Here is a 144,179-nt window from a genome sequence, read left to right on the forward strand (position 1 = left end):
TTAATACCAAACCCATGTCTCAGTTTGATCTAAGAAAGAGCCAAATGCCCAGGAGGTGCCAAGGTAGAGAAAAACAGCCAGCTGGAGAGTGGCCTCCATGCCAGGGGAGTGTGTCTCAGCTTAGTTTTATTTTTCTTATTTGTCTGTAGTTGTGTGATTGGTAGAAGAGAGTAGATATGAAGTCTACTGACACAAGATTGGTCTTCAGGCATGTCTTACCAAGCATTTGGGGGAGCAGAGGGGTTCCACAAATAAGAGATGAATGATCAGACTTTCTTCTAAAAGTAGCAGCCACAAGCTACTTTAAATCTCCAACTTGCCCATTAATCATCACCCAGAGTTAGGATGATTTCACCATTAGCTGTGTCTCATAAAAGATCCTTAATCTTGACCAACCACAGAGGTCCATCTCCTTGAGGAGGAAGTTTAAGGGGTATGGACAGAAACTGTGAGCTTTCTGTCCTCCAAAGGCCCCCAGCTGTGTCTTCTACTTCTTATACAAGATAGTCTCCAAATGATGTTTTCTGGCTGACAATGCCACAGAACTGATCCTTATCTCACTATGGAAATGAAAGATTTCAAGGAATTTGTTGCTTGAAATATGGTGCCCTAATCACATATTAATAAAACTGCTATCCAGAAAGAAGGTAGATTTCAAAAGAAAGGCTGTTATCATTCTCAGGGACCTAAAAAGTACATATTGTAGATCAATGGTAAATAGATCTTGGAATCAGGTAGACTTTAATTCACACCCCAGCTATGCCACTTATTAACTTATGTGACATTGGGAAAGCCTCTCAAATTTAGATTTGTGAAATCGGAATACTATAAGTAGCCAACAAATAGGGTTTAATGGAGGTAATAATGAAGGTGATTAAGATAATAAAATTAAATAGTGAATATAAAGTGCTAAGCATTTAATAAATTTATTGTATGATTTCAAAGCACATGCTTTTACCTACAGTGCTATAAAGCTGTTTGCAATAGTCAAAGCTAATAGAAGCTCTCATCAGACCTAATAGAAGCCTTGGGTATGTAACTATTTAAGAAGTCTGTAAATATACACAATAGGGCAGGAAGGAGAAAATCTTTAGAGGAAATATTCAAGTATGTTTGATTTCTAGCAAATCAAGATAGACAGTTTTGGCAACAACCAAGTCATAATTTTAAGTCTTGTTATAGGAGCTAGAATTTTATTCAAGGGACAACTGATTTGATTAGATAAGATGTTGTGCACTGCAAGTTTGCATCAACAAATGCACATGTTGAAACTCTAACAATAGAATGGCATTAGAAGGAGGATCTTTGGGAAGTAATTTGGTTTCGATGAGGATGGAGTTCCCACAATGGGGTTAGCATCCTGATAAGAAGAGTAGGAGACTAGAGCCCTCTTCCCCTCAGCCATGTAAAGATATAACAAGAACACCTGCAAACCAGTAAGAGGGCCTTCACCAGACACTGGCTGTGTTTGCCCAGATTTTAATCTTTGAATTCCCACAACTGTGAGAAACAAGTATGTGCTGTTTAAGCCACTCAGTCTACAGTTGTTTGTAGCAGCAACCTGAGCAGACAAAGACATAGGGTTCCTTTTATTTTCCGAATTCTGTTTAGCTGTAATCACCTACCATCCTGAGATGCTCTTTCCTCCCTCCTCCCTTGAAATATAAATCTGGGACTGTAGCTTCATGGACAAATTCTGAAGAATTTGTCTCTGCTCTTGTGGGATGCTAACCTAACCAATCAAGGAATGTTTGCTCAATGGAATGAAACATCTTAATGCAGCTCGCCAGTCAATATCAGCAGAGCACAGCTCATGGGTTCTGGCTGGCTTGGATTTCTGAGGCTACTTCATCCTACCCATCAGACTGTGGACTCGGATTCAGCCAGGAGGCCCAGATTCTAGCGTCAGTTTTCCCCTTGGGATACAAATGCACGTCCTGCTTCACTGAACATGAAACCCTGAATATTTGGCCATTACTCTGGCAATTTTCCTCTCTCCCTGTGCCAATTGCCAATCAACCCAACTCCCAGGCAGCCTTGGCAATTATGTCTGCTTGGCCTGCTGTAGCAGCCAATGACTTAGTAAAAGTCAGAACATAGATCTGCTAGCTCCCAGTCCAGGATTTCCCCATAACTCACCCATGTATATATTAAACAACTAGGCTTGCTTTTAAAATTCTTTTTCATTTAGTCTCTTCTTAGAACTTATCATTTTAAGAATCCTGACCTGTCAATATTCCATAATCTTTCTGAAAGTGACACAGCAAATATGATGCATGCACACTGCTAACTGCAGCTGATTTCATTTTCCATCATCTATAAAGCACATAAGGTAATTCTAAACCAGCAGTAAAATCTATTTATAAAGAATGCTGATTTGTTTTCTGCACTTTGCAACACAGAGCTTCAATTTATTTCCTTACCATAAAAAACCATTACTTTTTAAAACAATCATAGTTAGTATATTTTCTAAATGTTTTAATTTTTGTAAAGTCCAACTTGCAAATTGGAGTGTAAATAGTTTTCTTAAAATGGAAGGAAGAATGTTAGACCCAGTATGCTGATGGATGATTTCACTGTGCTTCAAAGCAGACCATTTCACTGTCATTGGGTATATAATGTAATGAGTTTTTATAAAGCAATTGATATCACTAAAAATATAATTATAACAAATAAAATTATAGGGAAAAGGAAATCTTCATTTTGACAATGCAAAATTTTTTAACTAACTCATTGTTAAAAGATTATGTTTCTACACTAAAAATGTTACACATTCTTTCTATGAGATACACATGATACCACCTTGAAAACTTAATAGTTATGGAAAAGGAACTACTGTGATTTTTTTTTAGAGAATGTCGTGTTCTTGATGTTCCTGAGTGAGCTATCTCATGTTAGTAGAAGGGAAACAGCAGCACCTTGTGGATAAACAAAGAAAGTGAATGAATTTTTAGGGCCTGGTGCAGTGGTTCAGGCCTGTAATCCCAGCACTTTGGGAGACCTGGGTTTAGGGTAACTTGAGCCGAAGAGTTCAAGACCAGTCTGGGCAACACAGCGACACACCGATCTTTACCAAAAATTGAAAAATTTGCTGGGCTTGGTGGCTAATAACTCAGGTCCCAGCTACTTGGAAGGCTGAGGTGGGAGGATCGCTTAAGCCCAGGAGGTCAAGGCTGCAGTGAGTGTGATCATACCACTGCATTCCAGCCTGGGTGACACAGGAAGACCTTATCTCAAAAAAATTATGTTTATGTAGCACTTTCTACAAGGAATATAGTATCATGTTTGTATTTAAATGACATCAGCACCAGCATGGTGGCTTACACCTGTAATCTCAGCTCCTCAGACAGCGGAAGGCAGGAGGATTGCTTGAGGCCAGGAGTTGGAAGACAAACCTGGGAAGCATAATGAAACCCCCATTTCTACAAAAATAATAATAGTAATCAAATGCTAGGCGTGCTGAAACACACCTGCAGACCTAGCTACTGTGGAGGCTGAGTGGAAGGATCACTTTGAGCTCAGGAGTTTGATTGTATTGTGTATTGTGAGCTATGATCAAGCCACTCTACTCCAGACAACACAGCAAGACCCAGTCTCTAAACAAAATAAAGGGACATCACAGCATTATTTATAGAGATTTATAAATGATCCCAAAATGTCTACAGGGAGATAAATCATCTAAATATAGCTATATTGGCCCTTCCTACATTCCAAATTTGGGTGGGAAAAATAAATGAGATAGAAGACTTCTTGGAATGTATCAAGACTCAGGAAGACAAAACAAAAACTTTCATTAGGCAGTATCAATAATGTTCATTAATGCCATTTCTAATTTATGTTACGATCATCTAAAGAGGAAATCCCAGCAACAAGAGGCCAAAGGAAAGGGAAAAGAAATGAAAACAATGACCATACTTTCTGCACTTCCACTCTCTTCTCTACCACCTCTCAGCAAGGTCTCCCACAGCCAATCACTGCTTCTCTTGCGGACTTACCCTCTACTCTGTGAACACATGAGCCAGAGAACCCTGAGAAGTCCCTGAGTCCCTTCCAGGGGCTCTGCAAGGTCAAAAGTCTTTTCATAAAAATACATAGGTTTTGTTTGCCTTTTCCACTTTCATTCTCTCACAAGTATAATTGGAGTTTCCCAGAGGCTACCTGACATGGGATGTCACAAGAAATTAAACATAGAAGCAGAAAGGAGAACCAAGTTTTATTCTATTAAACCAGACATTAAAGACATACCTAAAAATATAAAATAATGTCACTGTTCTCACCAACTTTACTGTTTAAAAATGATAATTTTAAATAAAAATGTGATTTATGTAAACATATAAGTATATTATTTTATTTTTTTATTTCTCAGTTTTAATGTTTACTATGATAAATCTAGATAGATATAATCCAAATAAATAAAACTCTTTGGGTCCTCAATAATTTTAAAAATGTAAAGTGTTCCTGAAACCAAAAAATTTGAGGACTGATGCGCTAAAGCTCATACCCTTTGATGTAGCTTCCAACGAGGTCATTTCTTAAATACTTGATCAATCATTTCCCACGTCCCTCACCCTATCCTTGTTGAAAAATTCCATTTTCCTACTCCAGCTCTCCCTCTCGTGAGACAGTTCCCAGGTTGTAGACACGATTTACTAAATCTTTCTTAACAGCTTTAGCATGATAACATGACATATACAAATTGTATAAATTTAAGGTAACAATGTTTTGATATTTGTATACTTTTTGAAATGATCACCACAGTCAAGCAAATTAGCATATTATCTCTACAAATTTACCATTGTGTGTTTGTTGATAGTAATTAATTTATGATCTAGTCCTTTAGCAGAACACAAGAATATGATACAGTGTTGTTCCATCTTGTACATTATATCTCCAGAAATTATTATAACTTGAACATTGCACAATTTAATTAATATCACCCCATTTCCCCTCCCTGAGCCCCTGGCAACAACTGTCCTATTCTCTGTTTTTGTGAATTTGACTGTTGTAGATTCCACATGTAAGTGAGATCATGAAGTATTTGTCTCTGTGTCTTGCATTTTGGCTTGGCGCAATATCTTCCAGCTCCATCCATGTTTTCACAAATAGAAGGATTTCCTTCTTTTTAAGGTTTTATAATATTTCATTTTATGTATACATGCCACATTTTCTTTACCTATTCATCTGTTCCTCTGCCAAGGGACATTTAGGTTATTTTCATATTTTGTTCATTGTGTGTCATGCTGCAATGAACAGGGGATGACAGACACCTCTCTAAGACTCTTATGTCAATTTCACTGGACATATATCCAGAAGTGAAATTGTTGGATTATGTGGTAATTCTTTTTTTTTTTTTTATTTTTGAAACCAGGTCTCACTCTGTCATCCAGGGTAAAGTCCAGTGTCAAGATCATAGCTCACTGCAGCCTTGAACTCCTGGCCTCAAGCGATCCTCCTACCTCAGCCTCCTGAGTAGCTGGGACCACAGGTGTACAACACCATGTCTGGCTAATTTTAATTTTTTTTCAGAGATGGGATCTTGCTATGTTACCCAGGCTGGTTTGGAGTTCCTGGCCTCCTGCCTTGGCTTCCCCAAATCCTGGGATTACAGGTGTGAGCCACCACACCAGGCCAGTGCTATTTTCAATTTTCTTTGGAGGAACCTCAATACTGTTTTCTGTGTTTTACTAATTTGCATTCCCATCAATAGTGTATAATGGTTTCCTTTTCTCCACATTCATACCAACACTTATCTTTTCTCTTTTGGATAATAGCCATTTTAACAGATGTGACATGATATCTCATTGTGGTTTTGGTTTGCATTTCTCTGAAGTTTAGAGATGTTGAGCACATTTTCATATACCTGTTAGCCATTTGAATTTCTTCTTTTGAGATGTATTTATTTAGGTTCTTTGCCTTAAAATAAAATTAGGTTTTTTATAATTTTGGAATTGATGTGTATGTGTCCTTCTTATTTTTTGAACTCCTTATAAGAGATATGGTTTACAAACACTTTCCCCGTTTCATAGGTTGCCTTATCATTTCATTAGTTGTTTTCTTTGCTGTGCAGAAGCTTTTTAGTTCGACGTAATTCCTCTATCTATTTTGCCTTTGTTGCCTGTGCTTTTGGCATCATATCTAAACAAATTATTGCCAAGACCAATGTCAAGAATGTTTTCTCCTGTCTTCTTCCAGGAGTTTTATGGTTTCAGTTATTACATTTAAATGTTTAATCCATTTTGAGTTAATTTTTATATAACGCGTGAGCTATGGGTCCGATTTCATTCTTTTACATGTAGACATCCAGCTTTCCTAACACCATTTGGTCAAGAGCATATCCTCTCCCTATAGTGTCTCCTTGTCACCTTCCAGGGTGATCAATTGCTGCAAATATGTGGGTTATGCCTAGGTTCTCTATTTTGTTTCAATTGTTTATGTGTCTGTTTTTATGCCAGTACCACATTTTTCTTTTTACAGCTTTGTAATTTAATTTGAATTCAGGAAGTGTGATACCTATAGCTTTGTTCTTGCTCAAAATTGCTTTGGTCACTCAGGGATTTTTGTGATTCTATATGAATTTTAGGATTATTTTTCTCTATTTCTCTGAGAGATACCATTGGGATTTTGATATGGATTACGTTAAATGTATAGATTGCTTTGAGTAATATGGACACATTAATAATACGGTACTAACTTTTTCAATCCATGGGTTGTCTTTCAATTTACTTTGGTTTAAATTTCTTTCATCAATCTTTTGTAATTGGTAGTGTTTAAGTCTTTCACTTCTTTGGTTAGTTAGTTCCAAAGTAGCTTATTTGATACTGTTTTTTAAATTTCCCTTTCAGACAATTCATTGTTAGTGTTTAGAAATAGCAATGATTTTTGTATGTCAATTGTGCATCCTACAACTTTAGTAAATTTATTATACACTCAGTCCTTCATATCCATGGGTTCTGCAACCATGAATTCAATCAACCATGAACCTTACTTGTGCATATTTTCCATCTGTGGTGGTTTGAATCCACAGATGTGGACCCATGGATACATAGGGCCAACTGTACATGATTTTATGTGAGGGAGTTGATCATCACAGATTTTATTATCTGAGGGGGTCCTGAAACAAATCCCCAGCAGATATGAAAGACTGACTGTATTATTTCTAATCATTTTCTGTGGAGTCTTTAGAGTTTTCAATGTATAATAATCATGTCTTCTGTTAACTGAGGTAGCTACATCTTTCCTTCCAATTTTGATGCCTTTTATTTCTCTTGCCTGATTGCTCTGGCTAGGACTCCCAGTACTATGTTGAATAGGAGTGATGAGAGTAGACATCCTTGTCTTGTTCCAGATATTAAAGAAAAAGCTTTCAGTTTTTCCCCATTTATTATAATATTAGACATATGTTTTCCATATACAGCCTTTATAGTGTTGAGGTAACTTTCTTGCATACTTATTTTGTTGAGAGTTTTATCATGAATGTATATTGAATTGTGTCAAATGTGTTTTCTGCATCTATTGGCATGTTATTTTTGCCTTTCATTCTGTTAATGTGGTATATCACATTATTAATTTTTACACATTGAACCATCCTTGTATCCCATAGATAAATTCTAATTGGTCATGGTGTATGACCTTTTCAATGTGCTTTTCAATTCAGGTTGCTAGTTAGTATTTTATTGAGAATTTTTGCATGTATATTCATTAAGGATACTGGTCTGTAATTATTTTTTCTTGTGTTGTCTTCATCTAGCTTTTAAGTCATGGTAATATCAGCCTCATGAAATGAGTTTGGGAGTATTCTCCTTCTATTTTTTCTACAGAGTTTAAGAAGTTTTGGTGCTAGTTCTTTGAATGTTTGGTAGAAATTGCCCATGAAAGCATCTGCACCTGGGATTTTCTTTGTTGGGAAATTTTTGATTACTGATTAAATCTCTTTGCTTGCTTTTGGTCTGTTCTATTTCTTTTTTGTTCCATCTTGGGAGATTACATCTCTCTAAGAATGTATCCATTTCTTCTAGGTTATCCAATTTATTGGCATGTAATTGCTTAATTGTCCTTTATAATCATTTGTATTCCTGTACATTTGTTATGTCTCCATTTTCATTTCTGATTATATTTACTTGAGTTTCTCTTTTTTCCTTAGTGTAGCTAAGGTTTTGTTATTTTTGTTTGTATTTCCAAAAATTGAACTCTAGCTTTGTTGATTTTTCTATTGTTTTTTTATTTTATAGTTATTTTATTTATATTCCAATCTTTATTATTTTCTTCATTATGCTTACTTTGGGTTTAGTTAGTTTTTCTTTTTCTAATTGTTTATTAGTAAAGTTAGGTTGTTCAAGTGAGGTCTTTCTCACTTTTAAATGTAGGTATTTATTACTGTAACATTTCCCTCTTAGCACTTCTTTTGCTGCATCCTGTAAGTTTTGTTGAGTTGTATGTTCATTTTTATTTGTCTCAAGATATTTTTAAAATTCCCTTTTGATTTCTTCTTTTACCCAATGGTTGTTCAAGATTGTGTTGTTTAGTTTCTGCATTTTTGTTAATGTTTCTGTTTTCTTTGTTATTGACTTCTAATTTTATTCCACTGTGGTCTGAGAAGATACTTGGCATTATATCAAACTTCTTAAAATTGTAGGATGCCTTGTGACCTAAGATTTGATCCATCTCAGAGAATACTCTGTGTGCATTTGAGAAGAATGTATATTCTGCTGCTGTTGGATGGAAAGTTCTGTATATGTCAGTGTTTAATCTACTGTGTTGTTCAAGTCAGCTGTTTCCTCTTTTTTTATTCCTGCCTAGATGTTCTATCCATTATTGAATTTGGGGTACTGAAGTTGGCTACTATTATTTTAGTGTTACTGATTTTTCCTCTTAGCTTTTTTGATATTAACTTTATATATTTAGGTATTCTAATGTTGGGTGGATATATATTTACAATCTTCCCATTGAAGTGAACTTTTATCATTATATAATTACCTTCTTAGTCTCTAGGGACAGTTTTTGATTTCAAGTCTATTTTTTCTGCTCTAAGTATAGATACCCTTGCTCTTTTTTGGTTACCATTTGCATAGAGTATCTTTTCCCATCCCTTCACTTTGAGCCTCTATGAATCTTTATATCTAAAGTGACTCCCTTATAAATATGTACTGATGAGCATCTTTTATGCATTGTGCCACTCTATGTCTTTTAATTAGATAGTTTAATCCTTTCACATTTAAAGTCATTGTTGGTTGGTAAGGAGTAACTTGCGTTTTGTTAATTGTTTTTCATATGTTTTGCAGTTCTTTTTTTTTTCCTCTCTTGATGTCTTCTTAGTTTGGTGATTTCTTGTAGTGGTTTGGTTTCATTTATTTTTCTTCACATTTTGTGTATCTCCTATAAGTTTTTAATTTGTGGTTGCAAATTTACATCTTCTATAAAAAGCTGTCTTAATGTTATCAGCTTTTTTGGAATCATTTTCTTTCTCTTCCCTCTTCAGACATATTTGCAAATACTCTGTTTTCAAGACACGAGTAAATACGGGTCTGGTTAGAAATTTATCAATATGAAAAAAAAGATCCTCTGAGTCTGTTGGTAAGTTAGAAAATAATGATAGACTGCAGTAGAATGTCATGTTTTCAAGTTGTGTCATCTATGTTACTCTGCAATATATTTTCTGTGTGTATTAGTTATATATTTACAAGGTAAATCCATAAAGCATACATTCTAGAATGCCCTAACTTAGGTCCTTAAGAGATATGCTCTTTAGAGCCTTCTTGGCACTCCTGAAGTGTTAAATATTTCCATTGAAGAAGGTTGCACATGGCTTCTGAGATGAAGGTTTATTTTTTGCTCCTTTTGCCCACACAGCAACCACTGTCCCCTCCCTTTGTTATTAGCCATTATCTGATACCCTAGATGAAGCCACCTTCTGTCCTTCAGTTTTGTCATGGGGGCTGATTTCACCCCCAGTTTCAGGAATAAGCACAGGACAGCTAATAACAAGTATGTTGTTCACTCAAGGAAGAAACCCAGCTGAGGGAGAAAGGGGTGCTGAAATGCAGGCTGCATGCTCTTCTCCAAGCCACATGCCCGGATACAGGGCTGCATCTAACTGGAGAAAGGGGAACCATTTTCTAATACTTGCAAAGGCACTGTGTGGACAGTGGAAACCATGTATGAGCTCGTGACACAGGCCTGGCCAATGAATATACTTCTAATCCTGGCACAGATGAAACTAGAGATGGACATGAAATCCAAGCCTCACATCCAAAGTCAATCTCTAGTCTCTTACTGAAACTATTAGAATTGTTTCTGTTTTTGCTTTATTTTGGGGTTGTGGAGCAACTGTAAACTGGAAGAGTGATGATGGCCACATTGCAGCACAAAGAGAAAACTTGTCTGAGAATAAAATCAATGGGGAAGAAAAAAACAAGGAAGGTGATAGAGGAACCAAGTCCTGAGTCCCTATGTTCATCCATTCTGAAGCTACACACTGGATCTTTCCATTATACGAGTCCACAAATTAATGTTTTTTTTGGCTTAGACCAGTTTGAGTTTGAATTCTATTATTTATAACCAAAGGAGCCCTACCTTATTATCTTAGCTGGATTTTCATAAACACGGTATATGTTGATCAACAAACTTCCTAAATGTTTCAAGATAACTCCAAAGAGTGAGGGGAAAAAAGAAAGAAGAGGAAGAAAATGGTTACTTATCATCCACAGTAGCCAAGGAAGCTGCAGAAGCATCAAGCAAAGGCAGCAGAAGTTAGCTTTGTATTCCCACAAACCCTGCTCTGAAGTACTCTGTCTAGTGGCCCACAGCAGAAGCTACATTTCTAAAATCTTTAAAAAGACACAAAAGGAATCACCACTTACCCTGGTAACCCTAACAGGAGAGCAGGCCACATGGGAATATGTCCCATTGGTTTGAGGTCGATAAGTCCATTTTCAAAGCTTTAGTAATTCCAGAAACAAGAACATATTTATTTTACTTTGATCACACAATTCTTAGTTATATTAAAAATAAGGAGACATTCAATAAATACCTTTTATGGAAATAAAAACAGACAATTTAGGAGAAAATTAACTATCGATGCATTATTTTCCAAGGTAAAGAAAAAAGAAATTATTCTGAACACACAAAACTATTTTATCAAATATCATGGTAAAGTATCATTATATACTAGGTCACTTAATAAATTCCCAGAGATGATTGGAAAGAGTTTCCACAATAGATTTTGTTTCAGCCCATGAAGAAGTTTCACAAAAAGTTAGTTACTTATCTCCTTTGTTACTAAAACCAAACTAATCCTATCATTCTGAGTTAAATTACAAATAAAGTCCACACTTTTCTCCAGTGAGATCACAGGAGATGCCTAAGTGGAGTGTGTTTTAATGTGAGGGAATAACTGGTTTATATTTTTCACTGAAAATAACAAATTCTAGACAACTTAAGCAAAATAGGAATTCAATGAAAGGATATTGAATAGTTCATGAAATCATTGAAGATGCTGGAGAAGCAAGGTAAGAACTGAGGTAAACTCAGCACAGGCAAGTTCATTCGACAGAAGCAGATCTTGAGATGCCACCACTAGGATATTGCCATTTGACACTTGTCACCATGTAGCTGGGCTCTGCTGATCCTAGGCACTTGCTGCCACATTCTGGACCTGCATCTCTGCTCAATTTCTCAGAATCATATCTGATTCTTTCAGGTCTTTTGCATCATTTTATCGGGTTCCAAGTTCCAATAAAGAGACATCAGTTGGCTGGGCCTAGATATGTGCCCACACGTGAGTGGCCAAGATACTGGGAGAAGGATCATGCACTACCTTTCAGCTTTTGTAATGGAAGGTGGGACCTGTCCTCATATTTCTCTTGGGGTTCAAAACCTAAGAAGGGTGTTTTGTTGAAATGAAACCCAAAACTATAGCCATCCATTTATAGCACCTTATTTGTACAGGAAGAAACTATGGGACAAAATGTATAAAAGTGCATGGGAAGTCTAAACATATGAGGGGGTTTCTGAAGAGAGAAAGATCATACTTGATTGGTGCTGGGGTTTCACTGTGCCTCCTCTGAGATTCGGAGTTGACAATGTGATAGTGTTGAGGTGGAGCCTACAGGAAGTGATGAGGCCAACAGGACTCCTACCTCGGGAATGGATTTAGGAGCCCTCATGAAAGGGCTCCACGGAAGGAGTTCATCCCTCTTGCCCTCCTGCCTTCCACCATGTGAGGACACAGTGTTCCTTGTCTCTGGAAGATGCAGCATCAAAACACCATCTGGAACGGAGAGAACAGCCCTTACCAGACATCAGACCTGCCAACGTCTTGATCTTGGACTTCCTAGTCTCCAGAACTGTGACAGATAAATGTCTGGTTTTAATAAACTGCCCAGTCTGGGTTATTTTGTTGTAAGAGCATAAATTGACTAAGACAATTGTGGAGTAGAAAGAGTTTTTTGAAGTGGCATTTGAGAAGGACTTGATAGATAATATCTCTACAAATAGAAATAGAGAGATGGCTTCAAATCACCCAGGTGAAAGGAATAACATAGCCATATTCAGTCTGAATGCAAAATGGAGATGGTAAAAAGTACATAGGATTCCACCACCAGTGGGAGGACAGAATTGCAATGTGGCAGCAATATGTAAATATAATATTTATCACTCATTCACATTTATTTAGAGTCTAATGTGTTCCAGGCTCTGAAATTAAGCAAAGAAAATCTAGATATGCATAAGTACAAGACTTTGCTTTTGTGACAGTCAAAACAATGACCCCATAGAGATGTTCTCGTCCCTGGAATCTGTGACCATATTACTTTGCATGGGGCAAAAGGGACTTTGGAGATGTGATTAACCCTTGAGTTAGGGGGATTATCCTTGATTATCTTGGGGGACAATCTAATTGCATGTGTCTATAAAATCAGAGAATCTTTCCTAGCTACAGTCAGAAGGTGATATGACTACAGAACAATGGTCACAGACATCCCACATTACTGGCTTTGAAGATGGAGGGATGGTCCCATGATCGAAGAAATAGAGACAGCATCTAAAAGTTGGAAAAGCAAATGGATTCTCTATAGAGCCTCCAGAAAGCAATACAGCCCTGACAACACCTTGACTTAAGCCCAGTAAGACCATGGTCAGAGGTTTGCCCTACAGAACTACAGGATCATAAGTCTTTGATTTAAGCCACAAAGTTGTGGTAAGTTGTTATGGCAGCAATAGAAAATTAATGTTAAGGACTTTATTATTTGGAAGATAGGCAGATCAGAAAATCCAAATTATAATATAATTCGATTAAAACCTATGGAGATTTGGGCTAGGTGTTTTAGAAAAGAATTGAGTATTCACAAGACTAACAGAGGAAATGTTCTAAAATTTACACACTAAGTACATCACATTTTTCTAATGATCACGTTGATAGAGCAACTTAGAATCCATGGTTTTAACAAACCAACAGGCTTATATACATATATATAAATATTCTATTTTTATAATATGATATTTTATTATATGTTTATAATATATAAAAATATGTATGTATATATGTATAAAATATATATCTATATAAAAATATACACATTTTTATATATATATTTAAAAATACACATGGAATATATGGAATAGCCCCATGGACACAGGCAGCCCTGGGTCAAAGGGCAGCACTGTACTAGCAGCCCACACCCCACCTCGCCCGCCTACCCTGAGCTCACTTGTCTGCTAAATGCTAAATAAACCTGTCAACCTGTCTGGTTTAACTTAGAAGGGCCTGGATGCAATAAGCCTGAGGGCTGTGACTGGGGAAAGAGAGAGCACAGACGGAGCTCCTCCTCCTTCTGCCACTGCCCACCATCTGAAAACCACCAACTGAAGTTGGCTTAGATTCTCAGCCTACACCTTGTTCCCAACAAAACTCATGCAATACTTTGGACCCCAGTACAATCTCTGGAATAAAATATTCTACAGATATGCTTTTTGAGCTGCAACTTATCTTACTAAATTCCAAGAAACTTATGTAAGAGAAAACCACCAAATAATACAACATTTTCAATGTGATCACCATTGCTACATTTAACTAAAAATTATCCAGTAAATGTATTGTGAACTGCTTTGTGACTATGGTGATTTATTTAGTCTTTCTGATCCTTGGTTTGATTGTCTCAAATATACGAGTATCACCAATTTTATAAAGTTGCTCTAAAAATTAAATGAAAGGAAAATAATCCTCCTTCTCCATATATTGAACACTTACAAAATTATAGACATTATGTCAAGGTTTTTACATACTTACCTGATAGAAGTCTACTAACAACCCTCTCTTATAAATTACAAGCACTTTGCCATGATTTTTGCACATGTACATTATGGAAGCCCCTTAACAATCACATCTTTTATAGATCATCAAACTGAGGCTCAGATGAGTTAAAAACACATTCACCATCAAATCATAATAAGGGATGGAACTAGGATTCAAATCTGGTTCTCTCTGATGCCAAAAATGATGCAATTTAATGAGGACAAAGTTACACCCAGAACATGGAGGGATCAAAACATGTGGATTCCCTTTTCTGCCCCCTCATGTGGGAATTTCAATAGCTTTCACTGCCTCAGAGCAATCCTAAACTCCCTCCCAGGTTGCCTTGCAATGCCCCCCTTATTCGTGGGGATGATTAGGAATCCGCATTTCTGGACCACAAGCATCTAAAAAGAGTTGTGTTGATCAAGAAATAAAATTTTCTAGGCCATAGGTTACTGTGAATTGTCTAGCTTCTCTGCAAAATATTCAGGGGCGATTCCATGTAAAAAAAATCACAGGATCCACTGAATCTGTGCAGAAAGACTTAGAACTATACTGCAGGAGCATCTTACTAACAGCTGCACCTGAAGACCAGCTGAAACATACAAAGCAAGAGCACCTCCAATGACAAGGTGTGGTGTCTCTTGCCTGTCATCACAGCAGTGTGGGAGGCCAAGGTGGGTGAATCACTTGAGGTCAGGGATTTGAGACCAGCCTGGGCAACACAGTGAGACCTTGTCTCTACAAAAAATCACTTTTTATTATCAGAATCAAGGAGAGTAACTAACCCCTTGCTGTTGCTTTAGGGTAGAGAGCTCTGGTCTAGAACTCAAGATATGAAATTGTGAGTCCCAGTGTAGCTACTTAAGTTTAAATACAAGAGCTGTCAGAAATTTCCTCTACAGAAACGAAATCTGTAGCATCCATTTTGTACTTTGAAAACTTAGTTTTTGGCCAGGCTCTAGGAAGAAGAAGAGGGCCCAGAACAGGGCATATGGGTAGGGAGGGGAAAAGAAACCGGCTGGATGCAACAGGGAAAGACGAAGGGATGGAGACGCCAGGCAGAGCCAGTCCTTATGATTGGGGCCTGGGCCTAGGAAAGAAGTATGTGAAGAAGGGAGGAGCCCCAGGCTGTGGATGTCTCTGGGGGAACCTTGGTTCAGCAACGGCCAGATGAGCTCCTGAGACCAAGCGGTATCTGTCGCCTCCCTACCTTTGGGCGTCTTCTGGTTGCCAATATGCTGCAGGTCACGGCTCCGGAATCAGATTGGACTCAAATTGCGCGAACTCCAACACAGTGCAGCCTGGCGCTACTCCCACCTCCACCTCGTGGATCTCAGAGCTGCAGGATGGCTCTGCCCACCGCACCCTAAGCTGGCCCCGCTTGGGCCTGGCATTGGGGGACAGCATGTTCTGGTCGTCTCTGCTCTTCTCTGATGGTGCCTATGCCTTTGCTGGTCACCCACTCATAGATGTCAGAGCCACAAGACGGCCTCGGGGAACCACTGCGCTGGCCCTGCTGGGGGCTGGCTTTGGTGCACATGCGACCGGTCATCGTGGTCCCCATGGGGCACTTCTGCTCTTCTCGAGGCAGCTTGGGCCTTCGCTTGCCCCCATGTCTGCAGAGCTGAGCACCTGCTGCTTCTCCCCAGGAAAGGCAACCAAGTGCCACCAACTTAAGGCACCCACTGAAGGCTACCAACTGAAGGCCGGTTGCCCTGCCAACCAGATCGTGTCCTGCTTAGGAAGAACAAATCAGACCTTGAGTTCCCTCCACGTGCTGGCCTTCCATTTGTGACGTGGGAGTCCAGGCACTGGCTCACAAACCCGCGCCCCCCAGCGACCCCGCCCCACCTTTTATTTATTGGTAGCTGGTAGCAACTTTCAGGTTTCCTCACTGTGAATTATGTATATGAATTATGATGAAATTGCTGTATTCTAATGTACCTCATGCACTATCTGACAGCCAAAGTCCCCTCTTCCCCCATGGCCTCTGAGTTTTTTGGAAACTAGAAAGAAGATACATTTCTGCAGGTGCTTTCAGAAGAAAACATTGCCACGACGTAAGGTTACTCTGTGATGTCGTCATATTTAATATGTCATACATATTCATATTTATATTCATAATTCAAAATGCACATATTCAATCAAATTAACAGGACTAAAAAGGAAATTTTCTAAAATTTATACACTAACTACATTATATTTTTCTAATGATCACTTTGATAGAGCAAACTTAGAATCTATGGTTTCAGCAAATGAAGAGGCTTATGCAAGAGAAAACCACCACCTAACTCAAGATTTTCAACGTGATCATCATTGCTACTTTTCACTAGCAATTATACAGTCAATAGATTGTGAACTGCTTGTGACTAATGCTAAAATGGAATATAATGGAAATCCACACAGAATTTCTAAACAAGCCCACTGAGAAACAGTCAAAAACCAACCCAGACTGAGACGACTGAAATAAATATTTAATTCATCAATGTGTAGACAGAGAGGTACATCTACAAAAAATAAGAATAGCCTAGGAAAAACTGCCTCACCAAATGGAGAAAACAAGGTGTCAGCAATTGAACCTAAAGACATGCAAATGAACGATGTGGCAGACAAAAAAATTCAAATAGCTGATTTAAAAAAAAAAATCTGTGCACTTCAACAAAGTACAGAGAAACAATATGGAAATTTATGAGAAATTCACCAAGAATTTAAAATAATGGGAAAAAATCAAAGGGAAATCCTGGAGGTGGAAACTTCAGTAAACAAACTGAAAAATGTACTGGAGGGAATCAAGAGCAGAACTCATCAAGTAGAAGGAAAAAAAAAAGTGAGCTCAAAGACAAGCTCTTTGAAAATACACTGTCAGAGTACAAAAGACAATAAAATAAGAAGAAACAAAGAAAACTTATGAGATCCATGGGACACCATCCAAAAAAAAAAAAAAAACAAATCTATAGTGGTAAAGTAGAACTAAGAATGAAAAAGAGTTAGAAGCTTATTCAGAGAAATAACAGACAACTTTTTAAACTTAGAAAAGGGTTAAGATGTTTAGGATGGCCAAAGTTCACCCAATCTGATTTAATCTGAATAAGATAGTCACAAGATATATTATAATTAAACTTTCAATCCTCAAAAACAAAGAGTAGGTCCTGAAAGCACTAAGAAAAAGGAAGCATATAACACATAGGAGAATTCCAATGTGCCTGGCAGCAGACTTCTCAGCAGAAACAATATGGGCCAGGAGAGAGTAGGATAATAGAATCAAGTGCTGAAGAACAAAATTGTCAACCATGAAAACAGTATCCAGCACAGCTCTCATTTAGAAATGAAGGAGAGGTTAAAACATTCTAAGATAAACAAAAGATGAAGGAATTCATTGTAACCATACCTGCCTTAAAAGAAATGTTAAAAAACAGTCTTCAAACTGAAAGAAAAGGGCACTAATATGTAATACAAAAAATTGGAAGGTATAAATCCGCACGTAAAAATAAATATTCAGACAAATTTAAGATGCTCTAATATAGTAATAATTGAATGTAAACCACTTACATGTTTTCAGTAAGAAGGTTAAAATACAAAACAAAAATAATAACAACTACAATAATTTGTTAAGGGGTAAGTGATATAAAACATGAAAATTAAGACATCAAAAATGCAAAATGTGGGGGAGTGATTGAGATAAAGAGCAAAGTGATTGCTTTTCCCCATTTCTTATTATCAAAATTAAGTTGTTATCCATTCAAAATTACCTATTGAAACTATAAAATATTCTTCACATGCCTCATAGTAACCAAAAGTATTTTAGTGTATTATTAGATACACTAAAAATAAAAGGACAAGAAACAAAAACACACAGAGAAAATCACTTAATTACAAAGGAAGTCAATAAAGGGACAAAAAGGTACAAAAATTCTAAAAGACAACAAGAAAACAGTATATGGCAGTACAAGTCCTTATCTATCAATAATTATCTTGAACGTAAATAGATTAAATTATCCAGTAAGAAGACTGAGAATGGGTAAATGGATTAAAAACAAGGCCTGACTATGTTCTTTCTACAAGAGACTCCTGTCACCTGTAAATACACACATAAATTGAAAGTGATCAGATGGAAAAATATATTTTATGACAATGGAAATCAAAAGAATGCAGAAGTAGGTATATTTATATCAAATAAAATAGACTTCAAGTAAAAAAAACTGTAAACACAGACAAACAAGGCCATTATGTAATAATAAAGGGGTCAGTACAACAAGAGAATACAATAATTGTAAATATATAATGCATTCAACATTGGAGAACCTAAATATATAAAGCAAACATTAATAGATCTAAAAGGAGAGACAAAAAAACTGTACAATAATAGTAAGAAACCTCGACATCCCATTTTCAGCAATGAACAGATCATTGAGAGAGAATCTCAACAAAGAAACATTTAAGCTGCACTCTAGATCAAAAGAATTTAACAGTTATTTACATAACATTTCATCGAACAATTGCATAATTCATTGTGTTTTCACCTGCATATGGAATATTGTCCATGATAGATATGTTAGACCACAAAACAAGTCTTAGCTAATCAAAAAATCAAATCATATCACGTGCTTTTTTTGACCATATGGAATAAAGCTAGAAATAAACAACAGGAGGAACTTCAGAAACTGTGCAAATACATACAAATTAAACAACATATCCCTAAACAACCAATGGGTCAATGAAAAAAAAATTAATTTTAAAAATGTCCTAAGACAAATAAAAATGAAATCAGAACATATGAAAACTTATGAAATACAGCAAAACAGTTCTTAGAGGGACGCTTATAGCAATACATTTCTACATCAATAAAGAAGAAAGATAATGAATAAATCATCTAACAATGTATTTCAAGGAACTATAAAATCAAGAACAAACTAAGGCCCAAATTAGCAAAAGAATATAAAGATCAGAGCACAAATATACAAAATGAAGACAAAAAATACAAACGACTAATTAAATGAAGGACTCTTTTTTGAAAAGGTAAAATTGACAAAAGTTTTGTCAGACTAAGAAAAAAAGAGAAAATTCACATAAAATCAGAAATGAAAAAGGATATACTATGATAGACTCTAGAGAAATATAAGGAATCATGAGTAAGTACTACAAACAATTATACGCCAATAAATTGAAAAACTTAGAAGAAATACGTATGCTCTGGACACATATAACCCATCAAAATTGAAGAAAGAAGAAATAGAAAGTGTGAACATACCAATGACAAATAATGAAATTGAAGGAACGATTTAGGCTCTCAGTCAAGGAACATCCAAAAGACTTCACCCAGTAGCTCACACCTGTAATCTCACAGTTTAAGAGCCCAAGGCAGGAGAATCGCTAGAGGCCAGGAGTTCAAGATTAGCCTGGGAAACACAACGAGCCTCCATCTCTAAAAATGAAAATAAAAATTCCCTAGGTATAGTGGTGTGTACATGTACTCAGGAGGCTGAGGCAGGAGGATCACTTAAAACCAGGAGTTTGAGGCTGCAGTCAGCTATGACTGCACCACTGTATGCCAGCCACAGTGACAGAGTGAGACCCTGTCTCTAAAATAATAGAGGAAGAAAGAAAAGTTCACAACTTGATGGTTTTCGCTGACAAAATCTACAAAACATTTAAAAAGTTTATACAAATTATTTACAAACTATTTCAATAAAATGAAAAGGAGGGAACCCTTCCAAACTCATTCTATGAAGACAGCATTTCCTGATTCCAAAATAAGAAAAGAACAGCAAATAAAAGAAAACTCCATAGACCGCTAGCAAGATTAATAAAGAAAAAAAGAGAGAAGAATCAAATAGATGCAATAAAAAATGATAAAGGGGATATCACCACCGATCCCACAGAAATACAAACTACCATCAGAGAATATTACAAACACCTCTATGCAAATAAACTAGAAAATCTAGAAGAAATGGATAAATTCCTCAACACATACACCCTCCCAAGACTAAACCAAGAAGAAGTTCAATCTCTGAATAGACCAATAACAGGAGCTGAAATTATGGCAATAATCAATAGCTTACCAACCAAAAAAAGTCCAGGACCAGATGGGTTCACAGCCGAATTCTACCAGAGGTACAAGGAGGAGCTGGTACCATTCCTTCTGAAACTATTCCAATCAATAGAAAAAGAGGGAATCCTCCCTAACTCATTTTATGAGGCCAGCATCATCCTGATACCAAAGCATGGCAGAGACACAACAAAAAAAGAGAATTTTAGACCAATATCCTTGATGAACATTGATGCAAAAATCCTCAATAAAATACTGGCAAACAGAATCCAGCAGCACATCAAAAAGCTTATCCACCATGATCAAGTGGGCTTCATCCCTGGGATGCAAGGCTGGTTCAATATACGCAAATCAATAAATGTAATCCAGCATATAAACAGAACCAAAGACAAAAACCACATGATTATCTCAATAGATGCAGAAAAGGCCTTTGACAAAATTCAACAACCCTTCATGCTAAAAACTCTCAATAAATTAGGAATTGATGGGACGTATCTCAAAATAATAAGAGCTATTTATGACAAACCCACAGCCAATATCATACTGAATGGGCAAAAACTGGAAGCATTCCCTTTGAAAACTGGCACAAGACAGGGATGCCCTCTCTCGCCACTTCTATTCAACATAGTGTTGGAAGTTCTGGCCAGGGCAATTAGGCAGGAGAAGGAAATCAAGGGTATTCAATTAGGAAAAGAGGAAGTCAAATTGTCCCTGTTTGCAGATGACATGATAGTATATCTAGAAAACCCCATTGTCTCAGCCCAAAATCTCCTTGAGCTGATAAGCAACTTCAGCAAAGTCTCAGGATACAAAATCAATGTGCAAAAATCACAAGCATTCTTATACATCAATAACAGACAAACAGAGAGCCAAATCATGAGTGAACTCCCATTCACAATTGCTTCAAAGAGAATAAAATACCTAGGAATCCAACTTACAAGGGATGTGAAAGACCTCTTCAAGGAGAACTACAAACCACTGCTCAAGGAAATAAAAGAGGATACAAACAAATGGAAGAACATTCCATGCTCATGGGTAGGAAGAATCAATATCATGAAAATGGCCATCCTTCCCAAGGTAATTTACAGATTCAATGCCATCCCCATCAAGCTACCAATGACTTTCTTCACAGAATTGGAAAAAACTACTTTAAAGTTCATATGGAACCAAAAAAGAGCCCGCATCGCCAAGTCAATCCTAAGCCAAAAGAACAAAGCTGGAGGCATCACGCTACCTGACTTCAAACTATACTACAAGGCTACAGTAACCAAAACAGCATGGTACTGGTACCAAAACAGAGATATAGATCAATGGAACAGAACAGAGCCGTCAGAAATAATGCCACATATCTACAACCATCTGATCTTTGACAAACCTGAGAAAAACAAGAAATGGGGAAAGGATTCCCTATTTAATAAATGGTGCTGGGAAAACTGGCTAGCCATATGTAGAAAGCTGAAACTGGATCCCTTCCTCACACCTTATACAAAAATCAATTCAAGATGGATTAAAGACTTAAATGTTAGACCTAAAACCATAAAAACCCTAGAAGAAAACCTAGGCAATACCATTCAGGACATAGGCATGGGCAAGGACTTCATGTCTAAAACACCAAAAGCAATGGCAACAAAAGCCAAAATTGACAAATGGGATCTAATTAAACTAAAGAGCTTCTGCACAGCAAAGGAAACTACCATCAGAGTGAACAGGCAACCTACAAAATGGGAGAAAATTTTCGCAACCTACTCATCTGACAAAGGGCTAATATCCAGAATCTACAATGAACTCCAACAAATTTACAAGAAAAAAACAAACAACCCCATCAAAAAGTGGGCAAAGGACATGAACAGACACTTCTCAAAAGAAGACATTTATGCAGCCAAAAGACACATGAAAAAATGCTCACCATCACTGGCCATCAGAGAAATGCAAATCAAAACCACAATGAGATACCATCTCACACCAGTTAGAATGGCAATCATTAAAAAGTCAGGAAACAACAGGTGCTGGAGAGGATGTGGAGAAATAGGAACACTTTTACACTGTTGGTGGGACTGTAAACTAGTTCAACCATTGTGGAAGTCAGTGTGGCGATTCCTCAGGGATCTAGAGCTAGAAATTCCATTCGACCCAGCCATCCCATTACTGGGTATATACCCAAAGGACTATAAATCATGCTGCTATAAAGACACATGCACACGTATGTTTATTGCGGCATTATTCACAATAGCAAAGACTTGGAACCAACCCAAATGTCCAACAATGATAGACTGGATTAAGAAAATGTGGCACATCTACACCATGGAATACTATGCAGCCATAAGAAATGATGAGTTCATGTCCTTTGTAGGGACATGGATGAAATTGGAAATCATCATTCTCAGTAAACTATCGCAAGAACAAACAACCAAACACCGCATATTCTCACTCATAGGTGGGAATTGAACAATGAGAACACATGGACACAGGAAGGGGAACATCACACTTCAGGGACTGTTGTGGGTTGGGGGGAGGGGGGAGGGATAACATTGGGAGATATACCTAATGCTAGATGATGAGTTGGTGGGTGCAGTGCACCAGCATGGCACATGTATACATATGTAACTAACTGCACATTGGGCACATGTACCATAAAACCTAAAGTATAATAATAATAATAATAATAATTACAATAAAAGAAAAAAAAAAAAATAAAAAAAATAAGAATATATTACATTATAAAAAAAAAAAAGAAAACTCCAGGCCGATATCATTGATAAACATAGATAGAAACATTCAAAATCAGCAGTTCTAGCAATGATAATTCAAAAGCACATTAAAAAGATTATTCATCATAATCAAGTGGTATTTACCCAGGGAGGTAAGGATAGTCTAATATATGTAAATCAATAAAATGTGATACATCACATTAAACAATGAAGGATAAAAAACATATAATCATTCCAATAGATGCAGAAAAAGCATTTGACAAAATTAGACATCCTTTTACGATCAAACCTTTTAACAAATTAGTTATAAAAGAACATAATAAAATAAAGACCATATGTGATAACCCACATGCAACATTATGCTGAATGGTGAAAACTTGAAAATTTTGCCTCTAGGATCTGGAACAAGACAAGGATGTTCACTTTAATCACTTTTTTCAACATAGTACTGGATGTCCTAGTCAGAACAATTAGGTAAGAGAAAGAAATAAAAGGCACACAAATTGCAAAAAAAAAAAAGTCAAATTGTCCCTCTTTGCAGATAACATGATCATATATGTAAAAAACCCTAAATATGCCAGTGAGAATCAGAAATGGTAAATGAATACAATAACGTTTCAGGATACAGAAGCAACATAAAAAATCAGTAACATCTCTATACACCAATAGCAGACTATCTGAAAAAGGAATCAAGAAAGAAATCCCATTTAAAATAGCTATTAAAAAAAGAATACCTACAAGTAAATTAAGCCATGGAAAGATGAAAATTATTAAACATTGATAAAAGCAATTAAAAATTAAAATAAATAGAAAGAGATCCCTTGTTCATGGACTAGAAGAATTAATATTGTTGAAATGAAAATACTACACAAATCAATCTATAAATCCAATATAATCTCTATCAAATTTCCAATTTTATTCTTCACAGATATTAAAAAAGATCTTAAAATCCGTGTGAAACTACAAAACACCCCAAATAGCCACATAAATCTTAAGCAAAAAGAGCAATGCTAGCAGTATTACACTATCTAATTTCAAAATATATTGCAAAGCTATCCTAACTAAAACAGCATGGTATTGGCATAAAAACAGGCATGTACACCAGTGGAACAAAAATAGAGAACCCAGGCATAAATCCACACATTTACATGCAACTTATTTTTGACAAAGATGCAAACATTCAAAGGGGAAAAGACAGTCTTTTCAACAAATGGTGCTGGGAAAAGTGCATATCCACATACAAAAGAATGAAAGTAGACCCCTATCTCTTATATACAAAAGTCAACTCAAAATAAATTAAATATTTAAATGTAAGACCCCAAACTATGAAACTAGTGGAAGAAAACATAGGTGAAATGTTATATATCATTAGTCTGGGCAAGGACTTTTTAGAAAAGACATCAAAAGACATGCACAATGAAAGCAAAAATAAAGAAATGAGATTACACCAAATAAAAACTTCTGCACTGCATAGGAAACAATCACAAGAGTGAAGAGACAACCTACAAAATGGAAGAAAATATCTGCAAACTATTCACTTGATAAAGGATTAATATCCCAAATTTATAGAAAAGTAAAACAACTCAATAGCAAAAATATAAATAATTGGATTAGAAAATAGTCAAGAGAGCTGAATAGACATTTCTCCAAATAAGACAAAAAAATCACCAACAGGTATATGAAAAAATGCTTACCATCACTAATAATCCGAGAAATGCAAGTCAAACCCACAGTGAGATAACATCTCACCCTGTTTAGAATGCTTTTTATGAAAAAGTCAAAAAATAACAAATGCTGGCAAGCATGTGAAGAAAGAGGAATGTTCAAACACGGTTGGTGGAAATGTAAATTGGAGCAATTGTTATGGAAAACAATATAACTTCCAAAAAACGTTAAAAATAGACTTACCACATAATCCAGCAATCCCACTACTGGGTATATATTCAAAGAATATTAAATCAGTATGTCAAAGACATTTCTGGACTCTCATGTTTATTACAGCACTATTAACAATAGCCTAGAATCAACCTAAGTGTCCATCAATGAATCAATGAAGAAAATGTGGCATATATGCTGTATTTGGCCATTCTTGCATTGCTATAAAGAAATACCTGAGATTGGATAATTTATAAGAAAAGAGACTTAATTGGCTCCATGGGCTGTACAGGGAGCATAGTGCCAACATCTTCTTGACTAGTCAGGAAGCTTGAGAACTCATTCACTATCATGAGGATAGCACCAAGCCATGAGGGATCCACCACCATGACCCAAACACCCCCTACCAGGCCCCATCTCTAACAGTGGAGATTAAAATATAACATGAGATATGGGTCAGGACAAATACCTAAACTATATTATAAGCACATTTGGCCATAAAAAAAGGGTAAAATCGTGTCACTTGTGACAACATGAATGAGCATAGAGGACATTGTGGTAAGTGAAATAAGCTAAGCATGGAAAGAGAAATATCACAGGATGTCATTCATATGTGAAATCTAAAAACACTGATCTAATAGAGAGTAAAAGAGTGGTTACCAGACTGGGAAAGATAGGGAGGAGAGGTTTTTAACTATGTGTCATGTATCAAAATACCACACTGTACCACATCAACATGTGAAATTATCATGTATCCACTTAATAAAAGAAAAAAGAAAATGGAAGAGTCGAAATACTGGGGCACTGGAAGAGACAGAAAAGAAGGTGAATTGGCAGTAAGGAAGAGAGAGTCTGAAAGAGCAGGTCACAGAGTGGAACATTAAAGTTTATAACATTAGAAATCAATTTTTAAATTATTGAAAAGTTAAGTTTATAGCCATGAAAGTGAGTAGCTCAATTGAAGTGAAAGTAAGAGTCAATGAAAGATTAAATTAGAAAATATATTGCTTGGCATTTAGTAGTTACTTCAGAAATATTAATAAATCTTAAGAAAATTAAGAACACCAAAGCATTCATAGTGGACAATTATCATAATACGAATTTATGTGGTAATATTTTATCCTTTCCAGTGAAGGGAGTAATTCAACAGTCTTGATTATAGGTTAGAAAATGATTTCTCCAGGTGTGACCGACTGACCACATTCATTGTATTTGAATTGCTTGAGCAATTTGTTTCAGGAGAAAATGGAAAGATTTTAAGATGGACCAACAAAATTACCACTGAGTGTCTTTAATGGAAATCTCAGCCTTGTCTAGAATAACTGGGTTATCTGTTTCTATGGGGTCTCTGTGATTTTGTTTTCCTTGTTATTTGCAATTCTGTTAGCTGTAGATTACTGATAGTAATGCAAATATTCTTGTCTATAGACAGGCAAATGATTGATGTTGGTGGAAGTATAATTAATTTTCCTTTTTCCAAATTCCATCAAGAAGTCAGTTTTGAACCTATCAAGCAGATTTTTTTCAGTGTTCCTTAGTGTCTAGATATGTGTGGCTCTTTTAATTTTCCATAAAACTCAGTATAACATCTTACTGGCTCCCTCATTAAATAAATGAGTTAAACAAAAATCTTAGACAAGTGTTCATTTTATATTTTAAGTCATAATTTACCCTATTTTAAGCAATTTTCCTTTATCATTCCTAAAAATACAGATTCCTATGCCCCATGCTAGACCTATTGAATCAAAATCTCAGGCCTAAGGCACAAGAATTTACATTGTTAGTAAGCTTTTCAAGGCATACTAAATTGCATTAACCATTACCATTCTAATTCTTTAAACTTGAATTATTGTATTTATAATTCCATCTTCATCAAAGTAAACTTTTGGTTAGCAAAAACGGTGGAAACCCCCTTATTCAATCAGACTGGGACAAGTAATAAACAGATTAATCACAAATGACAAATTTAAGTTAGATGGTGGAATCACAAGAAGTATTAGATATGTCCTTAAAACTTAACTTTAATTTAAAAGACATGTGTAAATAAATTCGCCAGAATTTTGATGACAAGGTCAAAGCCTTGCACGGATTCAGAGTGGAGTTTATTGTGGAAACTATGCCAATGATATGTTGTCATTGATTTATTGCTCACTTTCTGTGAAGACAACTGGGGTAAAGCAATCTGAAATCCTAGATTACACAATTTTTCCCATTTGCTTCTAGTTGTCTTGCCAACAGTTAAGCTGACAGCAACTGTTTGAGTTTCTCGTTTTTCCAACACATTTAGTGTATTTCTCAGAGAAACAACAATACTACTCTTGTTCTACTCATTTTCTCAGTTTACATAATATTTATTTATTTATTTATTTATTTATTTATTTATTTATTTTGAGACGGAGTCTCACTCTGTCATCCAGGCTGGAGTGCAGTGGTGCGATCTCTGCTCACTGCAAGCTCCTCCTCCCGGGTTCATGCCATTCTCCCGCCTCAGCCTCCCCAGTAGCTGGGAATACAGGCGCCCACCACCATGCACAGCTAATTTTTTTGTATTTTCAGTAGAGATGAGATTTCACCGTGTTAGCCAGGATGGTCTCGATCTCCTGACCTAGTGATCCGCCCATCTCAGCCTCTCAACATAACATTTAATTAAATTGCATAACTACAAGAACAAGAGCAAATGGCATAAACATATTTAGGAATGAACACAGCTTCCTCTTAGAAACTACAATTTCTGTGATGGAAGGAAAAATTTACAGGCATTAAAAATTGCTCAAAGACTTTCAGTTTGCAGTGGACATCAGTCAATAAGTTGTAAAGGGGTGCCAGAAAGTGCTGAAAGCAAATTAGTTACATGGAGGTCAGTTAAGGTAGCAACCACTGTATCTTAATTTGTAAAGTCAATGTTCTAAAACTGGGTTCACTTTTGCTATAAAGGAGCAGATGATAAATATTTCAGGCTTTGCAAACCATACGGTGTCTATAGCAACCATTCAACTTTACCATTGTAGCAGGAAAGCACCATAGATCCATGGATGTGCTCCAATAAAACTGTATTCAAATAGGCAGCTGGTCTGAGGGCCATGTATATATCTTGCTGTTTTCATACAATTTTCTAAGTTAGTAGTTCCCTGCCTTTTTAACAATCAAGGATTACTTTTAATCCTCTCCTCTGATTTTATCTTTCAAAAGCCTTAGGAAAAACCCATAAAATATGTTTATTTTGTAATTTTGGGGGGGTTCTTATTTTACTAATAAGTAATCAATGATATATAAAGGCTACCCATTAGGTCAGTATGAAATAATCAACAATATTAACCCTAATGACTCAGTTCTGGATAGAAGTAAAAAGTATCCAACCATATTAATATATAACTTAAAATCTGCATAGCTTTTTCTGGTGTAAATATGTAACTTTTCGAGATTTTTCAAGTATTAAGTACAACCTTTGGGAATCCTCACACCTGGCTCCCCATGACGAGATTCAAGAATTCCTTACGATTCTGGGAATCTTAGAATGAAAGTCACTGCTCTGTAGGAATGAATGAATGAATGAATAAGAAAGGGAAGGAAGAAGAAAGAGCATGTCTACTAAATGTAAATTAATCATCAAGGAATGTTTATTTTATTAATAAATTTGTCAACTTTACGTTGCCAAGTCTAACAAGATACCAATGTGGCATTCATGGTGATCACACCTCTAGTCAAATTTTATTTTAGTTCATTGACTATACTATTAATATCCTGAAATACTCAAAACTTCTGTCTTGATTCTGTGAATAATTCACTTATTAATCACCCTATACACTACTTAATGAATGCAATGGTGCTTGGAATAAAGATAATTACAGGGCTAAAAGGGTTTTCTCTAGAGGCAGGTTATAAGATTTTTTTGTCTGACTGGAATAAAACAAAATTAATCAATATTTTCTGCAACCAGTGGCTTTTGACTTAGTCGTCTATTAATATCTATCAGTCACTATAAGCTCAGTCCTATTTCCTCCATTCTTCTTTTTGCTATCATAAAAACTTGTCCATTTTTTTCTGTTAGATCTATATGTTCTTCCTGTTTTCTTTTCATCCAAACAACTAGACATCAACTTAGTACAGATAGTGCAATTGATCCGAACCCTACAGAACCCACTGTTTCCATTTACATAACTTACATAACTGTCAAGCTGAAATCACTCACAAATTTTTTAATTCAAAATTTTAATTTCATTTAATCATATTTATTTATTCATTAATTTATTTTGAAAATAATTTTAACTTGTATTTTACATTGAGGGGTACCTGTGCCAGTTTGTTACATGGGTATATCTCATAATGCTGAGTTTTGGGGTATGAATGATCCCATCATCCAGATGCTGATTTGGTATAGTTTGACTCTGTGTCCCCACCCAAATCGCATGTTGAATTGTAATTCCCAATGTAGGGGGAATGACCTGGTGGGAGGTTATTAGCTCATGAGGGCAGATTTCCCCCTTGCTGATCTTAGATGGTAAGTGAGTTCTCATGAGATCGGATGGTTTAAACATATGGCACATCCACCCTGGCTCGCTTGCTCTCCTGTCGCCATGGTAGAAAGTGCCTTGCTTCCCCCTTCACCTTCTGTCATGATTATAAGCTTCCTGAAGCCTCCTAGCCATGCTTCCTCTACAGCCTTTGGAACTGTGAGTCAGTTAAACCTCTCTTCTTTATAAATTACACAGTCTCGCGTAGTTCTATATAGCAGTGTGAGAACAGATTAATACATGAGCATAGTACCCAATAGTTAGTTTGTCAAACCTTGCCTTCCTCCTTCTCCCCTCTAGTAGTCCCGGTGTTTATTCTTTCCATCTTTATGTCCATAAGTACCCAGTGTTTAGCTTCCACTTATAAGTGAGATCATGTGGTAATTTCGTTTTGTATTCCTGCATTAATTCATTTAGGATAATGGCCTTCAGCTACATCCATGTTGCTTTAAAGGACATGATTTTATTATTTTTATGGTGGCATAGTATTCCATGGTGTGTGAAATGGTTTGGAAGGTGGCCCCTATAAATCTCATGGTGAAATGTGATCCTCAGTGTTGGAGGCGAGGCCTGGTAGGAAGTGTTTGGGTCATGGGGATGGATCTCTCATGGCCTGATGCCGTCGTTGTGATACTGAATTCTTTCAAGATCTGGTTGTGTAAGCGTGTGTGGTACTTACCCTTAATCCCATTCTCTCTTGCTCCTGCTCTGGCCATGTGATGTGCCTACTCCCTCTTCGCCTTCCATCATGAGTAAAAGCTCCCTGGAGACTGCACAGGCACCATGCAGATGCCATCACCATGCTTCCTGTACAGCCCACAGAGCTATGAGTCAATTAAATCTCTTTTCCTTATAAATTACCCAGCCTCAGGTATTTCTTCATAGCAATGCAAGAATGGCCTAATAATACAGTGTAGATGTACCACATTTCATTGATGCAATCCACTGTTGATGGGCACCTAGGCTGACTCCATGTCTTTTCTATTGTGAATAGTGCTCCAATGAACTTGCAAGTGCATATGTCTTTTTGGTAGAATAACCGATTTTATTTTGGTCATATACCAGTAATGCAATTGTTGGCTTGAATGGTAATTCTATTTTAAATTCTTTGAGAAATTTCCAAACTGCTTTCAACAGTGGCTGAACTAATTTACATTCGCACTAATTATGTGTAAATGTTCCCTTTTCTCCACAGCCTCCCAAGATCTGTTGTTTTTCAATTTTTTAATAGTAGCTATTCTGACTGTTGTAGGATGGTATCTCGTTTTGGTTTTGATTTGCATTTCTCTGATGATTAGTGATGTTAAGCCCAATCTTTGCCACCAGAAAACTGGGAAAATACATTGTTGCTTGTCAAAACAAATTGTTTTACTTTGCTTTAAAAATAATCAATCAATTGAGTAGTATATTTCTTACAGCAAAATTAAGAAGTAAACATTTAGAAATGTACAGTATCTTGCTGTTAAGTCTTTGCACAAGTATACCAATTGAACATAAAGGCCACCTTAAACTTTCATTTGAAATGAAAGACAATTTTTAAGAGGTTAAGGGCTAGTAATTTGTTAAAGTCCTCAAGTTAAATTAGCTCAAGTAAATGCAAAGACTTTCCTTTAATTAAAGTCTTTTAAATGAACACTTTAAAGCATAGTTGGTTTCTCCCTCAAATCTTGTCCAAAGCCACTGTTTTCAACTCAGTATATCAAAGAAGCTTTCAGACATGATTATGAAGCTCCCTCAACTTACAATGTGCTATTTGCAACCTTAGATGGCTATCATTCTGGCTTTTCTACCTTTTAGCAACAATAAGCACACCCTTCCCATTTCTTCCCCACCCTGACTTGCCCCTCTTTGCATTTAATATATAATTTTTCTCAAAGTGTTCTTACACATCTTCAACTGTAAATATGACAAAAGTACACAGTATAGTACATGTGCCACATGTATAAATGTTGTATCTAGTCATACAATTTTCCTTTTAAAAAGGAAATATTTAATTTTCAAAAAGCAAAGACTCTAGCTGCCAGTCATAAAAACATAAATTCCTGGTTAGATTCCCAAATTTGCCTGACCATAAGAACTACTTGTGATACTTGTCAAACACATATATTCTGAGTCCCATCCGTGATCTCCTGAAATCAGAATCAGCAGGTGAGAGGCCTGGGAATACACAGTTTAAACAAACGTCCACCGTGATTACGATTAGTCAAGCTTGAAAAAAATTTCACTAGTATTTTTTGACTGAATAACCTCACCAACATACGAAAGTTACTGGAGAAAAATAAGAGCAGAATTTCAGAATTCTGCCTTTGCTGAAAGTGTTTGTTCCCTCCTCCTCAACTCATCAAGACCTGACTGCTTATGTAACTCCCCCAAACCACCAACACCTGGGAGGAGATGAAAATGATTTTAATGAAGAAGAAAAGCTGATGTTTAATTTCAAAACTGACGGTGACAATAGAAGGGAGAGGCATGAATTTATCTTGATTCTAACACAAAGCATTGTATTTGAGTCTACAAACGAAATTGGTTTCATTTTTATTTTTTGTATGTTTTCGCCAAACTCTAGGCATATATAGAGGCTGGGCAAGAAAGAAAGAAATCCAGAAATATGGCATATGCCATCCCTTATTTATTTCCCCATGCGACCAGCCAACAGTTTCTTCATCTAGTCCCTGCTTCAAGCTGACTTTCTGTCTACTTCTCTATTGGAAATGGAGCTTCCCTAAAGACTGCCTCAATGTCAGTTGCCTAGAGGCCTTTTTTCCATCTTGTGCTCCTAAACTTCTATGATATTAAATGATATTACCCTTTCTGGAAATTCTCCTTAGCTTTGATTTTATAGTTCTACTCTAACTCTGTTTCATTCCTTCTTTTCTAGCCTTTCTTTTCTCTATCCCTTCACTGCAGACATGCTGTACGGCTTTGTTCTTGACCTTCTGATCTCTCCACATTCATTCCCTCAGAGCATGTATCCATTTTCTTGGTGTCGGCCTTCTTGACTATCTGATTATCACCAATACACAACGAAGTTGGTGATGGGCATAGCTAACATATCCTAGTCATTTTCCATGTAGGTTATAATAAGCACCCTATATAATTTGTACCATTTAATTCTTCAACCCTACATGATACTATTACTAACCACATTGTATGAGATGAGGAAACAGATTTTCATCAAAACCATGGAAAGCAAACGTGAGGAGCCCCTGTGTGTCTCCTTTCTTAATGCCTCTGGGCATCATGGCATGTGGATTGCCGTGGAATGGGGATCAGGAAGCGCAGCACTGTTGAAACACCAGAAAATACGTTATGATAGTGGGTAAGGCCTCTCATCTCTGCACATTGAGATGGTTTTGTTTCTGAATCAGGTTTGAGATGAGCCAATCCTGACTCCATGGTGCCACCAGGGATCACGAATTTAATAAGATCTTCGTGGATGCTTGGAACCCAACTGGTCTCTGTTTTCTACTTTAAGGAAAGAGCCACAGCTTGAGTGGGGTGGTTTGGTTGTCACATACGCGATCAATAATACCCACCGTTTTGGTGTCACATACACGATGAATAATACCTGCCGCTGCAGAGGAATCACCGTGGACTACTCCTCGTTTCATCCCATGCTCTTGTGATGGATCCCTCTCACCTGTTTACTGATTTCATTCAAATTTTTCAGCCACCACAGGACCCCGACTTGCCTTCTCTATCCTGGTTCCCATCACTCTGCTTTACAGGCCTGGCCTGCTCCAGGCTCCTCACACCAGCGCTGCACGACTCCCTTCACGCCTCCGCCCTGTTTCCTCCATCAGACAGGACTAGCTTCCTCCATCTCTATCGGGCAAAAGGCTGCCCAGCGTTCAAGACCCTCCTCAGATGCCGCCTCCACGATTAGGCTTCTTCCTGACCCCTGAGCCTGTAACACTCGCCACCATAACTCTCCACCTCAGCCCACATTCCGACAGCACTCGCGATGTCCGCGGCCCTCAACATGGCGCTTCATTCTATTTTAGGGTATTTCCTGCTTGTTTCCTGCACACACAGTCCAGCGAGGCACAGTCCGGAGTGACCCGCGCACCAGTGGCCGGCGCTTCCAGCCTCGCCGCCGCAGGCCAGCGAGGGCAGCCTGAGCCGCTTCCCGCCCCCGCGGGGACCGTCGCCAGCCCGCAGCTCTAGCGGGAGGCGGTTCCACAGCGCGCCCGGCAGCCCTGCCACCGCCAGCACCAGCGGGCTTTCCTCCCCTCCGGGAGGCGCGAATCCTCAGGGGCTCCTCGAGAGGGAGCCAGGGAGCAGCTGCGTACGGACACCTTTCGGCCCTCTGCGGCCGCCGTAGCTCCCCCGGCAGAAACGCCGAAGTGGAAATCTCAGCCATTCAGTGTTTGGGTGAGGATGAAGGCGAGTTCTGGACAGAAGTACGCTGTCAGGGAGTGTTTACTTCGCCTCCACTTCTGTTCCTTCCCGCTCTGGTGCTGCTCCGGGTCACATACTCGTCCTGAGCCGGCTTCAGCCTCTCCGCGCAGGAGTCTCCCGGAGCCACGGCCGAGTACTCTTATGTGAAGTCTACCAAGCTTGTGCTCAAGGGAACCGAGGCGAAGAGGTGGGTCCTGCAGCTCAGGCGGGAGCCTCCTCAGTTCTTTTCGGACGCACTCCACCCCCACGAATCCGGTGGAAGTCGTGGCGCGGAGAGCCGGCTTTGTGGCCGCGCAGGCTTCTCCCTGGCCCCTGTCCGGGCTAGACGGAGGCCGGACCGCGGTTCCTGGTGCCTGTGCAGAGAGGGGCAGCCTCCCGCGCGGACGACCCTGGAAACAGGATAGACGGGTGGGTGACCCGTGGCCCTGTACCTGCGAGCTTGGGTCCCCTGAGGCAACTCTCCAGGCCTCTGCCTGGTGGGTCTGCGTTAGTCTGATCTCGTAGTTCATGATAACTTCCTTTATTAGGGATTATTCTTTTCTTCATTGTCTCTTCCTGGAAAAGTTATTGATTAATTTTTTCTAAGCTGATAGAGTGAAACGAGGATGAATCACAGAGTGGTTGAGGTGTATATGGGCTTTGATAGGGATGTGGGCTCGAACCTGCACTCTGTCATTTACTAATTTTGTAATTTGTGGCAAATTGGTTAATATGTTTGAACTTCCATTTACTCATTAAGAGATCAAATACCTTTGAACCTCCGTTTACACATTTATACTTTCTGACCATTTTCTATACCTTTAGAAGACTGTGAAGATTAAATGAGGGAACATATATGCAGTAAATTGAGACAAATGTGAGGAGGAGGTCGTAGTGGTAATTTATTAGCCCTTTAGGAGAAAAATACCTGTGCACTCATATCCCCGCTTCTTTTTTAACTGGCAGATTTGTCTGAGGTTGACTGTACATACAAATATTGAGCATTTCCTCCTGGTCTCCGTGATGATAAACAGAGGTTTTGATATTTTTAGGCGAGATAGAAAGAAAGTACCAAGGAGTGAGCTGAAGCCACTGCCCTTGAGAACCCTCTCGAGGAGTCTGGGCTCATGAAGATGCCAGAATAAGTGGCAGGTATATCCTGAATGAATGTGAGATTTTTAATCTGTGAATTTCCTGTGAGGAGTGGTGAGTTATCTTCTGAAAACTTTATGATGAAAATGCAGACAAGAGTGTCTTAAGATTATCGTAATAATCATAATTAATGCTTATATAGCACTTTCAATGTGCTAAGAAATTGTTGTAGGCACTTTGCACAGTAACTTTTTTCAAATCGCTCTTGGGTTTTTATTTTTTTACTGCGATGTAATTCATAATTATAAAATTCACCCTTTTGTACAGTCAGTGGTTTTTATTATATATTCAAGAGTTTCACCACTGTCTAGTTGCTCAGCATTTTTGTCATCTCAGAAGGAAATCTCTTCCTACCCGTTAAAGCAGCCACATCCCATCCTCCCCCTCTCCTAGTCCTTGGCAACCACTAGTCTGCTATCTATGTGAAATTGCCTATTCTGAATATTTACTAAGAAATCATGCAACATGTGGCCTTTTGTATCTGGCTTCTTTCACTTATAACATTCTTGAGGTCCATCATTGTTGTAGCACTAGTTCCTTTTTATGGCTACGTAGTTCCATTGTATAGATGTAACATTTTGTTCATTCATTCATCAGTTGATGAACGTTTAGGTTGTTTCCGCTTTTTGACTATTGTGACTAAGCTAGTGTGAATAATCTTATGTAAGTATTTTTGTGGGTGTATGTTTTCATTTCCCTTGGGTATACATACTTAGGATTAAAATTGCTGGGTCATATGGTAACTCTTTAACTTTTTGAGGAACCCCAAACTGTCTCCTGTAGATGCTGTACCATTTTACATTTCCACCAGCAATGTGTGAAGATACATATTACCTCTTAATCCTCACAATAGCCTTAAGAGTTAAGTTATTATCCTAATTTTTTAAGTGGGGAAACTGACTCTCAGAGAAATTCAGTACCTTTTCCAAAAATCGCAGAGCTAAGAAGTGACAGAATCAGGATTTAAAATCTGGCAGTGTGGCTCTACAATCTGCTTTGAACTTTAACATAATATGTACAAAGCCTGAAGCAACTTCTCAGTACTGTATTTAAGAGGGCATAACAATGTAAGTCTTCCTAAATCAATAATTTATAAATGAAACAGCTTAAAAGACTTCCAAGTTTCAATCTTACGATATTTATTTATCACACAAATCAATATACCTAAACTCATCTATATAATTTATGTCCTGTAGTAAGAAGAAAAAGAGCAAAGAAGAGAAAAAGGAAGAAGATGAGGAAACCCAGCTTGATATTGTTGGTGAGTCAGTTTTCAGTGCTCTATTCTGAAAAAAGTTAACATTTCTTGAGATCTCATTGAAAATATTTTCCTGAAATATAGTTAGAAATTTATGTTGTGTTAATATTTGTCTTAAAGTGCTTAAATATTACCTACAGTTGTAAATTCCATTTATTCTTTAGCGCAGTAGATGCTACTGATGCCTTTACTTCATTGTCAGAACAGAGCACAGGAGAGAAGAATTATAACTCTCCAACTTAGTAGGCACCATTAGACTGCTTAAGCTGGAGATTCTGATACATAATTTTAAAGGCTTAATGTAAATGTTATTCAACTAAATATATTTTACAAGTTATTTTCTTTGAACATGTATACATTTTAGTTGCAGCAGTCAGCTGTCTCTTAAACGAAGTATCTTCACAGGAAAAATCATAATTTTGTGAACTCTGAAATGAATGAAAATTTTAAATACAATATCAGAGTAGCCTGTAAATGATACTAGAGATTAACTGACCCAAACACACTTAACCAGCCTATTTTCCGTTTAGTTGTTTCCATACTTTATTTTTTCTCTTTTAAAACTTGTCAAGTTGCATTTTGAATCTTCATAAATTATGGTAGCTTAAAAAATACATAAAATATGGAATGGTATAAAGCTAATGTTCTGGAAGAATCATTGCTTTTGAAATGGCAAATCAACAATTCTAAAATTGGGGTATGTATCTAGGGTAGATATGTAGAGGTGAAATTGCTGTGTCAAAGGATAGGTGAATGTTTAACTACGTAAGAAACTGCCAAAAATTTTCTAAAGTGATTGTGCCATTTTACCCTCCCACCAAGAATGAATTAGTGCTCCAGTTACATCCCTGCCAAGAGTTGGTGGTGTTATCAGTCTTTTCTCCCAGTCTGAGTTTTACCTTTTCAGTTTCTTAATGCTGGTTTTTGGATGGACAGCTTTTTTTTTTTTTTTTTGAGATGGAGTCTCGCTCTGTCGTCCAGGCTGGAGGGCAGTGGCGCGATCTTGGTTCACTGCAAGCTCCACCTCCCAGGTTCATGCCATTCTCCTGCCTCAGCCTCCCAAGTAGCTGGGAATACAGGCACCCGCCACCATGCCCACCGTGGTGTTTTTGTGGTTTTTTTGTGTGTTCTTACTTGGGACAGGGTTTCACCATGTTAGCCAGGCCGGTCAGTAGCTTTTAATTTTTATAAATCTTAGTTTATTTTTTTTCTTTTATGGTAACTGCCTTACCTCTTTGATCTAAGAGATTTTTGCTAACCCAAAGTCAGGAAAATATTTTACATTGTCTTTTAGAGGCATCATAGTTTTAGTTTTTACATTAAATCTGTCATTAATCTCAAATTAATTTTTGGCATGGTGTGAGTTTGGTTTCAAGATTTACTTTTTTTTTTTAACATCTTGATAGCCATTTGTGCCAGCACCACTGATGTTTCCTTTTTCCATTAATCTAGTTTTGTATCTTCATAAAAAATCAATTAACTTTCTATGTATTGGTCTATTTCTGGACTCTGTTCTATCGATTGTCTGTTTTTCTGTTGGTATATTTCTCTTGATTGCTATAATTTCATGAAGTCTTGAGATCAGGTAGTGTGAGACCTCCAACTTTGTACTTACTATTAGTTTATTAATTTCTACAGTGAAGTCTGTTGGATTTTCTCAGAGAATTGTATTGAGTCCAGATCATTTGGGGGAGAATCAACATCTTAATATTGGGCCTCAATATTTCATAATTTTCAAGGTAGCAGTCTTGCATGCCTGTTTAAAAATTTATTCTTAAGTATTTTATAATTTTACACTACTGTCAATAGAACTTTTGAATTTGATTTTCCAGTTTTCTGCTGTCAGTATGTAGATCTAGAATTGATTTTTGTGTAGTGACTTTGTAGTCTGATAAGTCTGTTTCAGTTATTACTTCTAGTGGTTTGTTCATATAGAAAACTAAGAAATTTGCAATTATGTTTCCTGTGACTATCGTTTTACTTCTTTCTTTCTAATCCTTATGTCTTTTCTTGCTTTTTATTGGTTTATTATACTGTCCAGGACTTCCATAGTGTTGAACAGAAGTCACAAGAATGGGCATAATTGCATTGTTTCCAAGCTTAGACAGAAAGCTTTCAGTAGTCCACCATATGGTATGATGTCTGTAGGATCTGCAGAGAAAACTTTTATCAAAATGAGGATATTCCTTTTAAACTTTGTTTCTTGGGAGTTTTTATCATAACGATGTTTAATGCTGTCAAATGCCTCTTTCTGTATCTGTTGAGATGATTATACAACTTTCTTCATTCTGCCTATGAATTACATTGGTTTCATTTTCAACTTTTAAACTAACTTTACATCCCTGAGATAAATCCCATTTGGTTGTGGTGCGCTGTCCTTTGAGATATTACTAGATTTGATTTCTAGGTTTTTTTTTTTTTTTTTAAGATTTCTATATTGGTGTTGATGGGAGATATTGGACTTTTGTATCCTTCTCTTGTAATGTCTTTATTTGATTTTGGTGTCAAGGTGATATTGGGTGTCATAAAATTAGATGGGAAGTGCTGTCTCCTTCCCTGTTTTTGGAAATAGCTGTATAAGATGGGTATGATTTCTTCTTTACATGTTTGATAGGATTTACCAGTGAAGTCATCTGAACCTAGAGGGTTTGGTTTGGTTTTAGTTTTTTGTGGGAGAATTAAGATTTTTTAAGAGATATTTTCAGATTTTTCTGTTGTCAGTTTTGGTAATTTGTGTCTTTTAGGAAAATTTCATTTCATCCAAGTTGTTGGATTTATTGGCATAAAATTGTTCAGAATATTCCTTTAATATCCTTTTAATGTCTGTAGAATCTAATCTGTATTGCAGTCTCTTCATATTGGTAATTTGTGTTTTTTCTATTTTTTCCTGGATGAGTCAGTCTAGCTGGAGGTTTATCTCTTCTTTATAAGATCATTTATTTTAGATCATTAATGATCTTTTAGTACAGGGGTATTCAATCTTTTAGCTTCCCTGTACCACAATCAAAGGAGAAGAATTGTCTTGGGCCACACATAGAATACACTAACGATAAGCTGATGAGCCAAAAAAAGAAAGAAAAAGCAAAAAAATCTTATAATGTTTTAAGAAAGTTTATGAATTTGTGTTGGGCTGCATTCAAAGCTGGCCTGGGCCACATGCAGCCCTAAGGTTGGACAAGCCTGTTTCAGTATTACTTATTTTCTCTTTTTTTCATTTTCTATTTCGTTTATTTTCAGTCTTTTTTTTTTTCCTCCCTTTAACTTATTTTCAGTTTACTTTGCTCTTGTTTTATTTCTTCTTAAGAAGGAAGTTAGATCTCTTCATTCCACTTTAGTTTTAGTTATAGTCAACACATTTTGCTTTCATTTTCATTCCATTCAAAATATCATCTAATTTTCCTGGTGATTTTTCTTTTCATGGACACTTGAGTTATTTAAAAGTGTATTGTTTTTAATTTCAACTACATAGAGATATTATAGGTATGTTATTGTTGCTGATTTCTAATTCATTTATAGTATAGTTGGAGAACATACTTTCTTAGTGAATTTACATGTACACTTGAAAAGAATGTGTATTCTGCAGATGTTGGTTCAGGGTTTTTTTGTTTGTTTGTTTGTTTTTTTGGAGATGAAGATACTCTCTGTTGTCCATCAGGCTGGAGTGCAGTGGCACGATCTCGGCTCACTGCAGCCTCCACCTCCCAGGTTCAAGTGATTCTCCTGCCTCAGCCTCCGGAGGAGCTGGAATTACAGACACCTGCCACCACGCCTGGCTAATTTTTTTAAATATTTTTAACAGAGGTGGGGTTTCAACAGGTTGGCCAAGCTGGTCTCAAACTCCTGACCTCAGGCGATCCACCCGCCTCAGCCTCCCAAAGTGTTGGGATTATGGGCATGAGCCGTGGCGTCTGGCATTTCAGTGTTCTTTAGATGTCAGTTAGATCAACTGGTGGAGCTTTTGACTATGCACATCTTCTTTGTCCTTACTGATTTTTTACTCATCCTACAATGTATTGACAGTTATGTTAAAATCTCCAGCTGTAATTCTAGATCTGTCTACTTGAGCAGTTTTTGCTTAAAGTATTTTGAAACTGTTATGTGTACACATTTAGGATTGTTAAATCTTCCTTATAATTTCAGTCTTTCATTTTCGTAACATTTTAACCTTTATTTGTGTTAAATGTCTTGATGCCTAGTTAAATTATTTGACCACCCTTTTGCTCCTGTCAAGCCTGGGCCTTTGTTAGTTTGTGCTTATTTATTAGGTTTTTGCCTATAGACTTAGACAGTGACTCTTACTCTAGGAAAGGTTCATCCTCATGGGCCTCAGCCACATGTTCTAGGTATACTTGGTGAGTTCTCTCCACTCTGCTATGTCCCAAATTTGTGTGATCTCTGGCATCTCCAGTCAGCCGTCAGCAGTGCCAGCCACTCTGCATAGGCCTTGTGGAGCCTGCCTGCTGTAGGCACTACCCCCAGCCCTTGGCCCCAGACCTGCAGAGAACTTTCGCGTACTCTTTTGAGGCCTCACCTGTATGTAGTTCCCTCTTCTCCAGTACGTTATTCTATAAACTCCAAAAATGTTAGCACTGCAAGACTCTCAGCTTAGTGACAGTAACATTGCCTCATTTTTGGAGGTCTCTACCTCTCTCTGTGTGGTCAAGAAACTGCCACTGGGCAGAAAACAGAGGTGTGTGTGGCATTTGCCTCCTGTGTTTTCCTGTTCTCAAATATCACAGTCCTTTTCTGCCTTTGTTCCAATCCCCGAGAAGAGTTTTCTCAAATATTCTATCCAGTTTCAGTTTTCTTGTTGGTCATGGTGGGAGGGCAAGTCCATCTTGGCTGGAAGAGGAAGTCCTTCTGCATCTTTTTCTCTTTGTCCTTCCACTTTCTTTTGCATTGTGGATTTTCTAAACTTGCCGTATAAGTAAGCATGTGCCTATTTGTGAAGGGAAAGAAAAAAACCTTTTAATTTTTTAAAGCTGTTCTGTTGGTTGCTCACAAGGATCTGAAGGGATTGGTAAATAGGATGAAAGAAACTCTGTCTTTCACATGGAGAATACCATGTGTGACATTAATAAAAATGAGCATGTCTGTAAGCAAAGAGTTTCACTGAGCTCTGCTAGATTCAGAAGCAATTGAACTTACAACATCGTAGTTTGCAAAACACATATTTGATTTACTCAGAAACTAAAGCTAAGTAAGCTATGGGTTAATAGAAGGTCTGTGAAGGGTACATAGACTACAGTAAGATTGGGGAAGAAAATTCCGTTTCCAAATCTAAGATATATCATTCCTTTGTGCCAAGCACATAATGAAGGCAGAGATTTAAGGGGGCCCTTAGCACAGAAGCACTGGGTTAGTCAGAAGGTGAGGTGAGCTGTCACACAGCCTTGATGCTAGAATGAGGGTGCCCTGGTAGTATCTTATCAGCCATGACACTGGTGCATCAGGCCATTTTTTTTTTTTTTTTTTTTTTTTTTTTTTTGAGACAGGCTCTTGCTTTTTTAGTCAGGCTGGAGTGCAGTGACATGATCATGGCTCAGTGCACGCTCAACCTCATAGGCTCAAGCAATCCTCTCACCTCGGACTCCCGAGTAGCTGGGACCACAGTCTTGTACCACCATACCCAGCTAATTTCTTAATTTTTTTGTAGAGATGGGTGTCTCCTTTTGTTACCTAGGCTGATTTTGAACTCCTGGGCTTAAGTGATTCTCCTGCTTCCACCTCTCAAAGTGCTGGATTACAGGCATGCCAGACATATGTAAACATTCTAAACTATGTGAAAATATGTGAAAAGCTTTGTTAAGCATTGTGAGACAACACAGCGGGAATATTTCACCATCTGCCTATGGTTTAAAAGGAAATAACTTTAAGCATGTGTCTAAATAGCAAGTAATGTTTTAGAGCAGATTCTCTTAAATTCAGCTTGGGCGTCTGCAGCATATACACAGCTTGAGCTGTAACCTGACGTAGAGACAGGCAACTTCAGTGCCCACTGTTCTTAGGATCCACTGCTTTTTCACAGCTAAAACCCGCGAGTGGCACTGTTAAGTATTATGTTATGTTACTTTAGTCGTTAAACATATAAGCATATCTCCAAAGGTTGAATGTAGTAGGCCACTTGCAGAAAGTAGGCAGAATGCTCACATTTAATTTTTGATGATACTGTGTTTAGCTTTCTTATTCTTTGAAATCTCATTGAGAAAAAATACTGGCATCTGCTTAAAGTAATTTCTTTTTCAGTTGACAATATTATAAGTAATGTTATTGTATCATTTCCCTACTTGGACATAGTGTGAAAATTTTGAGGAGCTTGTCTGCCAGAAATTTCTTCTTCATTTGCAAAACATTAATGAGATGTTATATTTAAATGATTTTATTTAATATTAAGTGTACTTGGTGAACGTGGCATAGAACATACAAAATAAAACTAATTTAAAATTATTAACTATTACATTTATAAGAAAGACTTGCTAATCATAACACTGTTCATGATGATTCTGAATAAAGCATTATTTCTTTTACTGAAAACAATTGTAGCTGTAACTCAATCATCTAAATTGTTGTTAGTTTTATTGCTTTCTAATCGTCTTTAGCTGAAATTTTAATGTTGATTAATTTTCTTTTTCTCCATTAGTTTTGTGTGTGTGTGGAGGTAAAATACACAGAATATAGAATTTGCCAGTTTTTCTATTTTTACGTGTACACTTCAGTGGCATTTAAGTACATACACCATTTTACCTTCCCACCAGCATTGCACAGGGTTTCAGTTTCTCCACATCCTGCCCAACATTTGTTTTTCTGGTTTTCTTGGTTTCTATTTTTTGTTTGTTTTGATAATAGTATTCTAATGGGTGTGAAGTGTTATTACATGATGGTTTTGATTTATATTTCCCTAGTGACTAGTGATGTTGAGCGTCTTTTCGAGTGCTTATTGGCCATTTGTATATCATATTTGGAGCAATGTCCATGTATATCCTTTGCCCAGTTTTGAATTGTGGTGTTTGTCTTTTTGGAGTTCTCTATATAGTCTGCATATTAATTCCTTATAATGTATGTAGTTTACAAATATTTTCTCCATTCTCTGGGTTGCCTTTTACTCTGTTGACAGTGGTTCTTGATGCACGAAAGTTTTTAATTCTGATGAAGTCCAGTTTGTCTATGTTTTCTTTTGTTGCCTATGCCTTTGATGTTCTATATAAGAAATCATTGCCAAATTCATTGTCGTGAAGCTTTTCCCATTTTCTTCTAAAAGTTTTCTAACTTTAGCTGTTACATTTAGGTCTTTGGTCTATTTTAAGTTACTTTTTGTATTTGGTGTTAGATAAGGGTCCAACTTCATTTTAGCTAAAATTTTATGTATTTTAAAATTGATTATGAAAAGCATGAAATGTCTAGTTGAATAGGAAAATTTTGTGCAGTGGAATTAACTGAATCTTTAAAACCTTTTTGTTATGGAAATATCCAAACAAATCCATACATAGAAGAATATAATGAGTCCCCCATGAGCCCAGACCCCAGAATTAATTATCAATATTTTGCCAATCTCATTTCATTTGCATACACAGCCCCACACACATTTTTTCCATGAAAATTTTAAGTAAAATCACAGATATTATGTCATTTTACCCATAAGTACATAAATGTACATTTCTTAACATGGTATGTCTTTCTCTCATCACCTGTTTCATTCTTTACTTTTATACATTATACTATGTCATTATCAGACCTTGTAAAATTAACAAGAATTCCTTAATATGTCATATCCAGTTAATGATTGACTCATTTCTACTCTAGTTAAAGTACAATTTAGGGGAGGTTTGAGGATATTTTTTAACATTAAGATATAAACTTTTATAACAACTGCTAAAATAATTGTTGCTAGAATCTAACATTTCTATTGGCAAATTGGAAATTAGTATACATAGACATAGGTTCTGCTCATTTTGCTTTCAATCTAAAATCATAGTTAAGATTACTGGCTGGGCGCGGTGGCTCACACCTGTAATCCCAGCACTTTGGGAGGCAGAGGCGGGTGGATCACGAGGTCAGGAGTTCACGACCAGCCTGGCCAATGTGGTGAAACGTGTCTCTACTAAAAATACAAAAAAATTATTCGGGCATGGTGGCAGGCTCTTGTAACCCCAGCTACTCAGGAAGCTGAGGCAGAGAATTGTTTGAACCCCAGAGGTGGAGGTTGCAGTGATCCAAGATCGCGTCACTGCACTCCAGCCTGGGCGACACAGCGAGACTCCATCTCAAAAAAAAAAAAAAAATTACTATGCTAGAAAGTCTTCCTGTAGAGGCATTTTTAAGAAGCATTATGATAGGCATTGCCTCTGGAAAGCAGGCATGAATAGATGGCTGGGATCTATCATGAGAGAGACCATTCTCCATATATCACTTTGTACCTTCACATGTTGCCTTTTGTTTTGTTTTGGTCTTTTTTTGAGACAGGAACTTGCTCTGTCACTCAGGCTAGAGTGCAGTGGCGTGATCATAGCTCACTATAACCTTGAACTTCTGGGCTCAAGTGATCCTCTTTCCCAGCTCCCCAAGTAGCTGGGATTACAGGCATGCACCCCCATGCCTGGCTGTATGTTGCTATTTTGTATTTTAAAAACCTAATCCTGACTGTGCTGGTAGTCGCGTGAATCTGTGCACATACATGCAAACAAGTACATGTAAAACTGGTGAAATCTGAATAAGCTTCATGGATTATATCAATGTCAGTTTCCTGATTCTAACAGTGTATGATACTTATGCAAGATGTCATCATTGACACAAAGTGAGTAAAGGATATGTGAGATCTTCAAAGTATTATGACTGCAAAATAAAAAGTTTTTAAAACTTAGTTATAATAACAAAGAACTCTGTGTCAAAACTAAAATATAAAGTTGAAATATCAATTTTATTTTTTAGGAATCTGGTGGACAGTAACAACCTTTGGTGAAATTTCAGGAACCATAGCCATTGAAATGGATGAGGGAACCTATATACAAGCACTCGAAAATGGTCTTTTTACCCTGGAGCTCCACACAAAGAAGGTTTGTGTCTGGAAGGGAAAATCCTGCCACAAGTGTAGATTTTAGAATATCCATTCACTTAAGCCAAACTCTTAACTAGTCTCAAACGTTTTCCAAAGGAATGGGACCATTGCATTCGACTCTTTCATTTTTTTTAATTCCTTAATATTTACCAGCCATTGGAAAGTCCCTCTTTCTAATATAAGCATTTGAAAACATTCCGTATAGTTCCAGAAGAGTATCTTTGGAAATCGAAACAATATGAATAATTAAAATAGTAAGTGGAAAGAAAAAAGAAAACCTATTTGTGTCAAACATGTTTGAATTTCTTTTTTATTCAGACCTATTACCAAAACTAACCTGGGTGCATTTAACAATTTGAAATTTCCTCATTTTCTTTAGCCCATTAGAGGAAGCACTAATGAGATACGAAGTAATTAGAAGATAAAAAGTGGTATCATTTGGTCAGCAAGGCCACCCATTGAATAAATGAAAGCATTTAGCTTTTTTAAATAAGTGCTTATTTATGACTGTATTTTAAAACATAAAGAGAAGCTGTCTCGAAAGTTATTAAATAAGCATTATATCACCCGGTCTTACTCAGTGTATAAAATTAGCACTGTAGTTAAAAGAAGGTAAAATAGATCTTGATTCCAAAGATACAGTATTACAGTGACATCAGTATATCTGAATATTCTTACATTTAATTGCAGAAGAAAATAGCCACAGTTTTTAAAGCAAAATAATGTCTTTATATTTATAGCAAATGTCAAATTTATTTTCAAATGTTTTTTCTCCAATAGTTGATGAGGGCCCTAGTCCTCCAGAGCAGTTTACGGCTGTCAAATTATCTGATTCCAGGTGAGCTTATGTTGTAATATAATTAGTAACCATTTATTTTAAAAATTTAATTGTATTCATTAAAAATTTTAGTATCTGTCTTAAGCCCATGGTAATTTTGATATAAAAAACGAAATAGCTTTTTTGAAAAGTAGATTTTGTGATCTACTTTTAATGGATTTCCTATCAATATATAATGCTAGGCTGGAAAAAAGATATGTAAGTTAAAAAGTGAAGATTAATAATTTCACACACCAAATAAGATAGATTAAAAAATAAATAGTACAAAACCTGGTTCACTGTTGCTATGATATTAAAACTCACTGTTTGGAAGTCTAAAGACAAATAGGAAGACTAAAAAAAAGAATATTGTTGAAACCAGCAGAGAATGTTACAGCATCATAACGACCAAAAGAATATTTTTACTTACTATTTTTACAGTCATTTTATAAAGTAGCCTTTTTTATTCTCACCTTGTGCAGAAGTATACAAGAATTCTTTGGGTAAAAGATACTGAAAGTGAATTTATATATTTTAGTAATTGGTTAAATCAACATGATAATGATTTCTGTTATATAATCATTAACATATAAAGGAGTAAAAGTCAATTCTGGCATCTGAGGAGATTCTTGGTAAGGTAAAAGAAATCATAATTTTAAAAAATCACATTAAGATGATTATTTCTATACTTTATTTGAAAGCCTGATAAGTAGGGTGAAAGACAAAGAATAAAAGCAGAGGAAGAAAAAATTCAGTAGTTTTAAACTGCTTTACAATTATAAACAAAAAAGGATTATAAAGAAAATTAACTGACAAATGAGGAAAATATTTGCAACAATCTTAATAGGCAGTGAGTTCTTACTCTTCATATGTATCTTGTATAGAATTCATAGCACTGAAGACCCCAGTAGAAAAATTGCGAACAATCAGATCTGAATAGAAAAATAGACAAGGGACGTTAGCAGATAATCTAAAAACTAAAAAGGAAAGGAAAAGAAAAACAATTATTATTCTAGTTAACTGATAAAATGCAAATTAGTAGGATACTGTTTTTTTCCATATCAGGTTTTCAAGTATTTTTTTAGAGTCATAATGTTTAAAAAAAATCCATGATACAAAACATACTCTGTTAATTTGAGGTAAGAATGTAAACGGAAGCAGCATTTTCTGGAAAACAGTTTGATGACATAAAGTTTTAGTAATTTATTATTTAAGTTTATAACTAAAGAGGTATAATTGAAGAATGATGAATTTTGAAAATATTTGTTATGTAATATATAAGGTACAATGTTTATATTAACAACGCAAAATATAAAACTAAATTTAAAACTGCACTGTCCAATATGGCAACAACTAGTCACATGTAGTTTTTTTTTTTTTTTTTTTTTTTGAAGTCACAGAGTCTCACTCTGTCACCCAGGCTGGAGGGCAGTGGTGTGATCATAGCTCACTATAACCTCAAATTTCTGGGCTCAAGCACTCCTCCTGCATCAGCCTCCCAAGTAGCTGGTATTACATGTGCACACCACCATGCCCAGCTAACTTCTTAAATTTTTTATAGAGATGGTGTCTCACCATGTTGTCAAGGCTGATCTCGAACTTCTTGCCTCAAGCAGTTCTCCCATTGCCTTCCCAAAGCACAGAGATTACAGGAGTGATTCACCACTCAGCCACATGCATCTTTTGAACACTTGGAATATGTCCAGTCTAAAATTTTAGATATGTACACACCCACACACATACACATGTCCTGTTTTGATGTCCTGTAATTAATTTTCTCTCAGTTTTTAACTTTTATCTACCTTATTAATGTGCAGAATCGCCGTGAAATCTGGCTATGGAAAATATCTTGGTATAAATTCAGATGAACGTGTTGAGCGTTCAGATGCAATTGGACCAAGAGAACAATGGGAACCAGTCTTTGAAAATGTAAGTGCTGTTTATTGTTTATAAAAGCTTCCTGTCAGTTTAACACAAAGTCTGTAACAGTCAATCATAATATATTTAAAAAGAAAAAGTAGGATGTAATAGTATAATACATTAAATTGGAATAAATCAGTAAGAACATAGAGCCTTAAAGAGATCTCAAAATATAGGGCAACAAAAATAGCATTAGTACTTTTGTCCACAATTATTTCTGTATACCCTTTGTGCCTAGATATGGATCTCATTTCCGTTGAAGAACCAGTCAATTTTAGGTCACAGAGTAGGAAAACAGAATCGTTCCTAAGTATCTTCTTTGTAGCAGAAATCATGGATGCTTTCAGAAACATTACGGACTGTAAGTGAACAGTGGAGCTAGCTAAGACCAAGTTGTGACAATTTGCGTATAAAATATAAATAATAATAGTTCATTAAAGTAAATTATCTCTAAAAGACTTTCAGTTCATAAGCTTGAAATAGTGTATGAAAAGATAGTTTTAATATAAGAAAAAAAGATAATATACTAATTCTTAATTTTAGTAAGTAGACAGTTGTAGTATATGGATGTTTTGTTAAATCTTTGTTGATACAGAGTACATAATTTCCTTTTTCTGTTTGTGTGAGAAGTAAAGATTGAACAAAAATATGTGAGTGCTAAACTGTCTTTAAAAAGTAGATAACTGTATCAAAAACAGTAAGGACCAGTGGGCACCATGCAGAACAAACAAATAGAAGATAAGCTCAGCCTTTGAGTAGCAGCTTTGGTAGTATACAATAATGAACTGAAAATAGGAACTCAGCAGTGTTTTCTAAGATGACAGATTAAAGAAACATCCCACCAGAAAGAGGTAATCACTTAGACTAATTTCCTCATCTCCTAGGATAAAATCTTAAGTCAGTGACTTGAAAACTATTTTGACCCAATCCATTGAGAAATGCATTTTTACATTGCAGCCCAGCACACACATATGTGTAACTGAAGCAAGAGTTGTACTTAACAATACTTGTCCATGTGTTATGAACCTTGATATTTCTTATTCTCTTTTACCCCTTCCTCTGTGTGTCTGTGTGTATTCCTTTTCCCCCCTACCCACCCAACACCATTCAGGAAACACTACATTGATTTCATTACCTGCTAATGTGTTGCAACCCCTTTTAGATGATCCTACTGGTTATGATGAGATGCTTCTAATAAAAGTTACACCAGTAGAAAATGCCAATATTTCATAAGGCCGGGATGATGACTTAGATAGTACTAATAATACAATACTTTAGGACAGTTCATTCCATTTTATTTTTAGGAAGGACACTAAGTTTCAAAAATTTAGATTTAAATGAAAGAGGGTCTTAAAACTATTGCAAAAAGGACTCAGCTGAATAATCTGTGGCACAGGTTTAAATCACCTTGGACCACACCGCCATGTTCCAGGACTCACCAGGAGCCATCCAGATGAGAGACCACCCAGCCCTTGTGACATGACTAAGAAATTAAATCCATGTTATCAGCATGTTTTTAACTGGATGTGATATAAGGTTAACATATTTTGTAATCATTGTATTTATAAATATTTTGTCTAAATGTTACGGTATTCCAAGTTTTCCAAAAGAATCAACCAAATACAAGTTATAAATAATGTTACATTTGTTACGGGAGTTAAGCTAACCAAATTTATGACCCAGATTTAGATACAAAAGAAAATCAGTTTTTAAAGTTTTGTTTAATAGAAAGCAGTGTAATATATCAAACATTAAACAACTAAAAATGTATATGAATATTTATTTTCACACACAAAAGTCCCTCAGACATTAACTCTTAAATTCAAAACACCAAAGGCATTGTATATACCTTTTCATGTTTTCTAATTGTGAAGAAAATAAATTTTACTTAAAATGCTAATATTTGAATGAAGTATGCAATCATAATTATGTTCTTGTCTTTAAAGTTAATTTTTCAAACAGAATTAAATCATTTTTATCTTCAGTAGATCTTTTAGGAAGGAAGCAATCCTACCTCATCTAATTAGAATTTAATCTTACTAGGAAGATACACTACAAATGTTTATTGTGGTCATCTTTGAATAGTAAAATGAAAGGTGATTTTGGTTTCCTTTTCTGTATGTTCTTGTATTATATTTTTCAGGTTTTTCTCTAAGTTCTTTTCTGTGATTTTTAAATCAGGGAGGAAAAATTAATTCAGTCTAAACACTTAATGTTTCTTCTACAGGAAGTATCCTCATGGCTATTTTGTTATTTTGTTTCAGTTAGGGGAAAATGGCTTTGTTGGCCTCAAATAGCTGCTTTATTAGATGCAATGAAGCAGGGGACATAGAAGCAAAAAGTAAAACAGCAGGAGAAGAAGAAATGATCAAGGTAATTATGACATTTTATACAGATGACTGCATTCACACATGCAGTGTGACTGTATCTCTTTAAAATGTTAAGTCTTCATTTACTGTCACTTTAAAGATTTAGTTAATAGCTTTTTATAATGTGGTGTTTCAAATAGACTCATTTTTAAATATAAATCCCATACCTGATGGCTTGTTTATACAATGTGGTAGAGAAATCAGTGCATCTAGGAGCTACCTTGCCATTATCTCCATGGATTAGTATCTTTTTCTGTTAGTTCCACATGCTCTTTTTAAGCTTTCATTTTCTTGTTTTCTTGCTCGTATTTTAAAATCTAATTTTTAAAATAGATAACATGTACACGTGGTCCAACATTTTTCAATAAAAGCATATGAAGATGAAGACGTATGCCTGCCATGCATCTTACTCACCTGTGTCCCAGCTCCTGTTCCTCTATCCCTTTGTTTTGTTTTTTTATAGCCTCCTAAAATTTATTTATAAACATACGAATATATTTATAATTTTCAACTGTTTTACACTAAAGGCAGCCTCCTCTATAATCTTCTTGACTTTGATTTTTTTTTTTCCTTAAAATTGTATCTTGGAGAGTTTTCTACTATTAGTTTGAATGTAGAAAGTTTTCTCTTTTTCTTGCTTTTCCTCTCTTTCTCTCTCTCTTTTTTAACAGCCACATAATATTACATTTTAGGGATATACCTTAATTTAGTCTTTTATAGATGGAAATTTAGGCTGTTTACAGTCTTTTGCTCTTATAAACAGTGCTGCAGTACATAACATTGAATATGTGTCAATTTGTAGATGTGCGGGTGGTCCTGAAGATAAATTTCCAGAAGCAGAATTACCAGGTCGGGGTATACGCGTTTGTATTTAGGTAATGCTTGAGCTTCTGTGATGATAATCACTCTATGAAACATAAAAAATCATAGCAGAACTTCTGGGGCCTTAGCCCTTTCATTTTAAAAATATTTTTATTTATAGTACCAGTCTTCTTTGCATTAGGAGAAACATGAATCACATAAAACATGATTTTTATTTTATTTTTAAAATTTGTGTGCATCACTAAGCTAGAAATTCCCTCATCCGTAGTCAGATGCGTTATCCATTGCACCAGTAGCCTGTGCCCTCCCTAATCCTACTCTTTGTTTCACATCATTGTAAAAGTTACACAGACATCTTCATATCAAGGTGAAATTCTAAATAATACTGTTAATATAACCTAGATAAGTCAGGTAGTTAACTGGAATTTGATGAAAACATTTAAGGCTTAATTTTTTACACTCAAAAAAGCCACTGATCTTTAATGATAAACATATACCAGGATGTGTCTAAAGAATAACTCCTTCCTTCTTGACACATGGTTTTTCTGTGTCTTGGCATTCCATCACAGTACTGAGCATCCTGAACCTTGCTTTGTTTGTCTCTGTTGGGAATCACAGGTTGCATCCAGTCTGACCCAGATTTGCTCTGTAAGGCATTGTGGGGGCCAGAGTGGAAGGTTCTAAGAGAGGGGGCAAATGCCTTTTCTAAAATGCCCTTCGTTCTTATAATTAGAGCATAAAAATTTATGTTACATTTTTCTCTACTACCAGTGTAATTTAAAAGCATCTATCAATTCTCTGTATGTGCTACATGTTAGATTTCCAGTCATATGTTTGATTTTCTTTTTAGAATAGTCTTTAGTCTTGATTTCAGATAATTTCAAATCTAAAGATCAAAACAATTCCAATCTAAAATGTAGGTATTTTCTTACAGTTAGAGAAGTGAAATGTTATATTTTTTTCATTGCATGCATCCGGCACATGCGTTGTAGTCTTGAGTTTCCATAATGCTCCTGTGAGGTGGATGTGAGCTCAGCCTTACAGACAGGAAGACAACTTCTGACCCTCCTTACATCCTCGTGGTTTTTGTCAGTCAGTTCATGGAAATCACAGTGATTTCAAGGGGTGGTAAGACAGGATGTGTACCCAGGCCCAGCTGACTCCAGAGGCCACTCTCAGTATTTCATAGCACACTGCTTCTCAGGAAACAGGTCATTGAGGAAATGCAGATGGGTTTGTGACTTACATTTAATTTTACTTATTTATATTTTATTGTATCATGTTTAAATTATTTTTCATCTGGATATCATCACAAAAGTGTTATTGAAGGCAACAATTGCAAATATATGTGCAGTGCTTTGCACTTATACAAAGATACAAAGATACTTACACAAAGACTGCATTTTTCACTAGTTAAAGAAATTTTCAGACGAAATACAAAGTTTTCTGGGTCTCTTTGGTTAGTCAAGTACTTGGAAGCTCTGAACAGTGATTATTTAGGACTCTTTTTGTACCATTTAATTGCAGGCTGTCCTAATCTCTGTCAGCCCTTCACCTTTATGACCTTGCCTTGTCTACCAGAATACAGATCCCTCTTACTAAAGGTAGCATTGTGCTACAGGCCCTAGCAGGGAATGTTTTCAGGTCTGGGACCCCTCTAATCAAAACTGTCACAAAAATGTCATTGGCACAAACACTTTGTTTGTCATCACTTTCTAAGCAGTCCTGGAACTGGACTCTGGCCACAGAGATCCCTCAGGAGACGTGAGTCCTTACCATTGCCAATTGCCTGTTCTGTGGGCAATCCTAATTGTTGAATGCAGATCAATTAACTTATGACATGTGATAGTAAACATCTCTCCAAACTTAGGAGGATATAAGAAGTTAGTAAAAGAGGTGCGTTCCAATTAATTAAAAACAAGTTGTGTAATGCTAAAAATTTTAATACTTTGGTAATAGTCTGTGCAATGTAAAATAGCTATTAAGCTTTCAATCTGATCAAATGAACACTTCTCTACTAGGGATAATTTGATCCCAGTGTATTCACTTGGCGACAAAATTAAATTAACGATTGCTTTATTGCCTAGCAGGATCTGATGCGTAAAATGTTTCTGAAATAATTTTGTCTGTAGTGTTTCTGACACAAGGGCTGTGGAGGAAGAATGTGATAGCACTTACTCATATAGATTATTTATATGAAGTAAAAACACATAGCCAGAACCTGTCTTTTTCTGAATATAGTTGCTCAGTTAATTTTTTCTTCTGCATAAGAAATCATCTCGAATGTTCTTATGTGATACGTAAAGTGGGGAAGGTGGAAGATAAACATATAACCCATTGGATTCTCTTTTCCAATATCTAGATTAGATCCTGTGCTGAAAGAGAAACCAAGAAAAAAGATGACATTCCAGAAGAAGACAAAGGAAATGTAAAACAATGTGAAATCAATTATGTGTACATATGCTTTTCCTTTTAGACCTACAGATTTGACAGTGAAGTGCTTCTCAAAGTGCTTTCAAAATAAATTACCTAATTAGCTGGGGATGTTGGTGCATGCGTGTAGGCCCAGCTACTCAGGAGGCTGAGACAGGAGGATTGTTTGAGCCCAGGAGTTCGAGGCTGCAGTGAGCTCTGATCACCACTGCATTCCAGCCTGAGTGACAGAGCAAGACCCTGTCTGAAAAAATGAAAACTGATGGACAAGAAGAGGTAACACAATGTAGCCTCTAGGACAGAGCACTGAGCTAAATGCTTTTCTTTTCTTGGGGGTTCAGTTTTCCTAATCACCCTACCAGCTCTCAAAGCTAGTGAGTCGGGTTAGTCAATCTCTCTATTCATTCATAGAATGGGCATGATGCCAGTCAAAGGCTGTGCTATGGCCAGGACACAGGGGACTCCAGCCAGCGTGCCCTAATAGAAGTGGGGCCTTGTGCTACCCAGTCAATGAGTGGCCCTCCTCTTGAGAGGTCACAAAAGTCATGTTTGTTGTTCAAAAGCTCCAGCTTATTAAAAAAAATACAATTAGACTTTTTTTTTTCTCCCCCAAGACGGAGTCTCGTTCTGTCCCCCAGACTGGCTCACCCTCCATGGGATGAACTCACTGTCCAACCAGTCCCAATGAGATGAATCAGGTACCTCAGTTGGAAATGCAGAAATCACGCATCTTCCATTGATCACACTGGGAGCTGCAGACCAGAGCTCTTCCTATTTGGCCGTATTGGAATGAGAGTTTAATGATCTAATCAATTTAATATATCATATTAACAGAGTAAAAGATATAAACCGCACAATCATCTCAAATAATGCAGAAAAGTCAATTGACAATATTAATCATCTTTTCAAGATAAAAAAACACTCAATAAACTAGAAATAAAAGGAAACTAACATAACAAAAGATATGTAAATAACTCATCACCAACTGGGTTCAACAGCTCATGCCTATAGTCCCAGCAGTTTGGGTGGCTGAGGTGGGTAGATGATTTTAGGTCAGGAGTTCCAGACCAGCCTGACCAACATGGTGAATCCCTGTCTCTACAAAAAATATTAACAGTAGCTGGACGTTGTGGTGTGTGCCTGTAGTCCAAGCTACCAGGGAGGCTGAGGCATGAGAATAGCTTGAACTCAGGAGGTGGAGGTTGCAGTGAGCCCAGATCATGCCACTGCACTCCAGCCTGGGTGATAGAGCAAGATCCTATCTCAAAAAAACAAAAACAACAACAAAAGCAAAAAAACGAAAACAATCCACTAGTATTATACTGAATTCTGAAGTGTGGAAAGTTTATCCTCTAAGATTAATAATAAGGCAAGATATTCACTGTTGCCACATCTATTCAAAAATAGCAGTGAAGGTCCTGGCAAAACAACTAGGCAACGAAAAAAAGAAAAGATCCACATTCTAAAGGAAGAAGTAAAATTACCTGTTACTTATGATATGATGTTATATACAAAAAATCCTATATGCTGAAAACAATATCTGTTAGAACTAATAGTTGCATTTAGCAAAATTGCAGAATACAAAATTAAGTGTGTTTCTCTTCATTACAATGTGTACAATCCAAGTTTTTAAAATTCCATTGAAAATAGCATTAAGAAGAATATACTTTGGAATAAACAAGCAAAGAGATGTAAGACTAGTATACTAGAAGTTGCAAGATGTTGCTGAAGAAAAGTCACAAACAATGGGGAAGATATTCAATATTTATAGATTAGACAATTGAAAAGATATCCCATATTCATAAGTTAGAAAACAATATTCTTAAGTCTATACTAGTGAAATCAACAACATTAAATGCAATAGCTATATAAATCAGAACAATATTTACTTGCAGAAATACAAAATTCTAAAACCTAGGAAATCTCAAGACTGAAAATAGCCAATTAAACTTGTAAAAGAATGTCAAGTGGGGAGCCCCCACAATTTTTAAATCAAAAACTAATTGCAGTGCTGTTGAACTCTTTTCAAATGTGGTATTTTGAGGCCAGGTTCTATGACTTTGTGAGGCTGAGGTAGGAGGAGTCCTTGAACCCAGGAGTTTAAACCACACTGAGCATCATAGTGAGAACACCCATCGCTAAAAAAAAATTAAAATTAAAATTAACCTGGCAATGTGACATGACCCTGTAGTCTCAGCTATTCCAGAGGCTGAGGTGAGAGGATTGTTTAAGCCTGGGAGAGCAAGGCTGCAGTGAACCATGGTCGCACCAGTGCACCCCAGCCTGGATGACAGAGAACCTATCTCAAAAAGTAAAAAGGAGAAAATCTAAAAATAAATGTATTAAATCAAGACATGTAGACATAGTAAATAATAGAGACCCCCCTCTCCACAAAAGCCTTGTATAAATGGTCAAAATGATCTTCAACAAGGGTGCAAAGGCCAACCTATGGAGAGGGAATAGTCCCCTTTTAACAAAAAACGGTATGAAGACTTGCTATCAACATGTAAAATATAGAAGTCAGAATTGTAGTTTATACTATATTTTTTAAAAAACTCAAAATGTGTAAGTCTGAAAGCCTTACACAAAAATATAAGGGAAAAATATCCAAAATTAAGCCATGGAATTTGGCAGTGGGTTCTTGACTGCCAGCAGCCCCACATCCCTGGAGCATCCATCCGCTCACCGCTGCCTGGTGCTGGGTCCTTCCACACCTGTCACACTGCTTTGTGAGGGGCTCTGAGGGGCACGAGCCAGGACAGCACGCCGAGCACAGGGCACAGGCCGGGCGTTCTCGGGCTATTGGAGGGCAGGCTGTCCCCATGACCGCCTCAGGCGCCGGAGGGAGGACAGCTTGATCCGAGTCTGCGGAAGGAGGAAGAAGCTCGTTTCCTGAGCCAGCAGGGACACAGAGGCGGATGCGGGACACAGGGACACAGGGGTGGATGCCATAAAAATATGTGGCATATATTTTGAAACATGGCCGCAATTTGAATAATTAGAATATCTAAAATCTCCGAAGATTGTTATGCTGAAACTGCAGCAAAATTTATCATTCCAGTGACTACAGGGAATTTTTAATAGTTGTTATTTTTATAATAAAATTAAACTTTAATGAAATCACTGACTTTCAAACTTCAGCAAGAGTACAAATATTCAGCCAGAGGTATCAGTTCCCGGTTTCTGCTCCGGGTCCTCTCTGGTCTCCCACAGACCCTCCTACATCACCCAGGTCTAAGGGGCCACCTGACCTGGCCTGCGTCCCCTCGTCCCTCCCCTTCCCCACCCAGCTCCTGCAGCGCCCTCCTGGGGCAGGGGCGGCGAACCGTCCAGAGCGGGAGGCTCCCTCACCCAGGGCAGCACCCCTCCGCCCCTCTCCGCACCTGCCCAGCCCCTGGCAAAGGAATCGCCTGGGCCTGGCCCACTGCCCGCCCCCCAGTGCCTGCCCTGTGCCTGCAACGGCGACGCTGCCAACAAGAGGTGCCAGAGGCCGCAGCGCAGCCTGCCCAGGGTGCAGGTTCCCACTCACCTGGGAGCGGGGGCACGTCCCTCCCGGTAGGCGATGGAGTTAAGATTGTTGCCTTATTTATTTTACTTAAAACTGGTGGTAGAATGTTACTATTATATGAAGTACCCATGACTCTGTCAGTAAATTTGAGTAAACGTTTATTAGTTTTTGTCAGTTTAACTAGTTCTTTTGTTTCTGTTATTAAGGTGAAATTTAACTTCTATCTGAAATCAGTAAGATACAGAGAGATTTTAATGATGAGTGAATATTTTTTTCTCAGGGGGAACTGAATTATGAATTGAATGAATGAATTATGAATTAAATGAATGAATTCATTACCAAGGTAGAGAGGACACTAACCAATTGGTAGTTTTAATCAATCTATATTCCCTCCCTCCTCCCTCTTTGTTTTTTGTTTGTTTCTTTGTTTTTGAGACAGAGTTTTGCTCCGTCTCCCAGGCTGGAGTGATGTGGCGCGATCTTGGCTCACTACAACCTCCGTCCCCCACGTTCAAGCGACTCTCCGCCTCAGACCCCCGAGTAGCTGGGATTACAGGCGCCAGCCACCATGCCCAGTTAATTTTTGTGTTTTCATTAAAGGCGAGGTTTCACCACATTGGCCAAGCTGGTCTCAAACTCATGACCTCGGGTGATCTGCTCACCTTGGCCTCCCAAAGTGTTGGGATTACAGGCGTGAGCCACCAGTCCCGGCCCCTCCCGCCCTTCTGTATTATGACCATCTGTACCTAGCATTTAGCTCCCACTTATGAGAGAGAACATGCAGTATTTTGTTTTTTGCTTTTGCGTTAGCTTCCTGGAAACAGTGCATCCATGTTGCTTCAAATGGCATAATTTTGAGTTTTTTATGGCTGTATAGTATTCCATGAGTCTTTATCCAGACCACCACTGCTGGACGCCTGGGTTAAGTGTATGTCTTTGTGATTGTGAATACTGCTGTGATAAAAATATGGCTACATGTGTCTTTTTGGTAGGATATTTGTTTTCTTTCGGGTATATACCCAGTAATGGGGTTACTGGGTTGAATGGTAGTTCAACTCTCAGTTCTTTAAGAAATTCCCAACCTGCTTTCCACAGTGGCTGAACTAATTTACATTCCTTCAGAAAGTGTATAAGTGTTCTCTATTCTCTAAATCTTCACCGATATGTGTTTTTCTTTTGACTTTTCAAAAAAAGCCATTCTGACTGGTGTGAAATGGTATTTCATTTCGGTTTTGATTTGCATTTCTCTAATAAATAATGATGATGAGCACTTTTACATATGTTTGTTGGGTGCTTTTGTGTATGTCTTCTTTTGAGAAGTGTCTGTTCGTGTCCTGTTACCCACTTTTTAATGGAGTTACTTGCTGCTTGCTTGTTGATTTGTTTAAGTTCCTTATAGGTTCTGAATAATAGACCTCTGTTAGATGCGTAGTTTGTGAATATTTTCTTTCATTCTGTGGGTTATCTCTTTACTACCTTGATAGTTTCTCTTGTTGTGCAAAAGTTTTTCAGTTTAATTAAATCCCACTTGTCAATTTTTGTTTTAGTTGCAATTGCTTTTGGGGACTTAGCCATAAATTATTTGCCAAGGCCATTATCAAGAAAAGTATTTCCTAGGTTTTTTCTAGGCGTTTTATAGCTTGAGATTTTACATTTAACTCTTTAATCCATCTTAAGCTAATTTTTGTATTTGGTGAAATATGGGGGTCTAGTTTTCTTCTTCTGCATATGACTAGCCAGTTATCCCCGGATTATTTATTAAATAAAAAGTTTTTTTCCCATTGCTTACTTTTGTCAACTTTGTTAAAGATGTGATGGTTGCAGGCACGTGGCCTTAGTTTCTAGTACTCTAGTCTGTTCCATTGGTCTATGTGTCTGTTTTTCTACCAGTACCATGTTGTTTTGATTACTATAGTCTTCTAGTATTGTTTGAAGTCATGTAATATGATGTCTCTAGCCTATGTCTCTAGCTTTAGTATTGCTTTGGCTGGTCTACTCAGACTCCTTTTAGGTTCCATATAAATTTTAGATGTTTTCTATTTTGTGAAAAATGACATTAGTAGTTTGATAGGAAAAGCATTGAATCTGTAAATCGCTTTGAGCAGTATACTCATCCGCACGCAGATGATACTCTAGTGTATGTTCTGTGGTTGATGAGTGAAGTGTATTGTAATTCCAAAAGGTCAAGCCGGACCCTACCCCTGCCCGGCTCCTCCTCTGCCAGAGCTCGAGACCTCTAGCCAGGGGCCCTCTGCAGCCACTGGAGATGGGACTGAGGGCCACTTCCCGCCCCAGTGCAGCTGCTACAGGGCAGACCGCCTGGCTTTGCCGCAGTCACAGGGACATCTGGCCCTGCTTCCGAGATATGGGGAGTGCGGGCGGGCTCGGGAGTTGCCTGGAGACTACTGCCTGCACACAGAAGGCGGCTGCAGCTTGGGTGCCCAGGCGGGCTGGAGGTGCATGGCCTGGTCGGCCTCGGGATCGCCAGCGTGCCCAGCCTGAGGGCCCCCAGGCCGTGCCTCCCACCCACTCCTCCACCTGAGGGAGATCAGGGCTGCTGCCATGGGCACTCGGCAGTCACCCCGTGTGGGGTTGAGCGGCGGGTTCTCAGGTCTCGCTCCTGTGCAGCCGCCGCCGTGCAGAATGCCTGGCTTGACCGCAGCCACTGGGACACCAGGCCCTGGCTCTTCTAGGCTGGGAGCGCAAGCGGGCTCGGGGGTTGCCAGGCAGCTGCTGCCTGCACACAGAGGGCGACTGCAGCTTGGGCGCCCAGGCAGCGGTGCATGGTCTGGTTGGCCTCTGGAATGCGTGTGCGCCAGGCCTGATGGCCCCCCTGGTGGTGCCACCTGCCCTGGTCTTCCTCTGCTGGAGCCTGGAGCAGCTGGAATGGCCACTCTGCAGTCACAGGGGATAGAGTTAAGTTTTCTTATCCCATGCATGCACACAAAAAGGTAACTATTCTGTGAGGTAATTGACATGTTAATTGACTTCACTTTGGTAATCATTTCACAATGTGCATATGAACGCATCACATGTATGATTTTTATTTCTCTATTACACCTTAGTAAAGCTGAAATAATTAACAGTCACAGTTGGACACTTCAATACCTCATTTTAATTAATGGAGAGAAAAACCAGACAAAAGCTTCCTGAGAAATACAAGACTTAAAAAACAGTATAAGCCACTGAGAGCTAATACACATATACAGGACAGTCCAACAACAGCAGAGTATACATTCTTTTCAAGTGTATATGGAACTTTCTCTAGGATAGGCCATATCTTCATCCACAAAATATGTCCTAATCATTTTTAAAAGTTTGAAATCATACAAAATATAATTTGCAACCACAATGGAAGAAACAACAGATACATAAGTGAAAACTGGAAAATTCACAAAAATGTGGAAATTAAACAATACGGTCTTCAGCTACCAGTGAGTGAAAAAATAAATCACAAGCAACATTATAAAATATTTTGAGACAAATTAAAATAAAAACAAAACATACCAAAAATTACTGAATGCAGTGAAAGTAGGGTTCAAAGGAAAATGTATGGATATAAACAACTACATTTAAGAAAAAATCTCAAAGCAATATCCTCACTCTATACCTAAAGGCAGTGGAAGAAAACAAAAAAAGACTAAATCCAAAGCTAGCAGAAGGAAAGAAATAATAAAGAGCATAATTAGAGCATAAATCAATAAAATAGAAGGTTGGAGAACAGTAGAATGAATCAGCATAGATTCTTTGAAAGATCAAGCCTTTTGCTATATTGACTGAGCAAAAGATGGAAGACTAATTATTAAAATAATAAATGAAAGCAGAGTCATTACTACCAACTTTACAGAAATACAAAAGGATTACAGGAGTATACTGTGTGGACAACTGTCTAACAACAAATTAGGTGCCCTGGATGAAATGGACAAATCATTAGAAAGACACAAACTACCAAAGTGGCTCAAGAAGAAAAAGAAAATCTGAATAGACCTATAACCTAGGAGCTTGAATTAGTAATCAAAAGCGATTAACAAAGAAACATTTATGACCAAATATCTTCATTAACTGGTGAGTCAAGCTAACATGTAAAGAATTAATACCATTTCTTCTCAAACTCTTCTGACAAAATATATGAAGAAGGAATACTTGCTAATTCATTTTTTGATAACAGCATTATCCTTATCCCAAAGCCAAAGAGAGCACAAAAAAGAGAACTACAGCACAATATCCCTTATGAATATATAAGCAAAAATCTCAGCAAAATACTAGCAATACTAATAAAATACTAGCAGCAATGCTGTATAATCAAAGGATTGTAAACTATCACCCTGTGAGATTTATCCCCAAAATGCAAGGGTGGCTCAACATATAAAAAATCAATCAGTGTAATATACTGTAACAGTAAAATGAATAAGCAAGTGATTATTTCAATTGATGCAGAGAAAACATTGATGAAATACAACGCCCTGCTATAATAAAAATAATAAACTAGGCATAGAAGGGATCTTCTGCAACATGACAATGGGATGTACAAAAAACCAACAGTTAATATCATGATTAATGATGAAACACTGAAAGCTGTTTTCCTAACATCTAGAACAAGACGAAGGATGGTGCATTTACCACTTGTATTCAACGTAGCACTGGCAATTTTAGCCAGAGCAATTAGGCAAGACAAATAAATAAAAGGCATCTAAATTAGAAATAAAAAATAGAAGTAAAATTATATTTACACATGATCTTATGTGTATAAAGCTCCAAACAAAACACAAAACCGATTATAACTAATAAAAGAGGCAGGATGCAAAACAAACATAGGCAAATGAGCTATATTTCTATATAGTTAGTTGTAAAGAACTATGAAAACATTTTAAAAATTCCATTTATAATAGCATCAAAGAATAAGTTACTCAGGCATAAATCTAACCATGGTATACACAAAACTGCTGAAAAAAACTAAAGAGAGTGGAAATAACTGGAAAGACATTCTGTGTTCATGGGTTGTAAGACAATATTGTTAAGATGACAATACCATCTAAAGTAATCTACAAATTCAATGCAATACCATCAAAATCCCAAAGGCATTTTTGCAGAAACAAAGAAACTCATTCTAAAATCATACAGACATTCAAAGGATCTGACAGACAAAACAGTCTTGAAAAAGAATATTGGAAAACTCACATTTTTCAGTTTCACAGCCTACTACAAATCTACAGTCATCAAGAGAGTGTGGTACTGGCATAAGACCAATAGACTTTTAGACCAATACAATAGAACAGATTTGAGATCCTACAAATTAGTCCTCACATATATGGTCAATGACTGTTCAACAAGGTGGCCAAGTCTAGTCAAGGGAGGAAAGAACAGTCTCTTCAACAGCTGGATGTCAGTGCACAAGAGAGAAGTTAGACCCCTACCTTGCAGTATATACAAAAATTAATTATAAATTAATAAAAGACTTAAATGTAAGGACTAAAAATATGTAACTCTTAGAAGAAAACACAAGGTAAACCTTTATGACCTTTTGAGTTTTAAGTGTATTTTGAAATATGACAGAAAAGCACAGATAACAAAAGAAAATACACGTAAATTAGATTTAATCAAAATAAAAACCCTTTATGCATCAAAGGATACTATCAAGGGAGTGAAAAGACAACCCATAGTATGTGAGAAAATATGTATCTGATAAAATCAAAGTGTGTATCTGATAAAAGCTTAATGTCCCACAACTCAACAACAGAATTTCTAAGATCCCAATTAAAAAATAGGCAAAGGACTTGAATAGACATTTCTCCAAAGAAGATACACAAATGTCTAAGAAGGACAAGAAAAGATGTTAAACACCGTTATTCATTAATAAAATGCAAGACAAAACAAATGAGATGCCACTTTGCATCCACTAGTAAGGCTTTCATAACGACACAGAAAATAAATGTTGCTAAGGAGGTGGAGAAACTGGAGCCATCATGAACTGGCAGCTAGGAATAGAAAATTATGCACTTGCTGTGGAAAACAATTTGGTCGTTCCTCGCAGAATCACGCAGAGAAACAGGCGCCACTGGCTTGCGGGTTCTCCTGGGCTGGCGTCAGACATCCCGGAATCGCAGGCGCGCATCGCTTCCCGCCTGAGGGCCCGCCTGGCCGTGAATCCCGCCCCTCTTCTCCTCAGAAGAGAGATGAGGGCCGCTGCAAGGGCCGTCCGCGGCCACAGGGGATAGGGCCGAGGGTCGGTTCGTGCCCCGGTGCAGCCGCCGCCGGGCAGACCGCCTGGCTTGGCCGCAGCCACGGCGACATCTAGGTCCGGGTCTGCGAGGCTGGGTGCGCCAGCCAGCTTGGGAGTTGCCCGGCGCCTGTAGCTGGGCGCCCAGTTGGGGAGCATGGCATGTGCGGCCTCTGGATAGCTAGTGCCCCTGACCTGAGAGGCCGCCAGACCCTGCCCCTGCCCAGCTCCTCCTCTGCCAGAGCTCGAGACCTCTAGCCAGGGGCCCTCTGCAGCCACGGGGCATAGTGCTGAGGGCCGGTTCCCGCCCCTGTGCTGCTGCTGCAGGGCAGACCGCCTGGCTTCGCCGCAGCCACAGGGACATCTGGCCCTGCTTCTGAGATGTGGGGAGTGCGGGCGGGCGTGGGAGTTGCCTGGAGACTGCTGCCTGCACACAGAAGGCGCCCGCAGCTTAGGTGCCACGGCGGGCTGGAGGTGCATGGCCTGGTCGGCCTCGGGATCGCCAGCGTGCCCAGCCTGAGGGCCCCCAGGCCGTGTCTCCCACCCACTCCTCCACCTGAGGGAGATCGGGGCCGTTGGTATGGGCACTCGGCAGTCACCCCGTGTGGGGTTGAGCGGCGAGTTCTTAGTTCTCGCTTCTGTGCAGCCGCTGCCGCCGGGCAGAATGCCTGGCTTGACCGCAGCCACTGGGACACCTGGTCCTGGTTCTGCGATGCTGGGAGCGCGAGCGAGCTCGGGGGTTGCCAGGCAGCTGCTGCCTGCACACAGAGGGCGACTGCACCTCGGGCGCCCAGGTGGCGGAGCGTGGTCTGGGTGGCCGCTGGCATGCGTGCGCGGGAGGCCTGACGGACCCGCTGGTGGTGCCACTTGCCCTGCTGTGCGCCTCCCTGCGCCTGAGCTGTGCACCCCCCCACCCCCTACCCCCTCACCGCGCCGGCGCTGTGCGCCACCATGCGAGGGCGGAGCTGCCTTCCCCTCAGCACAGACCCGGAGAGCATCGCGAGGGCGGAGCTGAGTTCTTCTCTGAACAGACTTCGGAGATACAGCGAAGGCGGAGCAGTGTTCTCCTCAGCACAGACCAGGGCGGGCCGGGGACACCGCGAGGGCAGAGCTGCGTTCTGCTCAGCACAGACCCGGGGGACATCGCGAAGGCAGAGCAGCGTTCTCCTCAGCACAGACATTGGGGGCACTGACTCTCTTTGGGACAACTCGGGGCCTCATCGATGGTGAATGAAATGCTTCCTGTCTGCAGCCCTGAATAATCAGGGTCAGAGCCCAGTAAGAAGGGTTCAGTGTGGAAAACGGGAAACCAAAAGCCCCTCTGAATCCTGCCCACAGAGGTTCTCCACAGCCAAGGCACGGCGGCTGCAAGTGCGAGATCCACACCGCAACCTTGGAAAACAAATGCAGCATTCCTAATGCAGACATGACACCCAGAATATGACACCCCTATTGCTCATGTAACAAGCACCTGTAATGCTAATGCACTGCCTCAATACAAAAATATTAATATAAGATCCTCAATCTCCTCGCTGCCCTGCAGTCCTAAGACAGAGATCATAATAATCAACATTGACATAGTCAATACAAACGTAGTAACGAACCTAGCGTTAAGGCTGGTGTTACGGTTAGGGGTTAGGGGTTATGTTTAGTGTTAGGGGTTGGAGTTGGGGGTTGAGGTCAGAGTTAGGAGTTAGGAGTCAACGTTTAGAGTTAGGGGTTAAAAGGGGTTAGGGATTAGGGGTTAGGGTTGTGTTAGGGTGAGGGTGAGGGTTGGGGTTAGGTTTTAGCGTTAGGGTTGGGGTTAAGGGTTAGGATTAGCGGTTAGGGGTTAGGGTCAGGGGTTAGGGGTCAGCGTCAGGTGTTAGGGGTCAGGGTCAGGGGTCCCACTCTGTGGGTTGTCTATTTACTCTGCTGACTGTTCCCTTTGCCATGCAAAAGCTCTTTAGTTTAAGTCCCAGCTACTTATCTTTGTTTTTATTGCATTTGCATTTGGGTTCTTGGTCATGAAATCCTTGCCTATGCCAATGTCTAGAAAGGTTTATCCAGTGTTATCTTCTAGAATTTTTATAGTTCAGGAATTAGGTGTAAGTTCTTAATCCATCTTGAGTAGATTTTTGTATAAGGTGAGAGATGAGAATCCAGTTTTATTCCCCTACATGTGGCTCGCCAATTATCCCGACATCATGTGTTGAAAAGGGTGTCCTTTCCCCACTTTATGTTTTTGTTTACTGTGTTGAAGATCAGTTGGCTGTAAGTAGTTGGGTTAATTTCTGGGTTCTCTCTTCTGTTCCATTGGTCTATGTGCCTATTTTTAAACCAGTACCATGCAGATTTGGTTAACTATGGCCTTATTGTACAGTTTGAAATCAAGTAGTGTGATGCCTCCAGGTTTGTTCTTTTTGCTTAGCCTTGGTTTGGCTACATGGCTCTCTTTTGATTCCATATTAATTTTAGAATTGTTTTTGTAATTCTGTGAAGAATTGTGTTGGTATTCAGATGGGGATTGCATTGAATTTGTAGATTGCCTTTAACAGAATGGTAATTTTCACAATATTGGTTCTACCCATCCATGAGCATGGGGATGTGTTTCCGTTTGTTTGTGTCATCTATGATTTATTTTCTTTCTTTTTTTTTTTTTTTTTTCCAGAGGGAGTTTCACTCTTGTCGGTGAGGTGGGAGTGCAATGGTGTGATCTTGGCTCACTACAACTTCTGCCTCCCAGGTTCAAGCGATTCTTCTGCATCAGATTCCCGAATAGCTGGGATTATAGGCATGTGCCACCGTGCTTGGCTCCATCTATTATTTCTTTCAGCAGTGTTTTGTAATTTCATTGTAGAGGTCTTTTGATTTCTTTGCTAGGTATATTCCTAAGTTTTGTTTTTTGTTGTTGTTGTTGTTGTTGTTGTTTTTCGCAGCTATTGTAAAAGGGGTTGAGTTCTTGATGTGATTCTCTGCTTGGTAGCTGTTGATTTATAGAAGAGCTACTGATTTGTGTCCATTAATCTTATATGTGGAAACTTTGCTGAATTCTTTTATCAGTTCTAGGAGCTTTCTAGAGGAGTCCGTAGGGTTTTCAAGGCAAAAGATCATATCGTCAGCAACCAGTGACAGTTTGACTTCCTCCTTACCGGCTTGGATTTCTTCTATTTCCTTCTTTTGTCTGATTGCTCTGGCTAGGACTTACAGTACTATGTTGAAGAGGAGTTGTGAGAGTAGGCTCCTCGTCTTGTTCCAGTTCTCAAAAGGAAGGCTTTCACATTTTCCCCATTCAGTATTATGTTGGCTGTGGGTTTGTCATAGATGGCTTTTATTACATTAAGGTATGTCCCTTGTATGCCTATTTTGCTGAGAGCTTTAATCATAAAGCATTGCTAGAGTTTGTCAAATGCTTTTTCTGCATCTGTTGATATAATCATGTGAGTTTTTTTTTTAATTCTGTTTATTTGGTGTATCACATTTATTGACTTGCATATGTTAAACTATTCCTGTATCACTGGTATGAAACCCACTTGATCATGGTGAATTATGTTTTTGATATGTTGTTGGATTCAGTTAGATACTATTTTGTTAAGGATTTTGGCATCTGTGTTCATCAAGGATATTGGTCTGTAGTTTTCTTTTTTGGTTATGTCCTTTCTTGGTTTTGGTATTAGGGTGATGCTGGCTTCATAGAATGAATCAGGGAGGGTTTCTTCTTTCTCAGTCTTGTGGAATAGTGTGAAAGGATTGGTATCATTTCTTCTTTGAATGAAAGAAGACATTCTTTGAATGTCTGGTAGAATTCTGCTGTGAATCTGTCTGGTCCTCGGGTTTTTTTGGTGGTAATTTTAAAATTACCATTTCAATCTTGCTGCTCGCTTTATTGGTCTGCTTGGGGTATCCAATTCTTCCTGATTTAAGCTGGGAGAGTTGTATTTTTCCAGGAATTTATCCAACTCTTCTAGGTTTTCTAGTTTATGTGCCAAAAGGTGTTCATAGTACCCTTGAATAATCTTTAAAATTTCAGTGGTGTCAGTTGTAATATCCTGTTTCATTTCTTAGTGAGGTTATTTGGATTTTCTGTCTTCTTTTCTTGGTTAATCTTGCTAATGGTCTATCAAATTTATTTATCTTTTCAAATAACCAACTTTTCATTTTATTTATGTTTTGTTTGTTGTTGTTGTTGTTGTGTCAATTTCATTTAGCTCTGCTCTGATCTTGGTTATTTCCTTTGTTTGCTGGGATTGGGTTTGCCTTGTTCCTGCTTCTCCAGTTCCCTGAGATGTGAACTTAGATTGTCTCTTCGTGCTCTTTCAGACTTTTTGATGTAGGTGTATAGGGCTAGAAACTTTCCTCTTAGCACTGCCTTTGCTGTATCCCAGAGGTCTTGATAGGTTGTGTCATCCAGTTCGAAGAAATTTTTTACATTTCCATCTTGATTTCGTTTTTCACCCAATGCTCATTCAGGAGCAGGTTATTTAATTTCCATGTATTTGCATGGTTTGGAAGATTCATTTTGGAGTTGATTTTCAGTTTTATTCCACTGTGATCTGAGAGAGTGCATGATACAATTTCGATTTTCTTAAATTTATTGAGACTCGTTTTATGGTCTATCATATGGTCTATCTTGGAGAAAATTCCATGTGCTGTCGAATAGAATGTGTATTCTGTGGTTGTTGGATGAAATGTTCTGTATATATCTGTTAAGTCCATTTGTTCCAAAGTATAGTTTAAATCCAGTGTTTCTTTGTTGACTTTCTGTCTTGATGACCTGTCTAGTGCTGTCAGTGGAGCATTGAAGTCCCCCACTGTTACTGTGTTGCTGTCTATCTGATTTCTTATGTCTACTAGTAATTGTTTCATAAATTTGGGAGCTCCAGTGTTAGGTTCATGTATGTTAGGATTGTCGTATTTTTCTGCTGAATGAGACCTTTACCATTTTATACTGTCTGTCTTTGTCTCTTTTAGCTATTGTTGCTTTAAAGTTTGTTTTGTCTCATATGAGAATAGCTACCGCTGCTTGCTTTTGATGTCCATTTGCTTGAAATGCCTTTTCCTACCACTTTCCTTAAGTTTATGTAGGTCGTTATGTGTTAGGTGAGTCTCCTGAAGGCAGCAGATAGTTAATTTGTGATTTCTTACCCATTCTGTGGTTCTGTATCTTGTAAGTGGAGCATTGAAGCCATTTACAACCAACATTAGTATTAAAAAGTGAGGTACCATTGCTTTCATCATGCTCTTTGTTGCCTCTGTACTTTGTTTTTGTTTTTTGTTTTTTAACTTGTATTTTTGTTTTATAGGTCTTGTGTGATTTATGCTTTAATGAAGTTCTGTTTTAATGTGTTTCCGGGATTTGTTTCATGATTTAGAGCTCCTTTTAGCAGTTCTTACAGTGCTGGTTTGGTAATGGCAAATTCTGTCAGCATTTGTTTGTCTGAAAATGACTGTATCTTTCCTTCATATATGATGTTTAGTTTTACTGGATACAGAATTCTTAGCTGATAATTGTTTTGTTTGAGGAGGCTGAAGAAAGGGCCCCAATCCCGTGTAAGGTTTCTGCTGCAAAATCTGCTGTTAGTTTGATAGTTTTTCCTTTATAGGTTACCTAGTGCTTCTGTCTCACTGCTCTTAAGATTCTTTCCTTTGTCTTAACTTTGGATAACCTAATGACAATGTGCCTAGGCTAAGATCTTTTTGTGATGAATTTCCCAGGTGTTATTTGTGCTTCTTGTATTTGGATGTCTGGGTCTCTCACAAGGCCACGGAAGTTTTCCTTGATTGTTCCCCCATATATGTTTTCCTGGCTTTTAGAATTCACTTCTTCCTCAGGTACACCAGTTAGTCAGCTTTCATCATCTTAGGCACCACCACTGTGGCCGCTACACAGGACATGGGATGTGGGCCATCGAGTAGAGGGCGTGGAGATGGGGCACTGCCAGGGGAGCCAAGGAGGAAAGAGAGCGCTCTCCAAATTGTCTTCCAGGGTTTCAATGTGCATTTTATTAACTCAGAATCTGTCGGGAATAATACTAGGGAGCTACCTTTCCCTGGAGATGGGTCTTCTCAGTGGAGTGAGATAGGCTGGGGGGAGGAAAAGGAATGAGAGGCTCAGTTTATAAATATTAAGATCAGCAAGGGTATGCTGCTGGCAGGAGCAGAGGGAGCCTGGAGATTTGGGTGGCTGCCATTGGTAAGTGGTTGCAATCCAGAGAGTGAGACTGAGTTCCTCCCTTGTCATGTTAGCATCCTGTTTCCTGGGTACGGGTCTAATGCCCTGAAGGTGGTCATTTCACTCATGGTGGCTTTGTCTCTCTTCTGCCATCCCCAGACTCAGCTTTGCACTCCAGGGCTGCGTAGCACCAGCCACTGTCATGTTAACCCCTTCCCAGACCAGTGTGTCCTTGGCCTGGAGCCCAATCTGCTGGACAGCCTGGGACCATCCATTTTCTGGGTGGTGGGCAACCTGGTGGCCATCGTAGTGCTGTGCAAGTCGCGCAAGGAGCAGAAGGAGACCACCTTATAAACACTTATGCAGCTGGCTGCCGCTGACCTGTTGTTCACTTTGCTGGTAAGCCAGGTGACCATCGCCACGTACATGAAGGGCGGGTAAACTGGGGGCCAGCTGCTGTGCGAGTACAGCATCTTCAGCCTGTTCTTCTTCAGTCAGTCCAGCCTCAGCATCATCTGTGCCGTGATATCTATACAGATAATTTGTTTTAGACATTCTTAGAAGAGTTTCAAAAGTTTTATGTTTTTATCTGGGTTATAAACAGAGTCCTCAAATGCATAAAAAAGAAATCATGCTATGGTTGAATTTCAGCAGGAATAAGTTTATTTTACCTATTCAAAATTAAAATACTTTTGTTTTGTTTGAAAATGTGTTTTAAAGATGTGTTTTTGAAAAAAGTTTAAGTAAATATTTAATAATGTCCCCTTTTCTATCCCAAGAAATAATTTCATATATAGTTTATTTAAATTTTTTAACAAAAATGTAGCATAATTTTTTAAAATGGTGTATTTTATTTAACCCAATATATATCCAAAATATTGGGTCAATATGTAATCAATATAAAAATTATTAGAGATAGTTTGCATTCTTTTTTCATATGAAATCTTTGAAATTCATTGTGTATTTACATTTTAGGACGTCTCAACTCAAATGTGAAATTTTCATGGAGAATATTTGAACTGTATTTAGTTTAATACAAATTGCAGTTAAAAAGTTTAATATAGATTTACCAGGGGGCATGCAGCCCGCTTGCCAACCAGATCGCTGCTGAGTGCTCCCGCAGCCAACCCCCAAAGAGCGGCCTGTTGGCTTCCCCAGAGCCCAGGAATTGGGGATGTCCTACAAACCTACCACCCCTGCCCCCAGCAGCACCCCCGGCTCCAGCACGCCTGGGCCGGGCACTCTGGTCCCTACAGGAAGTGTCCCATCGCCATCGGGCTGAGGACCAGGAGCCACTGCCCCTTTCAGACCGCTGTTTAACGACTTTGGACCCCCTACCATCGTCTGTGTGCAGGCCATAAAACCACCTGGCACCCAGGGCTCCCAGAGCACCTACACGGAACTGCTGTTGGTCACAGGAGAGATGGGCAAAGGGATCCAGCCCACCTATGCTGGCAGCAAGAGCGCCACGGAGCGCCTGAAGAGAGGTATCATCCATCCCTAGTCAGAGTGCCTGGCAGAGACAGAGCGGAACGCCTGCACTTAACAGGAAGCTCCTAGGACTCTGTGTCTGGACTCCAGAGCACCTGCTTCTCCCTGGCCTGCATGCCTAGTTGCATTAACCATCCTGGGCCTCCTGTCCTGTGTCCCTTGATGGGTGCCCTCCAGGAACCAAGGGGCGGTTCTCACTCCAGGTGGCAGCACTAAAGACTGCCCCCTCCCGACCCCACACCGCCAACACAACAAGAGTTAGCGAGGTCCCCGTGAGTCCCACCCATGACCTGCCGACAGTGTTGCCCACTGGAACTTTCTGCGGCCCCCACCACTCAGCCCTTCCCAGCACTTCTCCCACTTGTCCAGAGCCACCTTCTCCCTCAGCACGGCTCAGGCCTCAGGCCTGACACTTCCCTGCCTTGTGTCTTTTGCTAAATATGACCTTTCTATATTAATAAAAGATGCTTTGGAGTTGTGCTATCTCTAAAAAAGTTTAATATAAAAGAGAAATAAAAGGAAATTTAGCAAAGGAATATATAGATGAATATTTAAATACTCAGAGGTGACATTACTACCAGACATAATGAGATTATCAGATATTTCATTTACTTATGATTAATATGTTTGTATTTATTTTTTATTCATTTTATTTTATTTATGTATTTATTTATTTTTATTATACTTTAAGTTCTAGTGTACATGTGCACAACGTGCATGTTTGTTACATATGTATACATGTGCTGGGTTGGTTTGCTGCACCCATTAACTTGTCTTTTACATTAGGCATTTCTCCCAATGTTCTCCCTCCCCCAGTCCCCAACCCCATGACAGGCCCCAGTGTGTGATGTTCCCCTGCCTGTGTCCAAGTATTCTCATTGTTTAATTCCCACCTATGAGTGGGAATATGCAGTGTTTGGTTTTCTGACCTGGAGATAGTTTAAACAAACTAGGAAGTTCAAAAGTCACTTTATAAGAGAAATAAAGAAAAATAAAGTATTAATGACATTGATAACAGAATAAAAATTAGAGTTAGACAAAGTATTAACAAGCAAGCTTATTTATTTATAAGAGATGGGAAAATATTAGAAAGGAATAAATCATGTCTTGTCAACATGAAGAAAATCTGTATTATATATAATTCCTTTGTTAACTTATTATTGTGTTTCCTTGTATAATTTTCACTTGGTTTTGTTGGTTTTACTGCTTGCTTCATTATTTCAAAAACTACATCTTCATAGACCATTTCAGCTTTTGCTATGTGGGCAGAATTATAAAACTCAATTTCAAAATTTCACCTGAACTTTGTCACCACTTTTCTTTGGGCTTTTTATTAAAAAAAAAAAAAAAAAAAAAAAAACCTAAGTAATTGTGTGTGTGTGTGTTTTAGTATTACCATGAATGTAATAACAATAAAATCAAACAAAAACAAATGGATACACAATTTGTTGGACTAGCATCTCAAATATGAAAAAGGCGTTGCCAACAGTGATACGATTTTTTTTCAAAATGGTAAGCTTTTTAAAGTATAATCTTCTTTTAACCTAAAATCTTACTATCAGAAAATGCAGTGTACATTAAAACATTCTGAAATGCTTTATTCATATTTATTAAATGGTTGTACTCATTCAGATATCTACAAATTGGTTTTTCACTTATGTAATTATCTTGTAGAATCTTCAAAAGTCATGCAGAATGTGAGATAATTTTCTATTGAATATGATTGTTTTATCATTGCAAGACATCAAACATCCCTGTTTCCTGCCAAATGAACGTACAATAGCAATAAATGTAAAGATGTGTTTTTTGAAAAAGACACATTTTTGAGTTATAAAACAAGGATTTTAAAACTTGAATTGTTACAGTGAGTATGTCTTAATATAGGCTACAGTCACTTTAGATAAAAAATTACCTCACATCTATTTTCAGTATTACTTAAAGATGTTCATTTAGTGTCAAAGATTTTTTTTTGCCTAGAGGCAAATATTTTGCCACATGGCTATTTATGAAACTGTATTTAAATGCATGTACACATATAAAAGCTGCCACTGTGGCTGTAAACTATTACAAGTTATCAAGATTAAAAAATAAATAAAAATATTTCAGTTTTTCTATGAAATGTCTTTACTCGAGTCCAAATTTAGAGGTTTAAAATGCTTGAAATTAATAAAACCAAGTGTTTCACATATTTCAGTTGGAATGGCTTTTGTCCTAGTTTTATTAGTGAAGGAGCAGACTGCATATTTTCACTCTCATACACCTTCAAAAGGTGGACAGAAAAATTTGATATAACTTCTAGGGCATTATCTGATGAAACACATTAAACATTAAAGGAGATATACAACTTCATTGCTTGTAAAAGACATATAAGAAGGAAACCTACATACATATATCTATCAGTTTTGTATTTTCAAGGAATATTTACCTTAAAGTGAGCTTCATAACAGTATGTGTTCTCCCACAAAGCCAAGGAAAGTAAGTTTGTCACAAGGATCTGGAAGTCTACATGTGTGGCGTAATTACATTGAATACATTCCACAAATAAGGCAGAAATGTATAGTAGAGTGTCCGTTATAGAGGAACACTCAATAAATATTTAATAAAGTGCTTAAAAATTCTCATTATTGACCTGGACAAAGAGTATACTTGTTAGGTTTGCCGGTGACAGATGTTAAAAGTGGAGATTGAAGGAAAAATTATGTATAGAAGAGAGATTTTACCGTCAAAGTTATGTAAATAACTTGAAGAAATCAGGGGAAGTGACTTGCTTAAATATCCATACAGTAAATATTTATTGTGTGCTTACTGTGTGCACTGAGAATTAAGCAGTGAAAAAAATACAAAGGAAAACACCAACAACATCTCTTCTATCATGGAGCTTACATTCTACCAGTAAGAGAAAGACCATCAGCAATTACATATATAGAATGACATGACTATGAATGGTATGGAGAAAAATAAGAACAGTAAGGGGGATGTGGGGGCCTGGGGATTTATTTTATATAAGGATAGACAAGAAGGGCCTCATTACTAAGTAATTTTACTCAATCCTTTATTCAATTTATTTATTTGTTGATTCCATAAGACTTATTTATGTATTTATGTGTTTTTAATTTATTTTTTATTTTTAGAATCAGGGTCTCACTCTGTCACACAGGCTGGAGTGCAGGGGTGTGATCATAGTTCACTGTAACCTTACTCCTGGGCTCAATTGATCCTTCCATCTCAGCCTCCCAAGTAGCTTCGTCTACAGGCACCTGCCACCATGCTTGGCTAATTAAAAAAAAAAAAAATTTAGAGATGGGGTTGTGCTATGTTGCCCAGGCGGGTCTCAAACTGTTGGCCTCTAGCAATCCTCCTGCTTTGGCCTGTCAAAGCATTGGGATTATAGGCATCGGCCACCATGCCTGGCCCCGTAATATTTATTTAGAGTATACACTGTGATAGGCACAAGAAAGTCTCTGATAGTTCAGTAAAAAACTGCAATGATGTTTGCAACAGGTGATTAAGTTTGGCCGCAATTCTTTTGAGTGTCATAACACTGTCCTAAGAAAAAGTGTATATTTCCACTTTACTGGGTCTGTGAAACTCAAACTCAATGTTAAAAAGCTCTGATTTGTGGTTGAAATCATAATCCAACTAAAAGCCAGAAATGTGGACCCATTTTTTTTAATTTTAAGTGAATCATAAGCAGTCTTGTATTTAAGACAGGTAAAATTATTGTACAATATTATGTTTTCTGTACTTAAAATGAGAGAAAACCACAAGGGTTGTTAATGGTTGAAAAAAGAAGGCATCTATGAAGAAGCTTTATATTGGTAGAAAGTGTGAAAGGAAAATAAAATCTCAGGACCCCAAACTCACTATGACAAAGGAAAATTAAGCTTGGAACCTGAGTCATGCAAAAACTGCCATCCTTTTGTTCCCAAACAGATAGCTGTAATTTCACATGCTTACTTTAACTTATGTAAAATGTAGATTTACTGAGAGAGAGGATGAATGCACAACTGACTCCTTCCTCCTGTTTTTGCCACATGTAACATATAGATTCACTGAGCACTAATCAGAGCCTCACAAGAATGTAGCCATTAGCTGCCTTGCCTTCCCTCTCTCCTTCTTTTCCTCCACTGTTTTAATTTCCTGCCTGCTTCCTCTTTCTCCTTTAAATATTGAAGTTCCCAAAACCCTCTAGAAAAAGCACAGGACACCGCCTACTTGTGACTTGTGATTCTTTTTCCCAGGTGTATCCTCCACCTTGCAAAGCAAAATCTCTGAATCACTTGAGATCTGCCTCATTCACTTATTGGTTTACAAAAGGAAGTTGGAAAAAACCACTCTTCTTGCAATGCACAAATGACGGTTTTATAGTAACTTTATTGCCTATGCAATCAATCACATATTTGATATAATTATAGTATCAGATGATAAATGTAGATGTAAAAAATCTATCTGTAAAAATGACTTTTCTTATTTTCCCTCTCTCCTTTTCTCCCCTACTGTGCTTTGAATTCTTTATTTTCATATTCACTTTGCTGGCTTCAGATCATTTCCAAACCTACTCTAATGGTAGCATGATAGCATCCAGTGAGTTTGTTGTTGTTGCTGTTCTGATAGGACCATAGACTTTCACATCTAGTTGTGATATCACATGCTCACATTGTCTAACTACTTCATTTTACAGTTGAAGAAATTGAGACACAAGGTAAGGTGACCTGCCCAGTTCCAATCTAGTTATATAATAAAAGAATGGCTAATATTTAATAAATAATATGAGTTGGGCACTGGGAAAATAAGGCACTTTTTTTTTTTTTTTTGAGACGGAGTCTCCCTCTGTCGCACAGGGTGGAGTGCAGTGGCCTGATCTGAACTCACTGCAAGCTCCGCCTCCCGTGTTCATGCCGTTCTCCTGCCTCAGCCTCCCCAGTAGCTGGGACTGCAGGCACCCGCCACCACACCCGGCTAATTTTTTGCATTTTTAGTACAGATAGGGTTTCACCTTGTTAGCCAGGATGGTCTCGATCTTCTGACCTCGTGATCCTTCCTCCTGGGCCTCACAAAGTGCTGTGATTATAGGCGTGAGCCACAGCGCCCAGCTAATTTTTTGCATTTTTAATAGAGATGGGGTTTCGCCGTGTTAGCCAGGATGTTCTCGATCTCCTGACATGATCCGCCTACCTCGGCCTCCCAAACTACCGGGATTATAGGCGTGAGCCACCGTGCCCGGCGGCAAGTCACTATTTTTATCTCTATTTAAAAATGTAGAAACCGAGCCAAAGAGGGGATATGATATTTGCCTGGGATCATCGGATTAGTAAATGTCTGAGTTGGTATTTAAAGGCAGGCTCCCGGATTTCATAGCCCATCCACAATTGCATGCCACTCAAGTCTTCTGGTTCCAACTTCTCTGCAATTTATACAGCCCTACACTGCCTTCGTCCTAAACTCGCCAACCTCCTATTTTTTTCAGCTCTAAACTTTGATTCCCTAAGCAAAGCAGTCAGGGACAGGTGGAAGTTTGTTGTGAAAAGAACAGGCAGCAGCATTATTGTTTAGCCTCTTTTTATATCTATTTTATTCTACAGATTAGTGTACTTTTCTCAATTATGCATACTTTTCCATTCTGCCAAAAATTTATTTTAAGGCTGTTAAAGCTGTAGGCAGTTTTCTCGCTTTGATCTTCCAAAGGAAACTGCTGTGTCTTTTTCATTCTGTGCAAAAATAGGCATTTTAGGATCCACTCAATGCTAAAGTAATTGAGTAGCTACAGACTTTGTGTTTGTTTTCTCCATTGTTATATTTTCATAGTTTTAGAATCTGAGCAGCATTTAATTTGTCTATGCTTTATATTTTCCTTTAGAAAAAGAACACAGTGATACTTGCTTGTAGTGTTAGAGGAATAATCCCAAAAAGAGAAATTATTCTTCAAATATCCACCATGACTGAACACTAATTAATACTGAAACCTACTTATAAAACAAAACAGAAAACCTCCAAAAAACCAAATAAACAACAACAAAACTTAAAACCAAAAAAGTACTGAAAGTCTCAGAAGTATATAGCAGTTATTCTTGCTCCTTCAAATGAAAAGATGCTTTATCGTATCCTCTATGGAGAGAATTCTGACAGTATTTATCAAAGACCTTACATTTATTCACCTTTTGCCCTAATAATTTCATAACTTAAAAATACATACAAAAATGTATAATATAGCATTTTTTGTAAAGGGAAATAATCAGAAAGAGTCTAAGTGTTCAACAATAGGGCACTTGTTGAATTATGATACAATCACACAATAAGCTCTTTATAGAGCCCATTAAAATGATGTTATTGATATTTATTTATTAATATGAGAAATCATTTAGAATTTTTGGTTAAGACCTTTAACAAAACACAAAGTCTATGAAATAATGTGCACAACATTCCATATTTTCGTAAGGGGAATGACTTTTAAAACTACCCTGCAATCATCTCATTTTACCCAAATGTCTAATCTGGTTGCTATTCCTGCCCCATTTTATGTCTTTGAACCTATCTACTGACTTCTTTCTCCCAATATTTTCTGTGGTGCTGAAGGAGTAAAAATAGAATAAAAACAGATATAAGTCATCCCTGCTTTCCTGATGCTTGCCAAAGACCAAATGATGCTGGTGTTCAACAAACAAACAAAATGAAAATATGAAGACTGCTAGGAAGGAAAAACACAGGATGCTCTCTGTGTTTTCATATAATAGCAATCTTTGGAAGCCTAAAACTGTAAGACTAAGATTCCCACAGGACTTCAAAAAATAAGACCCTTGCCTACCTGGAATAAAAGAAGTCTAGTTTTGCAACTTGATATTATTAGGCTTTGTCTAATTTTTTTTTATTGGATTTGTAGATTCTTGGAAGTTAAGCTTCATCCATTTTTACTTTTTCTAAGCCTGGAGTGATTCTCCATTTTCTTCATCTGAACTCCTCTAGCACTATTTGTCAGCTAACTCATTTGGTTCCTAGCAAATACCACATTTGTGTGTGCATATTACCTTTCTTCTCAACATCATGGGAAATTCCCTCAAAGGAAAGACAGTCACTTCTGATTCCTCACAGTATTTAACATAAAGTCCGATAAACAATTGAGACTAAATAAAGAACTGTTGTACAAAAAGCCTCAGTTCAAGCCTAGTTACTACTGATATGTATTCTATATAAAAGCAAACTAAATATACATTATATCTTTAGGAAAACATATATAATCACTCTATGATCAAAGGCTTCCTAATTAACATATCTTTATTCACTTACTATTAAATAACTCTAAGAGGATAAAAGTCAACCTCCAGGAAGCATGCTATGGAGGATAGAATGTGATCTTTGGAATCAGACATGCCTGCATTGAATTCTACCTTTTGAATATCCAGTTGGGTGATGTAATTCATGGATAACAGTTAACATGGGGGAAAACCATAGGAAATCTAAAATGTTGTTTGGAGGATTTCATGAAAAAACATTGATGAGCAGCACAAGTCCTCTCTTTACATAACTTTTATAATTACTGAATCTCATAACTGGTATTCTAGTCCAGTTAGAAAAATTTTTCCTTTGGATAATGCAATAGCCTTTTAAATAATTGCTGTGTTTTACCCTTGCCTCCTATGTTCACTCAAAATTCATATACTTAGTTCCTAACTACCAGTACCTAAAATACAGTGACAGTATTTGGAGACATGGTCTTTAAAGAAGTAATTAACCTAAAATGGAAATTTGAACACAAACACGTACAGAGGGAAGATGAAGTGAAGGTACATAGAAAAGATAGCCCTCTACAAACCAAGGAGAGAGGCCGGAGAAGACGCCAACCTTGATAGCACCTTGATCTTGGACTCTTCTAGCCTCTAGTCTTGTGAGAAGGTATATTTCTTTTATTTAAACTATCTAGTCTATGGAAATATGTTATGGCAGCCCAAACAAATTAAAATAATGTCCTACTCAAATAGTAGTGATATCATTTATTTACTTTTTAGCTTTTTTAAAATTCAAATTGTATTTTAGATACAGGGGGTATGTAGGCAGGTTTGTTACCCGGGTACATTGTGCCATGCTGAGGTTTGGGTTATGATTTATCTCATAATGCAGATACGAAGCCCAGTACCCTGTAGTTTTTCAACCCTGGCTGCCCTCCCTACTGCCTCTACTAGTATCCATTGTCTATTATAGTCACCTTTTCTTTTTTTAAAAAAAAAAATCTGTTTTTCTGATTTTTTATTAGGTAAAAAATGGAAAAACAAAATATAATTTTCATTCAATACATATTTCATCCTTATGCATTATTTTTTCAGAAAGTGAAGTCCATTTAGAATGATAGCTGTTCATCAACCAAATAATTCATCTTCACACAGTTTCAATAACTTCAGAAATTTTCTTCATCTCTCTCTCTCTGTAGAAATCCTGAAACTCTGGAATGGTCATCTTTATTGTCGTAAATATTGTCATCTTTATGTCCAAGAGTATCCAACATTTAGCTACCAAACTACTACCCAAATCTGATGAATTGATCATGTTGATTATGTCACATTCTACTTGTCATATCAGATTTTTATTAAAGAAATCATTAGCTTATCTATTATTGTTACTGGGGCTGTAAGAAAATTTTATAATTCATTTGGATCAATCCTCTTCTTTATGGTCTTATTTGAGATTAAAACTTGTTTCTGTCTTAGCCTGTCATTTAATAAGCCAGTGACCTGGGGCAAATCTAACTGCTTCATCTGTAAACTATGAATAATAATAGAGGCCCTCTGCCTGTCACATGGGTATAGTAAGGTTCCATTTTAAAAATGGCTCTCATTATGTTACCTGAAAGGCATTCTATAATGATGAGTGGCAAGGTGGTCTTAGCCACAGTGCAGTGAAAATTGGGACCATTTTCTGAAGCTATCATTTCTATTTTTGTGATACCATCTTTAAATTAGCCTTAGGATGTAATTCAAAGGAGTGATGTAATTGGAATTTTTTTTTTTTTTTTTTTTTTTGAGACAGAGTTTCCCTCTGTTACCCAGGTTGGAGTGCAGTGGCGTAATCTGGGGACATTGCAAGCTCTGCCTCCTGGGTTCACGCCATTCTCCTGCCTTAGCATCGCGAGTAGCTGGGACTGACTACAGGCGCCCGCCACCGCGCCTGGCTAATTTTTTGTATGTTTAGTTGAGACGGGGTTTCACCGTGTTAGCCAGGATGGCCTCAATCTCCTGACCTCGTGATCCACCCGTCTCGGCCTCCCAAAGTGCTGGGATTACAGGCGTGAACCACCGTGCCCGGTCCATAATTGGAAATTTTTGTACTGTTAGATCTAACAGTATTTTATGTGGTATAATAAAAGATTAATTTAGTGAACCTCATTAGATAATTAGCATGGAATATATTATGCACTGCCCTGCAAAGGCCTAAGAGAATGGGCCACAGGTCTTGCGAAGTTGATATGAAGACAGGCAACAAGACAGTCTAGCTGAGTAAAAGTCTGTAGGCATCTCTAGGGAGGAGTGGTTAGAGAATGCCCTGACTCTGTGGATAGCTGGCATATTTTACCCCAGAAAGAAGAGCACAGAATGGCAGAGAGTACTTGAGGTTTAAATAAGAAAAGAGGATGAAAAAATTACTTTGACTAATTACAAATTTTCTCAAGAATGGACTTATTCTCTACTTTCTATTGCCTCTTCAGAAATCATTATTTTGCATTGAGTCAACATAATTATTAATTGTGTTAATTACTAATTGTGGAGGGTATTCAAAATGGAAAAACAGCGGTCCCTAGGATTATATTTTATTTGTGAATGATCACTCATTTGTAACTTTTCCTTCAGTTAGATATTTTTCAATACAAAAATACCTTTTTAGCACCAGTTCAATTTGTGAAGTGAAATGTGAGATTCAGACACACATGTAATTTTATGTGTAAAATATTACATTTTTTCTGTTAATGAAGTAAGTATGTTTAACATGAGACATATCCTCTTAATAAATTTTTAACTGCACAATACAATCTTGTTAACTATAAGTGCTCTGTTGACAGCAGATCTCTAGAACTTATTCATCTGTTATAACTGAATTTTATATCCATTGAATAACAACCTCCATTTCCCCTCCTTCCAGACCCTGGCAACAAGTATTCTACTCTCTTTCTAGGAGTTTAACAATTTTAGATACCTTACGTAAGTGGAATCAGGCAGTATTTAAACATACTTTCAATTAGTAATGACTATAATTCTGATAGTTTAAATAAGAGAAAGCAAACATCACCACTACTAGCTTTTGGGGGAAAATATTACAAATAGGGATATTGTGATAAAAGTGTACAATATTTTTTACATTTGTGCACTTAGATCCACATTCAAACTTTGCCACCTATACATGTATAGCACATTTCAATATGTGCTAAAGTATGCCATTTATAAAGACTGAAAATAACATTTTATAAAACATTATTATTTAGCATCCTCATGAGCTTTGGCTTCAAAAATACCTAATTTACATAGCATAGTTCTAGGGCTGGAGAACAGATCAGTGGCTGCCAAAGGTTAGGGTTGGTTGGAAGATGTGATTAGTGAGGGATAACGTGAAAACATGTACTTTCTTTGTGGTGATAGAGCAGTTCTGCATCCAGATTATGGTGATGGTTACATAAGTCCACACTTCATAGATCTGTACACACACATCACACATACACTCACACATACCTACACAAGAGTACATGTAAAATCCTTAGAAATATGAATAGGGTCTGAACTTGAGTTAATGGTATGGAAACAATATCAATTTCCTGATTTTGGCAATGTACTAGGTTAAGTTAGATATAATCATTGGGGAAAGTTGGCTGAAAATAACAGAGTCATTCTTTCTACTACTTTTTAACTTCTTGTGACTCAAATTATTTAAAAATAATAGGTATTAAACAAAGACAAAAAATCTAAAATTTCTAAAATCAAAGCCCTTATGAATTTGAACATCTTATTTGATTTATTTTGTAGACCTTAATTTCGTCACCAGTAAAAATGGAATAATAGTACAATTCCTATCTCATTATTGTCATGCTTAAACCATACCATTTATGTAAGTGCCCAGTACCATGTCTGGTGAACATTAATGCTTAAACACTGAGTTCCCCACTTATTTTGTGGCTATTGGTTTACAGGTGGTTTTTAAGTTCCTAAGTGGAAGTTTGTTTAAAAAGAGGGAGTGAAAATAAACAGCAATGTGTCAGAGCATCATCTGAACAAGAAAGGAAGGTGTTCTCTATCCCTTGAAATGGTCTCAGTCCTCTTTTATTGTTTAGCTCTCATGTGAGTCTTCACAAATAACCTCAAGAATTGCTACAACACCAACAGAGAATTAACTCTCATTGAGTTTTTAGCTCAGTAGATTCTGGGTCCTAAACTTTATGGATTCATTTCTTTTTTAAAATTTTCCCATTCAATTTAAATCTTCCTTCAGTAAGTAATTGTTAACTATTAACAATCCTAACATTATAATAAAGTCATAAGTAACATTTATTACTTTTGTTTTCCACTCATACTGCTTGCAGTCCACAAGCATACAGCATTTTGGTCTTTCCAAATATCTAAAGGAAGATAATTAAAATCAAAACCAAGAAATCCTACCCTGAAGTCATATCTCTCTAACTAGATTGTATATTTATTGAGCGTGACGACTATATTTTATTTTCCAGAAGAACAAAGCAAATACAAGGTTGGGATGAATTGAATTCAGTGGGGGATGGAGAGGGGAAGGAGTCAAGGTTCTTCATCCTTTTCCATGCTTTGATAACTTTATCTGTGGGATTCTAGTTAAAAGAACATGACTATCTAAAGAAGTAAGTACTTGAAAGGCCCACTGTATTAGGAGATTAGGAATTGTTAGCTTGAAAAGACATAAAGGGAAAGAAAACATAATACAGAGACAAATTACATGACATTTGTATCGTGGTACACATGTGCTTTGTGATCATATTTCTATGTCATAAACAAAAAAATGTATAAAGCTTAACCAAGAGAAATTTAGGGCAAATAGAAGCATTTATGTATTTTCATACTACGAAGTGGGGCTAAGGTGTCCTTTACCATGACAGTTGGTGAAACATAAGAACAAATCAACACACAAATGTTCTGGTAAATTCCAATTTCTGCATCTTAAACATACACCTAAGTCAGTCAAAGTGAGTCATATATACAGATATATGTGTGTGTGTGTATATATATATACATATATATACATATATAGGCACTTACATAAGTGGTATGATTTAAGCATGACAATAATGAGATAGGAATCATACTATTATTCCATTTTTACAGGTGAAGAAATCAAGGTCTACAAAAGAAATCAAATAATATGTCCAAATTCATATGGGCTTTGATTTTTGAACTTTCAAATTTTTGTCTTTGTTTAATACCTTTTGTTTTAAAATAATTTGACTCATAAGAAGTTAAAAAAGAAGCAAAAAGAGTGACCATGCTATTTTCAGGCAACTTTCCTCAATGATTATATCTAACTTAACCTAGTACGTTGCCAAAATCAGGAAATCGATATTGTTTCCATACCATTAACTCAGGTTCCGACCCTATTCATATTTCTAAAGATTTTACATTTACAGTTGTGTTTGAATGTATGTGTGATGTGTGTGTATAGATCTATGAAATGTGGATTTATGTAACCATTACCATAATCTGGATGCAGAACTGCTCTATCACCACAAAGAAAGTACATGTTTTCAAGTTATCCCTCACTAATCACATCTACCAACCAACCCTAACCCTTGGCAGCCACTGATCTGTTCTGCAGCACTGGGATTATGCTATGTAATTCAGGTATTTTTGAAACCAAGTTTATGAGGTTGCTAAATAAACAATAATGTTTAGAAACTATTATTTTCAGTCTTTATAAATGGCATACTGTAGCACATATTCAAATGTTTCACATGTTCAAAGTTTGAACATGGATCTAGTGCACAAAGTTCATATTCACATGTTCAAAGTTTGAACATGGATCTAAGTGCACAAACATAAAAAATATTGTACACTTTTATCATAATATCTCTATTTGTAATCTTTTTCCCCAAATACTAGTAGTAGTGATGTTTGCTTTCTTTTTTTTTTTTTGCTTTCTCTTATTTAAACTATCAGAAGCTTTCAACTTTCTCTTATTTAAACTACAGTCATTACTAATTGAAAGTATGTTTGAATACTGCCTGATTCCACTTACACAAGATAGATATATATATCAGTCATATATATATGTGTGTGTATATATTTATATATATGTCAGTCATATATATGTGTATATATATTTATATATATAACACACACATATATAGATGGAGTTAGGTCTATGATCTCTATATATTTATATACACACATATATTTTAAAAGTGTTACATGAAGCAAATAGTACAGCTGATTTCATATAACAAGAGTTATTGGATGTATATGGGCAAAAGTTAATGCATATGGGCAATTAAATTGATGAACTTACAGACTCATTTATTTGACACATATTTATTGTATGGTCTCTATTGAATGCTGGGTATCTTCCAGGAGCCTAAAATTCAGCAGTGAATGTAACAGGCTCAAATCCTTGTACTCAAGTAGCTAATATTCTAATTGAGGGGGAAGACAATAAACAAAGTTAATAAGCAAAATATTCAACATACTAGTTGATAGGAAGTTCTGTGGTGAAAAATAAAGTCAGAGGAAAAGAATGAGAGGAAGCTCTAAAAGCAACTGAAGATTTACATGAAGAAGCTGCCCAGGCGTTGGCCCAGAGTGAGAGGAAGTGCCATGAGTTCAATAGGCAGGTCACAGTTCAGTGGAAAGAAAAGGATTTCCAGGGCATGTTGGAGTGCCACAAAGAGGGTGAGGCCCTCCTCATCTTCAACCTGGTGACAGACTTGAAGCCCCAGATGCTGTTGGACACAGTGTCCTGTCTCCCTGCCTACATCCTCTACATGTGCATCCAGCTGGCGGACCACACCAACGATGATCTCAAGGTGCACTCCCTGATGACCTCCACCACCAACGGCATTAAGAAAGTCCTGAAGAAGCACATTGATGACTTTGAGATGACGCCATTCTTGTTATCCAACACCTGCGGCCTTCTTCACTGTCTGAGCGTTACAGCGGGGATGAGGGCTTCATGACTCAGAATACTGCAAAGCACAACGAACACTGCCTTAAGAACTTTGACCTCACCAAATACCATCAGGTATTGAATGACCTTTCCATTCAGATCTACCAGCAGCTCTTTAAAATTGCTGAGGGTGTGTTACAGCCGAAGATATTTTCTGCTATGTTGGAAAATGAGAGCATTCAGGGTCTATCTGGTGTGAAGCCCACTGGCTCCCAGAAGTGCTCCTCCAGCATGGCAGATGGGAACAACTCATACTGCCTGGAAGCTATCATCTGCCAGATGAATGCCTTTCATACAGTCATGTGTGACCAGGGCTTGGACCCTGAGATCATCCTGCAGGTATTCAAACAGCTCTTCTACATGATCAACGCAGTGACTCTTAACAACCTGCTCCTGCGGAAGGACGTCTGCTCTTGGAGCACAGGCATGCAACTCAGGTACAATATAAGTCAGCTTGAGGAGTGGCTTTGGGGAAGAAACCTTCACCAGAGTGGAGTAGTTCAGACCATGGAACCTCTGATCCAAGCAGCCCAGCTCCTGCAATTAAAGAAGAAAACCCAGGAGGAGGCAGAGGCCATCTGCTCCCTGTGTATCTCTCTCAGCACCCAGCAGATTGTCAAAATTTTACTTTTATCCTCCCCTGAATGAATTTGAAGAAAAGGTAACAGTGGCCTTTATACAAACGTTCCAGGCACAACTACAAGAGCAGAATGACCCTCAGCAACTGCTATTAGATGCCAAGCACATGTTTCCTGTTTTGTTTCCATTTTATCCATCTTCCCTAACCATGCAGTCAATCCCAGCATGTCTCAATCTGGAGTTCGTCAATGAAGTAGAGGCATGTTTAGTTTGATTCCCAATGTGAGCAAAAGGGAAGTACATACAGTAAAGTAAATTCAAGGATCTGTTAAATCTGGTAAAAGTAGATCAAATCAGAGATTGACAGACTGTGGAGGGTGCTGAACTATACAGAATTAGACACAACTATGGTATTATTTTTTGTATCTACTGCTCAGAATAAAAACACTTGAAATATGGAAGATTTTAAGTTTGATTTCATTCCAACAAATATACATAATAATTTATAGACAACCAGCAGTCCCCATAGCCATATAAAAGATGCCAATTCTATAAAATGAAGCTGCTGAGTTTTAATCTTTGCATATAACTGGAGAATGTCCAAATTAAAATACTAACTATATATAAGTCACATAAATTGCCTTCAAAGGGCTTTTAACAAATAATAGTACTAATAACCATGATAATGGCATATACTGATATTTCCCAAAGTTTGCCAACCATAGGTGTGGTAGAATTTGTGGTGAGTTGTGTTAAGAACAAAAATATGGGGATGAGACTTCTGAGAAATGTCCCCAAAATATTTTTTAATGGCTGATTATACAAAGACAGCAGTGTAACTGACCTCCAAACCAGACATTTTGAGTACTGGTTTCTGAAGCAAAATTAGAAGTGCCAGTCCTCAGTGTCCTCAAACGCTTTTGTGTAATCCTGGTTTAATGGACGAGATGATTAAAATGCTGCTATCTGAAACTCCAAGTGAGAAAGATGGAAAAATAATTTGTTTCTGATGCTAGTCCATACACTTTCCAAGTGCCACAAAACTTTCACAAAAATGTATATAAGCTAAATATTAGAAAATGATAACAACTTGTTTTATTTATAGATGTAAAAACCAAACAACGTGAAAGCTTTTAATCTCTTAATACCATTAAGCCTCCAGTAAGAGCATCATATAATGCTCTACTATTCCAACAACTAAATAGTAAAACAAACTAAACTCGCACATCAGATTATCTGAAAAACCTTCAAAAATAATCAGTTCAGGGATTACTATTATACAAAAGTTTGGGGTTTTTTAAGAGAATAAAATGGCTTAGGTCAACTTTCCCCTTTCAGGTTATTTTCAACGTTTTTCAAACATTGTAATTCAAAATTGTAAATATCTCTCCTATGAAATAAGGATTTTAAAAAAGTAATTCAGTAATATAACAGACATAGATGTTTGCTGCTCTTAGAATTTTTTGTTTGTTTGCTTCTGGGCTCTTCAAAAGCAAGCATTCAGTTAGAAACCCATATTATTCTTTCCACACTTTTTTTATTATACTTTAAGTTCTAGGGTACATGTGCACAATGTGCAGGTTTGTTACATATGTATACATCTGCCATGTTGGTCTGCTGCACCCATTAACTCATCATTTACATTAGGTATATCTCCTAATGCTATTCCTCCCCCATCCCCTCACCCCACAACAGGCCCCGGTGTGTGATGTTCAGCTTCCTGTGTCCAAGTGTTCTCATTGTTCAATTCCCACCTATGAGTCAGAAAATGTGGCATTTGGTTTTTTGTCCTTGCGATAGTTTGCTGAGAATGATGGTTTCCAGCTTCATCCATGTCCCTACAAAGGACATGAACTCATCATTTTTTATGGCTGCATGGTATTCCATATTCTTTCCACACATTTTTTTTTACTGTCTTTTCCCTATTTCTTGATAGCAGTATGCTGTTTTCCATGATAAGAACAAATAGTGTTTGCAAGTCATAGAAGAACAGCCTCTGTATTACATTGAGAAAATGAGATTTATCCATGGATTGGAAGTAGAACAGCCTGCCTCCACCCTCCTTTACTCAACCACCCAATTTAAAAGGCTCTCGGAAACACGGCACACTGCAAGCTACCTTCTGTACTGTGCCCTTAGAGCACAGCTTCCTCAGTCGTTCTCTGCATCTCCTGGGGCTTAACCCAGTCTTAGCCTGTGTTAAGGCTGCTGACAGTTGTGTTCCAATCAGTTGCCATGGGCATTATCCCCTCCACATCCACATTAAACATGCCATGCCAGCTTCTCTTGGGTGTCTGCAGAGCTGTGCCTTTTTCTTTCAGTTACAGTTACATAATCACTGACGTCCATGACACTCACACATGGATCCATGTGCTGACTTCATTTAGAAGGCCAATCTAAAACAACTCGGTTTGTGGCTACCTCTTTAAAGTTGTTTGTGAAGTATAATTTGCTTTTTGATGCACTTTAGTTTGAAACTGAGTCTCTTATGTAAGCACTGTCCTTAATCTTAAAAGACCAAAAATGCCTTGTTAGAGTGCTAAGGAGTTTTGACATGCAGTGGTTCCACAAACACAGTGGCTCCTTATATACTGTCTTACACCATCATTCTCTTCGTGTCTCTTGGTCAGTGGCTCCTTATATACTGTCTTACACCATCATTCTCTTCGTGTCTCTTGGTCACTACTCTCTGCTGTCACTGGTTAATCAGTAGGTGCCAACAGCTTACTGAATAAAAGCTTGGCAATTAGAATAAATGGGGAGGGAAGGACCTTATGAATAGTCCATTTAGCCTAAGAAATGGCAGATTTAGTTCTTCTCTTCCAAAAGATAAAGGTATATCACTGGAATTGTACTTAAAATTTATAGATGACTAATAAATATACACTTCATACGTACTTAATATTTAGGTCTGTCTTGCTTAATACTTGGAGGTTAGAAGAAGCATCTTTAGGGGAAATATATAATATTTTGTTAGCATTTTCTCTGCATTTTTAAAAATCATTTCAACTCAAACACTTATCAGCGTCATGAAACCAGTAATGACTCTTTAACAATTCAACATAAAGGTTTGAACTCTGCATTAGATGTCTCTTTAATTTTTTAATATTTAAAATTTAGATGACACTTTTCCTACCAGGTGCCTTTAGTGGTTACTAAGATGACTGACTATCAATTGTTTCTCTGAAATAAGTGTTGCTGTGGGAATAATTTTATTCTTCAATGTGACATCATGGTGGAGTTTTGTCTTTTGAAACATTAGAAGCATTTTAAATATTAAGAATCAAATATTTATAGATCAAACACTTGTGTTTTAAGTATTATATGGGACATGTTTACTTATAGTAAATGTGTATGTATACATGAGTTGTTGCTGAAGCCGACAAGAATATTACATACATGCATTTTCCCTGTGCCATCATAGTTGCAGTTAGAGTTCTAGAACCTGTAGGTTCTCCTGGGAGGCAGATTACACCCCAAGGTAGACATTTTTCCCTTTCCATTTCCCTAGTACCAAATTTTAAGGCTTCTGTAAAAACAGAAAACAAAACTGGGAGCTTGGAACATTTAAACATTAACGCTGCTACCATCAATCATCAAATATTTACTTAGAGCCTTCATACATTAAGATTCCAGTAACCAATAAATTAGAATTTATTTCTTCTGCATAAAGTAAATTTTCATACACTTGACCTACTAAGACAGCAAGGGTGTCCTAAATTGAGGCATTTGTATAATGCCTACATAACTAAATGGTCACTAAAATGTGATAACATGGGGCAAGACCTTGTAGTTCTTCACAGAATATTTGTCATCAGTTTCTCCAATTAATTTGTTGCATGAACCAAATAACCATAATTCACCTTTTGTACCCACTGGTGCCATAATTACAGAATTAGAGGGTGTAGACAGAGGTTAATGCCAATGACAAACACAGGACAGGGTTTTTTATTATTATAAAGGTTGTTAGATACAAAAGATTGTTTTTCAAAAAAAAAAGTTCCTAATTCTAACAAAGGGGATCAACCAGAAATGAAACTCAGCTACTTTCTGAAGTGACACTTTATCAGAATAATCCAGATTTTAATATAACATCTTGCCACCCACTGACATTTAGATGAAGGGCTGCCTCTCCAGAAGAGTTCAGAACATATTCAGGGGTGAACCTAACACCATGGAGGACAGACTACTGATGAAAATATTTTTCCACTTTGAACAAATCTGTAAACTACAGCTTTGTTTATGAAAAATGCTTGGAATAGTCACTTTAATATTTAGCTATGGATAAAAATTTGTGGAAATAAATACTTTTGAATAAAAAAAGAAAAAAAAACCAAGGAAGAAGAATGGGTTGATAGGATGTATATTTAAAATAGAATATCCAGGAACAACTGCACTGAAGTTATAATATATGTATGAATATATATCACTATATATAATAACTATATCTTTATATCTGGTGCAGGTGAGTAAATAATCCACGCAAATATCTGGGGGAGGAATAGTCCAGGCACTACAGGAATATCAAAAAGGCCAATATGACATGAGCAGAGTAATGACAGAGTGATATGGAGTGAGGAGCAGATGAAATAATAAGAAAAGTAGGCAGGTCGTTTTGAGGGGTATGCTTCTCAGATTCTAATTTGCATATAAATCACTTAGGTTTCACATTAAAATAAAGATTCTGATTCAGGTGGTTTGGAGTGTTTATATTTCTTACAAGTTTCAGGGGATGCTGGTGCTACTGGTCTGCGTATCACACTTCAAATACCAAAGGACTGGAGATGTGTGCATGGTAAGGGCTTTGGATTTGAGTACTGTGATTTTAATTTGGTCTTCCCCAAAAAGATGTTCAAGTCCCAACTCTCAGTACTTGTAAATATGACCTTACTTGGAAATAAAACCTTCCCTAGTCAATCAAATTAAGTGGATTCAGATGGACCCTTATCAATGACTAGTGTGCTAGTAAGAACGAGGATATTTGGAAAAACACGCAGTGGATAAGGTATGTGAAGATGAAGGAAGACATTGGAGCCATGTAACTACAAGCCAAAGAATGCCAAGGATTGATGCAACTGTAAGAAGCTAGGAAAAGACAAGGAAGGATCCTTCCCTGGAGGCTTCAGAGAGACCATGACCCTGATGACACCTTACTTTCAACTCCTAGCCTCCAGAACAGTGAGAGAATAAATTTCTGTACTTTTAAGATACTCAGTTGGTGGTAATTGGTTACAGTAGCCTGAGGAAACTAATACATTGAGTGGGATGGAGAGGGAAGTCATTGGAGGGTTTAAACAGAAGAATGGCTCAGTCTGACATATTCTTAAAGAACCAACCTAATTGAAGAGACTAGAATAGACTGAAGGCAAAAGGCTACAGGGAAGCAGGAAGACCAGATAGGCTGCTATAGCAATAAACCTAACTGGAGAGTGGAGAGATGGTGGTTTGGATCAGGGTGGTAGTGATGGTGGTGAAACAGGAACAGAATCTGAAGATGTTTTGAATTACTATTGATAAAATTTGTTAACATAGTATGAGCTATAAAAAGAAAAGAGGGTGGCTGGGAGCGGTGGTTTACTTCTGTAATCCCAGCAGTTTGGGAGGCTGAGATGGGTGAATTACCTGAGGTCAGGAGTTTGAGACCAGCTTGGCCGACAAGGTGAAACCCTGTCTCTACTAAAAATACAAACATTAGCTGGGCATGGTGGCAGGTGCCTATAATCCCAGCTACTCAGGAAGCTGAGGCAAGGGAATCACTTTAATCACTTGGTTGCAGTGAGCCAAGATCATGCCATTGCACTCCAACCTGGACGACGAGAGTGAAACTCCATTTCAAAAAGAAATGTAGAATGATTTATAATACTTTGGGTAGAAACCCAGTAATGGGATTGCTGGGTCAAATGGTATTTCTGGTTCTAGATCCTTGAGAAATCATCACACTGCCTTCCACAATAGTTGAACTTACTTACACTCCCATCAACAGTGTAAAAGCATTCCTATTTCTCCATATCCTCTCTAGCATCTATTGTTTCCTGACTTTTTATTGGTTGCCATTCTAACTGGCATGGGATAGTATCTTACTGTGGTTTTGGTTTGCATTTCTCTAATGACCAGTGATGTAGGAGATCGGTCACGGTGGTGGGAGAAGCTATAAGGAAAGACACAAGCCTTCTTGAAAGTTTGGAAGGTCTTGCAAAAGCTTCATGAGAGAATAAAGGTGAAGGAAGATAATTCTCTTACTCTGAGGCTAAGGGCAAGAAGCAGGTGCAACGAAAAGTAAAGGAGTTTATCTAAATAGGCTTGTTTACTTATGTCATCAGGAAGTTGACTTTTGAACCTCTGAGCATGAGACTGCTCCCTGTAAGGGGGAGCAATGATGTTAATTACCCAGCAATTGTGTTGGCTCCAAGCCTTGGACATTATACAATTTCTGAATAAATACAAGCAGCTCTGGCTTATCTAGACTGCTAACTCTCTCTGAGGATCACATGACGGCAAGAGTTCCAGACAGCCTGGCCAACATGGTGAAACCCCCTTCTCAACTGAAAATACAAAACATTAGCTGGACGTGGTGGTGCGTGCCAGTAATCCCAGCTACTCTGGAGGCTGAGGCAGGAGAATTACTTGAGCCTGGGAGGAAGAGGTGCAGTGAGCCGATATCGCACCGCTATGCTTAAGCCTCGGCGACAGAGTGAGACTCCACCTCAAAAACAAACAAACAAACAAACCCCACTGAGGGCCACGGCTAGCATGGAGAGGGGTCAGGCTTAGCACTAACAACTCAGAATTCCACTACCTTGTACGGGCCTCAATTTCCTACCGGGCCCCGGCGTAGGTCTGAGGGTCTGAGGTCTGTTGGTCTGAGGTTCCTAGGGAAATCCAGCCACTCAGGATCCTGAGATATTTTAGCATCGTGGCCGGGCCTCCTCTCCCAGAGGACTCATTTTTCCAGCACCCTCATTTTTCCAGCACCCTCTCCACTGTCTCCGCACAATATCCTCGGGGAAAAAAAGTTTTTTTTTTTTTTCTTTTGATAATACGTCCTGAAACTTTTGCGGCTACAGAAACCACAAACTGACCGGCTGACAAAAGGGGGAAGAGAAGAGGCAACCAGAAACCTTCGGGGACTGGTTCCCTCCGTGCCCAGGTCTTTTCTCCCCAGCACAGCTCGGCCCACAGCCTGGATGTGCCAGCGGGGATCGTCACCCTACACGCATCGGGATATGGCCTTGACCTCTTCTCCTACAGTCCAGTGGCTCAGTCCTAAGAAGGAACCAAAGTAAGAGGGGCAAAAAGCCCTGCCGCCTGATCCCACGCTGCCACTCACAGACCCTCGGTTGATTGGCAGCACTGAACAGGTTAAAAGAAAAGAAAACAGAGAGACCCAAACACCCAGACGGGAGACCGCGTGCGGAGAGAGCGTGCGGGGAGCCTCAGTAGCCGGCCTCCTTCTGGTAGTAAGGAGGATATTCAGCGTCCTCCCCTGGGACCGGGCAGTCGCCGGAGCCCGAGGGAGCCCCGTGGGCCACTGGGCCTTGCGGACAGTACTTGGGGTCATATATCTGCCGGCCCAGGCTGAAGACTTGGCCAATCTGGTTGGCGCCCTGCGTGTAGCCTGTCTGCAGGGACATGGAGGAGTTGTCACACTTGTCGATTCCGAGCTTGGTATCATAGATGTGCCGCCGGTCCCGAGAGCCGTCATGCCCACCTGGCTGGCGCACTTGTTTGTGCCCATCTGAAGGCTGATGGTCGAGTGGTCCGGGGGGGGCAGGATGTGGTTCTTGGGGTCGTAGAGATGCCTTCTCGTGCCATACGCGGTCATGCCTGGCTGGCTGAAGCATTTGTTGGTGCCCATCTGCAGCCGGATGACGCACTGGCCCGCCTTCATAATGGCGTATTGGAAATTCTGCTCCTGCTTCTCCGAGTACTTGTCACTGATGTCCCCCCTGCTCTGCAGCGCCTTAGTCTTGGCCTTCCTTCCCTGCCAAGGCGAGAAGAGACACCTGCACCTGCCTCACATTCCCACTCTCAAACATGTCCTTGGCTTCAAATAGGTCCACGGGGTTCATGTTGTAGCTGACCATGGTCTTGATGAAGCTGGGGAAGTTTTCTAGCTGGTGCCAATTCTGCAAGGAGCGGTTGATCTTGGAGACTGAGCCCGGCTGCAGCTTGTTCATGAGTGTGCCTAAGATAATCCCGTCCTTCCGGCCTTTCTGGAAGTGGGGCAGATGAAGCGGCTGGTGAGTCCCTCGATCCAGCTGAGCAGCTCTGCCTTCTTCTGGGGGTCATATTTGGACAGAAGCAGGTTCCTGACCTCTGCAAAAAGCCTGTAGGAGGGGCCCTTGTTGAACTGCTTGGAGCTCATGGCTAGCGGGTGCGGCAGCGGGATGGGACAGGACTGGACGGGGGGACTAAGTCTTTTTTCTAGTTTGCAGTATTTTGTTTTTACCACACCATTTTTTTTTTTAGCACATATGTTTTGAGTATTTAAAAAATGTGTTTAAAATGTTAGACCATCTCCCTTTTTTTCACCTTCCGTTTTACCCTTTACTGCCATTTATACCCACACATCCACACACACATCTACACACACACACATGCACACACACATACTGGCCAAAATTAATTTAGATGTACAAATGGGTTATTTGAATCAAAAATGTCAATCTGTATTAGTTAAAGTGTCATGCCAGTGCGAATTATTTTTATAATCCTTTTAAGAAGAAAGAACTTCCGGCTGGGCGCGGTGGCTCAAGCCTGTAATCCCAGGCGTGATTTTGGGATTTTGGGAGGCCGAGGAGTGTGTATCACGAGGTCAGGAGTTCAAGACCAGCTTGCCCAAGATGTCGAAACCTTGTCTCTACTAAAAATAGAAAAAAAAAAATTAGCTGGGCATGGTGGCATGAGCCTGTAATCCCAGCTATTTGGGAGGCTGAGGCAGAGAATTTCTTAAACTTGGGAGGCAGAGGTTGCAGTGAGCAGAGATCGCGCTGCTGCATTCTAGTCTGGGTGACAGAAAGGGAGTCTGTCTCAAAAAAAAAAGAAAGAAAGAAAGAAAAAGAAAAAAAGGGAAAAGAAAAGAAAGAAAGAACTTCCCTAATTTTTTGAAGAGACCATTCTGTATCCATTTTATAATTTTGTGGCCACCAAAAAAGATGTGTCAAATCATAGAGTGAATATAATAAGTGGTAGTTTAAAATGTTGAATTTTGCCAGGGTGTGATGGCTCACTCCTGTACTCTCAGCACTTTGGGAGGCTGAGGCAGGTGGATCACCTGAGGTTGGCAGTTCGAGACCAGCCTGGCCAACATGGTGAAACCCGTTCTCTACTAAATATACAAAAATTAGCCAGGCATGGTGGCACAAATGTGTAATCTCAGCTACTCAGGAGGCTGAGGAAGGAGAACGACTTGAACCCTGGAGGTAGAGGTTGTAGTGAGCCGAGATTGCACCACTGCACTCCAGCCTGGATGGCAGAGTGAGGCTCCATCTCAAAAATAAAATAAAATATTAAAATTTTACAAGTCATTTTTCCTATTCTAATTTTTGAATGCAACCACTGCCTCTTACAAAACAGTCTCGTTAAACTATTTTGGTGATAATGAATTATTAAATAAAAGGAGAATTCCACAGAAATATATATGGCTCTTTTATGTTTAATACAAGAGCCTGAAAAATGGTTGTATATTGTAAAATTGAATTACTTTCTATCCAGTTCCACTGGTTCGCAGTGTTTTATCTTTATATTAAAATAAATATAAATTATTGATTGATGAAATTTTTTCCTTTAGACACTGCTGCTGAATCCATGGAGAAAAAAAATTTCCAGAAGTAGGCTGCCTCCGCTCCAGTTCACCCAGCGAAGGCGCGGCGAGACAGAGACTGAGGAGCGCGGCTGGGGCGATGCGGCGCTACTCGCGCCTGGTGGCACTGTGTCTGGCCTGCAGCTTCTGCTCCCTTCTTTATGCCTTCAGCCAGCTGGCCAAGTCGCTGGAGGAAGAAGAGGGAGGCTGTGGCTGGAAGCCGCAGGCTGCGGTGGCTTCCTGGCTCGCGGGTGGAGGACGCGGTGCAGTGAGAGTCGCGGGCAGCGCGGGCCCCGTGGCGCATTCCAGCGGGTGGGACAGGTGTAGACTGAAAATACAGCCTGTTGAAAAAATGCATCTAGCTGTAGTTGCCTGTGGTGAAAGACTGGAAGAAACTATGACCATGTTGAAGTCAGCTATCATTTTCAGCAGCAAACCTCTTCAATTCCAGATTTTTGCTGAAGATCAGCTACATCATAGCTTTAAAGGAAGACGTGACAGGGGTCATTTCTCCAAATATTTAATTATACAATACACCCCATAACCTTTCCAAGTGAGAGTGCAGCAGAGTGGAAAAACTAAACCAGGTGCTTTGCAGAGATCCTTCCTGCCTTTAATCCTGAAAGAAGTTGACTCCCAATTGTATGCCGACACTGATAGCCGTTTTTTACGACCCGTTGATGATATTTGGTCTTTATTAAAGAAATTTAATTCCACACGAGTTGCTGCAACGGCACCAGAACATGAGGAACCTAGAATAGGATGGTATAGTCTCTTTGCTAGGCATCCATAATATTGAAAAACTGGAGTAAACTCTGGAGTTATGTTGACAAACATGACTCGAATGAGACTGAAGTGTTTCAAGAATGATATGACAACTGTGTGAATACAATGGGAAGACAGACTTATGACATGGCTTAAAAAATACAAACTAGACATTACATGGGTGATCAAGATCTGTTAAATATAACGTTTTTTCATAATCCAGAAAGCCTTTTTGTTTTTCCGTGTCAATGGAAGTGTCGTCCAGATCATACTCTATATGGAAGCAGTTGCCAAGAAGCAGAAGAAGGAATGTATTCTTCATGGGAACAGGGGTGTTTACCATGATGATGAGCAACCAGCATTTAGAGCTGTTTATGAAGCACTGAGAAATTGTTCTTTTAAGATGACAATGTTCATTCCCTAATAAAACCTTTAGAACTGGAACTACAAATAACAGTGCATACATACCGTGGAAAAATTTACAAAATATTTATCGAACAACTAGCAAAATGTGTAAGAGATTGTTATACTAGATCACCAAAGGAAAGATGACTCTTGGTGCCTGCAATATCAAATGGATGAAAACAACAAAACATCGGACTGTAAGTGTGAAGGAATAGTCTTGGGTGAAGAATTAAGGAGGGAGTTATTCATCTCCAGAATTTTTTTTCCTAAAGAGGCTGCATGAGCACTATTTTCAGGTAATGAAGAATAAGTTAAAATCTTGGGCTCCAACAAAGAAACGTTTTTGGTCTCTGATGTTTTGTAATGTTACTTACTATCATTCTAGTATTGATGAAAATATTATTGAACGGTTTTAGCCTGGAAACTTCTGTTGAATCATACTCTCAAGTAAGAATGGTGGGGCTGTGAAGATGGAGAAAATGTACCTTAAACACAGTGCAAACACTCAGACTGTGAGAAGGGCAATAATTTTATGTCAGCTCTACTTCACTTTAAATGTATGACAGAAACAGTTTGTTTACAGGAGCAGAAACCGTTATGTTTCTAAAGAAATGTGATGTAACCAATGTAACCATTGACAATCTATGTGTGCTTTTATACATTTCATCTTTGTTTTAAGAATTTTTATAACAATCATGTTTAAAATTGTTTTTAGATTATAAGTAAGCTACATGTTAAAACTTGAGCTGTATAAGAAAGAGGAAATATAGTGAAAACTTTGGGGTTTTAATCTATGTGTGTGTGTGTGTGTGTGTGTGTGTGTGTGTGTGTGTGTGGAAGAGAGAGAGAGAGAGATGCAGTGTTTTCATTTTGTATGCATTAAACTGTCTTGCCAGAACTCAGATCTAAGATTGTTAAGCAGTATATGGGGACTTTTTTTTATCACTTTAAATGAAAAATTTCAGCTGTACTGGGCATTCTGGAAGCAAAACATATTATGCTGATGATAAAGTGAGAACCTTAAGAGTACACTCATATAATGGTGGAAAATGTGATGGACCAAAATGCAGAAGCTATACACATCCTGTGAGTAGTAATTTTAGTTACAATGGAGTAGAAAAATGTGGTGCATTTAAACTTTTCTTCCAAATCATAATGGCTTTGCAAGATACAGCTTTACATGTCTACAGCTTTACTTTAAGTAAATGTCTACAGCTTTACTTTAAGTAAATGTCTACAGCTTTACTTTAAGTAAATGTCTACAGCTTTACTTTAAGTAAGTTAAACAACTTTGGTGAATGATTTGGATTAAGATTGTTACATCCAGCCATAGAAAATCTAGTTTTAATTGGGATGATGTGAGTATCTTCCTTTTTTGGAATATCACTGAAAACAATTAATTTTTTAAGTCTTGAAGATGAGAAAAATATTACTTATCTAATAAAACGATTTTAACAGCTAATTTATAACTATCTATTATAATTATAGATTCTGAACACTTAGCATGTACTGTGCTGGCGCAGATATCTTATTTTACCAACTGCTAAATGATTATCTTCTTTTTTTCCCTGATATTTTAATGCTGAAGTAGAAAGCGGAAAATCATGAAGAAAAAATATCACCTGTGAAAATAGTGGCAGTTGGCTTTGTGAAGACACCGTGGCCTCTGTGGAGACATGGGATATGCAGAAAGAGGTGGTGAGTACAGTTGTTCTGTCTTCTGCAGTTCAGTCAGGGACACCTTGAGAGAGGAAAGTTTAAGCAAGGTACATTAGAAGTTACTGACAGGTCCAGCATTCTCAGAACAGATGGGCTTAGAGAACACGAGTTGTAGTTCCTAGGCAGAATGCCATGGTGGATATGAGGAACTGTGAACTGTGTTGAAATTGAGCTTACTGAGCAGAAAATGAGAATACTAAAAATTTTAAGTTTGAAGGTTACGTATTAGATCATTTCTAGTGGTCCCCAAGTATGATCATTGCCTGCCTGACTATATAAGACTCTTGGAGAGGCTAAGAATAGATTCCTGAGATTAGCTCTTTGGCAACTCTGGTATGCTGTGTCTAGGATGGAGTCTGCAAAAAATTTTTTAAAGAAGAGACATAAAAATTATACAAAACTGGGCTGGGTGTGGTGTCTCATGCCTGTAATCCCAGCAATTTCGGAGTCTGAGGTGGGCAGATCACCTGAGGTTGGGAGTTCGAGACCAGACTGACCAACGTGGAGAAACCCCATCTCTACAAAAAATACAAAATTATCCGGGTATAGTAGCGTATGCCTGTAATCCCAGCTACTCGGGAGACTGAGGCCAGAGAATCGCTTAAACCCGGGAGGCAGAGGTTGCGGTGAACCGATATCACGCCATTGCACTCCAGCCATGGCAACAAAAGCAAAACTACGTCTCAAAAAAAAAAAAAAAAAAGTTATACAAAACTAGAAAAGTTCATTGGTACTCAATATCCAGATCTGACACTTATCACAATGTTACCATGTTTGCTTCATCAGTCCCGTTTTTCTTTGCTGAAATATCTGAAAGAAAATGCCAGGCATCATATTATTTCGCTGCTGTGAACACTTTGGGTGTGTACCATGATATCACACTTAACAAGAGCAGCAACAGGCCTTCAGCCTCATCTCACATCCAGTCCTTACGCAAATTTCCCTGATTTTCTCAAATATAACAACTTCTAGCTGGTTTGTAAGAATCAGGGTACAGAATATAAGTCACATGATGATTTTTTTTTTAACAAGCACCTCAGATGACTTTGAGGGTAGCTACTTTGGGAATCACTGGAAATTATTTTACCAAGAAAGTTGAAGATAGGGTGCCCAATTCTTGGCACAGTTGGTGGATTATAAATGTGATGTTGAAATATTACATTAGAGGAAGCATTTGGGATTATTGACAAGATATAAATTTATATTAGTAAGTTCCTGAAGATTTAATTTTGTCAGTGAACAGAGAATCTCAGCCCCATGGGCTCTAATTGATTGGGATTGTGTAGAGCATGGTCACAGTTTAATCCAACTGGACTGTATGCCATGGTCTCCCTCGTGTTGTGGCTTACTTATACTGTCACACACTCCACACTGTGGATCATTTGGAAGGTTCTTCATTTGGTTTATTTATCATTTTGCCATAAATTGCCATAAATTTGCCATAAATTGATCATTTTGCCATAAATTGAATTACAGTGAAAATTCTCTGTTAGCAGCCATTTCTACTTAAAATTAAAGTTATCACAAAATATCTATAATAATTTTTAAATGAATTTTTTGAATTTTATCTTTAGACAAGATAACTCTTCTTTTTAATTCTAGAGAAATGCAGTTCTCAGAGTTAATGAGAGGTTAAGTTATAGATGGACAACTTGGAGAATGTACTAGATTTTCATATAAATGGACTTTCATAAAACATAGTATAACTATGCAGTTCATATAAATCACAATGTTTATTCTTTGAGTCTATGTATTAATTCTGACCTCAGAACTATCTCTGGGCTACAGTAGTACCAGTGGGATGCCTTTAATATGCAGTCAAACTTCATTTGTATGAAGTACAAAAGAACTTAGGAAACCTTTAAAAATACATATTGTAATTTATACTTTAAAAAATGCTTACTTTTTTCTTATGAAGAGTAGTTCATAATATACAAGGGTTATAAGGCCCTGAAATAATATTAGTGCTTACTCATTGCCCTCTCATCTTGCCTCCAGTCAGATATTATTGGTATGGTGAAAAGAAGACCAGACGGTGAACTAGGTCTGGATTCTTCTCTTCTTGGTTAGTAACTGCATATTATTTAACCTTCTCTGTGTCTTAGATTTTTAAGTACAATCAGTATACCATTTGAACATCACAAGATGAGACTCAGAAGAGATAATGGATTTGGAAGCATTCTGCATGGCTTACATTATGCCACACCAGTGTTACTGTTCAAGTTCTGTTTTGCTCTGTTGTTTCTGTACAGGGCATTCAGTTTACTCAGGCTGAATATTTTATGACATATATCTCCAGTATGAATTTGTTTATTTTATGTAATGAAGACTTTCTCAGGAAGAGAAAGCAGAGAAGAAAAGAATGATGTGACTGAATCAAAAAAGAAGGAAAAGAGAGGAAGTGAGAAAAGGGAAGAGGAAAGAGAAAGGAATAAGAATGGGAAGGGCAAAGGGCTGAGTAAAAGAAAAGGTGGAATCAGAGTGTGGAAAATTGAGAAGTAGAGATGGAGAGAAATGGTGTGGAAAGATTTACTTTTTGAGTTGTAGCCCTCATGCTCCACCACTGTTTGCTTGCCTAGGCTCTGTGGAGTTGGGAAAGGTGCTGACATCCATGGATCGGGGCAATAGGGCCTGCTCTATTTGGTTGGTTGGTTGGTACTAGAGTAGTTTCCCCTTCACCCTACTCGCTGATTATTTAATGCCAATTCAACAGTTTATGTTTTTCTACTGGATCCCAGTTTGTGAGCTAGGACCTGTGGAAACACAGTATCTTCGTGTTTAACTTTGTACTTTTAGCCATCCCAAGTGTTAGGCTGCAAGGCTAACTCCATATTCCCCAGGGGAGGTTGGAGGTGGAGGTGACACTTCATTAGGTCTGAAAGGGCCCCAGGAATATGTTGCAGCAGTTTTCCCAGATGGTACTTATGAGAAGCCAGGTTTGGGAATCACTGCCCAGCCTTGAATGGCAAATTAAACAACAAATCACACCAATTTATTCCTCAGTCAGGATACTTTCAGTTGAACCATTCTGAGTAGATTGAAGAGAACAAAAGACAGCAGAAATACCTTAAAAAATTCATTGTCTTATTTTTCAGATGTTTGCATTTAAGTAATACCTTAGTAGTAATCAGAACCTCTTTGAGGTGTTTTTACAAAGACCACTGATTTGTTTTTAAAAATATTTTTTGGTTCATTAGAGTAGAGAATAAAGTAGGGGTGAAATATGTCAGGTGTGGGGTGAGATATTCATTTATTAAATGCAATTTCAAGGATCTTAAAACAATAATTGCCTTATTCCATTTTAATATTTAATGAAAGTAGATTTTTAAAAAATCTCCAAAACTAATTAATCTTTAATTCAATGTCAAAGAAAAATTGCAAGAAATATTGTTAAGGAGGTGAACAAAATGTTACTTAAGACTATTTCAAAAGAGGTCAAAACTATTGCAATAGAGGAGAAAGACTGAATTCAACTCGTTGAAACAAAAGGCAGGAGAGTTTTGCATGAGCTAGTGAAATCTACTTCATGTTAGAAGAGAGGTTGGTCAATGTGACTAGGCCAGATGTGTTTACTAATTGAGGCTTAGGAAAGTTACATTTCTAACCTCTCCTGAAGACTGGAAGATGGAGGTACTATCTTTCTAGATGATTATCTTTCAATGGGATAGCTCCCAGGTCCTTGAGAGTGACTTTTCTGTGTTGTAAAACCGGCCAGAGGCTAGGGAATGATTTACATCTCAAAGGGCCAATTTCAACTTTACTGAAGTGAGTGATCTTAGGAAATGCAAATGAGGGGCCTAGCATCAGAAGAAAACCTGCTTAAAGTTTTGTCTAGCTGTGGGGAAAGTTGAGGCCATTGTGGTCTCCTAGTTTTAAGCAATAGATGAAAACAGTATACTTTATTTTAAACATGGTGGTGGGACACATCATTTCAAACTTTTATACATAATACAACATAGAATTAATATCAGTCCATCAGTCTTAGGCTTCTAATAGTAGGACAAAAATGTGTTTTTGTTTCTTTTTTATGTTTTTATTAATAGCATCAATGAACTAGTGAAATAGTAGGGCATAACCAGGTGGCAATTTAGATGGGATCAGAAGAGGCTAGAAAGAGGAATTGAGCCTTCAGAACTCTTCATGTCAGGGAATGTGCTTTCCTGGAGAAAGCCACCAAAAGTCTGAGCTGCACATTTGGGAGCCTCAAGGACCTAGGGGGAAAAAAGTTGTTTTTTAAAGCTTCAGAAACTGAAAAGACTGTTTCCTGAAAGGATAAAACAGAATTAAACTTGCCATAACATGTACTATAGTGTAGAGACACCAATCCTTAAAGCAGTACTAATATGCTCACTTTGGTTGCACACATGCTGAAATGGGAAAAACACATATAAGATTAGCATGGCCCCTGTCCAAAGATGACATGTAAATTTGTGACACATTTCCTATTTAAAGAAACAGTATTGAGGTATTGATAACTTAAAATTGCATTAAGTATTAGTAGTTCTGAGACTACTGACTCCCCCAGGCATCTTACCAGAGAAATTTCTCTCTAGAGTAAGATAAAATCAGCTGAAGATTCAGCGATATTATAGGTTTAAACCATCCTCAATTAATAAAAACATAATTCAAGTAATAAAAACATCACTAAACAGAAAAGCACTGGTACGAAGTCATAAGCATTTCAAGACTCCAACTCTTAGAGTCTGGAAGAAACAGATACAGCACAAATCAGCACATCTACGTGACAACCAAATAATCATAAAGGAAGAGAGGTAATGTCATGGTAGTGTTGTAATCAAGCGAGTTATAGAGAAATGCCACACTCTGAGACGAATTCAGGAGTCCTTTATTAGCCGGCGACTGAAAGATGGCTAGTGCTCAAAATTCTCTCGGTCCCAAAGAAGGGGCTAGATTTCTTTTTATATCGTGGTCTAAATAGGGGAGGGGGAGTTTATCTAAAGCAATTTTTACAGAAGAAGAATTGGCAAAAAGTTAAAAAATAATTGGTTACAGAAGAAGTTATAGAAAAAAATAACCAGTTCCAGGTGCAAGGGCTTAACCTACCACAAATAGATAAATGCAGGGGTTTTAGGTGCCATCCACCGAGTGCGTCCCCAGGAGCTGCTTGTTCAGCTTGCCTCAATATCTTATCAGTAACTGAATTCCTGGACATGCTTGGAGTCAGCTTGCATTAGTTATGCCCTCAAGGGAGGGATGTAAAGGGTCTGTAAGTGCGGGAACTAAAATGGAGTCTGTCCAGCTCTCTCAGCTAAGAGAGAGATAATCAGGTTAAAACAAGGTGGGGTATCACAGTAGTATAACTCCTATTTCTAGCCGCTCTTGCAACTAAAGGTGGCATGTGAAGAATAATTCTATTCTTCTACATCATGTTTGGACAAACAATCTTTCAATTGATTTAAGCACACCTTCAGAATGAAACATAATTTCTTATCTCAGGAATCTCAAAATCTAATGGAAGAGGCAAGCTTATATTGAGTAATTTAGCAAAGCAGATTGTGCTTGGCAAAATAAAGTAATTCAATACACAAAAAATAAGAAAAGAAGAAATAAATAGTTCATAGTTGTAATAAATTAGAACTTTATCATGCAGAATAGATAGAGAGACATTCCTCAAAAGATTAAGAGAGGCATAAAGTAAATGTAAGTGTAAACTATAGCAGTTTTCTTAGGCAGAGAATCATACTTTAGGGTAATGAAGGTGATGCTGGAGCTCAGGTTCCTTTGGAGAAGGCAATACTAAAAGTAGAGTTATCATTTATGAGATCCAAGAAGCCCAAGAAAAGGTAATAAGAGTCCAAGCCAACGAAGGCTCAGGCTTCTTTCCTAAAGAAAAAGGAACGAATAGCTAAATGTGACAAATGTCAAGGTATCTTTTAGGAAAGTTACACTTCCTCTGAAACACAACAGAAATCAAAGACAGTCACCCTACTGCACTCCTTGCCTCTCTTCCAAGGATACAGCTATGTATTTTTTTTTTTAAAAAAAAAGGTAAAGGGGATATAACACTTGACCATGTCTCTGTCCAAGGTGAATTTCTCCAAAACCACAGCTTTGGGGTACTTGTATGGGATATAGTTTAAACCCCACTGAATTTGATTTCTCACCCTGCCAGACACTTACCTTTATTTTTTTCTCTATATTTGTTTGTTTTGTTTCCTTAATATATTCCAGGAAATGTATTTGTGGGCTGTCCTACAGGAGAAGTGATGATGAATGGAAAAGTGTGAAGAATCTTCTATTCTCCCAAGAGTGTAGGGCAAAGAGGGTGCAATTGCACCCAAAATATCAGTTTGGAAGGGTCACATAACTGATACTATAAAGTAACACATTGTCTTACAGAATTCTCATTCTTAGGTTAAAATATTACCTTCTTCATCAAACTTACCTAACCGCATGTTTTTTGATGCTGTTTGAGTAAAATATAATACACTTTTATTTCCCAAATGTGCACACACACACACACACACACACACTTAATATATTATATTTTGGGAAATATATGTGCTATAGTATCTATATTTATTCACTTCCAAAATTTGTACTTAATTAAAATGACAAAACATAAATTTGCTGAAAAGAGTTGGTAAAATGATCAACTGTATTCAGTCACATAACTATTATTTAGTCTTAGTAATGAAAATAGAAAAAAAAAAAAAAAAACAGCTTGGTGCAGTGGCTCATGCCTGTAATCCCAGCACTCTGGGAGGCCAAGAAGGTTGGATCTCCTGAGGTCAGGAGTTCGAGACCAGCCTGACCAACATGCTGAAACTTCATCTCTACCAAAAATACAAAAATTAGCTGGGTGTGGTGGCACGCACCTGTAACCTCAGCTACTTGAGAAGCTGAGGTGAGAGAATCGCTTGAATCTGGGAGGCGGAGGTTGCAGTAAGCAGAGATTGCGCCACTGCATTCCGGCCTGGGTGGTAGAGTGAGACTCCATCTGAGACACAAAAATAGAAAGGAAGAAAGAAAGAAAGAAAGAAAGAAAGAAAGAAAGAAAGAAAGAAAGAAAGAAAGAAAGAAAGAGAGAGAGAGAGAGAAAGAAAGAAAGAGAGAGAGAGAAAGAAAGAAAGAAGGAAAGAAAGAACAGAAAAAAACAACAGACACTAAAAGCTAAGAAAATAGTGTGTTCATTTTGGAATCTAATTCAAAATTCATTATAATGAATTTTAATGGACCATCAAAGGCGTGTGTTGAAGTTCACTGAATATTACTCAATATTTAAGAATTACAGACAACGCATATTTTGTTTGTAGCAATGTTTGATTTGTTTTGCATCTATATATTTGCATTTATTTAAAACAAAAAACATCAAAATATATTTCACCTGTTATTTGGAAAAAACATTGAGTAACTAATTGTCCAAATATAGCTATTTTCTAATTTTTAATTAAAAATGTTTCTTATTAAAAAAAACATTTCAAAATAACTGACATTTAATGTTTTTACATTTTGTAAAAAGTGTTCATACACATCTATTTAATTTCTAGATGCATGAGAGAATCATCACTGTATCTGGAAGACAGATGCCAAAGATGTTCAGTTATTATCCATGTATCTATGCATAAAGGATTGAAAATGATATTTCATGCCATAATTTATCTAAATGTTCATTCCTTTGGAACACTGTTTTCCACCGATAGCAACAAGACTTGGAACAAAATAAATAGCAATATCATATGCATTTTCTATTTCTGAACTTTTCCAATTCTGGAAATATTCATATGATCATTCTGTGACAGACTGATATCACCCGCGATCCTAAGTCACTAAGAATAAGTGTTAGATTCTTTGGGTTAAATTGCCATAAGGACCAAATTTATTTTTTTAACCAATTCCCTAAAGAATCAACTGATTTTTAGTTTTACAGCATATGTATCACCTTTCCATCCAATTTGCCTTAATTCTAGTTCTTTTTATCCTTCAATAGTGAGGATGAGAAAATCTGGTTGCATATGGCTATGGTTGATTTGAAAAGTACTTTTTAAACATTTGGAAGCTTTTCAAAACCAAAAACATATTTGCCAAGTGATCTTTTTCCCCTACATTTTAAATCCATGTGCAACTTAAAAGAAACTTAGACCATATGCTGTTCAGATTCACTTTTATTTAAATCATGAAAATTATATTTAATAGCTTTTTGACACACAGGGAGCTTTTAAATTAAGCTTCTTTAAATTTTATATTTTTCAAAATACACTCTGTTTTCTATCTATCCTCAACCACTCCTCACTACTCTCCAAGAAAATATCAGATTTAATTCAGGAGATGTAAGTTGGATGTTTTCAGTCCATCAACACTCTTTAAGTAATTTTAAAAACATCCTTTTTTCACTTTTTCTCTAGTTTTTTTTTGTTTGTTTAAATATCTCAGTGCAAGTTCTGAACTGTTTTATTTATATCAGGATCAATAATCTGAGGAATGAAATAAATTGTTGCATTTGTTGCAATAAATGAGTTTATGCTTCCTTTACAGAACATTAAGGACACGAACTTTTTAAGAACATTTTAATGTTTCACTATAAATGATACTTGAGCCTTGTATTACAACAAATAAGGTAAACTTATATAAAGAAAACATAAAAATCTTCTCCTCATCTGCAATCCCACCTGCACTGAAGTAATCAATGTTAATGGTTTTCTGTCCATTCTGCCACACCTCTAATGGATGGAATTTATGTAGTGTAATTCTTTGTCAGGTACAACTACACATGAGTAAAACTAGGAGTGATTTAGAACTCAAGATTAGGATTTTTAACTAGTAGTGAAATGGGAAGGGAAAAGCAAAAGTAAAATACACATCAACTAATGGCAGAATGGGGTATAGAAGGGAGTCATCTGTATATAGGACATCTGATGGCCCAGCCACTCAGCTACCTCAGCCACACCTGAAATAATAAATAGACAAGTGCATTAAAAATTGTAAGCATGATGGAAGGGTCACCATGTGATTGCTACTATTATATTGTTTTATTGTTTTGTTCTCCCAACAATGTATAGCTCAAATTTATGCTACAGGTTGTTCATATCCCTTAACAAAATATCCATTAATTTATGGATTTGATAAAATTCTAACTTACTACAATGCCCTGCAAATAATAGTTCAGCCCATCTGTGGTGATGACTTTTCTGGAAGATCTTTCTGATGTTGAATAACTAATAGTGTTTTTCAATGTTACTATTAGGTTGGTGCAAAAATAATTGCGATTTTTGCCATTAATCACAACTACTTTTGCACCAACCTAATAGAAATTTAACATTCTGTATCTAACGTTTGTGGACATCTATTGAATATGCAGTAATCTGGGGAGAAGTTGGTGGAAGAGATGTGTGTTGTTTTTTGAAAGATAGTATTCTGAGGGAGGGCAGAAAAGGGATATACATATAAGAAAATAGTGGATCTTGATCAAATGCATCCTTGCTCCTATTTACAAGAAGTCTGCTCTGTGTTACCGAGCTAATAAACTTTTGTGAAGTCAACTAATTCAAAAGAATTTACCGTCTAGAGAAATTTACGTTTGTAATAATAGTTTTCTTAATGACAGAAATTTCATGTTTTTTATTGTATAGCTATAAATATAGAGTTATAAAATCTAAATACAGACAAGCCTACCCAGCGTTTGATTATACTCAATGATGTTTAAAAGTAATGGCCTATCTTTTGTTCTTACTGGGAACATTATCATTAGCACAGTGCTTCATGCAGGTTCTTATTACTTCTATCACCCATTGTTATGATCGGCAAAGCACAAAGAAATACTCAAATAGGAATGCTTGGGCACATTGCAGCACTTATCCTAGGGTGGGCTGGATACTGAGTTTCTTAATTTATAAATCTTTCTTTCCAATGCAAAGTTCGTGAAGGCTTAATGTTGGGAAAATGTCTGAATGGCTGTAAATTCCCTGTCTAATTCCCACCCCTCAACACATACCCATTTTTTGGCTCATTCTTAGAACTGCAGCAGTTCTTGAATCTTTGATGGGTTGAAGCTAATCCATATTTGGATTTTTCAATCTGATAGATTTGCCAATATTCTACCCTTCAAAACATTTGTTTCTTTCTTTTTTTCTCTTACATTTCCTCAAAGAAAAACATTGAAAAAACAATTTTTTATTTGGTCTGAAACTTTATGGTGCAAGTCTGAGGACAGGAGTAAATTTAGAGACCTGTTCACCCACTTTCGATTTGGAGAATGCCTGGAATATATATTTTTTTCTCTCTGAACAATGCAAAGTAGTTGCATGCAGAAAGTATCAATTAGAAAAATTAATTCTTTCCACATTTCATCAGAATTTTAAGTGGTTACACCACAATAATCCCAAGCTACTTTGGAAATCGTAAAACAAAACTTTGAAGATCAAACCATCATTATTATTTTCACTAAAACCTAAAAATTCAGCCACAATATGCCAAACCAGTTGGGACAGGACTTCCCTCCTCTAATTTAGTTTTTATTGCTGGATACGTGATGGGCTACTTACTATATCAACTGTCTCATAGGGCAAATTGTACCTGGAGAAAATGTGAGTATTGCCTCTGTGATACTCTTCAGTCTGAACCAATACAAACATTCTATGAGTAATTCTGAATACTTTCAGTCTGCTTGTTCTTCAGCCTTTAAATTTGGAAATAATAGCAAAAATAGGCAACATTTATTGAGAACTAACTATATTCCAGACTTTACTAAGAACTTTATCTGCAACATTTTATTTAATGCTCATCACCAAGCTGTGAGAAACATATTATTGTTTTGCTCACTTTTACGTAAAGGAAGTAGGGCTTAAAGAGGCAAAGTAACGTGACTATGATTACATAGCTAGTAAATTCTGGAAAATGTCATGATTTAAAACTCTGATTGTCAAAATTACAGCAAAACATCAGAGTCTCTTATTATTCACCTCTCTTCTTTCTTTGGAGGTGGTCAATCTGTACATATAAACAGTAATTTTTTTTCTCCTATCAAAATGGCTTCATAACATTTGATAACAAATAAGGAAATCTAAACAATGTATGGACTTTAATTAATATCATGTAGAAATATTGGTTTGTTAGTTTCAAAAAAGGTACCATACCAGTATAAGTTACCAAGCTAGGACACTGAGTGTGGGGTATGGGAGAACACTCTGTGTTATAGTCAATTTTACAGAAATCTAAAGCTATTCTAAAATTAAAATTCTATCTTAAAAAATGACTATATAGGCTGGGCGCGGTGGCTTATGCCTGTAAATCCCAACAATTTGGGAGGCAGAGGTGGGCGGATCACCAGGTCAGGAGATAGAGACCAACCTGGCTAACATGGTGAAACCCCATCTCTATGAAAAATACAAGAAAATTAGCGGGGCATGGTGGCGGGAGCCTGTTGTCCCAGCTACTTGGGAGGCTGAGGCCGGAGAACGGCAGGAACCCGGGAGGCGGAGCTTGCAGTGAGCCGAGATTGCGCCACTGCACTCCAGCCTGGGCAACAGAATGAGACTCCATCTAAAAAAAAAAAAAAAAAAAAAAAAAAAGGACTACATATACATACCCAGCCAGTGTTTAAAATGATCAATCCATAAAACTAACAAACATCTTCTATCACAATTTTATGAAGTTTTTGCTAAGGAGAGGCAAAATATACTCAGAAGCCAAATAAGCTGATTTCATTAAACCCATTCTTCTTAATGTCAGAAGCCCTTATTCCATGTTTTCAAAATTCATCATATTGTAAGGATTATGAAAAAATACAAAAGCAAATTAAAGTAGTCAAAGCATTTACAAAAATGTTATTAGCAAAACAATCCATCAACAAAAATGTGAACATATTTTAGTTACCCTAAACATGGCAGAAGAGTTGTAATATAAAACGAGATTTGCATGTACAAAAGCTGATTGAAAAAGTATCAGCTTCAAGAATTAACGTCTTAGTTCATAAATCTGAGAGAAAATAAAGAGAAAATAAAGGCATTAAGAGATATGAAAACACATAAAAGAATAAATATTTCTTTTATAAATCTTTGTGAATATATGACAACATACAAGCTACAGAAAACCAGTTTACTGTTTGTAAGATGAATGTTAGTTCAGAAGTACCAATATGGCATTTTCAAGTCAGTGGAAAATAAGTGTACAGTGTTTATGCAATAATTTATAGTATCCTGAATGCATTAAAGGGTATTTTAGAACATAACTTTTCTTACTGAAGCACATTTTGCAGCTCTGAAAATGTAAGGTGTTTTGAAAATGGATTAGGAAGGTTATCAAATACATAACAATAAATTACACTTAAATTAAAACCTCTTTTTACATAGTTTATTGGAAAGTGTTTTTTGTGCTCTAAATGATACACAGTTGATTAAAATTTAAGTGATATTCATCTTAAAATGTGCTTGAGATGTAAATTAGATTTAATACATACAAAATTCTTATTTTCCCATTCAATTTAATAAAAATTACAAAAGGTCATTTACTTTTCAAAAAGAAACTTGTTGAAATAATTACCTATTGAAGACCAGAAATCCCAAAGGATTAGTTATGGATATAGAGCTTTCAAGTTTCTAGGTCACTGAATGGAATCTAAAACCAACCCCTGAAGGGTATTATCAGGAAAAATTGTTAAATGACCTTTATCAAATGGTCTCAGTGGGAGACAGGTGTCCAATGTTGCTGACCATCTGGGTTTAAAGCAAGAACATAAAAGGGGATGATTGCCCCTAAAATATTACCTCCAGGGATTTGGTTTAGGCCAAACATTGAGATTGGACAAGTCTACAGTACAGTGAGTTAACATAATCTCCTCCACCCCACTCTCCATACACACAAACTCAACTGACAATCCTCACCAATGCACACACATACACACACATTCTGCATAAGCTTCCTGAAAAGGTATTTACTATAAAAATGATTCAAGAAAAGGGAGAAGTATTACTTTTGCCTTGGAAAGAAAAGCTAAATTTTCTCAAGAGATTAAAATTTGTATCAATAGATAAAAAAGAGAGATATAGTAAAGACATATGTAAAAAAAGAAAATGTGTACATTAATTACACAGATTTTGAAATTATGAAGACCAATGCTGAATTTATTTTGAAATAGTTTCAAATTGCACAGTTTCATTAGTTGATTTTCCATTGGTTTGAGAAATGTGGGCCATTGTCAAGATATGTCTAAAAGGCTTTGGTGGGTAGGGAAATTATATAATGTGGGATTGGACAGAGTAGGAAGAACAGAGGGCCAAGTGCAAAATGAATTATGAAGTGAAATCAAATATATTTCATTTGTTACTGTAATAAATTGTTTTCAAAATCAGAAAATGAAAATGAATTTGTGTATTTACTATCAAATGCAAATATCAATAAAATTTCTGCACCAGTTTTGAGAGTGAGGTAGTGGTTACAGCTCTCCCCATCTCTCCATCACCTGACCAAGAAAAAGAACAAATGCAAGGCACAGTCTGTGTTACTCATTTTGGCCACGATCAGTATGGAGACTTGTGTCTGGTATTGAAATCAACTTTCTGTGGAGCCTAGTAATTTTAGCTAAGCTCCTTCTTTGAAAAATGTGTTTTAAAAAATTAAAGCTGCAATACAAAGACATGAGAGTGAGATGGGGAAAGAGAGCCTGTGGTTGATGAAATGCAAATGAGGCTTGGGTCAGACAGCTGGCTGCTTTGGGATGACATGGTTGATAAATTGTTCTTAAAACATGAGCAGGCATTAGACTCCTGATTTAGTGTCAAACTGGCAAAATCAGCAGTATTACCAGATGCTTCCTTTAATTACTGCAACACTACTGCATTAGTCCGGACACTGCCAATAAATGGGAAAGAACTGGTATCGGAGGTAATATCAGAAATCTTTCAACCTTGAAGCTGGATGTGTTGGGCAAAAGCTGCAATGTTGTAAGAAGTTTAATTGTATTTGTAATGTACCAGTGCACCATGACAAAAATGGGGAGATAGCATAGTCAGGACCAGGAAAGGCTGTGACAAATGAGAGAGAATGAGTGATTACACAGCCAGAAGGAGTGTGAAAACAAAGGACAAGCAAATAGAGAGGGGGAAAGCAGCCACCACCATAATTTGAACGGTAAAACTCAGAGGAACTTTGAAGTGGAGAGGAGTGTAGTATTTATTTGGTCCTTGGGAATTTGTCAGGGCTGGAGGATGCACACAACAAATAAACAATTTAGAGTGTTCTGAAATATGGTCAAACAGCAAATGGCTTGTAGTTATGTCTACACTTTGTGCTTGATCCAAACATACACATTTTTGGAGCAAAATCGGATTGATACCTTTTAAACATGCACATGATGTTTTATACAAAATATATCTGGGCCTGGCTACATTTCCAGAATGTCCCATCTCTCTTGGTTCAAATTTCCACCTAGAAATCAAGTTAAGTCTTTGAGATGACACTAATGTTGTTAAGATGCTGCATCAAAATAAAGTTTTTTAAAGTAGATAAGCCATTCAATAATTTTCTAGAGCAGGTGAATGGCAGAAGCATTGACCTCAAATTTCACAATGGACCCCAGTGAGACTTCCCTGAAATCATGTCTCTTTTCCCATTTGTTAAGTACAACCACAGTACTACAACCACAGCCACAACTACACCTACACAATTTCCTCACATAATCAGCTGTACTTTCCTGCTCTAGTCTAACATCTTCCAGCCATGCCTTCCTACAGCACTCTACAGCAAGGGTCAGCAAACATTTTCTAAAATGAGCCAGATAGTATGTTAAGTTTTATGTGCCTTAATGTCTCTCTCAACAGCTCATCTCTGCTAATGTGGAGCAAAAGCAGCAATAGGCAATATGTAATGAGTGATGTTGCTGTCTTCTTCAGTGAAACTTAATAAAAAGTGGCAGCAGGCTAGATTTGGCTTATGGGCTATCGTTTGTCAATCCATGATGGAACGTTTAAAATTTCCATGGTTACTTTAACTACAAAAGTGAGTTTTGCCTATTATATTTTACTTCTTCCAGCAGGGCATGCAGAGAGGAGCAAGTCAAAACACTTCTTCTTGACATTTATATACTCAGAAGTATCCTGGCATGTCACTACAGTACATCATGTATGCTATCCTTTCCTTTTGGTTCTCATATTTTGTCCTAGATTAATAGAGAACATCGAGTACTGTTTACAGATAGAAAAACTAACAAGCCACCTAAACCCAGTCTTTTCCACCTCTTAACATTAGTGTTGAACTTTTCTTATGCACAGACAGCAAAGGTACTTCAACACTTCTGTAAGCTTCTCCTATCAGATGTTGTGTTTCATTTTATCATCTGCAAAAAGCAGGGGAAAGAGTTTACAATTTTGTGTTGGTTATCAACTGCAGCACAACAAACCAACCCACAACTCAAAAAAATAATCATTTAACCTTTCAGCACAAGTATCTGGAAATATCTAAGACCAAGTTGATCTAGGTTGAACCTAGTTGGGCTTGACTGAACTTGTGCTTCTGCAGTTTACTAACTGGAGGGAGTTCTAATCTTTACTGGCTTGCGTTGGGTGAATTACCTAGTGAGGATCTGCACCACCTTTCCTTCATCTTCCGGGAACCAGTATAAGTGTAAGGTGTATAAGGTGTAAGGAAGGGATCCAGTTTCAGCTTTCTACATATGGCTAGCCAGTTTTCCCAGCACCATTTATTAAATAGGGAATCCTTTCCCCATTTCTTTTTTCTGTCAGGTTTGTCAAAGATCAGATGGTTGTAGATATGCGACATTATTTCTGAGGGCTCTGTTCTGTTCCATTGGTCTATATCTCTGTTTTGATACCAGTACCATGCTGTTTTGGTTACTGTAGCCTTGTAGTATATTTTGAAGTCAGGTAGCATGATGCCTCTAGCTTTGTTCTTTTGGCTTAGGATTGACCTGGCAATGTGGGCTCTTTTTTGGTTCCACATGAACTTTAAAGTAGTTTTTTCCAATTCTGTGAAGAAAGTCGAATAATATATTGTTACTGTGCTTTGGGATTAAAATAAGTAATTCCAATTTATAGAACTTTTATACTGATACACAGACACTAAAAAGGGAAAGGGTTTGGATGAGAAGCTCTGCTATGCAATCAACAATCCCAGCCACTCATTTCTGTAGGAGCTGCAGGAGCTCCTTGTAAAGACAGGTTATGGAGAGCGCAGCTTCAGGAAAGATACTTAAAACCCTTCAGTTTCTCCATTTTTCCCAGAGTTTCCCCCAAAAGGTTATGACACTTTATAAGAATGCTTCACTTGTGAAAAACAAATATAAAATCTTCTGGTATATCATATTTAAGGACAAATCTTTATCCCATGTTTTATTTATTTAGCTTACCCTTTAGCTAATATGTCATGCTGACCACATTTTAAATGCTGTAAATGTACATAATGTAATTTATGGATCATTAATGCCTCTTTAGTAGTTTAGAGAAAACTTCAAAAGAAATGGCTCCAGAATAAGCTTCTTGGTTTGTAAAATTCCATGTCATTGACTCAAGTTTGTATAGCATCTCAAAATATAAATATAGACAATCTCAGATAATATATTTGAAATAGCAAATTCCTATTAGTAAAGAATTGTACTTAACTAGACAAGAATAACAGGTCACCATTATTTGAATTGTCTCCTATTAATTTTTGTTTTGTTTTGTTACTCATGTTTTACTTATGGGGGATATATACAACTTCTGTTGTTTTCAGAATTATTGTATGCAGTCAGTAGGAGAATGCAATTTAAGTTTCCCTGATGCTTTTTCACACTTCTATTACTAGAAATATGAATACAGTAATATTGGCAAAGAAAATTGACCAGTTTAATAAAATTTTTCTAGTAAATCTGATTGAAAATAAACATTGTTTATGGCTTTCTTACATCAATATTTTCATGTCCTAGACTACCTTATCCGAAATTAAGTCTTTGAAATTCTAATTATGTGCAAATGTGTAATATATCATCAGCTAAACCTATATAATATATTCTATTTCTGTACTGTGATTGCAGGTTTATAATTCTGGAAAGATATACAGAACATAAAATTTACATTTTTAATCACTTTAAGTGCACGGTTTTGTGGCATTAAGTATATGTGCACTGTTGTGCAACAGTCACCACCACACACCTCCAGAACTTGTCTTCTTCTCCAACTAAAACTCTATTCATTGAATGCCAACTTCCCATTCCTCTGCTTCTCCCTCCCCCTAGCAATCACCATTCTACTTTCTGTCCTACAAATTTCACTAAGTAACTCATAGAAATCACATGATACAGAATGTTTGAATTTTTCTGACTGGCTTATTTCACCTAGCCTGTCTTCAAGTTTCTTCTATTTCATAGCATGTGTGAGAGTATATGTTAGGGCTGAATATTATTATGTTGCCATATATACCACACTTTGTTTAACCACTCATCCATCAATATTCACACGGGCTGCTCCCTCCCTTTGATTATTGTGAATAATATTGCTAATGGACAGGCTGCACAAACATCTGTTTGGTCGCTGTGCTCATGTATTTTGGATATGGATTTGCATTATAATACAACGGAGAAATTACACAGCTTTTAAAAAGTGTCCAAATAAAAAGGAGCACAACATCAGTAAAATATTAGAAAGTAGATTAGGGGAAAAAACAGGGAAGGAATTGAACCAAAAGTCAACAAGCTGCATAAGAGAGTTTCAAGAGGAGGAAAAAGTTGACAATATAAACATAGAATTAAAGAGTGATAGGTCAATATTTAGAAAATTGTCACATGTACTCATATTTCGCCTCTGAGCTGATACCTACATGATTTTATTTTTCCAGGCTTCCAAAAGTAAGTGCAATATGAGAGTTTCATGATGCTAAATAAACTGAAACATGCTATATATTTTGATACATTGTCCTTGAGAGCAGGCTGAGTGGTAATTAGTGCCATTTTAAATTATGACATGATCGTGGAGTCAATCTGCCAAACTGAAAAAAAAATGTATATATATAATATGTATATGTTTCTCAAAACCCAGTTGTATCACACAAGTAAATTATGATTTAAAGCTACCTCACAATTAACGGAGGAAAAAATAAAATATTTAAACTAATATTACCAGAATTTTGATATTATTGTAGATATCAAAGTGTGTAGTACTTAGGGATAAACCTGAAGAAAAGAGAAACATTTGAAAACTACAAAACTACAAAATATTGCTAAAATAAATAAGAGAACTAAATAAATGGAATTTATGAGTCATAAATCTCAATATTGTTAAGATGTCTACTCTTCCCACATTGATCTATAACAATTCCCATCAAATCGCAGCTGGATTTCTTATTTTAGAAATTGAGAAAGTAAAATTCTGAAATGTATATCGATGGGTAGAGGACCTATAATGGCAAATTACTTTGAAAGGAAACAGTTACTTTGGAACCAGGTGCTGTTGGAGAATTAACAGCACTTGGTTTCAAGACTTATAAAGTTACAGTACTTAAGACAATGTAGTACAAATATAGATATACACATGTATATCAGCTATCAGCTAATTTTTAATAAAGTTCTTAGACCATTCATGGACATAACATTTTCAACAAATGCTTCTGAAACAATTAGATATCCCAGTGTGTATTTGTGTGTATGTGTGTAGCTCAATACTTCACACCTGAGAGGTATAAATGTGCATTACAAAGGAGAACTGGGAAGTTCTGAGAGTATTGGATATGCTCATTGTCCCCTTCATGGTGATTGTTTAATGGGCACATGTGTATAGCAAATTCATCTCATTTATACTTTAAATATTGGTAGTGTGTTTTATGTTCATTAGACATGAATAAACCTGCAAAATGTTATCAAAATATTCACTTACTCTGCTTTTATTTATTTTCCTCTCTCTATAAACCTTCAGATAGAAAATGCAGTTGAAAGATATTTCATAAAGGAAGAAAAGAAGTATGAATACATGTGAGACATATTACCAAGATTTTTTTTTTTCAGTGCAATCCTGGTCTTTTCTGACTAGCAATAATTTTATGTGCAGAAGTAGTAGAAAAGATAAATATTGTGTACAGTAGAAAAACGCATAATTTCTGTGCCATGGAAGAGATAACTCACAAAGATTATAGCTTCTGGCTATGTTGGATCCTAACCAGTATTGTAACTAACCAACGATCGGACCTTAACATTGGCTGTAAAGCTCCTTTAATGTTCCTTGCAATGATTTGAACCTGTTACTGGAACCCTCATAGCTTATTAAGTTGAATAACATTGTTGATCTGTGTTTATCTTATATTTGCAGTAGAGTCATAATTTTACTTCTTAGAAAATTATACATTAAACAAAATCATTAAACGACACTTGAAATTGTATATTGTTCAATGTTTCTACTGTGATATCTATCACTCCATATGCATATTTAAATTCTTATTTAATAAAGGATAGCAAATACAGAAAGAATTCTTGTGATAATAGAGAACACAGAACTGTTGAAAGGTGTTGAAGCTGAGCTGGAGAGAGTCACCAAAGCTGGCGCCAAAGCTGGCAAGGTGGGAGGGTTTCCTGCCTGGGCGGCACAGTTTGAGCTCGCCCCACGCAGTGAGTGGTGGAAACTGCAGACCCGGCCCCGGGGCCTTTGCCCCAGCCTCCCGCCCGCTAGGACCCGCCAGGTCCCAGATAGGCAATCCTGACAGGGCGCCCCTGAGCGAAGGCGGCCCATGTGCGGGACAGCAGCAGGAGATCAGGGTACAGGAACCCATCTCCCGCCGCGGGAACCCCGAGCCTCCCCTGGAGCCCGTCGCTTGGTCCGCCTGACCTCCGGAGCCCGGTGTGCGTCCTGGTCATGAGGACGCCCACCAGGTGCCCGGGAGTCCCCCTCGGCCACGGCCTGCGGCTCTGCTGTCCCTTACGCCTGGTGCGGGGACTCCAGCCCCGCCGCCTCTGCTCCTGCCAGGCCGGGACCTGTCCTCCTCCTGGGAGCCTTGCAGTAGCGGCGATGCACAGGGACCGCTGCCCTGCACAGTTTTTCACCGCACATCCCCTCTCGCCTCTCCGCCCCAGGCCAGGCCCTTCCTGGCCGCACAGAACCTACCTTCCTTCTCGCTGCAGAGCTGCTGCGCTTCCGCCACCCACAGAGAAAAACGGCTGATCTCCAACCAAACAGAAATCTGTGTGTGACTTCTCTGGTTGGATACCGCCAGTCCCCACAATTACTTCCGGGAGTTTTCTTGGCAGAGGTGCCCGATGTTTGATGTTTCACCAGCGATGAGGCTGAAAAGTGACAGCAACAGAGAAACACATCAGGCTTTCTGCGACAAAGATGACCTTCCCTTCTTCAAAACTCAGCAATCTCCAGGGCTCATAAAGGACTCAGGACAAGATGACCGAGCTGGAGTACTCGCCCCAGGAAATGCAGGCCCAGAGCGGGTCACCTCCTTAGGGCAGGCCCAGGCTTGTCCTGGCTGCCCGGGCGCCTTTCTCCTCACTCCGACCCAATGAAGGGGACCGCACAAACTCTGCTGTCAGGGCTCCCTGCACATCCCTCCACAGAAGTCGCCTCCTGCCCACCAACCTGGGGCCTCCTGGGGCATCCTGGGCAGAGAGGGGAAGGTGCCAGCTCTGCACGCCGGGGAGGGAGCACCGCCACGCTGTCACACGGACACACCACCTCACGGTCACATGGACAAACAGACACACAGACACATGGAAATATCACCATATGGACACACGGAGACACCACCAAACTGTCACATGTACAGACACACGGAGACATTACCACACGGACACACTGCCACACTGTCAGATGGATGGACACATAGACACACGGAGAAATCACCACACAGACACAGCACCACACTGTCACATGGACACAGAACACGGATATATCACCATAAGGACACACCACCACACTATCACAGGGACACACAGACACACAGAGACATCACCACACTGTCACATAGACAAACAGACACACAGACACATGCACACAGAGACACACAGAGACATCACCACACTATCACATGGACACACTGTCACAGGGACACACAGACACACAGAGACATCACCACACTGTCACATAGACAAACAGACACACAGACACATGCACACAGAGACACACAGAGACATCACCACACTATCACATGGACACACTGTCACATGGACACACCGTCACACTCTCACATGAACACACAGACACACTGCCACATGGACACTGCCACATACACAGACACACCGCCACACTGTCACATGGACACACCTCCACACTGTCAGACACCACCACACTGACACTGCCATGCGGACACAAGGACACACAGACACATTGTCACATGGATACACAAACACACTGTCACATGGAGACATCACCACACAGATATATGAACACATCACTACATGGACATAGCACAACACAGACACTCTTCCACACGGACACACCACCACACAGAAATGCGGACACTGCCACACAAACACACCACCACGCTGCCACATGGAGACACCACCACATCGTTGCCACACTTTCATGTGTCAGCTGGCGGTGTGGGCCCCACGACTCTGGGCTCTAATAGGGAAATTACTTAGGCAGATAGTGAAGGCAAAAGAATTTCTTTCCATCTCTTGTGTCATTGCTTTGGCAGTGGAAACGCACGTGGCCCCTAAACAGTGGGTCCCAAGGTCATCAGGGTACCTGGGGTGGAGGGCAGGGTCTCTCTTTCCAGGCTGGAATGGAGGAAGACGCGGCGGCCGAAGGGCTGCTTGTCCTCCTCGCAGCAGGCCCCTGAGGACCTTTGTCCTCCTGAGCCAGGGGTGTCCTTCAGGTGTCTAAAGTGCCAGGTGGGGCAGGGATACCCTTATAGGCCTTAGGAGCTCTGGCCAGTTGGTGGTCAGTAAAACGCAGAGGTGAACACCATGGAACCACAGGTCCAGGAGAATTTTGCAAAAGCTCTGAGGATGCCCTTTTTTGTTCTCCCACTGCAAAACCGTTTTAAAAAGGAAAAAATCCAGCAATGTCGGGGGAAAGTCAATACTGAGTGTCAGCGCGGGATGCTGCCGCTGATGTGATCTCGTCGTCCTGGCCGAAAGTGGCCTCGGGGACTGTGTCTTCACCCTCCATAGCAGCAAAGGCCAGCGATTTGTGGGTGGATGGCGTCCCTGAGGCCATACCCGTTCCTGAGTGTAGAAGGACAGACAGGACTGGGGACCTCTGGGTGTTCCTGGTGTCTGCCAGCTTGATGCCATTGCTCCTCCTTGAACTCCCAGATTTGGAGAAGCACCTGGTTCCTGATGGAGGCCGTGGGCCTCTTTGTCCTCGCTTACCAGGCAGCAGCGCCAGCCATTCTCAGCCCCACCGGTGGGTGCTGCCTTCCGTCAGGCCAAAGACTTTCCGAAACTGCCCTTCTTGGGGCCGGGAGGCAGCATCCTGGGCCTCCCTGGGGCCTGCGGCTCTGGCAGCAGCTGCACGTTGGTGCCTATAGCCGGCACCACGGCGGGCTGGAGGTCCCTGAGCCGCGGGTTAGGAGGCCAATCCATCAGTGCAGCGCCAGGCGCAGGCCGCAGTCTCAAAAGTGCTTCGAGATGATGTCCAGGAGCACCACCGTGCCGCCCGCAGGGAGACCCACGGCGAGGCGAGCCCCCTAAGGCGGCCGGGGAAGAAGCAGGCCAGGAAGGCGCCTGAGAGCTTGGGGTGATCTCAGGCCGCGCACCAGGACCAAGTTCCTTGCCTCCAGTAGGTCTTGCCAAAGACGGTCTGGGCTTTCTGGGCGACTTCCAGCATGAGCTGGAGCTTCTTGGACGCGGTCAAGTAGCCCTTTGGAGATTCCACGGCTTCGGACCCCTACTGCAGGATGCTCTACTGTGTCTGCCAGCCTCAGCGTTTTGCTGAGGGGTAACCTCGGAATGGCTAGAAATAAGAACACTGGGGTGGCCCAGTCGTGACCCAGGCATTCCCGCACACAGTGGTGGCAAAGGCAGGCGTGCAGAGTGCCCAATCGGCTTGGTCAGAGTTCTTTATAGGTTAGTGACAGACTTGGTCCCGTGCTTGTGTCCTTTCATGTTGTCAGTTAACCTGCGGACGCCCAGGGGCTCCTCCATCTCCACCATGTTCTCCTCGGGCTGAAACCCAAAGTCCCCCATTTTCTCCTCAAAGGTCTCACAGAGCCACTTCTGCAGGCAAGAGGACAGCTCGTGGGCTCAGTGGCTGACCTGGGAAGCCACATCTGAAGGAACTACTGGGTGACTATGGCAATAAGTCAGTCGAAACAGACCTTCCCTGGCTTGCTGCTCTACATCGATTTCGTTTTCATATTTTAAAAGAAGCAGAAGGGAGGTCCTAGGAAATTTGCCCAATGCAGATGCTGACAAGAGTGGTGACATGAAAAAGATTACCCAGAAGGAAAACAAGAGCTATTTTCTAACATCTGAAATCTGTGTAGGCTTTTGGAAAAGTGAAACTGGATCCAAAGCACAATGATATAATTCTGGCAATTTCCACTGACACAGAACTCAGACAATCTGAATTAATCTAAGGGTTATAAGGAAAATGGCACTCCAAGAAGCACCTATTAACATCACTCAGCTGCTGTGAAATAGGCTTACAGGCAACATGGAGTGTCAATTATCCAATATTTAAAGTCAGTGATACAGATTGGACTTAAAATCTCTAAGGCTCATAAAGTCTTCTTTAAAGGATTGACATAATTTATCTCATACGTAGACAATGATTCTCAGCAGTTAACTAGTGCAACTTGGTAATATCAGTTGCTTGAGAAAATCAGATAATTCCTTGAGAAAATTAGGACATTGCTTGAAGAAATTAGATAATTAAATAAATTACTTCTTTTTATGAATAGTTTAATATTTTGGCAAGTAGACTTTAAAATAGGTTGGTAATATTTTACAGGCCACTTTTAAAGAAGTAGCAATATAACATATTCAATTATGAAAAATAATAATGTCAGAAACCATTCAATTTTCTATCACAGATAATTTCCCAAATATAGAAATACCATCTCAATAATTAGAAGAAGTAACAGCAATTTCTGTCATTTTTAAGCAAGTTTCTCCTAGTCCATTTATTTGGTTTCAAATAGTTTTTTTAAAATTTGTTTTCAAACAGGGCTAATCATAAACAATAGAATATATTTTACAATAGTTGAAGGTAACAAAAAGTAAGTGCCATTTAAAAAGTTGTGTTAGATTGTTTAAAAATGTTGTGGGTACATAGTATGTGTATGTATCTGTAGGGTCCATGAGATGTTTGGATACAGGCATGCAATGTGAAATAAGCACATCATGGGGAATGGGGTATCCCTCCCTTCAAGCATTTATCTTTCAAGTTATAAAAAATTCAATTACAGTCTTAGTACAATTAAATTATTATTGAATATAGTCACCCTATTATACTAGCAAATAGTAGGTCTTATTAACTCTCTATTTTTATACCCATTAGCCATCCCCACCTTCCCGCCAACTGCCCCCACTACCTTTCCCAGCCTCAGATAACCATCCTTATATTCTCTATGTCCATGAATCTGTTTTGATTTTAGATTCCACAAATAAGTGAGAACGTGCAACATTTGTCTTTCTGTGCCTGGCTTATTTCACTTAACATAATGATCCATAATATTCCATCAATGTTACTGACAATGACTTGATCTTATCCACTGTTATGGCTGAATAGTCCTCCATTGTGTATATGTACCACATTTTCTTTATCCATTCATCTGTTGATGGACACTAAGATTTTTTCCAAATCTTAGCTTTATAATCAGTGCTGCAACAAATATGGGAGTGCAGATATGCAGATATGTATTTGACATACTGATTTCCTTTATTTTTGGTATACACCCAGCAATAGGATTGCTAGATCATATGGTAGCTCAATTTTAATTTGTTGAGAAACCTCCAAACTGTTCTCCTTAGTGGTTTTACTAATTTACATTCCCAGCAGCAGTGTGCAAGTGTTCCCTTTCCTCTGCATCCCTGATAGCATTTGCTATTGCCTGTCTTTTGCATACAAGTCATTTAAACTGTGGTGAGATGATATCTCATTATAGTTTTGATTTGTATTTCTCTGATGATCAGTGATATTGAGCACCTTTTCTTAACCTGTTTACCATTTGTAGGTCTTCTTTTGAGAAATATCTATTCAAATTTTTGCCCCTTTTTTTTTAACTAGGTTATTAGATTATTTCTTAAAGAGTTGTTTGAGCTTTTTATATATTCTGGTTATTAATCCCTTCTCAGATAAGTAGTTTGCAAATATTTTCTCCCTTCTGGGGATTGTCTCCTAACTTTGTTGATTGTATCATTTTCTGTGCAGAAGCTTTTTAACTTAATGTGATCCATTTGTCCATTTTGGCTTTGATTGCCTGTGCTTGTGGGGTATTGCTCAAGATATTTTTGCCCAGACTAATGTCCTGGAGATTTTCCCCAAAGTTTTTTTGTGTTAGTTTTATAGTTTGAGGTCTTAGCTTTACATCTTTAATCAACTTTGTTTTACTTTTGTATATGGTGATAGATACATCATTCTTCAGTTTTTTCAACACCATTTCCCACCAGTGTATGTTCTTGGCAACTTTGTCAAAAATGAGTTCACTGTAGGTATGTAGATTTGTTACTGGGTTCTTTATTCTGTTGCATTGATCTATGGGTCTGTTTATATGCCAGTACCATACTCTTTTGGTTACTATAATTCTGTAGTATAATATGAAGTCAGATAATACAATTCCTCCAGTTAGTTTTATTTATTTTTGTTTAGAACAGTATTATTTCTTAATCTGAAAGAATTCTATGTTATTTATTATTAGTCTAATTTTATAGTTTTACAATGCTATCCTCTTTTACAAAGCTACAATCAACTCAAGGTGTCCAGATCAGGTTTAAGTGTAACTGTTTGCAAAAGTAGCAATATTCTGGCTGGGTTCTGGGATTACATGCCTGTAATCCCAGAAATTTGGGAGGCCAAGGTGGGCAGATCACCTGAGGTCAGGGGTTCAAGACCAGCCTGGTCAACATGGTGAAACCCCGTCTCTAATAAAAATACAAAAATTAACCGGGGATGATGGCAGATGCCAATGATCCTTTCAGACCCAGCCCTGGCCCTGTGTTGGTCCTGACCCTGAAAGATTACATTAGAACATTATTTAAAACGCTGTGCCAGGCCAAAGATCACTGTACTCTCAGGCTCTCCGGGGCCTGTGGCTCACAATAGGGGGTCCTGGAGGGGGCCAGGACTATGGCCATGCAGAGCCAGAGCCATGGCAGGACCAGGGCCAGGATCAGGGTCAATGCTGGGCCAAGGCCAGGGCTAGGACCAGGTCTGCACTAGGGCCAGTGTGAGGGTCAAGGCAGGGTCAGGGCAGGGCAGGGTAGAGCAGGCCCAGGGTAGCAGAGAGCGAAGGCAGGGCAGGGCCAACCAGGGCAGGTCTATGGCCAGGGCAGGGCCAGGAGCAAGGTAGGTATAGGGCCAGGGCAGGGCCAAGAGAATGGTGGCTCCAGGGAGGGCCAAGGTTAGGACCACCATCATGTCCAAGGTCAGTGTCGGGGCAGGGGCAGGGCCAGGGTCATCTAAGGACCAGGGACAAAGCTAGGCCCGGAGCAGGGCCAGGACAGGTACCTGGCAGGGCCACGGTCTGAGACAGGGCCATGGAAGGGCCAGGGCCACAGCTAGGTCTGTGCTGCAGCCAGGTCCAAGACAGGGCTCAGCCAACGCTAGGGTGAGGGCCAAGGTAGGGCCAGGGATATGGCAGGACTAAGCACAGGGTCAGGGCTCAGACTGGGCCAGGACAGGGTCAGACCCAGGCCATAGTGAGGGCAGGGCAAAAGCCAAGGCAGGGTCAAGGCAGGTCCGGGGAGGGGACAGTGCCAGGCAGGGCCAGGTCACAACCAGGGCAGGGTAAGGCAGGGCAACGACACCACTGGGCCATGATAGGGCAAGGTCAGTGCCAGGAGAGGGCAGAACAGGCAGGGCCATGGTGGGGCCAGGGCAGGAACAGGACAAGGCAGGGCCAGGACAAATCAGGGTCAGTACATGACCAAGGCCAGGTCAGGGCTATAACAAGACCAGGGCCATGACCACTGGCAGGACCAGGGCCATGGCAGGACCAGGGTCAGGACAAGGGGCAGGGCCAGAGCCACAGCAGGGTCAGTGCAGATTCAGGGAAGGTCCAGGGCAGTGGCAGGGCCAGGGCAGGGCAAGGCCATTGCACGGCAGGGCCAGGGTAGGGTAAGGGTAGGGCCAGGGCAAGGTCAGGGCCAGGGAGAGGTCAAGGCCAGGGCCAGGGCAGAACTAGGATAGCACATGGCCAATGCAGGGCCAGGGCAGGGCAGGGCCATGGAGGGGCCAGGGCCAAGGCATGGCCAGTGTGGGGTCTGGGCATTGTCAGAGCCAGGGCCAGGCCAGGACCAACACAGGGCCAGGGACCAGTCAACGGTCAAGGCTGGTCCGTGGACAGGGCCAGAGCAACGGCAGGGCCAGGACAGAACCAGGACCAGAACAAGGCAAAGCCAAGGCCAGGGCAAGGCCAGGGTAGGAAAAGGTCAGGGTAGGACAAAGCCAGGGTAGGGCCAGGGAAGGGCAAGGCCAGGGCAGGAAAATGCCAGGGTAGGACAAGGCCAGGGGTAGGGCACGGCCACGGTAGGGCCAAGGCCAGATCAGGGTCAGGGCAGGGTAGAGCTAGGGTAGCATAGGGCATGGCCAAAAGCAGGGCAACAGGGGCAGGACTAGAAACAGGGCACAGGCAAGCCTAGGGTGAGGGCCAAGGTAGGGCAATGGCTGCGTCAAAGCTAGGGTAGGGCCAGGACAGGGCCAACACCAGGGCAGGGCCAGGGAACAGCCAGGGCCAGGGCCCGGGAACAGCCAGGGCCATGGCAGGGGCAGGACCAGGTTCGGGGCTGGAGCAAAACACGGGCAAGGACAGTGCAGGTTCGTGGCACAACCAGGACCATGGCAGAGTCAGGGCAGGTCCTTGGCAGGGCCAGGGCAGCAGCAGGTGCAGGGCCTGGATAAGGGCAGGGCCAGAGCCAAGGTTATGGCAGGCCCAGGGCCCGGGCTGAGCAAGGACAGGGTCAGAGCCAGGCCATAGTGAGGGCAGGGCAAAAACTAAGGCAGGGTCATGGCAGGTCCAGGGAGGGTCCGGCGCAGGCAGGGCCAGGGCACAACCAGGGCAGGGTAAGGCAGGGCAATAGCACCACTGAGCCATGGCAGGGTGAGGTCAGCGCCAGAGGAGAACCAGGGGCAGGGTCACAGCCAGGGACATGACAGGACCAAGACCAGGGCCAGGACAGTGCCAGAAGCAGGGCAGAACCAGGGCCAGGGCAGGGATATGGCAGGGCTGGGGCTTGGGACAGGGCCAGGTCAGGACCAGGGCCATGGCAGGACCAGGGCTAGGGTAGCACAGGGCCAAGGCAGGGCAGGGCCAGTGCAAAGCAAGGACCGGGCCAGCAGATGGCAGGGCAGGGACAAGGAAGTCCAGGGCCAAAGCCAGGTCTGGGACATCGACAGGGCAGGGCCAGAAACATGGCAGGACCAGAAAGGGGCCAGGGATAGGGCAAGGCGAGAGAAGGACTACGGAAAAAGAATGGCTAGGGAGGGACCAGAACAAAGGCAGAGCCAGGGAAGAACTAGAGCCAGGGCAGGCAAAAGACAGGGCCAGGGCAGGGTAAGGCCAGGGTACGGCAGGGACAGGATAGGGTGATTGTAGGGCCAAGGCAAGGTCATGGCCAGGGTAGGACTAGGATAGCACAGGGCCAAGGCAGGGACAGGGCAGGGCAGGGCCAAGGCATGGCCAGTGTGGGGCCTGGGCATTGCCAGGGCCAGGCCAGGACCAACGCAGGGCCAGGGACTGGGCCAGGATCAAGGCTGGGCCATGGACAGGTCCAGAGCAAGGTCAGGGCCAAGAAGAAGGCAGAACCAGGGAGGGTCCAGAGCAAGGGCAGGGCCAGGGCAGAACCAGGACCAGGACAAGGCAAAGCCAAGGCCAGGGTAGAGCAAGGCCAGGGCAGGGCAAGGCCAGGCTAGGAAAAGCCCAGAGTAGGACAAGACCAAGGAAGGGGAAAGACAGGGAAAGGCAAGGCCTGGGAAGGGCAAGGCCAGGACAGGGCAGGGCTAGGGTAGCATAGGGCATGGTCAAAAGCAGGGCAGGACCATAACAGGGGCAGGAATAGAAACAGGGCCAGGGCAAGTGCTGGACCAGGGCAAGTGCTGGACCAGGGGATGGTGGGGACAATACAGGGCCAGGACAGAGGATGGCAAGGCAGGTCCTGTGCCATGTAATGGACAGAGTAGGCCCGGGATCAGGCCAGGGTAGGGCCAGGGCCAGCACAAGGCCAGGGAGAAGGCAGGGCCAGGGCCAGCTCAGGGCCAATGCAGGGTGAGGACAAAGCTGGGGTATGGAAGGGCAGGGCAGGACCAAGGAAGGGCCAGGAAAGAGCCAGGGCAGGGGCAGGGCCAGGACAAGGGTATGGCCAGGACGAGGAATATGGTAGGACCAGGGCTGGGCCCAGGCTGGGATGCACAGAGCAGACCATGGCCTGTGCAAGGCAGGGCCAGAACCAGGCCATAGAGAGAGAAGGGCCAACATCAAGGCAGGGTCAGGGTAGTTCCAGGGGTGAGGCAGGGTCAGGGTAGATCCAGGGTCAAGGCAGGGCTAGGGCCCAGACAGGGCCCTGGCAGTACCAGGGCAGAGTAGGGCATGGGAATGGCAGGAGCAGGTCATGGCAGTGGCTGGTCAACTCCAGGGAAGGGCCAGGGCAGGGGCAGGGCCTGAATAACAGCAAGGCCAGGGCCAGAGATATGGCAGGACCAGGACAGAGTCAGGGCCAGGGTCAGGCAATAGTGAGGGCAGGGCAAAAGCCAAGGCAGGGTCAGGGCAGGCTCAGGGAAGGGCCAGCACCAGGCAGCGCCAGGGCATTGCCAGGGTAGGGTAAAGCAGGGCAATGGCACCACTGGGCCATGGCAGGGCGAGGTCATTGCCGGGAGAGGGCAAAACAGGCAGGGCCATGGTAGGGCCAGGGCAGGGATGGGCCAAGGCATGGCTGGGACAAATCAGAGTCAGGACATGTCCAAGTCCAGGTCAGGGACAGAACATGGTCCAGGTCCAGGACCATGACCATTGGCAGCACCAGGGCCATGGCAGTACCAGGGTCAGGAGAAGGGGCAGGGTCAGTGCCAAGGCCAGGCCAGCACAGGTTCAGGGAAGGCCCAGGGCAGAGGCAGGGCCAGGGCCTGAACCAGGTAAGGGCCAGTGCAAGGGCAGGGACATGGCAGGGACATGGTAGCACAGGGCCAAACAGGGCCAGTGTGGGGCCAGGGCAGGGCAGGGCCAAGACAGGCCAGATAACTGTAGGGCAAGTCCAGGGCAGGGCAGGACAGTGCAGAGCTAAGTCCACGGCAGAGGCAGGGCAGGGGCAGGGCAGGACCAGACCGAATGCCAATGCACCAGCCCTCCCTACAAGGCTCCTACCACCTGGCCACTGTTGCGGGCCTGCCCTTACCCTGGCCACAGCCGCTGCCTGCCCTCCTACCACTCTGGTGCTTTGTAGTGTCCATCACCGCCACGAACTCACAGCAAGGTGAGCCGCGGTGTCCCAGGCTCCATCCTCCAGCATATGGCAGGTGACTCCTCCTGTCCCTGGCACGGAGCAGTTGGGCAGGCAAAGCCAGAAAAGCCTAGAGGAAGATGCAAGGGGTGGTAACGTCAGAGCTTCACCTTGTTATGCCGGCCACTGGGTGTCAGGGACTGGTTTCAGCAAAGGGACTCATATCCACCTTCCGAAGTCCAGCCTCTCCTTTTGGCCCAAGCTGTCCAGGAACTGGGGCCTAGGGTGGGTGCTGGAGACACCCCAGCACCCGGCTTCCCACTCCACAGGAACTGCTGGGCACACCCGGGCTGCACTCTTGGGGGAGCAGGAGCAGCAGAAACTCAGACCCACCCAACTCTCTGCACCCAGGTGCCAATTCCCATTCCAGGTGCCTCCACACACAGGACACTGTCCCCTGTGGTGGCTGCTACTCCATATCTGGGGGTGCCAGGCAGTCTCTGAGGCATAGACTCAGAGTGCAAGGGCCCAGGAAGCATGGCATGTGTGGGGGCTCTGCCATGCTGAGGATTCCCACGGAAACACTGTGTACCTGCCATGCTCCGGTATGAGCAAGAGGAGGTTGGTCTCTGGAATGTGGAGTCCAGGGAGAGGAGAACTGCTTCTTCCTTGGATGCCACCACTGTTGCCACCACCATCATTTAACAGAAAGCCAGACTCCTTGGAGGCTTTGCTCATATTTTCTTATTCTTTTTTCTTTGTCTTTATTGGATTGGGTTAAATCAAAGATCTTGTCTTCAAATTCTGAATTTCTTTCTTCTGCTTGTTCAATTATATTGCTGAGACTTTCCAGAGCATTTCACATTTCTAAAAGTGCGTCCAAAGTTTCCTGATTTTTTATTTTTTTATTTTTTTTTAAATTTAAGCTATCTATTTCCTTGAATGTTTCTCCCTTCACTTATTGTATCATTTTTTGGATTTTCTTGCATTGGGCTTCACCTTTCTCTGGCCCCTCCCTGATTAGCTTAATAACTAACCTGAATTCTTTTTCAAACAAATCAGTGATTTCTTCTTTGTTTGGATCCATTGGTGATGAACTGGTGTGATTTTTTGGGGGGTGTTGAAGAGTCTTGTTTTGACAGATTACTAGGGTTGGTTTTCTGGTTCCTTCTTATTTTGGTAGACTCTGTCAGAGTCTACCAGGAGGGGAGGGTCATTTCTTCTTCTGAGACATGGTGGTTGGGTCCAGGTAACATCAACAGTCTGGGCCCTGACCCCTTTCCATCTCAGCGGGACCCCTTGAGACAACAGCTTCCCTTCCTTGCTTGGGTGTCCATGCCAGCAGTTCTACCTACTATGTTATTACGGCCAGATCAGGTTAAATGTCCTCTCTCTGGAATAAATGCAATGACCACTGTTCTTTGAGCATTATTTATCTTAAATTATTGTTTTAATTAGAAATGTATCTAACTTATATTAGCCAAATTTCCTTTCAATGTAACCAAATTTCTTTTAAGTGAAAATTAAATGTTTACCTTCTGTTATCAAGCATTCTATGCATACAAAATGTTTATTTTTTTCAACTTTAGAAGAAATTGAAAATGTCTATGTGCTACTAATCTAAGAATACAGGCTCTGGGTTTATATGGTGTTAACTTTTCTTCCAAATTTTAAGGAATAGATATTTAAATGCCATCCACTTTGTTTTAAAATACATAAAATGTTTTAAGCTTTTGACCTCAAAATTTACAGTAGCACAGCTAATCCATAATGAGTAAGCCACAGAATCAAAACAAAGAAAGATTCTACAGATCAGTCTAACCAACAATACAATTATAAACTAGTGGTTCAAATATCAAAAACCAATTTCAATGACAAATGCATGGTATGAAAACCCCACAAAAGTCAAGTAGAATATATTATACTTGAATGAAATTATGAGTTGAGAGTAGGAAATCCATGTTTAACCAAGCAAATTAAATAATGTTTATGAGGAAATTATACTGCTAATGTTTTATTATTTGGCAAGCTATTCAGTGGAACACAAAGATATTCTTAATGAAGTCAAAAATATATTTTAAAATGTCACTGAAGTGGATTATAAAATAATGAGGACATGAATAACTTTAAAAAGTATTCAGGGATAAAGAGAGAAAAATAAATTTAGATTTCATACATAAATAAAATATATTTAAAAAGTTGTGTTTTTTGGTTGCTCGAATAAAAGGAGCAGATATTTAAATTCCCTGCCTTTCATTTTAAAATTTAGGAAATGCTTATAGCTTTCCACACTGACATTTATACTAACACAGTTAATCTAACTGAGTGATAACAAAATCAAAACAAGCAGAATTCTCTTGACTAATCTATTTTCTTGATTTTTAAAAGTCAATGTACTCTCAAAGAAACAAAACTATTGTTCGTAGATTCTGTTATTTGAAAATATTTACTGATCATTTACCTTACACCATGTGATCTCCAGCTCATGGAACAACATGTAAAGTTGCCCAGCTTCATTAAGCTTAAACTCTTCTGAAGGAGAAAAGAAGAAATGAAGTAGGGACATTAAAGCAGGAGTGTGGTGATATGGCTGAGACTTCTACCTGCACACTGTGGTAGCTGTGTGGAGAATGGATTGAGAAAAGGGCAATGACAGAAACTTAAATTAGTATCAAATATGGCAATCCTATAATTTTAAGAGTGCTTGAAATAAGAGTGTATAATAGTTCTCATTATGTCCCCATGAAATCTCTGCACTTGACCTTGTGAGGGAAGCGCTATAGTTACCAAGTGGTGAGGGTGGGAAGGTGAATTTGAAACAACATTTGGAATTACTACACTTTAAAGCTGGCAGGAATTGCATACACATCAGATCTGAAAATGTGTGTGTGTGTGTGTGTGTGTGTGTGTGTGTGTGTGTGTGTGTGTTTGTGTGTGTGTGAAGCAGGGAGAGAGAGCAAGAGTGAGAGTGAGCAAGAGAGAGAGGAGAGAGAGGGAGAGAATCAGACAGATACAGAAAGAGAGTGACAGAGCTACAGAGACAGAATTAAAAGGGGACACCAAGAATATTGAGCTGAGAAACTATAAAATGGGAGTTGCCATTAAACGTAATGGGGAAGAGCAAATTTGGGGAGTTTCAGTGGCTCCATATAGACACATTAATTTTGAGATTCCTAACTGACATCCATGTGGATAAGTCAGGGATTGTTGGGTGTAGTGTCCAGTGTTTAGGTGTAATATGAAATATCAGGAAATTGACACAAAAATTAGTAAGAAAGCAAAGATAAGAAAAGAAGTCAAAGTCCTGGGCCTAATGGTCCTCTAACATTTCAAAAATAGTAAAGATGAAACCTGCAAAAGAGGACTGGGGTAATTATCAAAAACGTAGTGGGGAAAAGTAGGTTAACTGTTCTGGAATTCTATAAAAAAAGTTTTACAAAGAGAAGGTGGAGATCAACTGTGTGAAATGCTGCTGATATATAAATTAAGATGAAGGCCGAGGAGTTATGGTTCAATTTATAATTGAACAATATGGAAAGCACTTATGTTTTGATACGAGCAGTTTCATTGGAGTGAGTAGGTGGGAAACCATATTTGAGTGATTGCTGAAATGAAAGTCTGATCTCTGGATTCTTAAGGAAAAATTTTATTGGACTGCAGAGGCATAAATTGGATTTTTAAATCTGGAGTCAGGATGTGCTCAGTAAACATGTGCCAATCAATGCCTCCTCACAATTTTTTTAGCTAGGTATTCTGTTATCTTTTAATAATATAATAATTACCTGCAAAACCTACACCCATTTTGCAGCAAACCACAATGACACATGTATACCTGTGTAACAAATGTTCTGCACATTTATCCCAGAACTTAAAGTGTATATATATATATATATATCCCAGAACTTAAAGTGTATATATATATACATATATATATATAAAGAAAAAGAAAACCCGGCCAAGTGCCGTGGCTCATGACTGTAATCTCAGCGCTTTGGCAGGCTGAGACAGGTGGACCATCTGAGGTCAGGATTGAGAACAGCCTCGCCAACATGGTGAAACTGTGTCTTTACTAAAAATACAAAAATTAGCTGGGTGTGGTGGGGGGGCACCTGTAGTCCCAGCTACTTGAGAGGCCAAGGCAGGAGAATCATTTGAACCTGGAAGGCAAAGTCTGCAGTGAGCTAAGATCATGCCACAGCACTACAGCCTGGGTGACAGGGTGAGACTATCTCAAAAAGAAAAACAAAAACAAAAAAACACCATTTAATTGACAAACTTTACAAAGACTGATACTAGAGGTTATTGGAGAGGATGTTGTCCCACATAATATCTTATGAGTTGCCGATGGACAAGTAAAATGATAAAATGCCTTTGAAAAACTGACCATACCTGCTACACTTAAATATTCAGATACCAAACACCCAGAAATTACATCTTGTCATTTATTTCCACAAGAAAAAACAAGAGACATGTATTAAAATATCCATTTCAATTAAAAATAATCACACTAGGTTTCCTGAAATTCTTTCATTAGTAGCTCTTGTTTTCAGCAGTACAACTTCTAATATATATGTGTATATATATTCAATATATGTATATATATTAGACAGATATACATGTATATTATATGTATACATATATGTATATATTATATATGTATATATACACATGTATATATGTTATATATCTCACATATGTATATATGTTATATATACACACGTATATATGTTATGTATACACACACGTAAATATGTTATGTATACACACATGTATATATGTTATGTATATACACACGTATATATGTTATGTATATACACACATATATGTTATATACACACACATATGTATATATGTTACATACACACGCATATATGTTATATATACACATGTATATGTTATATACACACACGTTTATGTTATATATACACACGTATATATGTTATATATACACACATGTATATATGTAATATATACACACATGTATATATGTAATATATATACACATATATATGCAATATATATGCACATAATATATGTATATGTGTAATATATATACACATAATATATGTATATATATACACACAATATATGTATATATATACACACAATATATGTATATATATATATATACACACACATAATATATGTATATACACATAATATATGTATGTATACATAATATATGTATATGTATTAGGCAGAGTTTTGCTCTGGTTGCCCAGGCTGGAGAACAATGGTGCAATCTCAGCTCACTGCCACCTACACCTCCCGGGTTCAAGCGATAGTCCTGCCTCTGCCTCCCGAGTAGCTGGGACTACAGGCCACCACCCTCAGCTAATTTTGTATTTTTAGCAGAGATGGGGTTTTACCATGTTGGTCAGGCTGGTCTCAAACTCCTGACCTCAGGTGATCCACCTGCCTTGGCCTCCCAAAGTGCTGGGATTACAGGTGTGAGCCACTGTGCCCTGCCTATTTTGTATTTTTTAATCTACCACACTCTAAGAACACATATTTTAAATCAATTTGTACATTTAGTGCCTGGAACAAAACCAGCATTTTGTAGATTCCAAAGAATTATTTGTTGTTTAAATGATGAACAACTTAAATAAGTTATTATTTATAAGATCTTTATACAAACAATATATTACCTCAGAATACAGTGATAACACTTGTTATGTTTAAAATTATTTCTAGCTCAGTTAAAAAATATTTTTTGCATAAGTTCTTGTCATATACAGATGCTCACGTTGTTTTCTTTAGATGAAAATGTAACTACTATGCACATTTTTGTTACTTAAGCCTTTTGGTCTTGCTGCCGTAGCAAATACTGTGCCTCTTAAGAACATGAACCTGTTTTGCTTCATTTTTTAGCAGATTTCTTAATGAAATATATACCATACAATTTTGTTTAACACATAAGCAGACACCCTGTCCCAAGCAAAGAGATATCTACTCCACCATTACCACCCATCCCTCTGCTAATGTGGCTGCTGAAGATGTTACCTAGAGCAGAGGACTTTGTGTTCAACCTAAGCACTTTACATCCTTTATTTTCAATTGGGTAGGAGAAAAAATAATTCAGCAGCATTGAAAGTCACACTTCTTTAAGTTGCAGTCTTGCCAATGCACCACAATGTAGCAGTCTTTCTTGTGAGGTATCACCTGGAGTTCTTCATCTCACCACCAAGATGATTAAGGAACGGGGACACATGGGTGAGGTTGGAGTGAAAGTTTAATAAGCAAAAGGAGGAAGCTCTCTGCAAGAGACAAGGGGGTCCAAGTGGATTGCCATTTTACAGTTGAATCAAAAAGCTTTTATAACAAACTCCTCTCAGCTATATATAAAACTGTCTGCACAATTCCCTTTATATATCCAGCTGTGGGTATGTCTCCAGTCAAGCACAAAGTGGGCTTCTCTTGTTTGTATAACTATGGGTTTGTTTTAGGTAAGCCCCATACTCCCTGTGCAAGTTCCCACAGAGGGCACCATATATATGCCTGAAAAAGGGAGGAAAATTTTACCTGGGAGGTTGCCAATTACATAAAGAACAGAAGGCACCTGTGCTGGACCCTGCATGCTTATCTCTTCAGGGCTTATCTGTAGGTGCAGTAGTTGTGATTTTTCAGGCAGACAGCTTCCCTGAGGACCAGTCTCTTACTTGTTTACTCAACTAATTTTCCTTTCCTTCTCCCTCAACATTATGCAGCAAAACAGAGTACACTTCTCTTTCCCAGTAAATCAGTGTTGGTACTCCACTCTGAATACTTGTATTATTGGATTCCTTAGAAAAAAGTATTTGGGATCATAATTGAGATGCCGTCAAACAATGAACAAAAATATGCTACTTCGTTTGCCTTCTTTTCACTTGTTACCAGACAATAGCTAGTTTTCTTTTCTCTCCAACTGCTTTTTTTCTGTGCTTCTACCTGATTTTTTTTTCTTTTATTATTATTATACTTTAAGTTTTAGGGTACATGTGCACAATGTGCAGGTTAGTTACATGTGTATACATGTGCCATGCTGGTGTGCTGCACCCATTAACTCACCATTTAGCATTAGGTATATCTCCTAAAGCTATCCCTCCCTCCTCCCCCACCCCACAATAGGCCCCAGAGTGTGATGTTCTCCTTCCTGTGTGCATGTGTTCTCATTGTTCAACTCCCACCTGTGAGTGAGAAACTGCAGTGCTTGGTTTTTTGTCCTTGCGATAGTTTACTGAGAATTATGATTTCCAATTTCATCCATGTCCCTACAAAGGACATGAAGTCTTCATTTTTTATGGCTGCATAGTATTCCATGGTGTATATGTGCCACATTTTCTTAATCCAGTCTATCATGGTTGGACATTTGGGTTGGTTCCAAGTCTTTGCTATTGTGAATAGTGCCACAATAAACATACATGTGCATGTGTCTTTATAGCAGCATGATTCATACTCCTTTGGGTATATACTCAGTAATGGGATGGCTTGGACAAATGGTATTTCTAGTTCTAGATCCCTGAGGTATTGCCACACTGACTTCCATAATGGTTGAACTAGTTTACAGTCCCACCAACAGTGTAAAAGTGTTCCTATTTCTCTACATCTTCTCCAGCATCTGTTGTTTCCTGACTTTTTAATGATTGCCATTCTAACTGGTGTGAGATGGTATCTCATTGTGGTTTTGATATGCATTTCTCTGATGGCCAGCGATGGTGAGCATTTTTTCATCTGTCTTTTGGCTGCATAAATGTCTTCTTTAGAGAAGTGTCTGTTCATATCCTTTGCCCACTTTTTGATGGAGTTGTTTGTTTTTTTCTTATAAATTTATTGGAGTTCATTGTAGATTCTGGATATTAGCCCTTTGTCAGATGAGTAGGTTGTGAAAATTTTCTCCCATTCTGTATGTTGCCTGTTCACTCTGATGGTAGTTTCTTTTGCTGTGCAGAATCTCTTTAGTTTAATTAGATCCCATTTGTCAATTTTGGCTTTTGTTGCCATTGCTTTTGGTGTTTTAGACATGAAGTCCTTGCCCATGTCTATGTCCTGAATGGTAATGCCTAGGTTTTCTTCCAGGGCTTTTATGGTTTTAGGTCTAACGTTTAAGCCTTTAATCCATCTTGAATTAATTTTTTTATAAGGTGTAAGGAAGGGATCCAGTTTCAGCTTTCTCCATATGGCTAGCCAGTTTTCCCAGCACCATTTATTAAATAGGGAATCCTTTCCCCATTGCTTGTTTTTTTCAGGTTTGTCAAAGATCAGATAGTTGTAGATATGCAGTGTTATTTCTGAGGGCTCTGTTCTGTTCGATTGATGTATATCTCTGTTTTGGTACCAGTACCATGCTGTTTTGGTTACTGTAGCCTTGTAGTATAGTTTGAAGTTACATAGCGTGATGCCTCCAGCTTTGTTCTTTTGGCTTAGGATTGACTTGGCGATGCGGGCTCTTTTTTGGTTCCATATGAACTTTAAAATAGGTTTTTCCAATTCTGTGAAGAAAGTCATTGGTAGCTTGATGGGGATGGCATTGAATCTATAAATTACCTTGGGCAGTATGACCATTTTCACGATATTGATTCTTCCCACCCATAAGCATGGAATGTCTTCCATTTGTTTGTATCCTCTTTTATTTTATTGAGCAGTGGTTTATAGTTCTCCTTGAAGAGGTCCCTCACGTCCCTTGTAAGTTGGATTTCTAGGTATTTTATTCTCTTTGAAGCAATTGTGAATGGGAGTTCACTCATGATTTGGCTCTCTGTTTGTCTGTTATTGGTGTATAAGAATGCTTGTGATTTTTGCACATTGATTTTGTATCCTGAGACTTTGCTGAAGTTGCTTATCAGCTTAAGGAGATTTTGGGCTGAGACAATGGGGTTTTCTAGATATACAGTCATGTCATCTGCAAACAGGGACAATTTGACTTCCTCTTTTCCTAATTGAATACCCTTTATTTGCTTCTCCTGCCTAGTTGCCCTGGCCAGAAATTCCAACACTATGTTGAATAGGAATGGTGAGAGAGGGCATCCCTGTCTTGTGCCAGTTTTCAAAGGGAATGCTTCCAGTTTTGGCCCATTCAGTATGATATTTGCTCTGGGTTTGTCATAGATAGCTCTTATTATTTTGAGATACATCCCATCAATACCTAATTTATTGAGAGTTCTTAGCATGAAGCGTTGTTGAATTTTGTCAAAGGCCTTTTCTGCATCTATTGAGATAATCATGTGGTTTTTGTCTTTGGTTCTGTTTATATGCTGGATTACATTTATTGATTTGTGTATATTGAACCAGCCTTGTATCACAGGGATGAAGCCCACTTAATCATGGTGGATAAGCTTTTTGATGTGCTTCTGGATTCAGTTTGTCAGGATTTTATTGAGGATTTTTGCATCAATGTTCATCAAGGATATTGGTCTAAAATTCTCTTTTTTTGGTTGTGTCTCTGCCTGGCTTTGGTATCAGGATGATGCTGGCCTCATAAAATGAGTTAGGGAGGATTCCCTCTTTTTCTATTGATTGGAATAATTTCAGAAGGAGTGGTACAATTTCCTCCTTGTATCTCTGGTAGAATTCGGCTGTGAATCCATCTGCTCCTGGACTCTTTTTGGTTGGTAAGCTATTGATTATTGCCACAATTTCAGAGCCTGTTATTGGTCTATTCAGAGATTCAACTTCTTCCGGGTTTATTCTTGGTAGGTTGTAGGTGTCGAGGAATTTATCCATTTCTTCTAGATTTTCTAGTTTATTTGTGTAGAGGTGTTTGTAGTATTCTCTGATGGTAGTTTGTATTTCTGTGGGATCAGTGGTGATATCCCCTGTCTCATTTTTTATTGCATCTATTTGATTCTTCTCTCTTTTCTTTTTTATTATACTTGCTAGCAGTCTATTAATTTTGTTGATCCTTTCAAGAAACAAGCTCCTGGATTCATTAATTTTTTGAAGGGTTTTTTGTGTCTCTGTTTCCTTCATTTCTGCTCTGATTTTAGTTATTTCTTGCCTTCTGCTAGCTTTTGAATGTGTTTGCTCTTGCTTTTCTAGTTCTTTTAATTGTGATGTTAGGGTTTCAATTTTGGATCATTCTTGCTTTCTCTTGTGGGCATTTAGTGCTATAAATTTCCCTCTACACACTGCTTTAACTGTGTTCCAGAGATTCTGGTATGTTGTGTCTTTGTTCTTGTTGGTTTCAAAGGACATCTTTATTTCTGCCTTCATTTTTTTATGTACCCAGTAGTCATTCAGGAGCAGATTATTCAGTTTCCATGCAGTTGAGCAGTTTTGAGTGAGTTTCTTTATCCTGAGTTCTAGTTTTATTGCACTGTGGTCTGAGAGACAGGTTGTCGTAATTTCTGATCTTTTACATTTGCTGAGGAGAGCTTTACTTCCAACTATGTGATCAATTTTGGAATAGGTGTGGTGTGGTTCTGAAAAAAATGTATATTCTGTTGATTTGGGCTGGAGAGTTCTGTAGATGTCTATTAGGTCTGCTTGGTGCAGAGCTGAGTTCAATTCCTGGGTATCCTTGTTAACTTTCTGTCTCGTTGATCTGTCTAATGTTGCCAGTGGGGTGTTAAAGTCTCCCATTATTATTGTGTGGGAGTCTAAGTATCTTTGTAGGTCACTCAGGGCTTGCTTTATGAATCTGGGTGCTCCTGTATTGGGCACATATATATTTAGGATAGTTAGCTCTTCTTGTTGAATTGATCCCTTTACCATTATGTAATGGCTTTCTTTGTCTCTTTTGATCTTTGTTGGTTGAAAGTCTGTTTTATCAGAGACTGGGATTGCAACCCTGCCTTTTTTTATTTTCCATTTGCTTGGTAGATCTTCCTCCATCCTTTTATTTTGAGCCTACGTGTGTCTCTCCACGTGAGATGGGTTTCCTGAATATAGCACATTGATGGGACTTGACTCTTTATCCAATTTGCCAGCCTGTGTCTTTTAATTGGAGCATTTAGTCCATTTGCATTTAAATTTAATATTTTTATGTGTGAATTTGATCCTGTCATTTTGACATTAGCTGGTTATTTTGCTCATTAGTTGATGCAGTTTCTTCCTAGCTTCGAAGGTCTTTACAATTTGGCATGATTTTGCAGTGGCTGGTACCGGTTTTTCCTTTCCATGTTTAGTGCTTCCTTCAGGAGCTCTTTTAGGGCAGGCCTGGTGATAACAAAATCTCTCAGCATTTGCTTCTACCTGATTTTTAAAAAAAACTTCTACACATTTCCAATCTTAGTATAGCAGATATCAAATATGTGGTCAGACTACGTACATAGGAAGAATTGAATTACATAATTCTATTCAAGCATTTAAAAATAACTCCCCTTCAGTTTGTTTTGCAGTTATTTTACATAATCAAATATCTTCCTGATATAGGTCCCAACCCACTGGTTGTCAAGCTCTGCTTTGTTTTCTAATTGCATCAGAATGATCCACAATTCTTTTTTTTTTTTTTTTTTTTGAGATGGAGTCTTACTGTTGCCTGACTGGAGTGCAGTGGCGTGATTTTAGCTCACTGTTATCTCTGCCTCCCTGATTCAAGTGATTCTCCTGCCTCAGCCTCCCAAGTAGCTGGGACTACAGACATGCACCACCATGCCTGGCTAATTTTTGTATTTTTAGCAGAGATGAGGTTTCACCATGTTGGCCAGGCTGGTTTTGATTTCCTGACCTCAAGTGATCCACTGCCTAGGCCTCCCAATGTAAGAATTATCCAAAATTCTTTTGATAAATATGGATAAATCAGCACAACTCAAGATGTAAGAAATAAAAATTTCCAAGAGAAAAAACCCAGGAATATGCATTGAAAATGTCTCCCTCAGGTGATTCTGATGTGATATGTGGTCTGAGTTTAAAATCCAAGTAAAATTCCCTTCCCTGCTCTCCAGTTGTCCCTTATGTCCAGATGTCCCTCTTCTCCTTTCTCATTGTGCTCTCTCCTTCTGTGCCTTTGTTCTATTGTCCCTCCACTTCTCATCCTGTTGCCAAGCCCTCTTCCATCAATTGTCCTAAAATTCCAAATGGTCAGTTGCCTCTAAACTTCCCTCTGTCCCATGAACAATTTATGCAGGCAAATGTAGAATTTAAGCTTGGACCAAGCTGAATCAAGAGCTGCAATTAAAGATTTCCCTAAGCCCAGAGGGGACCAGCAAATACTTATAGATGATTTTGGATTTCCTCTGAAGGCATAAGGCTCTGGGTAACCTGATGCTATAGACCAAATGTTATTGTCCCCCTCAAATTCATGTGTTGAAATCTTATTCCTTATGTGATGATATTTGGAGGTAGGGCCTTGGGGAATGATTAGATCATGAAGGGAGGGACCACATGAGTGGAATTAGTAGCCTCTATTGAAGGCACCATAGAGAGCTCTGTCATCCGTTCTGTCATGTGAGGACACGGTTGAAACATGGCTGTCTATGAATCACAAAGTAAGCCCACACCAGACATGGAATCTGCTAACCACTTGACCTTGAATTTTGCCATCTCCAGAACCAAGATAAACAAATATGTTTATAAGCTTCCTCATCTATGGCATTCTGTTTTGACCCTAGATCAGCTAAAAACACCAAAATATTAACTTGTACACCAAATTCTGGAAATGGATGGTAAATCTTTGATGGCAAAAGGTGACTGATCCGCCTGAGAAATGAACCTACATGATCCCTCTTTCCACAAAGCTGGAGGGAGACTCAACACAAGCAAAAATAGGTCAAAGTCTTCTAAAAGCCATACCTGAAGAGATTTCAATATCACTTGATCAGATGGTAATTTAATCACACAAAGAACCACAGCAAAACACATAACTATCAGAGGTTTTCAACGTCACCTCAAAAACACCATCTACAATATTAGGGAGTGAAAGAAGTCGAGGAGGTTTCAAAAAGTCAAACTTTATTTCAGTGTTATGGTAGAAATTTGAAATTCTTAGTTCAGCTATGAATAAATCCTTGGGCAGGTGCCAGCATGGAGATTCTAGGGTGCAGCTGCTGAGTTTAAAAGCTTCCTTTGGAAATGCCCCCTGCCCCCCTCAACCCCTGTCCACCTGTCAGGAAGAGGCCATCCTGGGTAGCACATTAGAGTCAAATGGCCCAGATGCCCAGCTGAGGGCAAACCTCCATGCCTGGAGGAGGAGGTGGCCTCTGGGAGCAGGAGGACCTGCTGGAACCCCTCCTCACAGTCTCCTTTTCTTGCTCTCCAGCACCTCCTGCAGGCAGGCAAACACCCCCAGCAGCAGTAGCAGCAGGCCCTTCAGCAGCAGGGCTGCTGCTCTGCTCAATGAGGGAAGTCCCTCTCCAGTGAGGCAGAGGAGCCCAGGTTGCACACCCTGGTCTCTGCCTCCATAGCTTCCACTGTGCCCAGGACTGGAAGCAGTGTGGGAGCTGCTGGCTGGAGCTGTGCTGGTCACCCCCTCTCTGCCATCTCTAGCTCCAGCCACACTTTCAGCTCCAGAGCTGAGGTCAGTGGCTCTACAGGAGGTGCCATGAAGTCAGGCAGCTTCTCACTGGGCTGGTCCTGGGCAGTCCCAGGGCAGTGGCAGGAGGGATCTGGAGCTTCCTCTAGCTCCAGTGCTGTCCCTGGAGGGGTCTCTGCCCCTGGTGCTGGCACTGGCTCAACAGCTGGCACTGGAAATAGCTGTATTTCTGCACCTGAAGCCGGAGCTGAAAAAGGAGAGAGGTCACCAATATCACTCACTTTCCACTGGAATTTCCAAATATGAAAACAACCTCACTGAATTTAAAGGAATTTCAGACTGAAAACATTGTCCCTGGAAACGCTTCCAGACTGCAGGTGACCTCACTATATGCCTGTGTCTCAAGGAGCTCCAGAGTCTCCAGCTGGACAAGGACAATGTGCAGATGTGGCCCTGGTGGGATCACTGGTGAGGCCTGGCCTGGTAGCTCCATCTGGGGCCTGATGTCTACCTGGTGACTCCTGTCCTGTGATACCTTGGGGGGGGGGGCGTTCTGCCAAATGGCCAGAGGCATCTGGGGTGAGGGATGAGCCTACAAGGGCATCATTGGAAAAGAAAGGCTCTCACTCCTGCCATTCCTGAAGCAGGAGCCTTGAGATGTGGGGATGCAGCACAAGAACATCTTGCTCTCTTGAGCATCTCAGCATCTCCCACCAAGTGAGCTGGCTATGGGGCTAATTCTAGGATGTGGGTGCCTGGTTATCGGGATTTTTTTTTTTTTTTTTTTTTTTTTGAGACACAGTCTTATTCTGTTGGCCCGGCTGAAGTGCAGTGGCATGATCTCGGCTCACTGCAACATCCACCTACTGGGTTCAATCAATTCTCCTGCCTCAGTCTCCTGAGTAGCTGGGATTACAGGCACGAGACATGCACCACCACACCTGGCTAGCTTTTTGTGTTTGTTTGTTTGTTTGTTTGTTTGTTTGTTTTGGGACAGAGTCTCGCTCTGATGCCCAGGCTGGATGGAGTGCAGTGGCACGATCTTGGCTCAGTGCAAGTTCCGCGTCCCGAGTTCATGCCATTCTCCTGACTCAGCCTCCCAAGTAGCTGGGACTACAGGCACCCACCACTACACCTGGCTAATTTTTGTATTTTTAGTAGAGACGGTGTTTCACTGTGTTAGCCAGGATGGTCTCAATCTCCTGACCTTGTTTGTTTTTTGTATTTTTAGTAGACATGTGGTTTTACCATGTTGGTCAGCCTGGTCTCGATCTCCTGAGTTCATGATCCTCCTGCCTCAGCCTCCCAAAGTGCTGGGATTATAGGTGTGAGCCACCGTGCCTGGCCTGGCTACCAGAATTCTAAGTTCTGTTAGGGTCTGTTGCCAAGGAAGTGAGGTCGCTTCTTTAAGGTTCCATCCCCTCGGCCTCCTCCTTCCAGAAGACCTACCCAGGACCCCAGTGGGCTGCTGACTGCTCATCCTCCCCACAGGTCAACTCCTTACCTGTACACAGTTATGTCCACCCAGGGCCTGCTTGGACACCTGCACCTGATGTTCACCAGGGGCCTAGGAATCCACTTGGGGCCTGGGATCCTACAGGGGCCTAATGTTACCCTGCAGATTGGGTAGGCACCTGGGGACTGTGATTTACCTGCGGGCTAATGTCCACCTGGGGACTGGTTATTCACCTGAGGCCTGATGCACATCTGGGGCCGAATGTCCCCCTCAGGGTGAATTCCACCTCAGGCCTGTATGTACACCTGGGTCCTGATGTCTGTCTTAGATCTATGTCCCACTGGGGCCTTGTGATCACCAGGTACTTGTATCCAGCTGTGGCCTGATGACCTACTGCATCCTGTTGCTCACCTATGGCCTGGTGTCTACCTGGGGCT

General features: G+C 39.1%; 3 protein-coding genes, 1 non-coding gene and 3 pseudogenes across 4 annotated transcripts; 5 read left to right on the top strand and 2 right to left on the bottom strand.

Moving 5' to 3' along the window:
• The first annotated feature begins 33,810 nt into the window (after window positions 1-33,810).
• LOC129025801 (protein FRG1-like) lies at window positions 33,811-53,654 on the top strand (annotated as a pseudogene).
• Window positions 53,655-62,655: 9,001 nt separating this feature from the next.
• On the bottom strand, window positions 62,656-64,256 carry LOC129025631 (uncharacterized). Its single transcript, XM_054473281.1, has one exon. It carries the CDS (start codon window positions 63,836-63,838, stop codon window positions 63,131-63,133), a length of 708 nt encoding a protein of 235 aa, XP_054329256.1. The 5' UTR covers window positions 63,839-64,256; the 3' UTR covers window positions 62,656-63,130.
• A 37-nt stretch (window positions 64,257-64,293) lies between these two features.
• Window positions 64,294-71,574, top strand: LOC129025894 (cyclin-dependent kinase 2-associated protein 2). The gene is given in 3 exon segments (XM_063660938.1): window positions 64,294-64,584; window positions 69,669-69,908; window positions 70,485-71,574. A coding segment is annotated over 1 exon segment (372 nt). The 5' UTR covers window positions 64,294-64,584; window positions 69,669-69,908; window positions 70,485-70,683; the 3' UTR covers window positions 71,056-71,574.
• A 7,129-nt stretch (window positions 71,575-78,703) lies between these two features.
• Window positions 78,704-93,013, top strand: LOC129025803 (unconventional myosin-Vb-like). Its single transcript, XM_054473370.1, is given in 5 exon segments — window positions 78,704-78,778; window positions 84,730-85,129; window positions 85,132-85,777; window positions 85,779-85,983; window positions 92,795-93,013. Coding segments are annotated over 5 exon segments (1,545 nt in total).
• Window positions 93,014-93,163: 150 nt separating this feature from the next.
• LOC129025940 (calponin-2-like) lies at window positions 93,164-94,095 on the bottom strand (annotated as a pseudogene).
• A 1,537-nt stretch (window positions 94,096-95,632) lies between these two features.
• LOC129025976 (glucoside xylosyltransferase 1-like) lies at window positions 95,633-96,849 on the top strand (annotated as a pseudogene).
• A 5,917-nt stretch (window positions 96,850-102,766) lies between these two features.
• On the top strand, window positions 102,767-102,871 carry LOC129026014 (U6 spliceosomal RNA). Its single transcript, XR_008497399.1, has one exon. It is a non-coding gene; the product is annotated as a U6 spliceosomal RNA (small nuclear RNA).
• The last annotated feature ends 41,308 nt before the right edge of the window (window positions 102,872-144,179 follow it).

This window comes from Pongo pygmaeus, chromosome Y (assembly GCF_028885625.2).
Source record: "Pongo pygmaeus isolate AG05252 chromosome Y, NHGRI_mPonPyg2-v2.0_pri, whole genome shotgun sequence".
NCBI lineage: Eukaryota > Metazoa > Chordata > Mammalia > Primates > Hominidae > Pongo > Pongo pygmaeus.

Coding starts and splice junctions, on each gene's coding strand:
- LOC129025631 (XM_054473281.1), bottom strand. CDS start 63,838: ATGCACCTCCAGCCCGCCGTGGCACCTAAGCTGCGGGCGCCTTCTGTG.